Source organism: Trichosurus vulpecula, chromosome 6, assembly GCF_011100635.1.
Source record: "Trichosurus vulpecula isolate mTriVul1 chromosome 6, mTriVul1.pri, whole genome shotgun sequence".
NCBI classification, from domain to species: domain Eukaryota; kingdom Metazoa; phylum Chordata; class Mammalia; order Diprotodontia; family Phalangeridae; genus Trichosurus; species Trichosurus vulpecula.
The window spans coordinates 246,505,036-246,649,214 of NC_050578.1; the positions used below are offsets into that span (position 1 = coordinate 246,505,036).

The 144,179-nt window shown below is 41.3% G+C and overlaps 1 protein-coding gene across 1 annotated transcript; it reads left to right on the forward strand.

Moving 5' to 3' along the window:
* The first annotated feature begins 22,965 nt into the window (after positions 1 to 22,965).
* CD44 (CD44 molecule (Indian blood group)) lies at positions 22,966 to 111,496 on the forward strand. Its single transcript, XM_036763737.1, has 19 exons — positions 22,966 to 23,191; positions 58,641 to 58,806; positions 64,336 to 64,469; positions 68,988 to 69,059; positions 70,327 to 70,557; positions 76,286 to 76,366; positions 80,054 to 80,176; positions 81,586 to 81,696; positions 82,543 to 82,668; positions 84,854 to 84,970; positions 87,611 to 87,730; positions 88,782 to 88,961; positions 91,551 to 91,637; positions 94,987 to 95,079; positions 96,507 to 96,695; positions 99,413 to 99,460; positions 103,205 to 103,285; positions 105,806 to 105,884; positions 109,822 to 111,496. Exons 1-19 carry the CDS (start codon positions 23,125 to 23,127, stop codon positions 110,033 to 110,035), a joined length of 2,319 nt encoding a protein of 772 aa, XP_036619632.1. The 5' UTR covers positions 22,966 to 23,124; the 3' UTR covers positions 110,036 to 111,496.
* Positions 111,497 to 144,179: the final 32,683 nt, after the last annotated feature.

Sequence of the window (144,179 nt, forward strand, 5' to 3'; positions counted from 1 at the left end):
CCTAGTTTTCAGCTCTGAGTCACCCCCACCATCCTTGCATTCTGCATACCTTGTAAGGAGTAGGTCCTTGATAAATTATTGTTGAGGTTCGTGTGTTCATGGGGCACCAAGGGAGGGAAACTCCTGCAGAAAAGCAGAGCAGTATATTTTGAACCTTTGTGAAGGAAGTGAGATGCCAACCTGAGGAGGACATTGAAGGGGAGAAGCCCAAATCTTGTAGTATCCCATGGGTAGGGAAGGGAGTTTCTCCAATGGTTAACAATGAAAAGGCAAAATTAATATGTATGACCTGGAAAGGTTAGTCTTCTGGCCATTCACACATTCTGGGTCTGGGTCTTTGGGTAGCCTTGTGTTCTAGCAGTGACTCTGGCCTGGAAAGCAGAGTGGCAAATGTGTCTGTCACCTCCCCCTCTCATGCCAACGGAACCCCTCCCTCACTTCTAACAGTGTCATCTAGTCCCATGGCAGTGTGGAGACCCAGGAGCTCAGCTCCCATCCCCACAATGGATGAGCTCCATTTGAATATCTATCTTCCTGAATAAAGAGGGAAGAGCTATGGAGTGGTGTATGGAGTTTCTTTAAATGCTGCCCACACACATACACATATAATTGTTTCTGTTCAGTCGTTTCAATCATGTTTGACTTCATGACCCCATCTAGGGTTTTCTTGGCAAAGATACTGGAGTGGTTTACCATTTCCTTCTCCAGCTCATTTTACGGATGAAGAAACTGTGGAAAACAGGATTAAGTGACTTGCCCAGGGTCATATAGCTAGTAAGTGTCTGAGGCCAGATTTGAACTTAGGTGTTCCTAACTCTAGGCCATGTGCTCTATCTACTACACCACCAAGCTGTCCTTACTTACATAATACAAAAATAATTAATTGCCCCTTTTTAAAACTATCACTCTCACTTTCTTATGACTCTTCCTTCCAATAGAATTCCCCCTGTAGCAATAAAATTGGGTGAAAAGAAAACAAGCCAACCCATTAGCAACAAGTGCAAAATGCAAGGCTCATTCTGTACCTATGGTCCACCACCTATCTGCCTAGAATGTGCAGTGATTCTCAGAGCTGGTCCTTTGATTTTTTCGCAGGCCCTGCTAGGTGGGCCCAGCTGGAACACTTTTTTTTCTTTCTATGTTTGAGCCATTGAAGTTCTGGTCTGTCTGAAGTGTCACAGGAAAAATGAAAAAAAGAAAACCCAGCTCCAGAGAACACCTCTAGCTCCTTGGGGGCTGAGGGAAATTAGGGGGTGGGGAGAGAGAAAGGGGATAACCCAGCTTCAAAGGCAGTTAAGAGGCACATACAGAAAGAAACCCAAAGTGTGGGGAGGAACAAGTATACTAATGAATCATGTAGGGGAGAAAGAACTCAGAAATGCAGGATCTCAGATTTGGAAGGGACCTCAGAGGCATCTAGTCATAGAATCGACCAGTCTGAGGACCAAGTTTGAACAACAAGTTATTCCATAACAGAGGTGTCAAACACACACCCCATGGGTATCCACAACACTTTCAGGTTCAGCCTGAACCAGATTAAAAGATAATTGGGAAATATTTAACAAAACAAAAATAACTGTAAAATATAGATAATGTTAATATGTGCTTTTCTACATCAATATGTGTCCCATATAACGACACAAGGGTCCTTATATGTTTGTATTTCAGTTTGACACCATTATTCAAAAACACACTGGAAAAGTGGTCAACGAGCTTTTGCTTGCAGACCTCCATTAAAGGGAAAGCCTTTCCATCCTCTGGCAGCCAATTCTGGTTTTTGGGCAGCTTGAATGACTAGCTACACTGAGTTATCCTCCTCCTGCAAATGTCATCTGTTGCTCCCAATTCTATCCTCTCATACCTAGAGAATAAGGCTAACCTCACTTCCACATGATGGCCCTTCAAATAATTGAGGACAGTAATCCTGTTCCAAGTCAGTGTTCCCTTCACCTGGCTGAGCATTCCTAGTTCCTTTAACTAGTCCTCATATGGTATCAGTTCCAGGATCGTCACTAACTTGGTGACCCTCCTCTGGATCCTCTCCAGTTTGGCAATGTCTTTCTGAAAACATGGCACCCCTAAGCCAACCCAACACTCCAGGGCAAAATCCAGCAGAATGATCTTACTGATACTGGACAGTATGTCTTTCAATGCAGATTAAGATTGCATGAGCTTTTTCTGGCATCTATCACATTGTGGCTTTATACTGAAATTGTAGCTCACTAAACCCCACCAGATCTTCTTCAGATGAACTACTTTCTAGATATACTTTCCCTATCTTATACTTGTGGGTCTGACTTTTTCTGAAACACACTCTCCTCATCTTCCCTCTTCAGGAAGTCCAGAGTTCAAATCCAGCCTCAGCTATGTGACCCTAGTCAAGTCATTTCACTCTGCCTCTTTTTCCTCATCTGTAAAATGGGCTAGAGAAGGACATGGCAAACCACTCCAGTATCTCTGCCCAGAAAACCCCACAACAATTTTTATGATTACCTCTGGAGGTACCCCATTCCAGTTGGTGACGGATAACTCTAATAACTAGGACGTTTTTCCTTTTGTGGAACCTAAATGCATCTTTTTCACAAAGTCCACCATTGCTTCCAGTTCTGCTCCCTCGAGCTATGAAGAAGAAAAGGACCAATAGCGACATGATAACTATCTTCAAGTATTGGAAAATATTTAATATGGCAGCCCTTCAATAACTTGAAGATTCATGTCCTTGTTTTCTTTTCCTCCTCCCCACCACCAAGTTCACCCTTCCTCTGGTTAAACATCTGTTCATTAACCAGTCCTTACATGGCATCCTCCCTGTCCCTCTGTCATTCTGATGACTCTTCTTTGGAAAGTTTCCACTTGGACAATGACCTAGAAAAAGATTTTTTTTCTTTTTTTAAAATTTTTAAATTTTTATTTTTTCTTTTTCTTTTTAGTTTGCAACACTCGGTTCTACATAATTTTGAGTTCCAGATTTTCTTCCCTGCCTCCCCTCTCCCTCCCCAAGATGGCATGGAATCCCATATAACTTCCACGTATAACTTCACATTGAATTAATTTACACACTAGTCAAGTTGTGGAGAAGAACCATGACCAATGGAATGAATCATGAAAAAGAAGAAACAGAACAAAAAAAAACACAACCCAAAAACAAATACAAAAGAGAGAAAGAATAAAAAACGGGGGGGGGGGGGAGAAAAAGGCAAGCATGAAGTGTGCCTCGATCTGCATTCATACTTCATAGTTCTTTCTCTGGATGTAGATAGCATTCTCCATCATGAGTCCTTTAGAACTGTCTCTGCACATTGTGTTGCTGAGAAGACCAAAGTCTGTCAGGGTTAGTCCCCACAGAATCCATATATCTGTGGTTGTGTATAGTGTTCTCCTGGCTCTGCTCCGCTCACTCAGCATTATGTCGTGTAGGTTTTTCCAGGTTGTTATGAAGTCCGTATCATCCCCATTTCTTATAGCACAATAGTATTCCATTACCTTCATATACTACAGCTTGCTCAGCCATTCCCCAATTGATGGGCATCCCCTCGATTTCCAATTCTTAGCTACCACAAAAAGAGCTGCTATAAATATTTTTGTACATATGGGTCCTTTTCCCACTTATGTGATCTCTTTGGGATACAACCCTAGAAGTGGTATTGCTGGGTCAAAGGGTATGAACATTTTTATAGCCCTTTGGGCATAGTTCCAAATTGCTCTCCAAATTGGCTGGATCAGTTCACAACTCCACCAGCGATGTAACAATGTTCCAATTTTCCCACATCCTCTCCAGAATTTATCATTTTCCTGTTTTGTTGTTTTAGCCAATCTGACAGGAGAGAGTTGTTTTAATTTGCATTTCTCTAATCAGTAGTGATTTCAAGCATTTTTTCATATGCCTATATATATCTTTAATTTCTTCCTCTGAAAACTGTCTGTTCATATCCTTTGACCATTTCTCAATTGGGGAATGACTTGTATTCCTATATATTTGGTTCGGTACCCTGTATATTTTGGAAATGAGGCCTTTATCAGTGACATTAGTTGTAAAGATTTTCTCCCAATTTTCTGCCTCCCTCCTAACCTTTGTTGCATTGGCTTTTTTGTACAAAAACATTTCAATTTAACATAATCAAAATTATCCATTTTGCATTTTGTAATGCTCTCTATCTCTTGTTGGGTCATGAATTCTTTTCTTTTCCATAAATCTGATAGGTAAACTATTCATTGCTCCCCCAAATTGCTTATAGTTTCAGCCTTTATTCCTAAATCATGAACCCATTTTGGCTTTATTTTGGTATATGGTGTAAGATATTGGTCTATGCCCAGTTTCTGCCCTACCATTTTCCAATTTTCCCAGCAGTTTTTGTGAAAGAGTGAATGCTTAGCCCAGAAGCTGGCCTCTTAGGGTTTATTGAAGAGTAGATTGCTATAGTTGTTGACTTCTCTATCTTATATTCCTATCCTATTCCACTGATCCACACCCCAGTTTCTTAGCCAGTACCAGGTAGTTTTGATGACTGCTGCTCTATGGTACAGTTTAATATCTGGTATGGCTAGGCCACCTTCTCTAACATTTCTTTTCATTAATACCCTAGATATTCTATACCTCTTGTTCTTCCAGATGAATTTTGTTATTATTTTATCCAGCTCTGTAAAATAATTTTTTGGTGGTTCAATTGGTATGGCACTGAATAGATAGATTAATTTAGGTAAAATAGTCATTTTTATTATATTAGCTCAGCCTAACCATGAGCAACTGATATTATTCCATTTATTTAGATCTGACTTTATTTGCGTGGAAAGTGTTTCATAATTATGTTCATAAAGGCCCTGGGTTTGTCTTGGCAGGTAAATTCCCAAATATTTTATAGTGTCTACAGTAACTTTGAATGGAATTTCTCTTTCTATCTCTTTCTGTTGGGCTTTGTTAGTAATGTATAGGAATGCTGAGGATTTATGTGGGTTTGTTTTATAGTAATTTCCACTTGGACAATGACCTAGAAAAAGGTTTTAAGACTGATTGGTGAGGAGAGAAGAAAAATGTAAACAGATTAAAGGAAGAGAGAAAAATTGGGTTGCATCCCAGTATTTGAAGGGCCACTGTTACCTTGAAGAAGGATCAACCTAAGTCAACTTGTCCTGAGAAACTAAATATGAAAATATTTCTTCTAAAAATGATTTTATTGATATCTTTTGGTTTTGTACCATCCCCATTTGCCACTATATGTGTCCTTCTTCCCCCTTCCACATAGACATCCTTTAAAATAAAGAATAAAAAAGAGGAAAACCCCAATAGTTAGTAAAATGTCCGGCATCAATATGCAATGTTCCCTGCCTATAATCCCTCACCTCTGCAAAGAAGGGGAAGAAGATCTTTTCATATCAAAATGATTTCCCTTGAAAGAGGAAGAGGAAATAGAGGACAAAAGAGTATGGATGACAAAGAGACAAAAAGATGGAAAGTCAGAAAGATGAAATGATTCCAGACGCATTTCATTTCTCCCCTTCTGACAACTACAACGTCAATAATTAATAATAGATGACGTTTGCAAGGCCCCTTTAAGGCTTATAAAGCACTTTATATCCATTACTTCATTTGAGCCTCACAAAATCCCTGAAAGGTAAATGCTACAGGTTTTATCGTCTCCATTTTACTGAGGAGGAAAACACAGCTTAGAGAAGATAAGGGACTTGCCCGGGGTCACAGAGCAAGGAAGTATCGGAGGCAGGGAGTAAATCCCACATTACTCCTAATTCTACTATGCCATTTTTTTTCCTGCATGTGTGTGAGCCATCCATTGATTCAAATTTATTCAGTAACAGTAATTTATTCAGTTCAGTCATTTTCCAGTTGTGTCCAAATCTCCATGTCCCCATTTGGGGTTTTCTTGGCAAAGATACAGGAGTGGTTTGCCATTTCCATCTCTAGCTCATTTTAGAGATGAGGAGATGGAGATAAACATGGTTAAGCGACTTAACCAGGGTCACAGAGATAATAAGTATCTGAGGCTGGATTTGAACTCATGAAGATGAGTCTCCCTGACTCCCAGTCTGAGGCTCTATCCACTGTGCCACCTAGCTGTCCCTAAGTGGCTACTAAGTGCCAGATGTTCTCAAACATAAGAGGGAGCAAACCAACAGACCGACCAATAAACCCTGGTGAAGCTGGGAAGGAAAGTTGAGTAGGAGATGAAGACATTTCTATTTCATTACTGTATTTTCAAATCCTTTCCTGAATTCACTAGAACTTCTCTTTTTTTCAGTTTTGTTCTTCCTGAAAGGGAAAGCACTACCTGTCCACTCTGAGCCACTGTAGAAGTCATTTGGAAACATGCAACTTTTGGCTCCAGTTTCTAAGCCATTCTTTTCCCCTATATTTTCCCCTCGGAGTTCCCTAATAGTCAATGATTCATACTCTTCGCTCCTCCAAATCCCCCATCAAAGCCTGCTCTCAGGAAATGGTCAGATAGACTCATTCTCACTAAAATATAAATGGCTGATATGCCCTAATGTCATCCCTCCTAGGCTTATTTGGTTAGTGGAAAGTGCTTGACTTGGAGTCAGAGGATGTAATTTAACCTCTATGGGATTCAAACTACTTCATTTGTAAAATTAACAAATTGGTCTAGATCATGGATTCTTAAACTTTTGGTGTCATGGACTGCTTTGAGAGCCTGGTAAAGCCTATGCTTTTAAATGCCTGAAATAAAATCCATGAGATTACCAAGAAAATGATTATATTGAAATAAAGTTGCCATTCTACACCATCCCCATCCAAGTTTACAGATTCCAGTTTAAGGAACTCAAATCCTTCTCAGACCAAAGTCCCATGATGCTATTTTCATTTTGTTAAGAGACATAGGAATGAGATTCTGAACAGTGAACATTTCTCCATCTACCACTCTGAGAGGCAAGAATATCTGGGGGATCTTCTCTTTCCTGACATCCCACTCTACAGGTGACCTGGGCTCTTACCTCCAGAGAACCTTAGACCTCCCTGAACAACTTCCTAGAATGTTAATCTACTGACCATTTTCATGTTGTGGGTTTGCACACAAACTACTGGGATTTGGCTGAAATTTAAGGGAAGGCAGTGTAAGACTTGTCCTTATCAGACCCTTTTCCAATCAGACCCAGGGTTGGGAAGATGGGGAGTCTTTTTTGTGCCTTGTTACAGGTCATGGGTACATATTGGGTATGTCTTAGAGCACAGGTGTCAAAGATACTACCTATCCTACAACACACCTGAGTGCAGCCTGAAGCAGATAAAGTGTAATTGGGAAATACTTAACAAAATGAACAAAAATACAATAAAATATAGATAATGTTAATATGTGGCTCTCTAAGTCAATATGCAGCCTGTAGGGATGCTTATGTATAGCTCAGTGACCCCCATTTCTATTTGAGTCTGGTTTAGAACATCATAGTGTTGCAGATGTCTTGCAGAGACAGAAGTGATAGATTAAAGCTACTAAGCGGGTGCTTCTTTGAGTTTGTATAAGAATGCACTGATGCCTCTTTTTGTGGTGGCAAGAACTGGAAATCGAAGGGATGCCCATCAGTTGGGGAATGGCTGAACAAGTTGTAGTTTATGAATATAATGGAATACTATTGTGCTGTAAGAAATGATGAGCAGGCAGATTTCAGAAAAACCAGAAAAGACTTATATGAACTGATACTGAGTGAAGTGAGCAGAACCAGGAGAACATTGTACACAGCAACAGCAACATTGTGTGATGACCAACTTTGACAGACTTAGCTCTTCCCAGCAATGTGAGAATCTAATACAACTCCAAAAGACTCATGATGGAAAATGCTATCTGCATCCAGAAACTATGTATTCTGAATGCAGATCGAAGTGTACTATTTGCTCTCTCTTGTTTTTTGTTTCTTCTTTCTTCTCTCATTGGTTCTAATTCTTCTTTACAACATGATCAATGTGAAAATATGTTTAATATGAATGTATATATAAAGTCTATATCAGATTGCACACCATTTTGGGGTGGAGAGGAAAGGAGGAAAGGGGAGAAAATTTGGAACTCAAAATCTTATGGAAGCGAATATTGAAAATTAAAAACAAATAAATATATATATATATTTAAAAAGGAATGCAGTGATGCACTCAATTTTGCCTCTATGGCCTAACCAAAGCATTAACCACAAACCTACTTAGTTGAGGAAGGCAGGAAATCCAGGAGATACACCCATATTCTCCCTGGACAGCTCCCTTTTTAGCACCAAGCACATCATAGAATCATTGTTCCAGAGCTGGGATCTGTTCCAACTTCATCATTTAAGAGATAAGAAAACTGAAGTCTTAAGAAGCTGAATGACTACCCCTCAGTGACACAATTGGCTCTTGCGAGCTGGTCAGAGCTGGCTCCAGCACACCTTTGCTTAAGGTTCTTTGTCACTTTCTCTTGAGATCATAAGGATGCCAGTTGATGGTATGGACTGTCCATCAATTATCCCTCATACTTAGCACCATGCCTAGCATATTAGCTGCTTAATTAATGTTTACTTATTGATTGATTCTTGTCTGTCTCATTAAATATCCCTTTGTAAAAGCAAATTGATATTATTTGTTTATTGATAACGTGGAGGAGATAGCAACTGGTTAGCTGATACAGGGAATGTGGTAATTTGCAGTGATTATTGATATTATGGTGTTAATTATTGGTGATCATATTGGGGAAATGTGATATGGGGAATACAATGAATGGAGCTCAGAAATTCAATTACATAAAACATTTATTAATGTTCTCTATGTTCTAGGCACTGTGTTAAACTCTTGAAGTACCAATATATACAAAAAGAAAGATAATTCCTGTCCTCAAGGAGCTTATATTCTAATGTAAAATGAAAGGGAGCTAGAAAACAGGGGGAGGGATCTATTTGTAAAAGGAGCAAAATGTAGTAGAAGTAGTGCGAGGGCTCAAGATCTGAGTCGGGCTAGAAATGAGTATGTGTAGTGTGGGTACTTCTTGATAAGAGGTTCTTGGGGGGAAGAGAACTCACCAATCAGGGGAGGAAGCAGCAGGAGTGTAGGCATTGCTAGCGTGAGGGGGCAAGGTGGAAACTCAGTCCAGGGAGTGGGGAGTTAAGCCCTATTAGGAGCTGACTCAGAGCCAATAGCTTTAGAAAGATGCTCTTAACTCCACAGGAGTACCCCTGGAATCTGAGGAAAGATATAGCCAAGCTCTAGGGATTTGATCTGCCAGCATGATGGGGGTGAGAGAGTAAGCTCCCCTTTTAGGCAGGTTACACATACAACAACACTGAGAATATTGGTGTTCAAAAGATGGGACTTTTTTCTGGGAGAAGTTCAGAGTCATTAGATGAAATAAGGATAGAGACTGGACAAGTGATTTCATTGGTACTGGAAACTTCCAGTGAAGAAATTCCTTTGCCTATACAGCTCTGCCCCTTCCCTGAAATTAGGAATCTTAGGGAGCTGCCTAGAACACTGAGAGATAAGTAACCTGCCTCCCATCACACAGCTAGTAAGTGTTAAAAGTAGAACTTGAACCCATTCCTTTTGGGCTTCAAGACCCTCTCTCTGTGCAGTATTCCACTCTGTATCTCTTAAATAAAATTACCTAAATAAAATTTTTAAAAAAAGACTGAATGGTATGCCTCACATGGTCAGAAGACCCCTTTAGATCCAGAAGAAATTTTAGGGTCCACATAGTCCAGCCCTCTTCCACCTCACCCCCATTTTACTGATGAGGAGCTGAAAGTCCAAGAGAGGCAAGGTCATACATAGTGTGAATACCTCAGGCAGGATTTGAATGCGGGTCTTCCTGACTCCAAGTCCAATATTCGACTACTCCATGTCTCAGTCTTAGGAGTGTCATCAATTTAATATCCTGTATTGGTTAGCCATTGGTCTACATGACCTCTATTGTCCTTTCCTATTCTATGCCAGGATGGGAGGCACCATGGACCTACTTCCCTTAGTTGACACAAAAGTGGTCATGGGGAACATACCAGATTACCATTTGATGATGGAGCTGATGAGGACCTGATGACAGCAGGTTGAGTTCAGAGCTAAGCTTCCTGAAGGATGAAGGCATGGGGGCAGGGAGAGCTGCTGGGGGAGGGGGAGGCACCCAGACTTATGTCAGCAGCAGCAGCTTAGCCCAGAAAAACTCAGCTATTGATGATGCTTGCTAGAAATTCTCTAAGAACTTGGGCATTGCATAAAGTTGTAATCTCAGCAATCCCAGCGTCGAGGAGATGTGATCAGAGGAACCATGTTCTCATTGCAACTCTTTTCCAGTGAACTTTCAGGCAGCCTTGGCAAGTTAGGCAATTTTCATCTGATAATTACTGCTTTTCATCACTAGCCTAAGTGAGTTTTTAATGGCATCACATTCTTCTCTGGCAAAGACGGTGGTTAGCATTAGTATGTGCTAATATTTCAAATGTAATGGTCATTCATTGAACAAATATTTAAGTTCCCCCTACGGACAGAGCACTGTGCTAGATACTGAAGCAAATATGACAAAACTGAGTTTACAATTCCTTCTGTAATTTATTTATTCAATCAACAATCATTTATTAATTGCAGGGTGTGCTGAGAAACATTTATCAACCAGTTCTGGGGAGGTAGGGAGGGGACAGGAAATATATGCACAACACACTTCTAAATTTATTTGACATTATCGACATTTTTTTTAAGTCTAGACAATCCACAAAATGATAAATCAAGCCCTGACCTGTAGTGTTTGCCGATTTCTAAGGGTTAAATTATCTCACTGGAAATTTAACACTCAAATCTCAGGGCAGGGATGAGCAGGCTCCAGGACACTGTGGGATGACCTACTATGTGCTGGACACTGCTAGACCTTGAAGATAACAAATGCAAAGAAATGAAGTTCTCATTATCTAGACCTCCCTATTCCCTGAGACACAACAATATTGAAATCGGGCTGATTAACAACCTCAATGGCCTCCAAGTGCTCAAGTGAAAGGAAGAGACAATAGATGTAGCAAACTTCATCGTGGTCTCATTTTAAGAAATTGCCACAACCACCTTCAGCAGCTACCACCCTCGTCAATCAGCAGCTATCAACATCAAGGCAAGACCCTCCACTAGCAAAAAGATTATGACTCACTGAAGGCTCAGATGATGGCTAAGCGCATTTTTTTTTTAGCAAAAAAGTATTTTTAATTAAGGTACATACACACATTGGGTTTTTCTCAGTCATAATTCCATTGCACATTTAGTTATATAGTATAAATATAACTTTTATATGCTCTGGGAAACCAAAAAAATCATATGACTCACTAATGTGATATTCACTTTATTTCGGTGGTCTGGAACTAAACCCACAATATATCTGAGGTATGCCTGTATGGTATACCATTTCCCATCTTTCTCCAGGATGTCCCCATGCCTGAAGAGGCTTCCCTTCCTACCTTAACCTACTGGAATCCCCAGCTCCTTTTAAAAGCTTGTCTAGGGGCCATCACCTACATGGGCTCTGTCTCAATCTATCTGGCCCCACTTAATATCTACCTTAATTAAGGCAATTAATTAATTAATATCTTCTTAATTTCCCACCCCCCCCCCACTCCACCTCCATGGTACTTTGTAATTATTTTGTACATCCCTTGCATTTAACTACCTGTGTACACATTAAATCTCCCTAGCAGACATGTTCCTGGAAGGCAGGAACAATTTTGGCTTGGTCTTTGTGTGGTCAGTGTTTAGCACAGGCTCAGACACATTTTAAGCCTCAAGAAATGCTCAGCTGTTTGCTATTCTTCCTGACCTAGCAGTTTTCTATTTAGAAGGGCACAGAATTAATTGATATGAAGGGTCTCATGGGAATGACCCCTAAGACAAGCCAAGTGGGTGAGGTCAGCCCTAGCTCAAAAGTCCAGAGGTGCTCTGAGCTCCCTGAGAGTACGAAAACTATAGCAGGCTCAAAATCAAACTCAGACTCTTTCTCTCACCTGCCCTGACACTGATTTTGCTTGCTGATTGGTGGATTCTATACCCATAGTCCCTCACCTCTGTAAAGAAAAGAAAAAGTTGTATTTTCTTAACTCTATTCCCTAGCTTAGTTTGATCATAATTACACCGGGTTGTTTTGCCTTGGGCAAAATGGACTGTAGCCATCTGCCCCCTTGGTGACTGGTAGATGCTTCATTGTGGACAGGTGTTTTGGTACATGTTTCTTGCCTCTGGACCTGCTCAGACTCTCCTGTGGAATGACCACCTCTACTACTTAGTATAGACTTACCCTTGACCTTAGTCCCTTTCCTGAGATAAAATATAGGTTTCCTGAGGGCCAGGATTTTCCTTTTGCATACTTAGCACATAGCCAGTGTCTGAAAGTAATCGATGCTTGTTACCTGATTGATTGAGCCCTGAATGGGCCAGGTATCAGCTTCCTTACCTTGTTACCAGCAAGCTTCAGTGTCTGATCCTCCCTCAGCTCAACTCAGCCCTGGGCAGTTTATCCTGGCCCTAAGGACCACGCCCTGAGAGACCAAAGCCGGTACAATGAAAGATTTCTAGCTGCGCCACACCTCTGGTCCCATCCCTGCACCTTAGAGATTATTTTCTTTTTTAATTAATGTCTATTATTTGTACATGCATTCACTTCCCAATATATCCCTTCCCCAACTTCCCCACCCATTGGGCCACACTCTAAAATAACAATTTTAAAAGGAGAGGGGGTGAAAGAAAACAAAATACTGACCCTGGCATTCTGTGGCATCACCCAGCACAATGCAGGGCACATAGGGGGTACTTGATAATTACTCATTGATTGGTTGATTCCATACCCATAGTCCTCCAGCTCTGGAATGAAGAGGGAGTTGCATTTTCTCAACTCTCCTCCCTGACCAGGTTTGATCATCATAATTACACTGGGTTCAGTTTTGGCTTTTTGTTCTTTATTTACTTTGTTGTGGTCATTGGGTTGATTTTTTTCCCTTGGTTTCTGTTTACTTGAAGAAGAAATTGTTATTATAGACACTGCCTGAAAAGAGTGCTTTTCATTCATTCATTAACTTTTTATCAGATATCTATTGTTCAATTATTCTCCTGGAATTCTCTTTTGGACTATATAGTTGCTTCAGTTTTCCATTGCTAGAGAAAACCAGGCCATTTTCTTATTCTGAAATGCTGCAAATTCAAAGTCAATGGGGTCCAAACGGCCTCAGGTTAGATCCCAGGAAAGGAAGATGTCCCTGGGATTTTTCAGAGGGAAAGGGAGAGGAACAGATAGAATTTCAGTTTTTCCTGGGTCACTCAATGTCCCAGGACAAGGATCTGACCCAATATTTATGATTTCTAGAATACTGTAAATTTCCACAGGACTTTTGAGTTATTTCCCAAAATACCTCTATGATGTCAGTAAGATCCCACATCAACAGTCTAAGAAGGCACAGGAGCATCGGGTGGGTAGTCAGACAATTTGAATCCAACTCTCAGCTCTAAGTGTTTTCTGCATGACCCTCGGCAAGTCAATTTCCCTCTAGGGGCTTCAGTTTCCACATCAATAAAAAGAGGCACAGGAGAAGCTATCAGGTGCCTTCCAGCTCCAAGGCCTAGGACCATTTTGTTGCTTGGAAAATCACAGCCTAAAGGTCAAGTGACTTGTTCAAAGTGGCTCAGCAAGTTGCAGGCTTGTATAGCCTGACTTCCCAGACTGTGGCCAGTGCGGGTTACTGCTCCGGCCACACAGGCTGGCAGAGGCTTCAAAGGCAAACCTTCAATGCTCTGTCCAGCAATTCAGGTGAACTTGGCAAACCTTGATTAATAGCCTACTATGTGCCAGATACTATGACAGACACTGGGGGATGTAGAGAAAAAAAAAAAAGTATTCCTGACCCTAAAGCAACTCACCTTCTGTGAGGGGAGAATGCAGCATGCACCCATACAAAGTCAAAACAAAAGAGATTCGAAAGTCCACAGAGTCATTTTCGAGCAGGAGTAGTCAGGTTGCAGATCAAGAAAAGCCTGATCCTTTGGGATGGGAGCTGTATTCTTAAGAAGTGGAAATGAGGAGGTTATAGTCCCAGGCAAATGCCTGGAGGGAGGAAATAAAATGTTGTGAATGGTAAACAGTATAGTTTGGACTGGGATAGATCAAACTAGAGGTTCTTTGGAAGGCCCTTTTTCTTTCAAATATCCAGCGATTCCCTGTTTCCTGAGCAAGCTTCCATCACATCCAAAGAGCTGGGTAATATTTGGAGAGAATGAGGGAAGGACTGTGGCTTGCTGGATGAAATCTGTGATAGTATAATGGGAGGACTGATCTGGTGGGCGTGGTGGGGAAAAGGAGTGTTTTTCACCTTCTGAATCAGGTGGGAGGAGCTGAACTCTTAGACTGAAGTTGTAATTCAGCCTGATGGCTCTGTGGACAGAACGCTGGACCTGGGGTCAGGAAGACTTGAGTTGAAATCCAGCCTCAGATACTTATTAGCTATGTGACCCTGGGCAAGGCAATTTCTTCCTTTGACTCAGTTTCTTCCTTTGTTAAGTAAGAGTGATAATGGTAGCGCCTCCCTCCTTTGGGCTGATCAAATGGGATCACTCATTTGTGAAATGTTTTGTAAGACTCACAATAGTAGAGAGGCAGCATGGTATGGTTGGTAGAGAGCGAGTCTCTGAGGGAGGAAGACCTGGGTTCGGGTCCTGACAACTCAATGACTCTGAGCAAGTCACTTACTCTCTGTATAGTTCTGTGTAAAACTTAAAGCACTGTATAGATTCTGCATGCGGTTTTTGTTGTTATATGCACCCCCAACCCTGACCAGATTGTAGCATCATACATCTTAGGAAATAGTCTTTGAGAGTTGTTCTGGCTAACATCCATCCCTCCATGAGCCCCCACTAGTGGTAAGCGTTAACTGTCTGATGTTTAAATAATAGAATCATAGCTCTACCAACCAACTAATCAAGAGATATTTATTAAATACTTACTAGGTGCTAGACAATGTTCTAGGTGCTGGGAATACAAGGACAAAAACAAAACAATTCCTGCTCACAATGTCCTTACATTCTAATGGGGAACACAACAAGTACATATAAAAATGTGGATAGTACAAATGTAGAGTGAATACCTACAAATATTAACAAAGTAGTTAAGGTAATTTGGAAGGGAGGGGGCTAGTAATTGGGAAGATCAGAAGCACCTTCATGCATAAGATGGTGCTTGTGGTACATCTTAAAGGAAGAGAAGGAGCCCATGAGGTGGAGGTAAGGACTGACTATCTATCTATCTTTCTATGTCTGTCTATCTATCTATCTATCTATCTATCTATCTATCTATCTATCTATCTATCTATCTATCTATCTATTTATCTGCCTGTATAGCTATCTAATCTATCTACTCATCTATCTATCTATCTGTCTATCAATCTATATCTATCCATCATATCTGTCATCTATCAATCTATATCTATCCATCACCTCTCTCTCTCTCTCTCTCTCTCTCTCTCTCTACTGTAAATATAAAGAGAAAAATGCAAAACAAATCCAGGGTAGTGAAACTTGGCAGGCACGATCAATCAGAGGATCAAGAAAAGCCTCCTGCAGGAGGTGATACTGGAACTGAGTCTTGGGGGAAGTGAGGGAAGCAAAGAGATGAGAAGGAAGAGGACATGCATTCTATGCTCAAGGGCCAGCCAGGAGACTGAGAGAGGAGTGGAGACAAGGCTGGCCCGGCTGGATCATAGAGCCCCAAAAGGGGACAACAAGGTTATGGAGAGGTCTCATCAATCTTTCATTTCATGAGAATTGAAAGACTGGGTGGAAGCTTGGCTAGAGTGAACCCTCACTAAGACAGTGTTTATGGAATGTCCTTCTAGCAATCAATTAACAAGGATTTATGGATGACATTCCAGGCTAGCTAGATGGATGGGTGGCTGGAAGGTAGAGGGAGGGCACTCAGAACAAATCCACATGAAATGTGCATTATTTAGGCAAAACTATGCTAGAAACCCCACCCTAGGTCTGGGAACTTGATGCTTCTGGTCAGTCTGCTGATAACTACCTCTGGTAAATGATCTGGGACTTTGCCATTTACTCCGGGGCTTTCATAATTTTCTAAACATTTTTGATCTCTGAACCCCAAGTCTGCTTGATTCTGCTTCTAATGCTTACTACCTGTGTGATCATAACCATGACTGTGATTTAACCTGTCTGGGACTCAGTATCCTCATCTCATCCAAGGCGGCTGGGTGACAGAGTGGACAGAGCGCTGGACCTGGAGCCAGGGAGACCCAAGTTCAAATCCAGCCTCAGACTCTGTGTGACTCTGGGCAAGGCACTTTGCCTCTGTTAGCCTCAGTTTCCTCATCTGTAAAATGGGGGTCATAATAACACCTGCCTCACAAGGTTGTTGTGAGGATCAATGAGATAATATTTGTCAAGTTCTTAGCACAGAGCCTGGAACATTGTCGGTGCTAATTGAATATTTGTTTCTTTCCTTCCTCCTTCCTTCCTTCCTTCCTTCCTTCCTTCCTTCCTTCCTTCCTTCCTCCCTTCCTCCCTTCCTTACTTCCTCCATTCCTTCCTTACTTTTTCCCTTCCTTCCTTCCTTCCTTCCTTCCCCCCTCCCTCCCTCCATCCTTCTCTTCCTTCCTTCCTCCCTTCCTTCCTCCCTCCCTTCCTTCCTTCCTTCCTTCCTTCCTTCCTTCCTTCCTTCCCGCCTCCCTCCCTCCTTCCCTCCCTCTCTTCCTTCCTTCCTTCCTTCCCGCCTCCCTCCCTCCATCCTTCTCTTCCTTCCTTCCTTCCTTCCTTCCTTCCTTCCTTCCTTCCTTCCTCCCTCCCTCCCTCCATCCTTCCTTCCTTCCTTCCTTCCTTCCTCCCTCCCTCTCTTCCTTCCTTCCTTCCTTCCTTCCTTCCCCCCTCCCTCCCTCCATCCCTTCCTTCCTTCCTTCCCCCCTCCCTCCCTCCATCCTTCTCTTCCTTCCTTCCTTCCTTCCTTCCTTCCTTCCTTCCTTCCTTCCTCTGTACAATAAGCACTATGAGTCTTTGATCCTGTGATCTTACAAGTCCATGCCTCCCTGTGTTCAGAGATTTGCCGCCACCCAACCATCCAGCCAACTATGACCTTTTCCCTTTCCTCTGCTGCTACTCCAATAATTGGATGCCTGATTTCCTTAGGAGAACACAGGATTAGAGTGGTAAGAGGCCTTAGAGATCACCAGTCCAATCTCCTTACTTTAAATAAAAGGAAGCGGATGCTCAGAGACGTTAAGTGATTCAACCACTGTCCCGTAGAATCAGAATCTGAACCCACTTCTCCTGTTGCCGTATCTAGTGGCTTTGTCCCTAACCTATACTTCCTGTCCCTTCTCCTCCTGGACACCACATCCTCTAAATTGCAATTGTGCCTCTCCCGGTAGAAGATACTTTACAAACTCTGTCCTAATGCACCAGAAGGTGTCTAGAAGTGTACCTCAAAGGAATGTGGCTGGTTGTTCTGAGCAGTGTGATACTTAGCTCTTCTATCTAGCTACAGTGTGTAGGATCATAGATTTACCAAAGCAAGGGAACCTCCAGACTAAACCCAATCCTTTGATTTTACAGAGGAAGAAACTGGGGCAAACAGGGTTAAGTGACTTGCCCAGGGTCACACAGCTGGTAAATGTCTGAGGCCAGATTGGAACTCAGGAAGATGAGTCATCCTGACTCCAGGCCTGGTACTCTAATGACTGCACCACCTAGTTGCCCCTGGGGAATGAGTGGGAGTCAGGGAAGTGCCTCTTCAGCAAAGCAGGCTCCCTTGGGTAGTCATCCTTTGGCGACAAGGCCTTGTTGGCCAAGCTTATTCCTCACAAGCCCTATGCTTCACAGGATCCTAGGTCTAGAACACAGATTTAGGCCTTTAGAGGCCATTGACTCCAACTCCGTCGTTCTGCAGATGAGGAAACTGAGGCAGAGTGGTGTTTCATTACTCACCCAGACACAGCTAAGTAAGTATCTGAAGCAGAATTTGAACTCAGATCTTCCTGACTCCAACTCCAGGACTCTACAGACTGTGCCACCTTGCAGCCTCTGCGGAATGGCATGAGGTTTCTTTCTTCCCACAGCATTAAATCATTTAGGCTTGTCACTGAGGGATATAGTTCTTTCCAATTATTTTGAATTAACTCAGTTTGACCTACATTCTCTCCAGAACTGACCTTCAATAATTCCCCAGCTAGTCAATATTTGTGGCCAAATGGTGGAATTTAGTCAAATTTATGTATTATTTTGACTCAGTAAGAATCCCTTTTGTGGTTTGTTTTACTTATCTGATATTCTTTGTGATAAAGGAATAAGGGAGGATTCTTTTTTAAAAAGTACCAAATATATATGTATAGTGTATGAATATGTATCTGTATATTAATATGTATGAGCATATATACATATACAAATATGTATTTATATATAAATATATGTGTTTGCTCACAAAATGTAGGACATTAAGTAGTTCTTCCTGAGAATATTCACTACTATTCACCCTGCATATTTATATAATGCATATAGATGTGTGTATCTATACACAGATATGTATGAGTGCACACAGATATGTGCACACATGTATATAAACATGTTTTATCCACTCATATGTTTATATATGTATGTGTGTATATCTGTCTATCCATCCATCTATCCATCCATCCACCCATCAATCCATCCATCCATCCATCCATCCATCCATCCATCCATCCATCCACCCATCCATCCATCCATCCATCCATCCATCCATCCATCCATCCACCCATCCATCCATCCATCCATCCATCCATCCATCCATCCACCCATCTATCTACCTATCTACCTACCTACCTATCTATCTATCTCCCATCTTGTTAATTATCCCTTGGTTGCAGGCATAGCTAAGCAGCAAGATGCCACCTGACTCACACTACCACTAGAAGAATTCCATTCAATATGAACCCACATTAGACCATAGATTTTGAGCCAGAAAGGGCCTTAGAAATCATCTGGTCCAATCCTCTCTAGAACAGAGAAGTGAGCTTCTTTTCCTGAGTCCACAGAGCTAGCAAAGGGGCAAAAATTGTCATTTGACCCCAAGTCTTCTGACTCTCAAACCCAAGGCTTTTTCAATGATAACACATTTCCTCTCTTTCCTATGAACCTCCCCAACATGATAATGGATTAGATTATGACTAATTATCTCATTAATTTGTGATTTGTCTGGAAGATTTGCTCCCCAAAGAGTATGCTCTTAGTGATCCTTCCTGAGAATGCTTATGTTGTTGACTCCAAATGCCTGAATTTTACAGTGTGGTGCCTAAATGGGTGAGTTGAGCTAAGTGACTCTCATCTGCTCATTGTATGAGGGGCCTCCTCGATCTGGTTTGACAGCAAAGTGAGAAAGAGGAGTGCATACAGATTGCCCCATTTAATTAGTTTGTGGCTATGTACTTATCAACCTTGACTCCCACAATTTAGCACAGAGCTGTGAATAGCAATTTTGGTGCCCAAGAAAAATTCAGTTAGGGGTCAGGTGTGTGGGGAGATCCAGAGTGGAATGTGTCATGATGGGGAAATGAGCCTCTTGTTGGGCTAAGAATCTGTCCCCAGGGCCTGGCCAGTGGTCTTCAAATCTCCAACACCTTGAAGGAGGTACGGGGGAGGGGAGAAGTACAGGGGATGTAGTTGGAGTGGAGGGAAGACAGGACCATCAACATTACAGGATCATAAACCAAGGGGAGATTTCATAGGTCCTCTAGTCCAACCCTCTTATTTAACAGATGAGGAAACAGATGAGGTTAAGACTCAAGGTCATACAAGTGATAAGCACAACAGATGACAGGATCACCAATTTAGAGATGGAGGGAACCTTAGAGGGGACCTTAGGAGGGGGCGTGGAATCCAACTCCTTCCTTTTGCAATTGAGGAAATAAACTGAGTCTTGTTCAGGTCAAGTGTTTGAGGCAGGATTTGAACCCAGGCCTTCTGGATGCCAAGTGCATTGCTCTATCTATTACCCCACATCTATTACACCACATAGCTCCAGCTTCAGGGCTCTTTCCCTCGCACACCTCTGTCTGCTTAGAGAAGGGGGTGCCGGAGTCAACCTAGAGAGTCAAGGCAGCTGCATGGTGAGGGGTCACTATGATGGAGAACCCCTTTGGTCTCCTCATCCCAACCCCTCAGATGCCATACCCAGGGAGCAAAACTCTGGTGGACCTATTTTCATTACTGCTCATCCCCAGGTCTTGAGGCTGCTTACTCTCCAGCTCCTGCTTTGATCTCTCTATGTGACTTATTTATAGCCAAGAAAAAGGTCACTCACTACTGAATGTTTCCCCCTTAGAGAATAAAATTAGGCAAGATCAAGTCTTTCCATGTGAACAGCATCCTAGGAGTATTGCAGGACTCCTGAGCCAGGTCGTCCAAATTAACTGTTGCTAACACGAGTCTAAATGCAACAGGTAAAATACTACCCTGGGTAGCTAGGTGGCACCATAGTGCATAGGGGGCACTCTAAGAAGACCTGAGTTCAAATCAGACCTCAGACACTTACTAGGTGTGTGACCCCAGGCAAGTCAGTTCACCCTGTCTGCCTCAGTTTCCTCATTTCTAAAATGAGCTGGGGAAGGAAATGGCAAACCACTCTAATATCTTTGCCAAGAAAATCACAAATGGGGTCAGTAAGAATCTGATACAACTGAAAAACAAAAATGTACTACCCTCCACTCCAAAATTCTCCCAGAATGAGTATGGAGTCCACGATTTGATTTCTGTACATTTTAAAGCAAGTTCCTCTGAACACACCCTTGGCTGTTATTGACAATGGAGGAATTAATCAGATAGTTGTTTCAGTATGATACAGGACTTTTACTGACCTAGATCTCATCCATCCATCCATCCATTCATTCATTCCATTTATTAATTACCTACCATCTGCAGGGTACTGGACAAGGTGTCAGGGGGTGGGAGGAGATGGGAGAAATAAACAAAGATTCTTAATCCATAATCCCTGCCCTAATAGAGCTTATAGTCCAGTCAAGAGATATAGTGCATATGCAAATGACCATAACAAAATAATACAGTTCAATACTGGGAGAAACTTTTTTTGGGGGGGGGGTGGAGATAGGGGATTTATGGTCTGATGACCTTGTTTCAGTTGCCAAGTCCAACAATTAGAAGCTGTGTGACTTTGAGACTCCATAATCTGGAGCCATCTTCCCTTTCCTGAATTCATGTAGACTATATTCCAAGTAGATAAATCACCTCAACTTTCTGGGTCTCAGTTTCCTTATTTGTAAAATGAGGGGGATGTTCACCTAGAAGACCTCTATGGCGCATTTTAGTCTATGATCCCATGATTCCTATACATGTGTGTGCCAAGTGAGGTCTAATAAAGAAATGGAGAAGAATCAAGGAAGGCTTCATAGATGAAGTGGCATTCAAGGTGGGCTTTAAAAGACGAGCAGGATTGTTTGAAATTCTAATTCATAAATAATGTTTTAACTTTTCACGCCATGACCAAGGATCCATATATATGAATAAGAACAATAGAAAGCTTTGTAATTTGCCCTAAGTCACAAGAGGGAGTAAAAGTCAGGATTCAAACACAGGTCTTCTGACTCCAAATGCAGCATTCTTTTTACCAGACGATACTAGCCTTTCTCATAGCACACTTTTGTTCTTATCCCAAGGAGAATCAGCTAAGAAAAGTGGATGACCTGGTACAAATCCATTCATTCCTCCAATGGGGAAAACCACTCTGCAAATATGAAGGATAGTATGGTGTGCTATAGTCCCTCATTCCAGATAGAAAGTATCTGGGGAGGAGGTAGAATGTAAGTTTCTTGAGATCAGAGGCTTCTTTCCATTTTGGCTTTGTATTCCCAATATCTAACAGCGCCTTGCACACAGTAAATGCTTAATAAGTGCTCATGGAATGGGAGTGAATTGAATTGAGCTGCTGTTTATCCGTACTGGAAAACTGTTCATCATCTTAATCCGATGCTGGAAATACAATATGGCCACTTATCCCAAGTCGGCATCGTGGTCAGTCATCACTGCTCCAGGTGGCCATGATCACGGGGGGGGGGGGGGGGGGGGGAAGGGGCAAAGGACTACAAGGGTCGTGCGGATGCCATTATTCTTTCCTATTTGGGGAGGGCTGTGAGGGAATGGGTACAAGACCTTTCTGTTGCCTGGAGCGGGGCTTTTCCATTTGGGGGAAATGAATGGAATTGTAACTTCCACCTGCAACTGGGCACCTGGACTCTGGACCTTGAAAGCAGAATGGTACTTCATGAATAGATGCTGAATTGGGAGTCAGAGGATCTGCATTGGAAGCCTTGAGCAAGTCACTCAACCTCCCTAGATCTCAGTTTCCTCATATGTAAAATGGGGTGATTTGGCTAGCTGTCCTGTGAGGTCTTTTCCAGTTCTAGATTTACTATTCTCAATTATGTAAACACCTCTGGACCTCAGTTTCCTCGTCTGTAAAATGGGGGGATTTGACTAGCTGTCCTCTGAGGTATTTTTTAGTTCTAAATCTATTATTCCACATCATATAAATACCACTGGACCTCAGTTTCATCACCTATACAATGAGGGGGTTGAAATAGATGACTTCCTAGGATACTCAGAAAGAACCTTTGGGAATGAAGGCTGCATTGCTAAAATGGCTTTAAAGAGGGGGGAGCAATTTCTGCTACTCGGTTATTTCTAGGTCTTCATTCAGTCCTAATATAACTGTCTAACAGCCTTGGGAGAAAGGATTGATAAGAAAGCCAGACCACCCTCCCAGCCAAGTGCATTGACGGGAACCCTGCCATCTGCTCTTTGCCATCCATAGTCCTGATTTACAATCTCATTATACTTTAAAGCAAGCAAGCAAGCAAACACAAACCAGGAGCCAAACAAAAGAGTGCTGGTGCCTCCTTAAAGCGTCCCCCTGGCAGGCTGCTTGCTTAATCATACAACTACCCTTCAGCTATCCACATGGGTGTGCCCTCACTCTCATGTCCCTCCTTCATCAAAACTGCAAGCAAACTTCCGAGACTCTCTCACTCCTGGACCGACTCATCAGACTCGGACGTGTTCTTTGGTGCCTTTGTCTTAGCAGCTCCGACTGGGGAAACTCTGAGTTTGTTTACAGAGAAAGAGAGAGAACCCCAGGGCAGACAATGGACAACTCTTGGAGTCGTACAATTTGGGGATTATTCTTGGTGCAGCTGAGCCTGGCCCAGATCGGTGAGTGGATTATGAATGAAAGAAAATTTTAGGGTATTTGTTCAGTGTGGACGGACTGTGCCTGGGGGAACAGGGACTGCTGAGCTGTGCCTGCTGCTAGCTTTGGGAGGCAGAGGATCTCCTCCTCAGATGCTGGCTTCTCCCACCCTACCTTGCTGCCTTCCACCCCGTCCTCACCTCTACCCATCACCCAGCTGCCTACCCCAAAATGTCTTTGCCTAAAGTTTGGTCCTTTGTTAGTAACTTGTGGGAATGGAGACGTCAGATGGAAGTTTTCTATGTTTGCCTCCTCTGAATGAGTGAATACAAGGCACTGAGAGAGGAAAAAAAAGTTGAGAGTTTTAGCTCCGTTGTTTCAAATTTCCTGGTGGAAAGAATGTTTCTCTCTCTCCCTCTCCCTCTCTCTCTCTCTCTCTCTCTCTCTCTCTCTCTCTCTCTCTCTCTCTCTCTCTCTCTCTCCCTCTCTCTCTCTCCCTCTCTCTCTTTCTCCTTCCTTCTCTTTCTTCTTTTTAAAGTTTGCCTTCAAGGCTCTGGGAAACAAGAGATTGGTCCCAAAGCCTGGGCATCACCTCATCCCCTGTACACTCAGACCACATGGTGTAGGAACTGACTAACTGTCCTTGTGGAATCCCCTAGTCTGCTTAGAGTTGAGTAAGAAGCCCATTGCTGGGGCTGGGCAGGGCTGGGCAGGGCTAGGCAGGGCTGGGCTGCAGTAGCAGGCTCAGATATGCCCAGGGCAGAAGAAGCTCCAAGTAGATTTCAGAGAGCTCAGTTGAAGACTTTCCCTGCCTGCTCAACACCCCACGGATTTTACCTGCCACTGAATTATTAAAGGATTTTTTTCTTCTACCACCTTTCAATTGTTCTCTAACTAGATCATAGCTTTCAGATTGGGAGGGTGTTGTGGAACCATTCAGGGGAATATTGGCCCATAGAATTAGAGCGAGAAGAATTCCCGGAGCCCTCAGTCCCCTCATTTTACAGAAGTGGAAACCTCTATTTAGAGCTGGAAGGAAACTCAAAGATAGTGGAGCTCACTCCTCTCATTATGAAAGCCACCCCTCTTGTTATATAGAAGTGAGGCTCAGAGAGTTAAGTGACTTGAACCCTGTCTTCTGAGTTCCCTCCTGTGGCACCCCCCCCCCATACACCGACCAAAGCACACATAGAACACATTTTCCACTACCTCTTTAATGGAGAATGAGTTTCGTTTGCACACACTGTATAGAATGTGGGCACCTCAAGGGCCTTCCATACAGTAGGTGCTTAATAAATGCTTATTGCATTAGCTAGGGTTGGGGCTAACTAGGAAGCTGAGGGTATTGGGGAGGGATGTGAAAGCACGGACTAAGTAGGCTGCAGTAAATAATTTCTTCCAGCAACCCAAGTCCCTGGGGGACCTGAAATCTGCTCCTCCCCACTCCCCCTTCCCCCACCTCCCCCAGCTGTCTACAAGTCCTATCTCTTAGAAGCTCCGTGGTAGCTTCAGACTAGTGAGCGTTTGCGGGAAACTGGAAACAGCCCGGCTGCCTCTTCCCGAGCTCCCCAGGAATAGAAATGGCCTGGGGGAGGGGATGGGAGCAGAGAATCAATGCGCGGCTCCAGCCTGACAGCGCTCACTGACTCAGACCTGGGGCCCTCTAACTTTCCTGCCGGGAGGGCTCTGGATGGCCCATCTACGGCGCAGTGAGGAGTGGAGAACAAGCCTGGTGCCTCCTTGGCCCGACGAGGGGCACGCCTTTGGGTCAGGCATGGCAGTGGGCTGGGGTAGCCCTGTCTTCGGTCTCGAGGAAGGGCTGGGAGCTTGGTAGGGATGGGAGGTGGGGTTCTTCCCCGGGGCGGGTTTTCTTTGTCTCTTCTGGCCTCGGTAGATAATTACAGAGCCCGTTGGCTTATCGCTAGCTAAATTAATTTCCCCTTTCAAGAAGTGCCAACGGTGTCATTAAACATAACCTAGCTGAGGATTCAGTTCAAGGAGTATTTATTAAGCACCTCGCCGGCTCTGGGCTGCGCTGTGGGGCCCGAGAAAGAGCTACAACAGCTGGCATTGTAAACCGTTCTGCTCCCAGCAACCTTGGGAGGCAGGTAGCCAGGCACTGGATAAGGAGTCAGGAAAAACTTGAGTTCAAATGTTGCCTCCTACCCGGACTAGATGTGTGACCCCTGGCAAATCACTTAACCTCTTTGTGCCGCCAATGAATGAACAGAAGGGGTTGGACTTGGGGACCTTTAAGGTGTTTTCTAACTCTAAATCTTTGATTCTCATTTCACGGGATGAGAAAGCCAAATTGGTTAAGCATCTAGGTATGCCCAAGGCCACAAAGAGAGTAAGCAACAGATCGGGGACATCTCAAACTAGATCTAGCAGTCTTTCTCTTGTGTTACAAAGTTAAAAAAGAAAAAAAATCTGCTTTGGGGGAACTTATTATCGAATTGGGGAGACAAAATCTGTACCCACTGGAGGCAGTGTGGCCTTGTGATTGGAGATATGCCTTTGGTAGGGAAGATCAGATCCCACTGGTTTTGTGACATTGGGCAAGTCAACATCCATGAGCCTCAATTTCCTCTAAAAATGAGGAAGCTGGTCCAGATGATCTCTAAAATCCATTCCAGCTCTAACTCCTGTGGTCTATGACCCACTTAGAGGTTAAATTAAGACATTAGGTAACCAAGCAGTGGACTATGTGTTGGAGACAAAAGTCCTAGAAATTCAGTGGCTGAAGAGATTGGTGTGAGCTGGGGCAATCAGGGAAAGCTTGATGGAAGAGGTGGCCCTTGATTTGCACTCTGGAGAGCTGATGAGCTCTGGGGAAGGTAGAGAAGGAGAATAGCTCAATCCATTAGCAATCGTTTACAGAGCACCAACTACCCACTGGGCACTGTACTAAAGACACAAAGACAAATACAAAAGTCCCGTCCCTCAAGGGAAGGGAGGAAATGACACATCCATATGTTTAAGTTAATGAAAAATCGACACTCTATACAAGTGGTCTGCACCATTTTCTGGTGGATATTCATGTGACACAAAAGGAAAATGTTCATGGTAGAGAAAGCCCTCGAGCTGAACTTTGAAGACAGTTGAATCAGGGATGAGGAGAGTGTGCATTTCAAGGATGGTGGACAGCCTGGTCAAAGGCATGGACGTGCAGGTGTAGACACAGCCAGTGTGGCTGGCCTGAAGAGTGTGTGAAGAGGAGTATCTTGAAGATCAGAGAGTGATCCCTTATTTACTTACTTGTATCTTAGGAAGGTGAACATATTGAATTTCCCAACTGGCTCTAGGGGAGTTATTTAATAACGTTGCACAGTATTAAACTGCAGCTTAAAGCATCTTGACTCCAGTTGCCTTTATCATAAACCCAGGGATACTTATTAAGTACCCAAGATTTGTTAAGCCTGGGCAGTAAAGCTAAAAATGTCTAGTAACTTGCCTGGAGGCTTGCCTCTTCTCATATGAGGCTCTCCTTTCCTTTTTTACAGTTCATTTTGGGTGGGGTGATTCACATGATGAAATCAGTAGCTGCTTTGGTCCCAGCTGTCCTGACTTTCATGCGCTTCTATTTGGAAGGGAACTGGAGGCTTGAGAGGAGAGATTGAGGAAAGGAGCAGACCCCAGGAAGGAAATAAAGGCAGGGGAGAAGAGTGGATGGGAAGAACGTGCTGGGGAAAAAGAGAATTCCCCTTCCCTATCTTTTAAGGAAGGGAACTTGGGAGTACTTGGAAAGGGATGGCAGTTGGGGAAAAAACTGAGAAATAAGGAGGAAGACTGTGGACCAGAGGGGAAGAGCTGAGTAACCTAAATATGGGAGATGGTTTAAGGAGAGAGAAAAAGGAACTGGAAGAAGCAGGTGGAACTAGAATTGGGCAGGGCATCTACTTTGAGGCTGGTGTTTTAGGTTTGCTTCTGAGGAAATGCTACCTTGGATAGTGTTCAGAGTATGAAGATCTGATACTTTCTGGGATCCTCTCAAAGCCCCAGAGTGTCTATGGATTCTGTTGTTGCAATTCTCTTAGGTGTCTGGTGCAAAGGGTTTTGGGTAATGATGTTTTCCCACGTGATTAAATTGAGGAAGAAAGGTCATTGGGTGGTAGTGGTACTTCATTCACTCCTTTTTTCATCAATTCTATTCATTCAATATTTATTTAGCCATAATTGTATACAAGGTATTATGGGAGGGGCTGTTTGAGGTAGGCAACTTTTAAATAAGACTCAAGAGGGGAACTTGCTGAGAAATTATTTCTCCTTTCAGTTGTGAAATCAATCCAATCTCACAAGTACTTATGAAGTACCTACTATGTGCAAGGTGCTAGAGCCAGAGATGCTTAGTTTTGGGCTGGATTTGTCATTTCATTAGTGTGGGGAAGCTACCCTCACTTTGCAATTATCCCAGTCTTAGAGAGATGCCTGGGGACATTAAGGGGTGAAGCCATATGCTCTTGATTACATAGCTATGTCTGAGGTGGGGTTTCATCCCAGGCTTTCCTGACACCCGGGCTGCCCTTCTGGTCACTGCTAGGCTGATGCTTGGATATTAAGGCAAAAAAGAAAAACATTCCTCTATAGGCACTGGACCTATGATTATTTTGTATAGCGAAATCTAAGAGGAAGAACCCCTGTCTACCAATTTAGGTCGGCAACTTGTTTTTGAGTTAATGTCTTAGCCAAGGTCATATAGCCATTAGGTTTCAGAGAACAGACTTGACCTCAGGTCTTCCTGACTTCAAACCCTCCTTTCTCGCCATGATGCCCTACTGTCTCTGTATACAGCCCAGGAGAATGACTAATTTTCTATTGGATTAGCCCTAAGGAGGCTGGGTACCTGGAAATAGGCTGGAGGGAAATCAGCATTGCTGGGTTCCATCTTTGCCTGTCTGAGGAGCTGGGTTTCGATTTGCCGAGATGCCAACAGAATGAATACAACCACTTATGAAAGTCCAGCTGCCCGCCTAGACATCTTGCCTCTCCTTATAGGGGACAAATGAAAAAGCTGATGAGAGGCAGCTGGGCTCTGGGCCATGGAAAGCTGAGACTTCTCTCGGAGTTCTCTGAGACCGACCAGAGGATTGTTTTGGATGGTTCTGCCATGGAAAATCAGTCAGGTCACATGTTTGGGGAAGGAGTGAGTTGTAAACATTAAGCATTCACCAGCTCACCCTGTGGCCCTAACCAGGGTAATCCATAAATCCCTTCTCTCTAATCTCTCGAGGAACCAGGGTGGCCTAACTGAGGTAGGAAGTTTGCTTCATGAATGTCAGGGGTTCCACTGGAATTCCCGATTCAGCCCTTCTTTCTGGCATATACTCATGCCTCAGTTTCTGTCAGCTGTGACAGGGGAGGTAGATTTATGTGACATTGACCCACATTAGTATCCCCTCCCCACCTCCCCAGTCCTCTAGAAGAACAACTTTATTTTTTGGGAAGCTGATAGGAGGTGGTGTTTCTTTCACCCCAAAAGGATGTTCTAGGCAACTGACCCACTACTATTCCTGATATGGTGAGCTCCAGTGTGAGCTTGGCCCCCATTCATTTCTCCCCTCCCCCTCAGTGATCATACATCCAGTCTGCCTGACACTTGTAGTCTGTGTGTGTGGAGGGTGGAGGGTTGAGGAGGGGAGCAGCAAGATCAGCCACAGCTGGATTCCTTGGTTTCTCTTCCTCTTCCTCCTCCTCCCCTTAACCCTCTTCAGAGCCCTGGAAGGAGAACAGGGCTTGTGAAAGAAAGAGTAGAATCAGGAGCAGATGGTGCCAGGCAATGAGTTATTTTTAGAGGGAATATCTTCTGTGTCAGAGAAGTTCTGGGACTTTGATAGGGATGTCCATGACTCAGTTTCCTTTTGTGCCCCAGCCTGAATGAAAGGAGAGGAAGGAGTGGGGGAGAGAGAGTGTAAATGAATGAATGAACAAATAAATAAATGAATGATTGAATGTTAGATTAATCATAGGTGTGCTCAGAAGGTTACTCATCAGGCCCAGGGCTTGAGTCCTGGAAAAGCTTCATGGAAAACTTTATAGCTCTGGGAGCAGGTTTTAGCAAGCCCTCCCACCCTGACCAAAGTTCTCTAACTTTCATGGGTCATTGACATTTAGGAGGGGTCCTAGTCCAACCCCCTCATTGTACAGATGGAGAAGGAAGCTGACTTGTTCAAGCTCACCTGGCCCATTAAGGGTGGAGCCGGGACTCAGGCCTTTGATGGAGATGGGTGAGTCCCATGCATAGTGTGAGTGTTGTTCTGAGCCAGAAAGACACTAGAATTCCCTGGTAGTTCTCCCCCCACTCCAGGGTCATAGATGTAGGACTAGAAGGGACCTAGGAGGATATCAGGTCCAGCCCCCTCACCTTATATGGGGGAAACTGAAGTCAAGTGACTTGCCCAAAGTCATGCAGCTAGCAAGGGTCTGATGCAGGATTAGCACCCAGGGCTATCCTGACTCTAAGCTCAGTGGCTCCATACTGGCTCTCTTCAAACCTCAAGGACAGAGATGTATGAGGACCCAGTCCAGCATTTCATACTGGGCCCATCTATGAGGAAGGGGTGGGGCAGGGAGGCGCATCCACATGGTCAGGCTATAAAGAAAAAAGAGGCTGTTTGGTGTAGTGGAGAGAGCCGGACTTTGACCCAAGAAGACCTGGGTTCAAAAGATCTCAGATCCAGAGGCTGGCTTGCCCAGCCCGTTCATTTTTCAGTTGGGGAAATTGAAGCTATGGAAAACAAAGGGATGTGCCCAAATTCACTGAAGATAGCACACATCAGAGGTACTGAATTCAAACCCAGGACTTCTGACTCCACCTCTCCCCCCAGTTTCATGTTTCTTCATCATTTGGGATCTGACCACACAGCTCATTCTCACTTGTCTTATAATTATCTGTGTGTGTGTGTGTGTGTGTGTGTGAGAGAGAGAGAGAGAGAGAGAGAGAGACACAGAGAGAGAGAGAGAGAGATGAGATAGAGAGACAGACAGAGAGACAGAGAGAGAGACAGAGACAGAGGGACAGAGACAGAGAGAGACACAGAGAGAGGAGGGAGAGCGAGAAACAGAGACAGAGAGACAGAGAGAGATGGAGGGGGAGAGAGACAGACAGACAGACAGACAGAGACAGAGAGAGAGACACAGAGAAAGAGATCTCCACTAGACACCTGTGTGATGCTGTGCAAATGACTAAAATCACTCTCAGCCATAGTTTCCTCATCTTCTTTGCCAGACAGGTGGAGCACTGGGCCCTGGGGTCAGGGTAATCTGAGTTCAAATCCAACCTCAGCCACATAGCTGTCTGACCCGGGGCAAGTCACTTCACCTCTTTTTGCCTTCATTTCTCCACCTGCAAAATGGAGAGAACAAAAGTACCCAGGGTTGTTGTGAAGATCAGATGAGATAATATTTGCAAAGCACATAGCACAGTGCCTGGCATACAGTAGGAGCTTAATAAATGCTTATTTACACACCCCCTTCTAAAATAGAGACAAAAAAAGTGTCTATGTCACAGGGCTAGTTAGGAGGAGTGGTTAAGATAGCACGGGTAAGGTATTTTGTGAAACATATATATAAATTAGAGCCACTATTGGGGGTGGGGGGCATTAGGTGGTACCGTGAATAGAGTGCTGAGCCTGGAATAAGGAAGACTCATCTTCCTGCAAATCTGGCCTCAGACACTTACTAGCTGTGTGACCCTGGGCAAGTCACTTGACCCTGTTTGCCTCAGTTTCCTCATCTGTAAAATGAGCTAGAGAAGGAAATGGCAAACCACCCCAGTATCTCTGCCAAGAAAACCCCACAAAGGGGTCACCCCTGAAAGTCATTGAACAACAACTTGACTTCATGGGCCTTTGCCACTGCAATTCATATTTCTCTGTTCTAAGGCACACTTGCCCAGTTCCAAATTGTCCCATGATCGGACCCCATTTCTCTTGTGGGGTGGGTGGAGGAAGGGCTTCTCTCCTCATTAGCAGCACGGAAAGGAGGATCGCTAGCAGGTGGGAAGGATGGGCCATGGGAAGCTCGTTTCCCTGAGGTTTCAGGCTCATTGGTGTCTGGCTGGGCCTCTCCCTTCCAAGACAAAAATCTACCAGACTTGTGGGCAGCTGGGCTCCTTACAGATGCATCTTCTGCAGTGTTTCCGGATGAATCTCAGAGAGGGTGGGGAGAGACTGAGTCATTTAAGGAAGTGATTTGCAAACCAGAAGCTTGCAGAGACCTTCTAGATTTTCGGGTTTGTCCCAGATGTGCTTCTGAGAAGCTCATTATAGAATCACAGATTTGGGGCTAGAAGGGCCCTTGGAGGCCATGGAGTGTAACCCCTTCATTTCACAGACGAGGAAATTGAGACCTAGAGAAGACTTACCAGCTAGTAACCGAGCTGGGAAGCAAACCTGGTCCTTTCCAAATCAAGGTCTCTTTCCAATTTGTTTTTGGAAAGTAAAGCTGATTGCAAGACTTTCCAGGTGAAGGAAATAATTTGTTACCTTTCAATGGAATCATTACACTTATTTAATATTACTTTGTGGAAAGAGGTATGTTTCACTGGGATGTAGGGGCATTGTCCCCCTTTTCCCATCCTTTCTTTGTGTTGCCTTTGCTTGGAGATCTTAATGTGGTATTCCCTAGAAATAAAACTAGTATCTTTCTCTTTGTCTGATTGGGGTTTTTTCTCTCTATTGTTATGATCCATCAATGAGAATATAGGACTTTTTGTTTATCCATAAATGGAGGTGTGTCTTCTTTTTATGTTGTGTGGCTAGAGAATGGAATTATAGAATGAGGGGAAGGAAAAACATGTAATTGGAGTTTCCTCCCATGAATAGTTTGGGCAGCTTATTCATTCCAAGCTAGCAATGGAAAGGAGTTGGTTCTTTGCTGTGTGGGTTTGTGGGGTGGGGAAAGAACAACCTTTGTGCTTTTTGTCTATAATTTCATCACTGGGGACCTGGGTGCGAGGCAGAAGTCCCTGCTACACTTAAGCACAAAATCAGCCCTTAATATATGGTCTTGGATTGATTGATAGGTTGATCTAGAACCAGAAGGAACTCTCTCATTTTATAGATAAGGAAACTAGTGCCTACATAGGTTAAATGACTTAGCCAAGGTCATATAGTTAGCAGAGCTGGGATTTGGACTTGGGTCCTTTGGAAGCAGCATGGCAGAGTACAAAGAACTGGTTTCAGGCCTCTAGATCCTAATCCCCTGTCTGATGCTTGTGTGACCTTGGGCCAAGAAGTCACTCTTCCTCCAAAAGCCTCCCTTTCCTCACCTGTAAAATGGATCGGTCTACTTAGCCTCCAAGGCTTCTTTTAGCTGTAAGTCTGTTATTCTCTGGCTCCAAATTCAGTAGTGGTAATAATATAATTACCACTGCAACACTCTTTTCTCATTGGTAGTATTCACCTTCTGGGTCAAGGGTGGAGGGCAGCTTCTCTGTTTTCCCACTTGGTCAACATCAAAAGGAATCCTTACCTTAAAGCTTCTCTAAGAATACCTTCAGGACCTGGGACACCCTCCTTGCTGAGATCGACGGGTGAGGGAAGGAAAGCTTGGAGACTTACAGACTCTTGGAATGAGGTGCCCCTACAAGAAATCTGGTGGGAGAAAAACTTTCTTGTCACCTGAGAGGCAGTACAGTATAATGGTTAGAGTATTGGACCCAGAGTCAGAAAGACCCAGGTTCAAATTGCTGTGTGGCCCTGGGAAAATCTCTTAACCTCTCTGGGCTTTAGTCTACTAACTTGTACATTGAGAGGGGTTGGCCTTGATGACCTCTAAGGTCATCCTAGATATTTGGGAGTGGATGTGGGAATCAGGCTCACTTAGGTGCGTCAAATATCCACTCATCTATCATTATTCCAAAGAATGCCTTGGGAGGTAGCAGATACCTCCTCAGCAATCTGTGTGGTTTCCTTAATTCATTAGAATGCAAGGTCCCTGAGGGAAAGAACAATTTCTTTTTTGTCTTCCTATTCCCAGGCTTAGTGCTGTGTCTGGCACGTGGTAATTTTGGTTGGCATGTAGTAAGCCCATGCTTGTTTGATTAATTAATTCTGCTGAACCCCATTCTAATCCATGATTAAGAAAATTCAGATGTCGTGGGATCCATTCATGTGCTCTGACCAATAATTTAAAAAAGAAAAAAAAAGTCTAAGAGATGGTTTTAATTCAAGCCTCTATTGTCCCTATTCTCCTTAAAATTGATGAGTGTATCCAACCCCTACATAGAGCTCTAATCTGAGGAATGAAATGGGTCTAAACACCACAGTGAAGGTTATCTGAGCTAAGGTTTGTCCCTTGCCCCCTGGTACTACAACCACATCTGATGGGCATCCTGGACCATGGTCACCACCAAGAGGAATTCAGAGATGGTTCAGGGAGTCCACACAGGCACTGGTGAGATTCAGGGAGTCATGTCATTGGAGGGGCAGGAAATCAGAAGATTACAGAAGTAACCATTCTGGAGACCAGCTAGCCCTGGGGTGTTGTCTCTGGTAGTTATCCCAAGGGACAATTTGGGGGTTATCCCTGTCATATTCGATGATGTCAATCCCAGAGATTCTGAATGCCCCCGAAACATTCCCTAGCCAACCTTTGGGGATCTACTTTTCATTAATTTATTCAAATGCTTCTTGAAACTTTTGGTGTTTACAACCAACTCTTGGAGTCTAGAATCCCATTGACTATGCCCTTGTGAAAGGTAGGACTTGGAATCACATGATCAAAGATTTAGTGCCAGAAGGGACCACATACTTCAAACTCCTCATTTTAATGATGAGGAAACTTGAATGTCTCTGAAACGGTCTCTTTGAAACTTCGACGGGAGCCTCCCAGTGGTCATCATTTGGGTACTTGCCCAATCTCTTCTGTAAATTTCCTGACCTTCCTCTTTTTGAGAGAAGCGCATGTCTTGTGGAATTTCTGTAGCCACCACAGCACCTTAGCACAATGCCTGGCCCCTAGGTTTTACTTACTTGCTATTTACATTAATGAATTTGCTAAATACATGTTTGAGGCAGCTCAGTAATGCTGTGGATAGAGCACTGTGTGGAGTCGGGAAGAATTGAGTTCAAACCTAGCCTCAGATACGGATGGATGATCCTGGGCAAGTCTCTCAAACTCGATTTGCCTCACTTTCTTAATGGGGATAATACTGACACCTTCCTCCCAGGGATGCTATGAGGATATAATGAGATAATAATTGTCAAGTGCCTGGCGCATAGTAGGCAATATATAAATGTTAGCTATCATTATTATTGCTAAATGAATGAATGAATGCTATTATTTTGAATAAGATTCAGCTGCGGGCTGGATGGTACTACAATGGGATCAGTTTGGAACTTTTTGAATGGCTGGACCCAAAGAATAGTTATGAATGATTTAGTGCTAACTTGAAAAGAGGTCTTTCATGGAATGCCTCAGGGATCTGAGGTAGATCCTATGCTGTTTGATGTTTTTATCAAAGACATGGGTATAGGCATGAGATGGCAGATGAGGGGGTGACCACATGTATTGGATAACTGAGTCAGGACCAAAAAAAAGATTTTGATAGGCCAAGACATGGTGCTGGATCCAATAAAATGAACTCCAGTAAGGATGACTGTAGAGTATTATGCCTGGGTTTAAAAAAATCAAGTTATCACTGAGAGGGGTCTGACTCTAAAGCATCTCATTGGAAAGAGATATGCGTGTGTTTCAGGGGACTGAAAATCGGTAAAGTGCTAGAGTAACCAAAAAGCTAATGTGGACTTGGTCTCCACTGACAGTGGACAGATAGCTTCAGGAATCAGGTGATATTCCTGTTGTCATCTGCCCTGGTGGGAGCGCACATGGGGTCCTGTGCTCATTTCTGGGCACCCCATTTTCACAAGGTCTTTGTCTGAAGATTTGGAATGTGTCTTTGGGAGGACAATTAGGAGAGTGAGAGGCCTCAGATTCTTGCCATGTGACCATCTGGTGAAGGTACATGGGCCATTTAGCCTAGAGAAGAGGAGATTTAGGCAGTGAAGGGGCTTTCTTAAAGTACATGATGGAATGTCTCAGGGATTAGACCCATTCTAAGGACAAGACTAGGAGCAGTAGATATGAAAGGACCATCAGGATGGATGGTGGATGTAGGGAAGATGAAAAATGCCAATAGGCATGTTTAATAAGAAAATGCTTCCTAACCATCATTGCCCTCCAAAAATGAAATGGGATCCTTGGGAGGTAGTGAACCTCCACCTGGAGGCCTTGCTTTAATGGCTGGATGACCACTTAACTGGTAGGTTATATGTGACATATTCAATAAATTCCAATAGAACCCTATTGTCTCAAGGATCAAATATAAAATCCTCTGTTTGACATTCAAAACCTTTCGTAACCTGACCCCTTCCTATACTATGCTACTGGTACTTCATTTAAGGCTACCCAGAGCAGCATTAATATAATGACATGAGGGCTTGGATCCTAAGCCCTCTTTCTTTCGATCTGACCAAGCGTTTCAAGTTTTTTTGGAGGAGGCCGAATCAGCGAGATTGTGAGCATGCTGCTAAAGAAGCCTCAGGAAACAAGAAGGTCTCTAACAGCTTCTCCAGGGTGAAATCTTGAGTAGTCTAGGGCTTGGCTCTACTGAGCATGGTGACTCAGATTCTAGTCCAGTCTTTCTAGGTGGTGGGTGAAAAGCTTTATCATTCTAGACATCTGCTTTGTCAGACTTATCAAACCTCAGGAAACATATAACAGGGGCAGGAGAAAACCCAAAGGAAGCCAACTTCAAGGGGATGGAGATACTACCATAAGAAGACAAATTGAACATATTAAGAGTCTTTGGTCTGAAAACAAAAAGACAGAAAGAGATAAAAATCACAGAAAATGTGGCTAGGATGAAAACGGATGTGATCACCAAATCCCAGAATTCTATTTCATTCATTCATTCACGTTAAATAACAGACCTCAGAGGCAAGTGAGTCCAACTCCTAGCTAAACATCAAGTCAAGTCAACAAGCATTTATTAAGCACCTTATAGTTGCCAGGTACTTTACTAAGCTCTAGAGATACAAAGAGAAGCGAAAACAGTCCCCGTTCTCCAGAAGCCCACATTCTAGCGAAGGAGAAAGTATGCAAGCTACGTACAAACAAGATATATGCAGGATAAATTGTGGAAGAATGAGAAGAACTATTCAAAAATTAAGAGGGCTTCCTTGGGACATAGGGGGCAGATGCTCACATTAAGGAGGATTTGGAAAGGCTTTGAGCAGAAGGTGAGATTTTAGCTGGGAATTGAAGGAAACCAGGAAAGCCAGGAGGTGAAGAGGAGGAAGAAGAGAATTCCAGATTCGAGGGCTTTGCAAGCCAGTGAAAATAACCTCTTTATGCCTTAATTTCCTCTTTTGTAAAATGAGAGAGGTTAGCTTCAAAGGCCTTTAGGGTCCTTTCCAGCTCTTAGTCTGGGATCTTTTGAAAGAGCAAGGAAGCTGGGACTGGTTGTTTGGGTTAGGAGTCTGTCAGGCTTTGGGAATGGCTCCCAGATTTGAGCTGGGATTCCCCTCCATAATCCTAAAGTAGCTCCTGTTTCCCTTCCTTCAGCTTCTAACCAGTCAGTCAACGATCATTTTAAAGTGCTTACTATGTACCAGGCACTGAGTAGATACAGGAAGGAAAAAAGTAGATTTCCAATCCTAAAGACAAGGGTCAGAAAGATTTAGGATGTGAAGCAGAAAAAAACGAGATCCTCTGTCCCTTTTCTGACCTCTTTCTAAGCACCCACCCAAAGTCCTTAGCTGGAATACAGTCCATCCTGGGTGTGCCTGTTTCATGCCCTTCAGGGATCTGCTGACGGGAGGTTCAAATGGGTCACCTCATGAGCTCAGTTCGTGTTTCCGGTTCAATGCCCTCAGCTCCTGCCGAAGGAAACCAGGGGTCACACCCAAGTACCACCAGCTGTTCACTCTGGGCCATCTTGGAGGGCTGTGTGGCTCGGGAGAAGGGGGAACCTCCTCTGTTTCTGAATCACTGGGTAGCCTAATAGCGACATGAACATGGATTCGGAATCAGAGGATGTGGTTTGGAGCTCGTGATACCAGTAGAGGCCCTTGGAGAGGTTCCATTTTACTGGCACAAGGAGGGAACAACGCAAGTACAGATTAGAAAATACTAAATTCATGGGAAGTAAATGCACAGGAAGTTGGGAAGCTCTAACAATGTGGGAAATCAGGAGGGCTTCATGTAGGAGGTAGCATTTGAATTGGACCTTGAATGGAGCTAGGAATTCCAAGAGATAGAAGTAAGGAGAGACATGATCCCAAGCAGGAGAGATAGTCACCTGTGCAAAGGCCAGAAGGGGATAGATTGCAGAATCAGGGAACATCAAAGTTGGCCAGTTTTGGCTGGAATAAGGGCTTATGATGGGAAATAAGTCTGGGAATATAGAATAGGGACAGAGTGTGAAGAGCTTGAATGTCAAACAAATGAGTTTCCACTTTCTCCTAGAGGTAGTAATGAGCCCCTGAGGCTTCTAAAGAAGGGGCCTGTTTAATTTGCCTAAATTAAAAGCATTTGGCCATACTTGTGTCTTAGGAACTATCTCTGGGCCTCAGTCAATAAGATAAGAGGGCACAACCAGATGACCTCCAAGGTCCTGTCTGGATCTAAATCTATGTACTCATCTCCACTATGTGTTAGCTGATCTTACAATCTTTATTTACTTATGGAACGTTCTTTAAACTTAAGTATATGAACTTAGATATATGACTTAACTTCTCTGGCCTCAGTTTGTCCATCTGTAAATTGAGGTGGTTAGACTCAATGATTCCTAAAATCCCTTCCAGTTCTATTAATCTAAACTCGGTTTCCTCATCTGTAAATTGAGAAGGTTCAACTATGTTAGCTTAGGGTCTCTGAAATCCCTCGTATCATGTACATACTTAGTTATTCACATCTGGACTCCTTCATTAGAATGTAAGCTCCTTGAGGGCAAGGATGACTTTGACCTTTCTTTATATCCTGAGCACTGTGAGCAGTACCTGGCTGTAATAATTTAATTTAACAAGTGCTTAATAATTGCTTGTTGATTGACATATTGGGCATGTCATTGCTTCAGTGTCCCTCTCAACTCTCCAAGAAAGGTTCCTATGAAGGCTGATGATTCTTCTAATGTGAAAACCTGGAGAAAATTATTGTGGGACATGCTAATAAATGCAAAGCTAGGATGAGAACCAAGATGTCAGTCCTGGGTCTAATCAAAAGGTGTTTGATTCTCCTTGTCCTTATCATTTCTCCCCAACTGTAAACTACAGAAAAATGAAATGAGGGAAAAGAACATTGGCTTTGGAATTCGAATCTTGACTCTGATACTTTCACTACTTTTGTGTCCATGGGTAAACCACCTCACCTTCCTGGGACTCAGTTTCCTCTTCTGTAATCTAACCTCTCTTCCATCTCCGAATCCTTGTGTTTTACTTATGGAGGGGGTGAGGTGGGGGTTGATATGAGCATAATTAGCTAATGTCAGTGTTGGCTTTGAAGATGAAAGGGGTGTAAACATGTTAATTAGGACTCTTATCTGGACCTGCAAACTCCTGTTCTCAGTTGCCACAGAGGTCCCCTTTTGGCCTCCTAAGGTTGTACAGAGATTTCAGGTCATGAATTAGTCCTAACTGGGCAGTATTGGCATGGAATAGGTTCTGGATTCTAAACTATGAGTTGGTGTTAAGCAGCCCATGGATGGAGTGCTAGGCCTGAAGTCAGGAAGGCTCATCTTCCTGAATTCAAATCTGGCCTCAGACACTTGTTAGCTGTGACCCTGTGAAAGTCATTGACCCTGTTTGCCTCAGTTTCCTCATCTGTAAAATGAGCTGGAGAAGGAAATGGCAAACCACTCCAGGATCTTTGCCAAGAAAACACCAAATGGAGTCGTGGAAAATTGGACACGCCTGAAACGACCAAACACCAACAACAAATCAACTCACAAGTTCCATGCAACTGGTCTCTAAGAACCATGTCAAGGCATTAGCAGATAAGGCAAAAGAAAGGAAGGGGTGTGAATGAAATGCACCCCCCCCCCCAGACTCCTGGGATAGTCTTAGGAGAAGAGAGGCAAGTCAAAACACACTAGTTGTAATCCTAGCTCAGACTCTGGTCACTATATATCTCAGGATTCACCATCCTCTTGTTAGAAATATTGATATAATAATTCCTGTTTTCTCGGGCACGTGGCTGTCAGTGCTTATGGGACCCTAGTAGGAAGCTAGTTGGTGGAGTGGAGAGAATGCTGGACCTGGAGTCTGGAAGACCTGAGTTATTGAGTCCCATCTCAAATGCTAGCTGTGAGACCCTAGGCAAATTACTTGATTTCGTCATTTGTAAAATTGTAAAATTTTCCTTATTTGTAAAATTTGTAAAATTGAGAAAAGAATATCACCAGTATCCCTGAGTTGTTGTGAGAAACACATGAGATAATATATATACAAAACTCTTTACAGACTTTAAAGTGCTACATGTTGGCTATTATTAGTATTAATAATAATAGCGGTAATAATTTCAGGACCCTAGCAATGTCTCCTAACTAGACAATAAGTTCCTTGAGGATATGGACTATTTCTTATATCTCCCCTGGATTCCAGCCCAGTAAGTTCTTAGAAGATGCTAGTTGTGTGGCACTGATTGGTCCCTATGTCTTTTTCCCTAATAAGGCTTTTACCAGGACCAATGAGCTAATGGGTGTGAAATATATAAGTGTTGTATGATGAGGGTGATAATGAGAATGATGATGATGATAATGCCTTCCACTCCTCTAGGTCTTTCCCATACATTACTTCAGTTGACCCTCACAATAACTCTGTGGGGCAGAAAGGACAGCTATTATTATCTCCAAATTTATGGTGAGAAAACTCTCTTTGGGGGGAGTTATCAGCTTACTCATGATCTCAGAGCTAGTTAAGTGTCAGAGCAAGGACTAGAATCCAAGGGTTGTTTTTGTTTTGATTTTTGCTTCTCAGCCCATAGAACAGGTTGGTGTGATGGGAAAGGGTACAAGGATGCCACAAAGCGGTATTCTCAGTAGTGGCAGCCCTCACCTATCGGATTTCCTCATGCTATCGGATTGTCTCTGAATCAGTGGAATGATATTCTTTGAGGCGTGTATACACACCGATTCTCATAATACCCCTTTGGAGTATATATATGCTGATTCTGATAATACTCCTTTCCTCCCTTCTGCATGTGGGTGGAGGCTCAGAGGATCACAGATCTAGTGCTGGAAACAACCTCGAAAGTCATCTAGTTCACCCCTCTCATTTATAGATGAGCAAATTGAAGGAGGTTGAGTGATTTACCCAAGGTCACACAGCCAGTAAGTGTCAGATGTGGGATTTGAACTCAGGTCTTCTAACTGCAAAACCATTGTTCCATGTACTGAGAAGCCTCAGCATTTAGATTCCAAAAGGTCCTGACATCGTAGGCCAGGAATTCTTAACCTGGGGCTGTGAACTTGTTTTTAAAAATATTTTGTTAACCATATTTCAATAGGATTGGTTTTCTTTGTAATCCTGTGTATTTTATTTTATGCTTTATTTACTTATATATTTAAGTATCATTATTCCAAGAAAGGGTCCATGAGCTCCACCAGATTGCCAGAGGGACCCATGACATAAAAAATTAAGGACCCCTGTGATCTAGGCAATCCCAGGAGACCAGCCCAAGGGGAACAATACAATTAACTGGAATAGTAAGGGAGAACTGGAAAGCTTCTCTGGAGGGCTTTATAAAAGATAACTTTTGTATGTATTTGAGATCGCTTAAGAATACTCCTACCTAAAGTGAGTAATAACCACTTATTTACATACCACTTTATTAAATGCTCCTTCTTCACACTCACCATGTACTCTGGGGGAATGGGCCAATAGAGCTTCCCCAATCTTGGATGGTCTATGATTCGGTGTCGAATTTGGAGAGAGTCAGGCTCTATGCTCAAAAAACCCAGATGGAAACCAGGGTGGGGCAATTGTGACTTTGTCACAGAGTATTCAAAGTTAGAGGACAATGCCAATCAGTGGACACTGTGCAAGACACTGGGAGAATACGAATGGAAAACAAGACAGTCCCTGCCCTGATGAAGCTTATGTTCTACAGATTTAGATTCCATGCAGTTTAAAATAGATTTGTTTTTCTCTTCGTCATTTGTCCTCCATCTTTCTCCTGTCTGTTGTGATGATCTAAGAAATGGTGTCTTCCTGTTTCCTTTAAGAGGGCAACCCAAGAAGTTACATGCTTTGTTAGCTAGAGCACTCCCTTTCCGAGCCGGGCCTGAAAAGTTAAGAGACCTGTTCATCACTGAGGGAGCAGGAGGGGACTTGGTCATGCTTGGGAAGGCTTCTGGAGAGGATGTTTTCAGTTGCACTAACTTTCATTCTGGCCATCATCCCTTTGCTCCCTGTTGGCAGGCAGCAAGGATACCCTTCCAAGTCGATCCCTCCCCTGGGCATGTCAAGGGCAGTCCTCTCTTTTTTTTTTAATAAGCACCACCAGACAGTCACCAATCTTTGTCACCCAGAGAATAGGAAAGGGCCCCCCCCCTCCCTCCCTCTCTCTCTCTCTCTGTTTTCTCTTTGTTTTCTCTTTCCTTATGGAGTATTGACTTGGCCAGTGAAAATCAATAGCCAGTTCTGTAGCTGGCAGACATCTTCTCTTTTAAGAAAACAAAAAGCTTTGGAGAATATAGCTCCCTGCTTTTTTTTTTCATCAGGCATTCTTGGACTATCTGGAGCTACTGAGTTCGTGGTTGTCTCAGAGGCAAGGAATTAGAAATGTGGGGTTGAGTTTCCAGAGACCAGATTTTTCCATCCACTTCTAATGGGATTCTCTTAGGGTCTGAGAGCAGGGGTGCATAAGTAGGAGTGAGAGGTGCTGGAGGGGGAAGGCGATGGAGGTTTCTCTTATCTGTTGCAGCTCAAGCTCAGGCTGCCTTGGAAGGAGGGTCCAGACAGATCAAGCCCTGAAAGCTTTCTCCTGGATCTTCACTCCCAGTTGCTCCCTTCTCCTCCCATCAGTCACTCTGAATGTGTTGTCAGACCATAGATTTAGAGCCCAATGGGTTCTTACTATATACTGTCTTGTATTATGGCCCCCTAAATGGATCACAATTCATAGGGCCATAGTGAAAAGGGTAGAAGGAGATTCCCTCATTTGAAAGATAAGGAAACTGAAGCCCAGAGAAGTGACATCTCCTCATAGGATCCTAGAAGTAAGGAAACTGAGACCCAGAACCCAATTGACTTGCCTGGAGTCCAACGGGCGACAGAGTCAGAATTTGAACCCGGTCCTCTGACTACCCTTCCAACAAACTTTCCTCTTTGATTCTGCTGTACAGTGAAACTGCCGGCTGATGCACACTGGAGATCTTCATTCTATTTCTGGGCCAAGCCTCAGCCAATGAGATCACATTAAATTGAGGAAAGGTTGAAGAATGAGGACGTGGGGAGGGGGAAGGGAAAGTTGGCGGGTGAGAGTTGTGACATCCTCACATGTTTATCCGAGCAACGGTTGCCAAGCGTTACAAGCAGCTCGTGGATGTATCATGAGCCACATTTTTTATAAACGACAGCAGCTGGTAGAAGGAAAAAGGAGGGAAAATGCCCTCGAGGTTCTGTCCTTACTTGTTCAGTTACGGTAACCCAGCTCTGCTGCGAGTCTGGGCAAATGTGCTCCTTCCTGCCTACGGCTCCCTCTCAGGGCGAGGGAGATGATGGTGCCTGTGACTCAGGGTGGCCATGGAGTCAGAGCTCTTGGCATGGAAGGGACCTCAGGGGCCATCTAGTCCGGGTCCTGCATTTTACAGATGAGGAAACTGAGGCCTGGGGGTTTGAGTAATTGGCTCAAGGTCACATGGCTAGGAAATCCAAGGCAGTGCAGTGGAAAGTAGGCTGGATTGGGAGTCTGGGTTTGATTCCAGTCCTGCCCCTTGGGCAAACCCCTTACCTTCTCCAGGCCTCAGTTTCCACATCTGTAAATTCAAGGGTTGGACTGGGGGAGTCTCTGAGGTCCCTTGTGTCTCTAGGTCAGTGATCCTATGATCTGTAAGCCTCCTTATGTTTTACAGAAGAAAAGTGAGGCTCAAAACCCAACTCTGCCAGTCACTACTTGGGTGACCATGGGCAAGTGGCTTCACCATTCTGGGGCTTTCAGGTGGTCATGCCCTGTGTTAGTGCTGGAAGTCAGGTCAGCTCTCTCAAGGGAAGGCCCAGGATGCCACTTTTCCTCCTCTTGCAAAGTGCCTTGAGGGACAGGAAGGCTTCCTTGGGGATCATGGGGCACGTTCCCCCAAAGGGGACCTGATAAAATTGGGGATTGTACTGTAGGCCTCACAAGCTGCTCCCCTGTCTCTGTGGGGACACTCCCAGGTTTCTGGAGGGATTTCAGCAGCTCCAACTACCTCCCTTCCTGGGTAGGGCTTGGAGCGCAGCTCTATGAGCACAGCTGAAGTTCCTGAGCCCAAGAGTGAACTCCTACCCCCACCCCCTAATTAGCAAATTCCTTTCATAGCAAGACCCTTTTATAGCTTCTTAATAACTCAAATGTCCATTCTGTGGTAAGACATTTTTAGTTCCTCGGTGTGGTCCTTGCCTTACTGAGTCCTCATGATGGAAGGTCATAGCTCTGATGTATGAAATCAATGGGCGTTTTGTAAGTATTTACACTGTATTCTATCCCAGGCCAGTGTTTAACTGTATAAGTGGGCTAAAGTGAGGACTTTGGGTGCAATGTAGGATTGACAAAGGGCTTTTCACTGAGGGTCTGAGTGAACCCTGGCCAGTTGTCCAGAGTGATATGTCCACTGGGAAAAGGGAAGACAAGGGAAAGGATCCTAGGAAGACTCATAGATGGATGCTGGAAGGGATCTCAGAGGCCATCTAGTCCAACCCCTCATTTTTACAGACTGGGAAACTAGCCCAGAGTGTTATAGTCAAAAAAGTAATTTCCATATAACAAAAGGTTCAATTTATAAAAAAAACCATAATGGGAATCCACCGCCCTGTTGTGGCAGAGGCAACAGCATTGAATCCGGAGTCCCCAGACCTGACTGGGTCTGAGTTCTAGCTTGGCTATTTACAATCCTTTTGACTTTAAACAGATCATTCCTCTTGATCTCAGTTTTCACATCTGTAAAATGAGGGAGGTGTCCTCTCATCCCCAGAACTGGAAGACCTCCAGATCTCGGGTCTCCTCTCTTGACACTGTTCTTGGGTTCCCCTCTTAAGGGTGGGGTAGAACACTTGCCATGTTTTGGGGCTTATCTTCAGGGTTTCTCATGAAGGAAATGTTCAGAGTGCCTGTATCTGCCTTGCATGGGGCCCTCTGGGGAGATCATTGTCTGTTATCCAGGCTCTCAGTCCCCATTTAGAGAAGAGTCCATCTGGTACCGCTCAGCAGCTCTTCAAAGGGGAATTGTCTCATCAGCAAAGAATGGCCCAGTTGGCCCTGCCAATGCAAAAACTCATTGCAGGGAGCACCGACATTGTTTATAGTAACTTAGTAAGACCCTCTCCAAGTCCATCTTAACTGTGATTCTCTTCATGGAAAATGGTCCCTGCTGCACTCTCCCCACTGCCCAGGCTCTAGAGAGGATATTTGATTCCTGTTTGCTGGAATGCACGTTTTCTGGTGTAATCGGATCACAGAATGCTCCCACTTCTCCCGCCCTTTTGCTGGGCTTTTCATTTCCCCTTCATGGCCCTGTCTGCTCCTATCTGATGAATGAAGCATGTTACTATCACAAGCCGTGATACGGAAATGGAATCATCCAAAAGCACAGGAGGGAGAGACTTATCTGGGCTTGTCTAGTTGGATGATAACTTAGAAGGAGTGGGGAGGACAGAGGAGAGAAAGAGAGAGGTGGGGAAGGGAGGGAGAGAGGACAGAGGAGAGAAAGAGAGAGGTGGGGAAAGGAGGGAGAGAGGACAGAGGAGAGAAAGAGAGAGGTGGGGAAGGGAGGGAGAGAGAGAGAAAGGGAATAAGGGAGAGAGAGAAGGAGGAAGAGAGGGAGACAGGGAGAGAGAGACACACACAGAGAAAGACAGAGAGAGACAGAGAGACAAGCAAGAGACAGAGAGAGAGACACAGAGAGAGAGAGAGAGAGAGAGAGAGAGAGAGAGAGAGAGAAGGAAAGGGTAGAGAGGATAGGAGAGGGAGAGAGGGAGAGCTGCCAAACCAGAATATTAGGACTAGGGTGGGGGAGCCCAGTGGACATTACCTCTTCATTGGAGAGATAAGATCAGAGCATTGGGGTTTAACAAATGCTAGTTCACTGACATGGAGGCTCAGAGCAGTAAAATAACTTACCCAAGACCACACAGCTGGTTAGTGACCTCCACGTCTCCTCATGTCTCTATCATTCTGCCTCCTCAAAAGCACCCACTTGGGAGAGATTCTTCAATGTTTTCAATGAACAAATATTTACTGACTACCCTCTAGAGCAGGACTGGTCTTTTAGCACAGTGCCTGGCATACAGCAGTAAAGGACTGACTGTAGTCAGTCAATAAACATGCATTGAGTGCCTACTGTATGCCAGGCACTTAATGCATGTTTATTGATTGACTACAGTCAGTCCTTTACTACTGTAAAGTTCTGGGTCCATGTTGGATGTTTTGTCCTGATGCAGCCCATTCCCCTTTGGGATTAAGGTGGGAATTTTGCCTGACATCAAACCTAAATCTTCTTCCTTGTAACTTACCTTTGCTTCCAGTTCTGCCCACTCTTCCACATAAGAACTCTCCAAAACACAAAAGACAGCTTCCTATGCTCCCCCACCCTTGAGTTTTTTCTTTTCCAATTTAATTATTCCAAGTTTTTTCAGTTGATCCTCCTCGTATGCCAGGAACTCAAGGACCTTCACCCTCCTGCCTGCCCTCCTCATGCTCCTGGTTTGCCTGTGCCCTCCCTAAAGTGTGGTGCCCAGAACTCCCCCCAGACTGCCCGATATGATCTGCCCTGGGCTGGGCACAGCAGGCCTGGTGCTGAAGGCTGCATCTCTTTTTTCTTTTGGAGAAGGGAATGCAGGGCAATTGGGGCTAAGTGACTTGCCCAAGGTCACACAGCTAGTAAATGTGTCAAGTATCTGAGGTTGGACTTGAACTCAAGTCCTCCTGACTCCAGGGCCGGTGCTCTACTCACTGAACCACCTAGCTGCTCCTGAAGGCTGCATCTCTTACTGCAAGCCAGATCACCTTAGCTTTCCTGGCCCGTGTATCACAGTACTGGCTCACATTGGACTTGCAAGTCCAATGAGCCTGCCAGAGCTGCTTCAAATGAACTGCCATTTCCCCCATCTTGTCCCTGTGTTCTAGTGGATCCAGCACTGGACTGTGGGTCAGAACACTTACTAGCTGAACCAGTTTTCTTTTTCATTTCTTTGATTCTCAATCTTCTCATCTATACAATGGACATTATGGCCTCTAAGGTCCCCCTCAGTTGTTTCCTTTAGGGAGGAGTAAACTAAGCTATAAATGCACTTGAAATAATGTATTCTGTGCCAGGTGATGTTGAAAGCCCTTCCATATTTTCTTATGCTCCAAGCTAACCATTCTGAATACTGTTGTAATTTTTTTAACATTATGAGTTGTTTGGCTTCTAGAGCAAAGGGAATTCATGTTGCTTCCCAAAAAAATGTTTGTGGGCATTGCCTGTCCTCACCATGAACTCACTGGTAGCCTGTTATCACTTCAATGGAAGAACCTCAGTTTCTTACCAAGCTTAAAGAATGTCTGAGAATGAAATAACTTGGTTACCCATTACTAGAGGTATTCAATCCATGGCTGAGAACTTTATAGAGGAGATTCATACTTGGACAAGATGACTTCTCAGATCTATTCCAACTCTTGGGGTCTTTGGTTCTGTGGTTTCCAGTTTGGAAAACACTGATTGTGACTTTCATAGAACAAGTGTTCCTGGTCCCAGGTCATTTGCATTTCCATGGTCCATACAATTCATACCTATCATACTTCTATGACTAGGACCAGATCCAAGGGACACAAATCAATCTTTTTTTTTTTTGGATGCACAGAAAGATGAAGTTTTGTTCCAACCTGGTCAAGAAAGCCCAACATCCCTTGGCCAGGTTTTTGACCCTACCATAACACCCACCATGAATAGGAAGCAAAGAGGGAGAGGACTTGATAGACAGAAGGTGATTTGAGTTGGCCTCTTGCTCTGGGACTGCTACAGTTTTTTAAATGGTAGGAAGTACAGGATTCAAAGGAATTCCTGGTTGCTTTCAGCTGACCTGTGGCAAGTGTCTTTGCAAATGGCAGCAGTGAACCAGACATGAGGGCCTTGAGTAGCCATGGATTTCCATTCACTTTGAAGAACTTTTCTTGAAAGGCAAATACAATAGTATTTCTTCAACAATGTACAGTGGGGTCATTTGAGAGCTGCTCTCCTGGCCTTTAGACTCCTTGAATGAATGGGCTTTCCTTAGAAGCAGGAAGTTCCATCTGGGCAGTCCCAGCTGAACATGAAATGGAAAAAAAAAAGACTTTTGCACGAGCCCTGGAACTTGAGCCGGATGGAAACTCATCAAAAATGCATTCCCCTTGGGCTGGCATTTGAGGCATGCATTTACTACTTTGGACGAGCTATCATGGAAGGAAGAGATGTGAACTACAAGCCTGTTGTTAACTCTGTGATCACTGAATTTAGGTGGATCCCCCAAAATCTGCTGCTGGGGATTAAAACAAGGGCAGTCCAGCCATCCCCCTTTTCCTGGGTGGTGCTCCCAATCCTCCTCAAATCCTGACCCTGCTGCTTACTACCTGGGTGACCTTCTGTGAGTCACTTACCACCATCACATGGTTAAATGAAGAGGTCTGGCTGGGCTTATGGTCCTTTCTCATTCTGAATCTATGATCTTTTGGTTCTAGCATGCCCCAGAGCCAGGGCCTGACCCTGACTGTAAGCCTCATATTCTTTCTACTGTTATACGGAGTTTATGGCCTTAGGGATTTAGGATAACTGTGTTTCCCCTAATAGAGGGATGAACATCTCTCCCCAAATAAGAGCAACACTAGGTTCTAAGGGATAATTCAGTTGCTGACTTACAAGGCTTTAGGTAAGTAGCAGCTTTCCTTGGTCATGGTTTGTCTATCTATGAAAAGGGGATTATTGTATAATAATTATTGCATGTAAACTGAGGGTTAATATTCATCTCTTAGGGCTGCTAGGTGGTACGATGGATAGAGCCTAGAGTCAGGAGGATCTGAGTTCAAATTCACCCTCAGATACGTATTAGCTGTGTGACCCTGGGCAAGTCACTTCACCCTGTTTGACTCAGTTTCCTCACCTGTAAAATGAGCTGGAGAAGGAAATGATGAACCACTCCGGTATCTCTGCCAAGAAAACCCAAAATGGGGTCACGAAGAGTCAGACACAACTGAAAAACATCTCAACAACAACAGCAAAGTACAGCTCTTCTATGGGGTGATTTAGGAGATTATCTATATGCAGAATTTAAATTGGTGTGGGCCTTAAGTTACTAATATGATCAAGAATTGAAAAGTTCAACAACTGGGCAAATGCTTATAAAGTACCTACTATGTGTAAGGCATTGTGTTAGATACTGGGGACACAATGATTATGATTAATAACAATAATATTGACAACCAGCATTTCTATAGATCTTCATAGAGCTTATCTGTACTTAAATGTTTTCTTGTGGTATCCCCCCTTAGACTGTGAGGTCAGGGACCCCCTTGTACCTTTCTTTGTACCTCCATCTCTTAGAGCACTGTGTGCCACATAGTAAGTGCTTAATGAAAGTTTATTGACTATTATTGCCTGAGGCCCAAAGTAGGAAAGTGACCTCACTAAATTTACTTTGGGGAATAGATCTGAACTTGAACCCAGATCCTCTGACCACAGACTATGCTCTTTCTATTGTATCAAGGCTTAAGTGACTTATCCATGTCCACACAGCTGGTATGTGTCAAGGCAAGACTTGAATCCAGGCCTTCCTGCCCCCAAGGCTGCTGGTGCTATCCTTATATCATATATCTTTAGAATAAGTTAAAAAATTTTAGAAAAGGATTTAAAACCCTCTGTTTCCTCCATAATGTTTCCCTGAAACAGAAGCTAACTCATGGCCAGGTACAGAGGGAGAGGGTGCAGTTGTGAAATGAAATCCTTAATTAATTAGGAGACACAGCTCTGACTGATAACATAGAAAAGTGCTAGATGAAAAGCTTCTTCCTTCGTGCCAACAAGTGCTCAGCCAGGGCCTCTGAAATGAATTTTTTTGGGTCAAGTTGCCACATCCGGGGTTCATGATCATCAATCTGCTACACTAGGGAGAACCCCCCAGGAAAGACTTGAGAGAGGAAGTTGTCATGTGCTTCCTGATCTCCATGGTGACAAACAACCCTATACACTGTGGTTTTCCCCCAACTGCCTTCCTTGGGGGCCTTGCTGTCCAAAGGGCTTTTGGCTTCAAAGAATCCTTCAAAAGTGAGACAATCCTTCCCTATGCCTCAGGCTGGCTGCCACTCTGGTCAGGGCCCCTCCATAGACTTCGACATGCTGGCGGGGAGGGAGAGAAGGTGGGAACAAAGCTGGTGGTCATAGGGGGAGGGCTTCCAGAGGGCACAGAGACACTGTCCATCCATCCGGTCAGTCTGACCCCAGGTTCATGGACCTTTAGGTCTGGAGACAACAGTGATTCACATTACTTGGATAATGCAAATGTAACCCAAATGGAAATGCTTATTTTGGTCTATAAATTTAAAAAAAGAGGAAAAAAAAAGAGATTCAGTATTTCTAATCTGCTTGTCTAATTGATTGAAGTACAGCAGCCAGGAAGACCAGACTTGCCATGAAATTGGTGATGGTTTCTTTCTGGTTATCTGAAGAGATAACAGCTCTAAAGGACTCTAAAAGAGCAGCGGGGGGGGGGGGGGTAGGGGTAGATTCCAGGAGATAGAGACTCTGTGTACAGTTACATTTCATCTACCATACTTATTCAATCTTCATCTTCCTTTTGGGCACTATTGTATAGATAGAGTGAGTCATACAAGGCTCATGGGATGCACTAGGAATGCCAGTGGGCAATCCAGCCCTGGCTTGTGATTTCTCTGCCCTGGCTCAAAAATGATTGCCAGGTAATGAATTCTTTCATACTGGCCAGTTGTATGGTATTCCTTCCAGGGAATGGGTAGCAGGGTGACAACTCTGAACCCTGGTGGCCTCCCGGATTGATGGGACAGCGACTAGACCGGCATGACAGGGGACACAGCAGATAGACACTTTTGAGTGAAAATTTTTATGATTCGGAGACATTCTCAGAATCAAAGAGTTAGAACTGGAAGGACCTTGGAAGCCATACAGCCCAAAATCCCTAATTTAAATTTAGGAAAATTAGGCACATGGGATTGAGTGAATTGGCCAGGGCATCAGGGCTCAGGTTGTAACCCAAGGGATTAAAACCCTGCTTCTGTCATTTAAATGCGGGGGTTGGTTGGGCACAAAACCCTCTTACATTTCTTCCAATTCTAAATTTACCATCCTATATATTATTTTAAGGGCAGCTGGGTGGTAAAGTGGTTAGAGAGCCAGGTCTGGAGTTAGGAAGATTCATCTTGCTGAGTTCAAATACAGCCTCAAACACTTGCTGGCTGTATGAGCCTGGGCAAGTCACTTAACCTCAGTTTGCCTCAGTTTCCTCATCCATAAAATAAGCTGGAGAAGGAAATGACAAATTGCTCGAGTATCTTTGCCAAGGAAATCCCAAGTGGGGTCACCCAGACTCAGACACAACTGAACAAGTGATACTTTACAACTTTAAAGTCAAAACAAGGGAGCCATTATACTCAAACAAAACAAAATTCCAATCTTGATCTTCTGGACAGTAAACAAGCATTCACCAAAGCAAAGTCTTAAGAGGAAGAGACAGAGAAAATTATGCATATTGGTCTATATTGGAAAAAGCATTTAATGCAGAGTGAGGAAGACCAAAGTTTAAATCCTTCCTCTGAAACTCGCTATCTGTGTGACATTGGCAAAATGACTTTATTTCTGGGATCTTTTCCTCATTCTTCACCCTGAATCCAATGTTCTTGTTACTGTGCATTAGCCAAGAAAGGAATCCCTTCTTCTATGGATCATAGGCCAAGGATTTAGGCTTTTTTGAAAAAAAAAATAAACAACTCAACCTAACATAAAGGATGAGCAAAATGTAGTGGATATTGCCTTAGATTTGGAAAATCCAAGATTTGGGACATGTTGTTCCTCCCAGGAGAATGTAAACTCCCTGAGGGCAGGGACTCTTGTTTTTCTCACTATCTTCTCAGTGTCTATTAGCCTAGTGCTTAGCACATAGCAGGAACTAAAATAAATGCTTGTTCCATGCAAAAATGGGCCTTAGCTCTCTGCCTGTGGCAGTACATCACCTTGGGTACTATGTCTCATTTTTCTGGACCAATCTGTTTCCTCTTTGGAAAATTAAGGCTGAACAAGATTATCTCTCATGTTCCTTCCAATTCTAAATTTTTATGAAGAAGTTTCTTTGGTTGACTTTGTTTTTCAGTGATTAATTCTATTCTCCCAAGTCTCCTGGTTTCTCCAACTTATTTTTGGTATAATAACCAATGAAGCTGGGTTTTTATGTTATATACTCTTTAGTTCAGGATATGAGCTCAGCAAATTTCATTCAAGTTGGCCAACAAGTATTTCTTGAGCACTTTCTAAATATATGCCAAGAACTGTGCTAAGTGCTGTGGATGTAGAAAAAGGTAGTAGAATTCAGATTTTTTTAAATGACAAATATTATAGAAGTGAATATAGACAATTTGGAGATCTTTCTCTCTCACCGTCCAGCTCACCCTCCAATTCCCTTCTATAGTTATTGCCATGAGATCTGAATCCAAGTAAGTTAGTAATCACAGCCGGGGTCTGGGGCAATCAAACCCAGTGTCCCCCATGTAGATGAGGCACGGTTGTTCACTCCCCTCCCCTCTAAACCTTGAGATGTTTGGTAAATGTTAACTGTTGTGGCTATTATTGAATAATCCTCTCAAAAGACCTTTAGCTTCGGACCTCCCAAATATTCCAGGCTCTTTTATTGTTTAGAAATGGGAGTTATGATCTTTCAAAGAATGTGCTGGATGTGTTTTTCCTTTTTCTGGAAGGAGCCCTGATAATTGTGTTGAAAAAAAGAGGCAGTAGTAAAGTAGGAATGATTTTTAAAATGATTTTAAAAAAGAAAAAAAATAAATTATTTAAAAAAAAAACTGAGTGATCTTTTTCGAGGAGACCAGGTCATCAAAGGATTGTGATATGCCTTCTGTCCAGAGAACAACATCCAGGATCATAGAACTCTTAATGGTTCAAAGGGACCCTCAAGCCCAACCTCCAACCCCCTTCTAGCTGTATTGCTACCACTGTGACCTTAATCAAGTCACGATATTTCTATTTCTCAGTTTTCTCTTTTGTTAAATGAGGATAATAATATATCAGAAATGTTGCAGGGTGGAGGTTGGTGGGGAAAGGTCTTACTCCTTATTATCTACAAGAACCAAAGGACAAAGGTCATGAAAGACAAGGGAAATCCCTTTCCTCTCCAAATTGTCTCCTCATCCTGGCTCCTCCCCGACTTACCTTATAGATGTATTTTTATTTGTTTGTTTTTGGATTGAATTCGAGATTTCACTGATACAGGGAATTCCCAGTGATGAAATGCCTCCTAGCAAAGATCTCTTATCCCACCCCTGCAGATTGTCACTTGTTCCTGAAGTTAGGGTCTTAGTGAGTCACCTGGGGGCATTAAGAGGTTCAGTGTCCCACAGCCTCCGAGGCTAGGGGCTGTCTATGTACTATGCTATGCTGTCTCTCACATATGTGTTGTAGATAATTTATTTGGAGTGCCATAAATGTTATGAAACGCTTTACCAATAGAAGACATTCTTATCACAACCTATTTTTTTTCACGTATTGAGGCAATATTCTGTCATAGATGGAATTTTGGGCTTAGAGTCAAGAAAGACTAGGGTTAGAATGCTGCCTTTGACACTTATTAGCTATTGACCTTGCGCAAGTCACTTAAATTGTGTATTCCTGGAAACTCCCTAGTATTCCTCTAATAAAGCAGAGATTAGTTATTTGTGTGTGGTGGGAGTTTTCTTCCCTGATGAAATCACAGATCCTCCTCATACACTTCTGTATAAAAATAGTTAAAATCATGTACCCATTTTGACATTATTTTGCTATATGCTGTGAGATGTTGATCTATACCTAGTTTCTGCCATACTGTTTTCTGGTTTACCCACCAGTTTTTGTCAAATAATGAGTTTTTGTTTCCAAAACTTGGATCTTTGGATTTATCATATATGAGATTACTACGGTCATTTACTACTGTGACTTGTGTGTCTAATCTAATTCCACTGATGTGCCATTATATTTCTTAGCCAGTACCAGATTGTTTCGATAATTACAGCTTTATAATACAGTTTGAGATCTGGTACAGCTAGACCACCATCCTTCACATTTCTTTTCATTGATTTCCTTCATCTTTTGTTCTTCCAAATGAATTTTGTTATGATTTTTTCTAGCTCTTTAAAATGACTTTTTGATAGTCTGATTGGGGCGGCACTGAATAAATAAATTAAGTTAGGTAAAATTGTCATTTTCATTATGTTGTCTCAGCCTACCCATGAGCAATTAATATTTTTCCAATTTTTTTTAGATCTGACCTTATTCTTGTGAAGTGTTTTATAGTTGTGTTTATATCATGTGAGCCCAACTACATTAAACAGAAAATAGATTCCCCAAATGGCAATGGGTTACCTAGGGGTTAATAGGCTCCCTCTGATTGAATTCATCAAGCCAAGGCTGGATATTCACCTGTCAAGTAAGTTATAGGGGGGATTCTCATTCAGGTACAGCATAGAGAGCTCAGTACGCAGACCCCTGAGGTCCTTTTCAGTTGAAATTCTAAAACTCTGTGGCTACTAGTTCCACCCGTCAACTTCCCCTTGGCATACATTCAGCATGTACAACAAACTGTGTTTCAGCAAATATTCCTTGCTGAATGTTGGGGAGCATGTTATGTCATGCAAGCTGGAATGTCTCCAATTGCTGAGCTAGGATTCCAAGGCTAACCTTTCTGTAAGCCTAGAGGTCAGGGCAAGTGATAAGAAACTTGGAGAGAAAAGAACTTCATGGACCCCCAAGCTTATTCTCACGTCATTCTTAATGCTACAGGAATTGGTTCCTTTCTTTTTCCAGCCTGTAACTAGCTTCCTTCCTAAGCTACAGGAAACAGTATGGACAAAGTCACAGAGGTGGGAAAGTACAGGGTATGTACAAACAAAGAAAGGCAAGTAGTCCAGTTTGGTTTGAGCTAAGAATACATGGAAAAGAGTACCTTGGGAAGGTAGGATGGTTCAAATTGGGTGGAACCTTGAATGCCAGGAGGGGAAGCTTGACATTTACTCTGAAGACAGAGAAAGAAGTCAGTCATCAGAGAGCTTTGAGCAGAGGAGGGACTCCGTCAGATCTGATCTCTAGATTTCAAAAGGATTTCTCAAGTGTACATTTCCATCAGATCCTTTTGTCTTATACAGTGTTTACCTCATTAAGAGAATGCACTAAAAAGCAAAAAAACATTCCGAGACCAAAGTTCTCATTAAAACAGTAGGATACTGTCCAGATATAATCAGAGAAGATGAAAGATTATAAATTGGTTTATTTTTCTTGAATCTGCATTTCGGGTTCCTCATCCTGACTTCAGAATGAAGACTGTCATCCTTATTTGCTTTTATCAGACAGTGCTGACAAGTGGTTGGGGCCCACAGTCATAATCTGTGGTAATGAGGATTATCTCGGTGTATTTAGTGATTTCGGTAAATGCCATCCTCACTCTTCAGGCACTCAGAAAGGTGAATAAATAAGTGGATTTTTTAAAAAAGCATTTATTAATCATTTGCTATGTGAAAAGCACTATGCTAGTCACTGGTGATACAAATAGAAAAGTAAGGTGACATCTGTTCTCAAGGGGCTTACATTCTAATGAGGGAGATAATTTAGAATAATAATGCATTTATGCAGCATTTTGAGGTTTGCAAAGTGCTTTCTAAATAGCATCTCATTTGGCCTTCAGAACCACCCTGGAGGGTAGGTGGTATTATTACCCCCATTTTACAGATGGGGAAACTGAGGCAGACAGACATCAAAAGACTTGATCAGGGTCACCCACATAGCTAAGTGTCTGAGATCAGATTTGAACTCATCTTTCTGAATCTAGGTCTGTTTTTGTTGTAAATAGATGGAAAGGCTCTCTAGTTCTGAGGGTACAAAGGCAAAGCAGATGAGAACACATCTTCTTTAATATCATTTCAGGTGATAATCCTATTTCTGTTTCTTAATATTGTCAGTTGGTAGGGAGGAAGATCAGGTCTTGATTCCTGGATGTGGTTCTGAATGATCTGGTGAGGAGGCTTTATAGCCCTGGGAAAAATCTGGGGGTGGGCCTTAGGGGCAGCCAGAAACCTGGGAATTATAATTTTCTCATTCCTTTCCTCCTGATCCTAGTGTCTTACCTCCGTATACCTTCCCTCTGAAAAGCAGGAAAGGCATTGAGGCAGCCAGGCGTGGTCTTCCAGATCAAGTACTGATCTAGACTGGCTCGGAACACAGACATAGTATCAGAACCAGAAGGGGTAATCAGACAGAACATACAATGTTAGAGCTGGAGGTGACCATAGAACATAAAAGTGTCATTAGAAGGAAGCTTGGAACATGGTTCTTAGAATATCAGACCTGGAAGGGACCTTCAAACATAGATCACAGAATGGTAGAGTTAGAAGGAAATCTAGAACCCAGGCCACTGTGCTGTGTGTTGAGGAACACTCTTTTGGGTGTGTATTTAAGTTAAAAATGAAAAAAAATAATTTTTAAAAAGGAACATGGAGTTTCAGAACTGGAAGAGACTTTTGGGAGGCCAAATATTTATTTTACAGATGAGGAAACTGAGTCCTAGAGAAGGTAAATGCCATCCCCAGTCTTACCCAGTTAGTGAGTGGGGGAGAATTTTAATCTCAGTTTGGAGTAGGGCTGGCAGATAATGGGCAGAAGAGCTCCATACATTTGTTCAAAGAAAGTGAAAATCTATGTTTCTTAGCCCCAGTGAGGAGCGGCTCATCACTGTGGGTGTTTGATGATTCCCATGCTTAATTTAAATCACTTTACCCTTCTCTGTCTAAGGTTACTCATCTGTAAATTGGGGATAATATGCCACCTGAGGAATAATGAGGTTATTTAATAATTAAGGTTCTTGAAGTCTTCAGAGATTGCGATACAAGATCAAATATAACAGTATAATTTTCTGCTGCTCATTGAGACTACAGATTAATTTCTGCAAAACTCGTAAGAGGCTTTGTGTGCATTTCCGCATCATATGCTAATTAAAGAATTCTTTATCTTGTAAGATGGCAGCTAGGCTTCATTTAGTCTTTTGGTCAGCTATCACATGGGCCATTTGGGCATAGGAGCAGATTGCTCATCCTAGAAATGCTAAAATCAGGGCTGATGCTTTCTATTTTCTGGTACAGTTATCCCTTCCACTTCTTCATGATGTGGAAAATCTGCATAAAATTTTTTGACTCTTCATTTGTACCAGAGAAGAAGTCTGTTTTTTTTCTTTTATGGGGTATCGATATTATACAACATTATACTTTATATACAGTATTATATTTTATGCATTTCTGAGTTTCTAAAATTTTTCTTCAGCATCTGCTGGCCTTTACATGTTGTCTGTGGCTTCTGCAAAACTCCCCCCAAATTCCCATTTAATTTCTTATGCTGAACTGTGATACAGTGAAGCTGCAATGGGGAAAATCATCATGTGGAAGGGATAAGTGTACTTGACAGTTGACCATACATAGGTTCTCATTTGGGTCGCCCAACAACCCTGTGAGACAAGTAGGGCAGGTCCTAGTTCATTTCACAGATGAAGGTGAGGCTCCAAAGGCTTGAGTGACTTGTCAAGATCTCACATTTGGAGTCAGAGCCAGGACTGAAGAATCAAAGAAATATGAAGCTGGAAAGGACCAGAGTGGCCATCCATTTCAATCCATTCTACATCATGCTTAACAAAGAAGCACCCTTTCTTCCTCCTCTTCCTCCCTCCTTCCCTTCCTGTTTCCCTTTCTTTACTATATCTTCCTTTCCTTTTCCTCCTTTCTTTGCTCTCTTCTTTCTTTTCTTCCTTTCTCCCCATTCTCCTTACCGCCCCCCCCTCTCCCTCCAGAGGCAGCCCTTCCCACTTTTATGTAGAAAGTTCTTCCTTGGGTTCAGTATAAATTTATCTCTTTGCCCTATTGCTCCCCAGGTCTGGGGCCAAGCAGAACGAGTCTAATATGTTTTCTATATGACGTATATTCAAACACATGAAGACAGCTGTCATGCCCCACCCTACTCAAGTCTCTTCTCCAGCCTGAAAAATCTGTTCTTTCAATAGGTCCTCTGAGGGCTTAATTTTGAGAACTTTTACCATCAAAGTCAAACGAAGGTCTTCTGAAGGCCAGCCTGGGGCTCCTTCTACTCCATACAACAGCCAGGTGTCGGGGATCACTCATTCAGAGGGTTGAAGAATGAAAAGTCTTTTGCCTTAGCTTCTCCCAGAATCAAACTCCATGTGATTCTGTAATGGAAAAAGAACTCAGCCAAGAATGTTCGAGCCATGGTTGAGCCCCAGCATTGCTGTGGGACACTTGGCAAAGTATTGCACCTTGCCTAGAGAAGATCTTTGTCTTCTCATCTTTGAAATGGGGATGATAACATTGGCTATTCCTCAGACCTGACACTCCATCTCTTGCTGTTTGCTTGGTCCTATGTAGTTAAAATACTACCACCCCAGCCCATGCGCCTACCTCACCTCTACTTCTTGGGATCCCTTGTTTCTTTCAAAACTCAGGTCAAGCTTTTACATGAAACCTTTCCTGACCCCTCCCAGCTGCTCCCTCTCAAAATAGCCTCTCATTCATTTTGTATAGATTCTGCATAAACTTCTATGTGTGCTTTATTTCCATCATTAGAATGCAAGCTTCTGTTTCACTTTCGTCTTTGTGCAGTGCCTGGCAAATAGTAGGCACTTATTAAGTCTGTGCTAATTATTAAAGGGTTTTATAAATTTTCAAGCACTGTAGAAACATGTTACATTTCTATATAAATTATGAAATTCTATATAAATTGTTATAATTCAGTAATGTGATGTTATATAAATTATATCTCATACCAATGATATATAATACATTACACCAATAACATTACATTAATATACAATTATAATGATTATATTATGTTAATTATGTCATATGTTCTATTATAAATTATGTGAATTATGATTTTAAGAGTAAGTTAATTCTAACGGCCTGAGATTCTGTGGAATCTTTAAGTCCTTTGAGTGGTACTAACCAATAAACTGACTTTTTTTTTTCCTTTTCCCTTTCAACCAACAGAACTGAATATTACCTGCAGATATGCAGGAGTTTATCACGTTGAGAAGAATGGCCGATACAGTATTTCTCGAACTGAGGCTGCTGATCTTTGTAAGGCTTTTAACAGCACCCTCCCTACCCTGGCGCAGATGCAACAAGCACTGGACATCGGGTTCGAGACTTGCAGGTAATCATCATCATCATCATCCTATATTATTATACCCGTTTTATAGATCAGAAAACTGAGCCCCAGAGAACAAGATTGGTTGTCTTACCCGGTATTGCGTACGGCTAGTCAATCATGGAATCAGGACTTTTGCCCAGTTCTTCTGACTTTCAGGGCCCCTTCCACTGCACAGGGGGCAGGTTCCCTGAGGGAAAAGGGGATTAGTCATCAGAGGCTGGGCTGTGCCTGGGGAGTGGGGGGGGCGGGTTGGGAGGGTCAGAACGACAGCTGGATGGGCAGTCTCTTGAAGACTCTGATCCACCTATTAATTTGTCAAAGTAAGTTTGAAACTAGTATGACAACTGGAATTTAGTTGGCTTAGTTTCTGTGAATTACAGACAGGGGAGCCCCGATGAGGTCACCCAGGTCATCTGCTTGTTCCATGCTGAAATGTCTCCCCAGCTATCTCCTGATAGAATCGTCTGAGCCCCAACAGAAGAAATAAAGAGTGATGGAGATCAGTATGCAGTTCATACGCTAGGACTCGACCTTTGTCAGGAAATTTTTTTCCCTTCTTTTGTCATTATTTTTTTCTTTCTTATTCTTCCTTTTTTCTTTCATGTATTTTTTTTGTCGTTCTTTAGAAGTGTGCTTTAATTAACATCTAGAACTTCCAGCTAGGCGGCACAGTGGGTAGAGTGCTGAGCTTAGAGTCAGGAAGACTCATCTTTTTGAGTTTAAATCTGACCTAAGACACTGTCTATGTGGCCCTGGGCAAGTCACTTAACCCTATTTGCCTCAGTTCCTCAACTGTAAAATGAGCTGGAGAAGGAAAGTGCAAACCACTCCAGTATCTCTGCCAAGAAAACCCCAAATGGGGTCACAGAGAGTCAGACACAACTGAAGACTGAACAGCAACAAGAACTTCCAGAGTGGAAATTCCTTCTATTGATTCTGGTGGGCAAATCTTCTCCAACTTAAGTTTAGGTAATTGTCCGGAGCAACGAGTGGTTAAGGATTTGCTGATCATACAGCTGGTATGTGTCAGAGAAGGAAACTGACCCCAGCTTTTCCTGACTCTAAAGCTGGATCTCTATACACTGTGTCTAGCTGCCTCTTTCTCATTTTAATCTATTCTCTGTTGCACTTATGAAATGGGCCTCTTTGCTGGTCTCCACTCATAACGTGTCATCTCTTGCGTCCTTATCTTTGCCGTCACTGTTGCTCCCTGTCACTGGAATGATCACCTCACTTTTGCCTCAGTTTCCCTGGGTTTGTTCAAACCATACCGAGCCCAGGTATCACATCCTACATGAAATCTTTCCTGTTCCCCCTAGGATCCTGAAATGACATTGTCTTTGCCTTGTTTGTACTTTGAATGTACTTACCTGTTTGCATGTTTTATCTCTCCCCATACCCAACTTCCTCTTTGACAGAAGTGCTTGACAAATACTAAGCATTTAATAAATGTTTATTGAATTATACTGCTCCCTCCCTCTCTTCCTTCCTTCCTTCTTTTCTTTCTTCCTTTCTTCCTTCCTCCTTTCCTTTCTTCTTTCCTTCCCTCTCTCTCCCTCCTTTCTTCTTTCCTTCCTTCCTTCTTTCCTTACATCCTTCCTTCCTTCCCTTGCTTTCTTTCTTCCCTTCTTATTTCATTTGCTCCAATCTGAGAAGGAAAAACAAAACATCTTTTACAAGGTGTTTTCCAAGATACTAAAAAACAAAACTCTTCTTAGACATTAAAAAGCAAACAAAAAACTCCTTTTCAAAGTACTCCCTCTTTCACTGTCTCCTCCCATACACCTTCTTCCCCACCCCCCACCTATCTTATGGTGCTTTGCGTCAATAAAACAGCCTCATCTGTGTCTCTGTTTGGTCCTATGGACAGCAGTGCCTGTTAGCAGTTAGGGATCGAGCTGACCACAAATGGAAAGTTCTTCATTTTCACTTGAGGGTTTCTATGTAATCTCCTCATCGCCTGTTCTGCAGCTTCCGGCGTTGGCCCACAGCTTCCCCTTCTTCACACACACACACACACACACACACACACACAAACACACGCTCTCTCTGTCTCTCTGTCTCTCTCTTTCTGTCTCTGTCTGTCTCTGTCTCTCTGCTCTCTCTGTCTCTGTCTCTCTCTCTCTCTCTGTGTCTGTGTGTCTCTCTCTCTCCCTCTCCCTCTCTCCAGAGATCACTATGGAAACCTCATAAAGTCTCCGTGACAGGCGCCTCCAACACTTGGTTACCAGGTGGTCAGTCAGGAAACTTGATTAGAGTCTGAGCTCTTAGTTACCTACCTGAGTCACTTTCCCTTTCTGAGACTCATTTTCTCTCTGGTAAGAGGATGAGGTTGGATTAGACATCCTCAAATTTAGAGTCAGAGGACCTGGATTGGAATTCTGCCTCAGCCACTTACTACCCAGAGGACACTGTAAATTGAGAGGACTGGGCTTTAAACTGACTTCTAAACAATGATAATTTCATCTCGATCTAAGACACTGAGCCCTCACCTACAGAATGGACTCTGGTTGCTTTCTGGTGGGAAGGATGAGCAATTCACAAAATCTTCACAGGGGAATCTTATGGGCTTTCAACAGGGCCACCAGTAAGTGCTAGAAATCATGGCTGTTGGGCTTTTGTGCGCTGTTGACACAAGTCCACAAGGAAGTTCTGAACTGAAATAACAGTGGGAATAGTAAAAAGATACAGCATTTCCCAGGAAAAGTAAAATGCTCATTGACTTAGGTGGGGCAGAAAAAGAGCAAAGATTCTGACGTCGGAAGACCTGGGCTCAGAATCCAACTGGGCCATTTAGTGTCTGTGTGACCTCGGGCACATCTTTTGGGGCCTCAGTTTCCTGATCTGTAAAATGGGGGTTGGCCTAGATGATCCTAGATCTGTGATCTTTCCTTCTTACAATAACACCATGAAGTAAATAAGGCAAATTTATTGTCTTATTATCATTATTATCATTTCCATTTGCATGAGACTAAGATGCATTAAGAGACTGACCAAAGTTGGGATTCAGACCCAGGCCCTCTGATTCCCAGTGCAGTGAGGCAAGGGAAATTTGGGGTTCATACAAAGCAAGATAGCCCCTAAGGAGCATCCCATTGTTCATCTCACCCACAATCGAGAGTCTGAGTTACAAAATCTATTTCCCTAGTTTCTGAATCAGATAGCAGCCACAGGACAGATGCCAGAGATAGACCTGGATTCGCAACCTTCTCTTGCCTGCCCCTCCCTGATAAATAGCAATTTTCAAGAATATAGAACTTATTACCACTTAATGCTCCCCACCCCACCAAGCTGAGGAGACTTCAGGAAAACCAGTTGGTCCATTCAAATGAGGAATTAGTCATAGGCTCTCTAGTTGCAACAGACTTTTAATTAGTGCTGTGTGCTAAGAAACTTGAAAACCTGTGTAAATGCCAGTAGGTTTTGGGGGAGGGGGGGTACAGTACCTGAGGCAGTTTGGCTTTTTGGCATGAAGTTGCTGAAATATGAGAGACATGATTTTAGCCAGGGTTGCATTTTAGAAATACTGCTGAATATGAAACCTTTTTTTCTTTCCCTAGCTCAATTCAACTCAATTGGATTCAGTCAACAACCATTTATCAAATACTTACTATATGTGCTAGGAAAAGCAATAATAACAAAAGACCTACCCTCAAGAAGCTTCCATTCTAATTCACTCCAGAGCAATAAATGTCTATTTATCAATCTCTTTTATGTACAAGAGGCAGTGTGTCCTCTGAACAGAGGTGGGAAAACCTGATTTCAAGTCATGTCTCTATCAAAGAGTGAGCATATGACCTTGGGTAACTCACTTGATGCCTCAGGAGACTCTCTAAGACTAGGGGTGGAGAACCTGTTCTAAGACTATCCATTAAGGAATAATTTATTATTTGTATTGTGTTTATTTTGTGTGTGTAGTGACTTCTCACATAGAATGTAAGCTCCTTGAAGGCAGAGATAGGTTCATATTTGTTTTCTCTGTATCTCCCAGTGCCTAGGCTGCACCTGGTACCTAGAAGGTGCTTAACAAATGCTTGTTAATTAATTGACTGAAGTAGCTTCTTTACAGGAAGTCTCCTCTACCTTTGAAGTCACAGGTACTGACTCTTTACCCCTCTCTCTTCCTCCGCCCCACAAAGTGGAAGGCATTGTACTAAGTGAGGGAGACAGAAAGACAACAAGCAAACTGTCAGCTCTCAAAGAAGTTCCGTTAGACTAAGGCAGCATTTCCCTATTATCAGACCACATCTCATTTGTTGTTTTGTGGTCATCAAGTCTTAGGCCAGAGAGCTGGAATCGGCCTTAGAGGCCATCTAGTTCAACTGTCTCACTTTACAGATGAGGAAGCTGAATCCCAGAGAAGACAAATGACTTGTCTGTTATCAACACAGATAATGGCAGATGCAGGATTAAGCCCAGATGTGTTTCTGATTCAGTTTCCACTCCCCTTCCCTTACTAACGTTGAACACATTCAGCTTAGAAATAGAACTAAAAGATACTCCCCACCCTTTCCACTTTCCCTGTCATATATGTTCTCTTGGGAGGCATTGAAAAAAATTGGGTTTTTTCTTCCCTTCCCCCTTGTCTTTTTCTTTTCTCCCTTCTCTCTTCCTTTCTCCCTTTTCTTTTCCCTTCCCTTCCTTTTTTTAAAAGTAGTCAGTTAGTAAAAAATATTTATTAAGTGCCACAATGTGTCATACACTGTGCCAAGCACTAGGAATACAAAAAAGAAGCAGCCCCTGCCCACAAGAAGCTTACATTCTATTGGGTTTGGAGTACAGAGCATCCTCTTCTTGTCTCAGAAAATGTAGTTCCTTCTCATTTCTATGACTGTTTATTTTTATTTAACTAGTACTCATTTTTCAATAGATCTATGACCTCATTAAACTCAGTTTAAATTCTTAAATTAAATCCTTAATAAAAGAATTTATTCTGTGAAGTTTGGATTCAGTCAAGGGCTAAACTTGAGGACCACATGTGACCTCAAGGCTGCAGGTTCCATACCCTTGGTAGGCATTTCCTTTAACAGGGCACATTACAATTAATTTGTGCTTGCCTATCCTATGTGACTCTGGTCCATGTCCTTCCACAAATTTGCCATCAGGTTTCCACCTATTGGGCTAGGAGCTTTCCTTATATCCTCTCAACATTGCATAAATATCAGTGGGGTGCATGATCTATCCTCTGGTTATCCCTTCCGTCCGCATGATTGGTCTATCATTTTTTTAGTCATATATTTACTTGATTAACTCCTTCAATCTATTCTCCCATGTAATTTCTTATTTCGAATGTGTTGTAACATGCTTGAAACCCTCTGAAGTGCTGTAGGGCTAATTTAAATGAAGAAATATTGAATAAGTAAAGAATTAGGTCTAGCAAAAATTATTTAGAATATTCAAACCGTTGGGTTGGGAGAGGTACAAAGAAAAATTCAAAATGGTCCCAGACTTTACGTAACCTATGATCTTGAGTTATCCCATGACTCATCATGATAGTCCTTAGCAGGTCGATAACCTCCTCTTCTTCTACAGGTATGGTTTCATAGATGGACATGTTGTAATTCCACGAAAGACGCCCAGATTTCTCTGTGCAGCAAATAACACTGGGGTATATATCCTTCCCTCAAATATGTCGCAATATGACACCTATTGCTTCAATGCCTCAGGTGGGTTGGCATTTATTTCCATTGTATTGTTTGTCATTTGAATGAAATAAATTGATACCATACCTTAGAGAAGCCTTGCCTTGGTGCAAAGTAGGAATGAAGGAAGCACCTGATAATGGGTAAGAGGTGAGAGGTCTAGCCAAATCATTAATTGAATTAGAGTGGTATAAGCAGTTAGTCATCAAGAAACTACCATATACATGGCACTGTATGGAGCATATGGTAGTTGTACAAAATTCAATAATTTAATTCAGCAAACCTTTATTAAGCACCTGCTGTGTACTAGGGTGCTGGGGATATGACAAAAAATGAAAAGCCCTCTAGGAGCTTACATTCTATGGGGAGGCTTCAATATGTAGAGATAAGTATATGTAAAATATAATATGATATATAGCAGGTTACATATCACATTATATTTTATAATACATTACATTGCACATATTGTATACATTTCTTATTTATATAATATATATAACATTTATGTAATATTTATTATATATCATAACATATTACATGTAATGCTTATATATTATATAACATAATATAGTTTATATATTATATGAAAAAATATATTATCTTAATATTTGTTATATGTTATATAATATATATTTAACTAGGATGCTAGTACTCTTTGTACACATATAAATGTATAAATTGTAATGTATATGACGCACATATTATATATGTGGTATGTTTTATGTGTATATATATACATACATATTTCAAAAAAGAGTGAGCACAGATACTGGGGGAAGGTTGGGTAGATGAGCAGATGAGGAAAGGGGTTGGTAAGTGTTATCAGTGCTGTACTTTGAAGTAAGGTAGGGGTTTACTTTTTAGGTGGCTGGTTTGGTGAGGTAGAGGTGGGGAGAGAGAGAGAGAGAGAGAGAGAGAGAGAGAGAGAGAGAGAGAGAGAGAGAGGGAGGGGAGGGAGAGAAAGAGAGAGAGAGGGAGAGAGAGAGAGGGAGAGTGAAGGGGGAGGGAGGGAGGGAGGGAGAGAGAGACAGGGAGAGAGAGAGAGAGATTGAGAGAGAGAGAGAGATTGAGAAAGAGAGAGAGAGAGAGATTGAGAGAGAGAGAGAGAGAGAGAGAGAGAGAGAGAGAGAGAGGGAGAGAGAGAGCTCTCAATCTTTACTGTCTGCTTTCTCAAGGTCTCTGTGAAGGGTCACTGAATGAAGCAACAGACTCCCTTTGCCCTAATTCTCTCCAGTCCAGCAATGCTTGTTAAGTAGAAAGAAAGCCTGGCTAATGAGGTTCCATTATTGGAGAAGAGAGGGCAAACCTAATTGAATGTCTTTTGGGGTTATCATCCTCCCTGGCATGCACATTGCCTTGGACCTGAGGAATGCTGAAAACACATCAAACATTCTTTAGAATAGAAATTGCAGCACCAAGTACGAGTCTCTCAGTTTTGGGAAATGGTCTTCCCTTGGTTTTAATGTTCTTGATGTTATATCAAGATTTAATCAGCCCTGAAGGAAATTGAGGGTAGCTCCCAGCCCAAGTCTGAACTGAGCTGAATCGAGTTGGGGCTTAGAGGCAATGGGCATGGGGGCTGCTTTTGCCAAGCCCCACTAGTGAACGAGAAGGCAAGTTGAAAAGCTAAATTTATGACATGGTCAGATCCAGGGTCCTGGTTCGAAGGTATCATTGGTCAGACCTAATACAGCATTTATATTGTACTTCTATCAAATACTTACTGAGCAGAGAAGGAAATGTGTACGTATTAGAGTGAATGGGTGTCAGAGGCTGGATGTGAGCCTGAATGTTCTCTGCAGAAGCCCCCTAGTATTGCACTAGCCTACTTTGGCAGGAAAGGCAAGGAGGGGAACTAGCATTTATAAAGCACCTACTATGCACCTGGTGTTGTGTACCTTACAAATATCATCTCATTTAATCCTTACAACAAACCTATGAAGCAGGTGCTGTTAATGTCCTTATTTTAAAGTTGAAGAAACTAAGGCAAACAGAGGTTAAATGACTTAAGGTCACACAGCTAGTATGTGTCTAAGGCTAGATTTGAACTCAGTTCTTCCTGACTGCAGGTCCAATGCTCTATCCATGACATTATTGAGCTTCCTAGATGAGAGTCTCATCTGGTTCTAAATCTATGGTCCTATGATTTTGACTTTGTTATTCTCCAATTTAAATATTTTTTATAGCAGTGGATGAGATATGAGTATGTTTTTGGGTGGTGGGGCTGGACCTGTAATTGCATAGCATCATTTTTGTTGTTGTTCAGTCATTTTAGTCATGTCTGACCCTTTGTGATTCCATATGGGGCTTTCTTGACAAAGATATTGGAGTGTTTTGCCATTTCCTTCTCCAGCTCATTTTACAGATAAGGAAACTGAGGCAAGGAGGATGAAGTGACTTGCCCAGGGTACACAGCTACAAGTGTCCGAGGCCAGATTTGAACTCAGGAAGATGAGTGTTCCTGACTCTAGGACCAGCACTCCAGTGTGCCACCTAATTGCCCTCATAGGATCATAGGATCACAGATTAAAAGCTGGAAGGTATCTCAGAGGCTTACAGGGAGCTCCCAAGGAAAAAGTTCTCTGCTGCAATATAGAGGATCAGCTGTTCTGCAATTTACAGTCTCAGAGACGTTGTGACCTTCCTCACAGATAGGATACATGCGTAGGATTGTTGGGTTTTTGGTTTGTTTTTAGCTAAATGATAACTTTTATGTTAGATGAAAGGCCTCTCCTCTTAAGAAATCCTTGTATTTGCTAAAGTAATAACCGCCCATTTCTCTTCTCCAAGTGGACAAAAACCAAATCTATGAAAGTCCTCTTACATGGTTAATAATAATAGCTTCCATTACAGATAGCACTTTCAGGTTTACAAGCTATTTTCCCAATGGCAGCTCTAAAGAAGAGACCAAATGGAATTCTCCCCATCTTAAAGATGTGAAAATTCTTTCTCTTAATAATTTCTTTTGTATGAAGTTCTAGACTGTAGCCTTTCCTTTGAGCTGATGCAATTCAATAAATCATACAATCAGCAAGCATTTATTAATTGCCTTCTATGTGCCAGGCAGTAAGGATGCAATGACAAAAATGAAGATATCTGATTTCAAGTATCTTAAATTCTAGAGAGTCTTGTAAAACATAGAGAATAGGTTATTGAATATGTATATTTATAAATAAAAATCATTTATTAAGTGATTGCTATGTGCAAAACACTGTTAGGTGCTGGGGATACAAAGACAAAAATTATTCAGTCCCTGCCCTTCCAGAACTATGTATAAAACAAATACCATATAATTTTTTGAAGAGAAGGTGTAAGGATGTCAATTAATTAGTTCACTAACAAATGTTTCTTTATTAAGTGCCTACTATATGCTAAGGACTGTGGTAAGGTCTGGGGATAGAAAGGCAAAATTGAAACAATCCCTGCCCTCGAGGAGCTTACATTCCAATAGCTGTCATGGCAAACAAATTAAGTAGAAGATTAGTCATCTCATGCCTTCCCTGAAAATGTGAAGGAAAACTCCAGAAGACCAGGGGGAAAGAGAAGTGAGCTTTAAAATGTTAGTCTTTACAACTATGATACTGAAGATTAATGATTAAGAACACTACTTATCTCCTGATGGAGAAATGATGGACTCAGTGAGATCTGGGGGGATATTTTTGGACATGGACTATGTGGATATTTTTTTTTGCTTGACTCTTTTAATTGTTAGAAGGATTCAGAAGTATAGAAAAATAGGAAAGCTTTGAAAGTGACCTAGTGAATATGAGCTCTTGTCAAGCCTTTAGATGGTCATTGAGAATCCTGAGCTAATCTGATATTCTTGTTCTTCAGTATTCTTGGATCTTCCCAATTTAGTTGAGGAAAGAAATATGATACCGTGGAAACTGACTTGGCATCTCTGACTCTATTTGAATTGCCACTTCAGTTTCAATTCAACCTATAAATCATGCTTATTTCATCATATTTCTATCCCCGTGAAAGGATTTAGTCAAAATATTCTGTCTCATAAGATGTTTGATGCTGTGCCCATGTGCTTGTGGTGTGGTGTGTTTTTCTGTGAGCACTCCAGAGGTAGAGTCCTGGGAAATGGGTGGTGACAATGGACTTCACAATCTATGGTGGAAGGACAGCACCAGGCAACTTCCTCTCTTGGGAAGTTTCCAGAGAAGGTTTCCCTGACAGGGTTGGATCCCACCTAGTTCTGTTCTTTACTACCTATGTGACCTTGAGAAAGTCTCTTCCCCTCTCTTAACCTCACTTTCTTTTTCTTTACCTGTATAATGGGGTTGGTTAACTAGAGAAATTCTAAGATCTCTTCCATTTCTAAGATCCTAGTTCAGTTGGAGGGGGAAGGTTAGGTGGGTTGGAAAGGCCATGTTGGAATGGTGTTGGGAAGGGAAGGGAGATCATGAAATTATAATTAAAAAAAAAGAGTAAGGCATGGTGAAAACATTGTCTTAGTTAATTTTTTTTAAATGGGCCTAGCTCTTGACTCATTTCAATGAAATTGACCATTTGGATCGTTATCTTTCCTCACAGCCCCTCTGGACAAAGAAGACTGCTCAAGTGTCACAGACATACCAAGTATATTTGAAGGACAAATCACCATAGGTACCTTTCCCTGCTAACTTTTATTTTATATTCTTATCACAAGGATTGGAGTGGGGTGGGGAGTGGGAATCAAAAGCGCTGCTTGTTTTCAGTACTGTGTCAACATAACAGGGCCGGTTCACAGGCAATGGTCCACTGTGCTCACGCTATATTTTTCTTTGTCTCTCTACACAGACATTGTACTGACCTGATTTGTCTTAATTGGGGAAAGATTCTACTAGAATCCCTACCAGGACTTTGGGTGGGAGTTGGGGGGAACCCATTCTGGTATTTCATCTCTGGAACTTGAACCCAGGTCTTCCCGATTCTGAGGTTGGCTCTCTCTAAGCAATTATTTCAAGTTACTGTGTATGTGTATATGTGTAACATATGGATAGATACAGACATGTGTATGTATATAGATATATATGTATGTGTGCACATTCATGTGCATACACATATACATTTGCATAGTGCATGTATGTCCGTAAATCAATATGCATACATGTATGACCAATAGACATGTATAGATACACCAATAAATACATATTCTTATATATGCTAATGTACACATGTGTGTATATACAGATCACATGCAATGTAATGTATATTACATATACACATACATATATTAATAATTAAAAATAATAAACAGTAATAAATATATACATGTATATATTTATATACACGTTTGTGTACATGGGTCTTATTTATTTATTTATTTATTTAATATTTAATAATATTTACAATATTTAATAATAAAACAGGAGGGAATAGTGTCCACTTCTGCTTCTGATAGTTACTAGTAGCGTGAACAAATAACATTAACATGTGTGTATCTAAGGTAACTCCACAGGATGTTTTTATTACATCAAGGATGGATTGCAGTTCCTTTTGCTGGAGGGAATTTGTAAATAGGGATTTCTCTACTCTGAGAAAATCACAGACATGTAGATAGATGTTCAGGTATATATATATATATATATATATATATATATATATATATATATATATATATATATATATATATACACTTATGGTTACATAAATAATACGTGCATATGTATGTATGTATACACAAAAACTACAAAATTACACCAGCATCTTTGGGGTCTAAACAGTTGCTTTTAGTACATTTAGGTATGATTCCTAGTCATATAGTGAATGTAGCCCCTCTGCCAGTGACTGTATTTGATGAGAATGCATTTACTACTTAAAACTTTTCCCCAAGCTTGGGTAATCATAGAGTTGAATCTGAAGCCCTGATGGTACTTTTCCTTTCCTTCAGGCATTGTAAACCCTGATGGAACCCGCTATACGAAGAAAGGAGAATATCGGACCAATCCTGAAGATATCAACCCCAGCTTCAGTCCAGATGATGATGGGAGCAGTGGATCTGCAGGAGAGAGGAGCACCATGGGTGGTTCCACCATCATTCAGACAACATATGATGATGTAACCCCTACTTCCTTCAAAGTCCCTAGCATTGATGACCATGAAGACTTTCCTTCAGTCACCAGTAAGGAGAGCACATTTCCATTTTCTCTAGTCAGAAAAGTCCCAAGCTTATGAGTTTCTGGGTAGTTCTTCCAATCCCTCTCGAACCAGAGAACATCATTAGGAGACATAAAGCATCTCTGTTATAAATATTCTTCCTCACTCTCTACCTCCTCCTGCCAAGATAGAGCCCAGATATACACCCAAGGTTTTGGAATTTGGGTTTGTAAATGGGAAATACAACATGTGGATCAAAAAAGGAAATAGGGTAGACCTCATATACACAATTACACATGAACAGATGTTCATAGTTGTTCCCCACTTTCTTCCCCTTACTTACTTCCTTCTTACTAATGACCAGAATAATATATCACAGAATCTCACAGTTGGAAGAGACATCAGAGATCATTTACATGTTGTATTTACCTACTAGAATGCAAGTGCCTTGAAGGCATCTTATAATTGGTGCCAGAACAGACCCAACACATAGCCGATTATCAACATGGAGTTGATAATTAATACATGTAGGTTGTGTTGTATTAAACTGGATGTAGTCCAAACTAGGTAAACAAGAATGTCCTTTATAACATCCCTGGAAAGTGGTCATCCAACTTCTAGTAGAAGACCTCCCATGAGGGAGGACCTTCTTTCCTTTGGGAAGGCAAGGATTAGAATGGAAGAAAGCAGTCCCTTCACCCAGTCTTGGCTCATGGCTTCCTCTTCTTCATCCCTGGCTATTTTTCCTATGGTCTGATGGGAAGAACTACAATAGGAGTTGTCTCCTTGGTGCTTCACATAATTACTAATGACTGTCTCTGAGGAAATAATTGAGAGTATGGGTAACAAATGGCATAGGTGCTATTGGGCAGAATGATTTTCACAGGACAGAGGGAGGCAGAGAGGATGCCCATTCCCAGGCCACGAAGGAGAGTTGTTAGGAGTTCTGTTCTCTTGACGCTCTCAAGCATTCTAAAATGGGTAAAAGAAACATCATCATGATGATGAGGAAGAGGAGGAGGAGAAAGAGGAGGAGGATGATAACTAAAATTTATATGGTGATTCAAGGTTTGCAAAGCACTTTACAAATACTCTTCGATTTTATTCTCACAACAACCTGGGAAATAGTTGCTATTAAATTTATTATCTATTATTAAGTGAAAGAATACCAATTAAGAAGGTGGCTAAGTTTTAAGGATGTTGGCTGTCCTGCCTCTCCCTGTTTTCCTGAATGCAGAAGGGGCAGTCAGAATGGGGAAGGTTGTTGAAATTGCGACATGCAAGAACAGACTGAAGGAACTAGAGAGATTTCATATGAAGAAGACTTAGGAGAGACATGATAGCTGTCTTTAAGTATCTGAGGGGTTGTCTGGTGGAAAAGGGATTAAGTTTGTCTGCTTGGCCACAGAGAGCAGAAAAAGGAGCAATGTCGGGAAGTTGGAAAGAGGCAGATTTATACTCCAAATCAAGGAGAACTTGCTAAGCATTAGAACTGTCCCAAAATGGGATGGCCTCAGAGCCAATATTCACCAGAGGTCTTAAAGTAGAGACCAGATGACCACTTATCAGAGGCACTATAGAAGGGATTCGTGTTCAGGTAGAAGTTGGCTCATCTGACCTCAGAACTTGCTCACTTTAAAGTCTCAGATTTTATGATTTGATGAGAGGTAAGATAATCCAAGGTGTCCCTTATGTTCACCAGCACACTACTTAAGGACATTTAAGTGGCCCATAGTGTATTGAGGTCCAAAATACTGGAAAATTCAGGGATAGCTGAATTTTCTGATGATAATCATTTTCTTTAGAAAGAGCCTGCTCCAGCAACACTTTAGTTAACTTGAGTGTTAATAACAAATAAGCTCTCCGGGAGGGAGATGACACCTTAAAACAAAATAGTCTGCTGGTTGTTTTTGCCTGAATGGAGCAGGATGGTTCCGATTGCTTATATTATTCTCTAGCACTGAAAGGGAGAAGATAAGTGGATGCCATCTTGGGGTTTTGTCTCTTGATGCTTTGGGTTGGTTGGGGCATGTTTATTCCTTTCTTTTTTCTTCTTTCCTTCTCCTCATTCAGTTATTTGAAAATCATGATTGCTGATTGGTTGAGATATTTTCTTAACAAGAAAATATTTGATCTTAAGAGTATCTTTCTTTGGTTGTAGTGGGGTTTTTCCTCTTTACTCACACAATTCTTTCATGAATGATAGTAATAGGTGGAGTTTGAGAGCTTCGGGATCTTTGGGCCAAGTTCTCCAAAGAGGATGGTAGAGACTTAATGGCGTATACATTCTTGTGGCAGGGGCCTTTTCTGCTCTCTTTGACTCTAACAAATCAGACAGTAGCAATAGCACTGTCTTTTCATTCATACTCATTTTATGAATGGCTTTTGGGGGTTAAGATCTGGTTCTGTCCAGACTCAGGATGTGCGCTACTCTTCCCTTGAGAGAAATTTCCCATTAATGCATCCTACTGCTGGTGGCCAAGATGTTCTAACTCTTCCATGTTTCCCAGTATGGTTTAGTCTTCTTTAAAATTCACATCTCTTCAGTTCCTTTCCAAACAATGGTGAATCTATTAAGAGTTTTACTGCTAACAAAAGAAAAATAGCAAACCAGGCTCTCTAGTGGGCAGCGTACAACTTCCAGGGCTCTCAATTTCTTAACCCATTTGGAGATCTCAAATCATTAAGATCAAAGGATTTAGAGACGGAAATGGACATTAATGATCATTTAAGTTTACAGATGAGGAAACCAAGGTATAGAGAGAAGGATGTGACTTGTCTAAATCCACACGGATCATGAGTAGCAAATCAATCAATCCACGAGTGTTTATTTCAGTGACACTGTGCTAGGTACTGAGATACAAAGACAAAAAAGAAACCAAAGTCCCTGCTTTTGTGTTGTAAACTTTAGTATCAATACCAGGATTAGAACCCAGGTCCTCTGAATTCAAATCCCCTATGGATTTGAATTCTTCACTTTTACTTTGCCAGCTACTTTCTTTGCTCAGCACTATCAAAATGAGACAATAAGTGACCTCAGTCTCAAACACACAGAGCTAGATTACTGTAAATGTGTTCCCCTAACGTACGACAATCCTGGTAAAATATTTACTGTGGGGATTAAGCCAAAATAAAGGCAAAACTAATAACACATGCCTAATGGTAAACATTAGGTCTATAGTTTAGCAAAGGAGAGGCAGCAGAATTTATTACCCAACCCCATCCACGTAGGGATGACTCGGCTTCCCAACTCGGGAAAAGTAGAAGAGCAAAGGGATGAAGGCTGCTTAGAAACAGATGAAAGTCACAAAAATGAAACATCATAAAGCGTATCTTTAAAACTTCCCAAACATGGGTCATCTTTGGGCAGGATTCCTTGATCTTCCTGTAAACAGGCCAGCTGAATGATTTCTCAGTAGCTGAAGATAAGAGAGGTGAATTACTCGGATGGAGAGGAACCCAGGAGTGACTGTCATTGAAATGAATTGGGAAGCAGTAGCTCTGGGTTCAAATCTCTGTCCTGCCTCTTATAATCTGTGTCCTTTGGCCAAGTCATTTCATTTTTGGATTTTAGTTTCCTCAGCTGTAATATTAATGGGTTGGACTATACGAACTCCAAGATCCCTTTAACTCTGACACTAAACTTTGTATAGGATTCAGCAGTGTAACTTAAGAGAGACTCCTTCATACTCAGAAGAGGTCTGAAGTCAGGCAGTTTGTCAATAAAGTTATTAAATGACTACTATGTGCCTGGTATTGTGCCAAGATCTGGGGATGCAGAGAAGGCCATAAGGCAGACCCTGCCTTTGAGGAGCTCACAAACTAATGGGATAAAACATGTAAATAGCTGTCTGCAAGCTAGCATATACAGGATAAACTGGAGATAATTAACAGAGGAAAGCCACTAGAATTCAGATGGAGATGAGAAGAAAGCCAATAAAGATGTGTTCACTAGCTCTAGTAAAAACTAAATCCTACTTTTTGTACCAGTGTAGAGATTGTCCCAGTATTTAAGGCTTGCAGAACAATTTCTCTTAAAGCTTGGACAAAAGGAGCACAGGACAGGTGGCTAGGTAGTGCAGTAGTTAGAGCACCAGACTTGAAGTCAGGAAGATCTGAGTTCAAATCTGATCTCAGGCACTTACTATATGACCCTGGATAAGTTGCAGTATTGCTATCTGCCTCAGTTTCCTCATCTGTAATAATTGTATCTCCCAGGGATGTTGTGAAGGTAAAATAAGAAAATGTATGTAAAATATTTTGCCAATTTGAAAGTGCTATAAAAATGCTAGTTATCATTGTCACTATTATAGTCTATGGTTTACAAAACATTTTTCCTTTCTTGTTGCATTTGACCCTCACAACAAACCTGTAAGATAAGCAGGGCAGGTATGATTGTCCATATTTACACGGAGGAAGAAACTGAGGTTCAGAGTTGTAAGGTGACTTGCTGAAAACTGAACTGTTCCCAAATGCCAGAATCCAGGTCATCTGATTCCAAATCCAGGGCCATTTCTACCACACCCTGGCTGCCTCCTCTAACTTGCTTTTGTTCTGTGGTCTTCTTTTGGTTTATTTCTGATATGCTTTTGGACGAGGGCTATGGTGACTTGGCAGTGGATAACAGCGGCAATATGTGATGGATTTGGGAGATGCTAGATTGTTTCAACAGCAGCATCCTGAAGGGTGTCATACACATTCTACTTTTTCTTGGCTATCATGTTTGTGCCATGGCATGAATGAACTTGGCAAGTGGAGTTTTTCCTGTCTAAATGTTGATCCTTTTTTGGTGGCGGTATTATTTCTGATGTCTTCCCTTTGCCTGACCTGGGCTTCTGTCGCTATAATTCCTCCAGCTCCCCATTACACCTCCTTCCCAGTTGAATTCAATGGCAAACTGGAAATGTCCAAACTCTTTTCTAGCTTGAACACAGATTTCTGTGATTTCAGTAACTACATTCACAATCCTGAAAGGCCACACCATTGCTTGTGAAGGGAACATTTTGTCTATGCTTCATTCCAAGCATACTTGTTAGTGAAAAATGCTCGAGCCACATTTAGAAGGTGAAGAAAGTGATGCATGGATCACTGAAGAAGGCTTTCCATGAATTTGATAATCACTTTTAATAGGATGTATATCCCACTAAAACACAATGATAAATATGAGACTGATAAGTGTGAATGAGCACTAAACAATTTAAAGGATACCCTAGCTTCAACCTACATCAGAGCCACTAAGGATACTACTCACATGGGGCATAAAATGCTATCATGGATCAAGTACGGAGTGGAAAAGGAAAGATGTAGATTTGTACCTAAGAATTACCTTAGAGAAAAACAAATTCTAGTGGCCTAAGTCAATGTTGAAGTTAGTGAATCATGGCTGAATTGCTACATGCCACCACTTCATCTACATAGCACTAAATAAAGGAGCCAAGAAAGCCCGGTTTTGCTGTAGATTATTGCTTGATCCTGTGCTGGATTCTTTGTAAGGGGATGTTAACTTATGTTGATCAATCTCTACTCTAAGATGTTCATTTGGGAGGGAAATGACATCTGATTACCGTCAATGAAGAGCTAGGCTTTCTGCCCAGGGTTCTTCTATGCTCTGCTTTCCCCAATCTCCGTAATGATAGAGAAGTAGATTTTTTATAGAGAATGAATATTATGTAGAGAAAGAACTCTTCCTCCCTGGTTTGCAGACCATAGTAAATAACTTTTCTGTAATTTATTTACCACCCTTGTGCACTCAGAGACTCATCCCACTGCTGAAACATCACCTCAGCCACAAAATAATGCAATGTTGTCATGGTTTGCTGGTTCACCACTTCAGAGTGAGTATCTTACAACAGTCAAGCCAGGTAACAAGTCATGTGTGATTTTATCAGTTGTTCTTATGGAAAGTTGGTCACATGAAAGAATATAGATACCTGTTGTCTATGCCTAAGCTTCCAATTAATGGTTCTTTAACTTTCCTGGTAGGAAAAGGACCTGGTCCCTTTCTCATATGGCAACCTTCAATTCTTACTAATGGAGATGATTATAAGTTCACTTAGAGTCTTTTTTTTTCTTTTCCCTTAAGGTAGTGGCCCCTTTATAATGGGAAGGAGGCCATTTTATTCAGAAGTTTATGGCCACAAGGTTTCTTTGGAATACAAGATGTTATATCTGATTACATCCAGAAGATGTAATTCTGAAACATTTTTTATTTGTTTTCTCCCAAGCAAGTTAGATTCATGAAAAAGGTAGTTCTACATCATAAAACTGGTAGAGTATGGCCTGTTCTCCTACAAGTTTATAAGCAATTTCATCCTGAAGTATAGTGACTTAATTTATTAAACCACCTTTATATCTGTACAAAAACCCCTACTATTTAGAAAACACGTAGAGCAGAAGTTTGGGGGTCTTTCTTTCAAAGGGCACATAGAATGTGGCAAAATGAGGGAATAAGAATAACTTAGTTTAGTCGATTTCATCAAAGGAAGTATCATTTGTCAGAGTGTATTATTAGCAGACGGGTAGCAAGAGAAGGATGGATGTGGTGTAAAAAACATGATGCATGAAAAAGTTTATAAATATTGTCTTTATAGGGCAAAACGTGCCCTGAAAACTTGCTCTTTGGCTTACTCCTTCATGGGCCTTTCTAGGGTTTCTTTGGTAATTGAAATGAAGAATCTAAATAATCATCCTTTGGGATTTTAAGGATTTTATGACTGTTTTAGTTTTTCTGTTGGGTTTTGGTCTTTTTCTGTCTTCTGATTGTCTGGTTTTTTGGGGTCAACAGGCTCTCAAAATGGTTTCAAAGAAAGATAGCTTCAGTATACCCTTTAACTAATGAAGAAGGATACTTCCTTCTGCTCTTGTCAATGAACTAATCATGTCATTGATCTTTGCTTCGCATTCTTTCTTGGTGTTATCCTCCTTGAAATAAGAATTCTAATGACTCACCATATAATCATGGTGCTTACTTAAAATGAGAATTTTAACTCTGTCAGGATGTTTTTTTCCAGCATCTTCTTTTTCTACCCCTCTTTGTCTACCTGAAATTCTCTGTCTGGGTTATCTGGCTGCAAATGTTAGCTACATCTTGATATCTATAACCATGCTATTGGATATTAGTAGATGACATTGGATGGTTTTAAATCCAGTGATGGTCAAGCAAAATAACATATGGGTTTCTGGGCTTTCCTTTCTTTTCTCTACCATCTATAAAAAGTATAAATAATCATCATGAATTATTAAAAGAAGAAAAGTCTGAACACAAAAAGCTGTTCTCTGGGAGGTAACAAGTAGTGCTTTCACCATTGATTCAACCGTCCCTATAACAGCTTTGACCAGCCCTAGTGGTACAATCCACAAGACCACAGCAATGAAACAAGAAGATTCTGACTGGTTTTCACAGTGGTTCTGGCCTTCAGAACGTGAGAGGCAGCACACAACCACAAGGACAGATGGTAATGGGCTCAGAATGTCTCTCTTCATATACTTTCTTCCAAGTCTTCATTGGTTCTCCTTGGTTTTGGGTGATATTGGCAAAGGCTCTTTTCCTTTTGGGTCTCAAGAGGCTCTAAAAGGCTGGAGAAAAGATCACTGAATCACTGATGGGGAGTAGGAGAGCAGGAGGTGTCCTGAGGAGGGTTTTATAACGTTACTAAGCAGAGTTAGGTTCTGTCTTCTATGTTCTAAAGAATTAATGTAGTATGAAAAGAGACCCTAACAGAAGGTAGTTGTACAGACTGATAAAAGAGAAATCTTTCTTGATAATAGATGTGATTTTTAAAATTGTCTTTGCTTTTATGAGGCATCCTTTATAACACTATGAGATATTAGACTAAAAGACTGTTCATATTTCCTTTAAGACATCATAGTTTTAGGAAATTGTGGGATCCTTAATCCCCAAGCAATCTGTTACAAACTTGACAAAAAAGGAATTGAAACATTCTATTTCAACCAATGGATAATAAATATAATTATCTTCACAATGAGCATTTACTTGAGCCTCCATTTGTATGGACAGGCTGACGGGATCAAAGCTGCATATGCAAAGTTGCTTTCATATTGCATGATGACTTTTTAATAGTAGAAGAATCTCACAAGGTGTCGTGTTAGGTATTACATGATGTTTCTTCCCTGTATCCAGAGAAAGTTATCTATCAGTCACAGAACTAAAATGTGCTACTAAAAACCTAAAATGTATACGTTTGGAACAATAATTCTTGAAATTTTCCCCAATTTCATTGAAAAGATTCTTGTTTGGGTCTAAAAATATTTCTTGCTCTGACTTTTGGGTAGCCAGTATTTGCAAGTGAATCATAAGAGGAAATGATAATATGAAGTTCAAAAATGAATGGAAAAAACCCACCCAGATATATACCTGTGTATTCAAAGCAAAAAACAACTTGCAGCCCACTGTTCAACATGTAGAGACCTCATTCCTAGTGAAGGGGATTATTCCAAAGGACATATGGAGGTCATTTGGAAGATTGAGTCTTTTCTTTCTATGAGTTTCTATCCAAGAGCAATAAGGAAGAAATTGTATCTTCCCCTCAACCCCCAATGGATTAGAACCACCACTGATAGCAGATACTGAATGGTAGAACCTAAATAAGCCTCTGTCACACTAAGAACGTGAAATACATATTTTCTTATTCCATTCCAAGTTCTGGATAAGTTTTTTGATTTTGTGGATCTCCATGGGACTTACCCTAATCAAAGTGGAACACACTTATTTCATGTAGGAATATATATTGTGAATGCACATATACATATATTTGTGTATCTGTCTATAACCAAATCTATATAGCTATGGCTACATATCTATATATGTCTCTATATTTATGTCCATGACTACATCTATCTATCTATCTATCCATCTATCTATCTAATCTGTCCATCCCTTTCTGAAATGAGCATGCCCCACCTGATTAGGACAAGTCCAATGTTGTTGACCAATTAATTGCCTGTGTCTTTGAATCCCTTTGCCGGATGACTATCCAAATGAGCATTTGTAAGAAGAGGAAGAGTTTGCAGCATTACCAGTTATTTTGTGTCCCATAAAGAGATGTAGGCTCATGATACTCCATGAATTGACTATTATGTGTTCAGAGTCATAGCTTTTCTGAAGTTGACTTGGAAAATCGATAGGCACACATGAAGCTCTTCTATTAATTTCTCAATGCATTGCCATGCACGGGCTTTGTTTACTCTAAGAAGTACAGAATCTATTCTAATATACTAGTTTTAACTGATATCTTCTTTCTTGACTTCTTTGGAATATTTGTAGTCTGACATTTTTTTCATTTTTCTTTCTTGTTAGTCTCCAGAATGCTATGCTTAGTAACAAAGTTGTTTAAATTCATTTAGTCTAGAATTTGGGAATCTTGGGTCATGCGTCCGGACCTACTGCTTTCTTCTTGAGATATCAGGCAATTGATTAACTCACCTGTGCTTGACTTCCCTCTTCTGTCAAATGGGGTTGCCTAGGTTTTTGCTCAGTCAATAACAACAAGTCATCACAACAGGTATGGACTCAACTGCCACCTCAGCAGACCTGGAACCAAATGAGGAAAGTGAAGAAGAAAGAGAAAAATCTCCCAGTTATTCTGGATCAGGCATTGATGATGATGAAGATTTTATCAGTACCAGTAAGAATAATAATCAATTACAGTAGAATCATTTTGTGGCAATAAAACTAGAGGCACCCAATGGGGCCAGGCCTTGGGAAAGATTGAATATGATCCAAGACTGTAGTTTTGCAACACAATCCTTCTTATAAGTTGGTGAATCTATAGAGCAAGAATTAACATCATTTTGACAACAACTAAAATTTATTTTTTTTAAAGGGAAAAAAGGATCCTCCTTTAAAAAGCTTCCAGGCTTCACAATTTTAAGGAATTGGTTTGTGATTAGTGATTGCCTCTACAATACTATAGTAAACTTTCCTTAATTCTCCTTAATCTTGGTTCTTATGTCAAAAGCTTGATAAGAATCCCGCCCCCCCCCCACCGGCCCCCTAACACTCTTTGATATCCTTGGGAGTAAAAAGAATTAGTTCTTACAAATGTGGTTTATAATCTTCAAAGAATCTTTTTTTAGGTTAATTGATAATGGTTAAAAGTTCCAAAGTTTTCTTAACATGTAAAATGGAGATGATAACATTTTCTATTTGTTGGAGGGATTTATTGGGTTAAAAAAAACTGCTAAAAAGGATTGTGAAGCATTTGTGGGTCATCCTCTCCCAAATGCACTGATATTGGTCATACTCGATGTTCCCTCACATATATTTTATATCTCAATGCTAATGTTTTTGGGGGACACGTTATTGTGTTTGGTAGATGCCTAACTGTGTGGTGAGCTGGTGTGGTGGTGGTTTTCTCATAGACCTTTTCTATTGGCTCTTTCCATTGGCTCTGTTGGCTTGACCTTGGTGTGTTTTGTATAGTCAGAAGATTGTGGGTGTTAGGAAAACAAAAAATAATTTGGACCTATTAATTATATAGACTTTAGAGACAGAGCTTCTTTCATATCATTATCAGTGGGAAAGATCTTACTTCTGGTGTTTCTTGCCAGCACTGTTGTTGATTCATTCAAATGATCATTTCAAGTGCCCATTGTAACTTCCTGTCATAGCTGGTACAGATATCTGAGCACAGAAATTGGGATATCCGTCACTGCTCTAGATTCCTGATCCTTTTGGTTATGGCATTTTGTGGTTCACTCCAGGCTGCATGGATTAAAAAGGCCTTGGCTTCACTTGGTCAGCCTTGGTGAAGGGCTGATATTTCTCACGTTGTACTTGCTGCTGCTGCTTTGGTCAGAGTACTGGGGATGCTTTTCCATGAAGATCTCATGTCCTGAAGACCCATGCTTCTGAACCAAACCCAAGGTCCTCTCTGCTTTGCTTCCTTCTCTCCTTCAACTCCAACCAGATGTATATGTTTATACATCTTTTGGCTTACCATGTGTAGAAAATAAAGAGAAAGATTAATTCAAGTCTGTTGGGGAGGCTTGGCAAGTAGCTTTTTCATAATTTCTTCAACCGTCATTGTGACAGCTTCAGCTTCAACACGTGCTACAAGTCAAGAAACGATCCAAGGCTGGCAACACTGGGCACATGGTCACCCAAATCCTGAAGAACAACCTCAAACAACAGCAAAAGTGACTGGTAATGGTTTATACATATTTAATTAAATGTCCTTTACTCAGAGATGCTAATGCATTCAGAGCCCTGAAGGAGAGAATAGGAAGTTGGGATAATATTTAGTCAAATGGCCTGAGTGAATTTCACAACTCTGAAACAATCAAAGAGATATTTTAGTAGTCATAAAATATATTATCCTCAAATTTAATGGGCTTTTCCAGTAAAAATAACTGAGTCAGAGTGGCTTACTCTGTAGTCCTTTAACAATAAGGGTTATGTTTGCATATCTCCATTAATGTTTTCTTCCAACATTTCATTGTGGGCATGGACGTGACCTTGAATTCTGAAAACCTGTGCCAATGGAGGGAAAGATTTAGCAGGGTCAACCAAGCTGAAAATGCTTTGACTGTGGGCCTGACAATGAATGGCCCTCTCTGAGGACCAGCTTAGCCAAGGTAGGAGAAGTTTATCACTAGTTTGGCCTCAAGGTGATGATTTTTTTTAACTTAGCAACTAACAAACACGCTCTATTAAGACACAGAGGAAGTGTGATATGTACAAGCAGAAGGAATATGTGGGGGGGGCATATTGATGAATCATGGATCCCTGAATACTGAAGTATATTTGCCTAATAGGTAGTTAGTGCACTATTTGAGGCACCATTTCCCCTGTGACATATTGGCAGTAGTTACTGGAAACTCATTTGAGATAAATCCATTTGGGATAAATTTACTTCCTCCTGAAAGAAGAAACTCCAAAATGTCTTCCTTAAGAGAATAATTATAATGGGTGAACAGGGTACAGTCTATCCCAAGAAAATGATGTCAAGCATTTGGCCAACCAAGAGTGTATTTATAATCATCATCACAGCTATGGTGGACATGAACAGAAGTGATGATAGGGCTCATGGTGAAAATTCAACCCAAGAATCACAGCCTCCTCTTATCATTGGTCGGAACCATGAAGGTTATGATGGACATCACTCTTCAAGTACAAGTAAGGAGGCTAACTTTCAACACTTTTGATTTAAAGATGAACTAGTAGAAAGATCACCAATCAACATAACTGGGCGTGTAATAGAAGGACATTTTGGGGGAGAAGTCCACCAAATAATTTCCTTCCATACACTAATTTAGACTGGGAATGCTACTGACTAAGGAGTTTATTGTTAGAATTTTTAAAGTGTCATCTTGTTGGGTTGCATAAATGTCCAAAATGTCCAGGATGGTGGTCTAGATGTGTTTTTGTGTTTAAAATTTCTCCTGTAAATTTTTAATGGAATTCTTGTCTTTAAGGTCTTTATTAGTCTTGGGCAAGTGACACTGATATTATATCTTTGGAAAGAAAGCTGGATGAATATCTCTTTCTTTTGCTATCTTCATTTCCAACAAAGGCTTTTGTTTGTCTCCATTTTTTCTTTCCTTCTTTCCATTGTGGATCTCATTGTATGAAAGATGAATAGAAAAGCCTCTTCTCTATCCTTTGGTGCAGTAGATGGTTGTCTTGTTTTTGTTCCACTGCTTTATTCTTTCTCATAACATTTGTGAACCCCAAAAGTGATCTGCTGTTGCCTCTTTGGCTCAAACACCTTGGGCATCTTTCCTTAAAAACTCATATCCTGACTTCTGGAATGCATGATTGGATAAAATGTTTTTTTACATGTTTCTGAAGTACTAGGTTTTTAGAAAAAAAAATATTTTCTTCATTTCATCCTCCATTTCCCCCATCTATATGCCATGCTTAGTGTAGATGACTGGCCCATATGAAGTAAAAACAAAACCACCACCTCCCCATAAAATAGAAGATATGCCTCTGTTGTTGATGAGGGCATAACATAATAGTATTCTTGTAGTTGATTTAGCCATCACTCTAGCAGCTTCAGACATCCTTAGTGGTACAATGCAAGAAACAACTACCCTAAAGCAAGCACAGTCTAGCCATATGTCTCCTGAGAGAAATCCTCAGTAACCAAAAGAAGGAGGTCATGCAACAACTGAGACACCGGGTCATGTTCATTTATTTTGTATTAATGAACATCCTCAGCTTGCTGATGTCATACTCATTCTCTAGGGAGATTCAACCCATCTATTGAGATGCTCTGAGTAGGGGGAACAGAGAGAACATTAAGACTAAGTCCTGTGCCATTTCCCCTTTGAGCAAGTCTTAAAAATCATGGGAAAATGTAAATATTAGAAGGCAAAAATGTGAGGTGAAAATTGATACCAAAAAGGGGGAGATAATTGGGTTTCCATCCAAGCAAATGCCACACCTTCTGCAATTATTGTCGTGGCAGATTTGGTTAAAGATGTGGAAATGGTATATGTAAGTTGGAGTCAACCTGGAAATTACCCCTCTTCCACATCATTATTGATAAGGATAGCAATGATTACTGCAGAAGTTACCTGGAAACTGCTATTAAGCAATATGAATTATTGTGATTTTGATAGTAATATTGGGGTAGCTTGAGCCTCATCAAATGAGCATGTCAAAGTCAAAAGAGAATTGTACCTACTGTGTATGCCACATAGAGCATTTTATGGAACAAACAGCGTGTCAGATTAGGTTATGAGAAGTCATACAATGTTGTGATAAGAGGACTAGATTATCAGGTTAGGAGCAAAGGAGGCCAGGGTTCTCTCCCTGGTCTGCCACTAACTTGCTGTCTGACTTCAAACAATTCATTTACATTTTCTGAGTCTTTGTTTTCTTTTTCTCTTCTTTTTTTTTGAAAATGACAAGGTTGGACTAGATAATTTCTAAGACCCTTTTCAACTCCCCCAATCTCTACCACTGATTTTCTTTGGGTCACTGATGTTTCTTCTGGATGCTCACAATTACAGAGATGTGGACACAAAAATGGCTTCTTCCCTTTATAATTTCTCTCTTCATATGACTGGTACATTTACTGTTGCTTCCATTTCTTTGGTCAAAATGCCTAAAAAGTCTTTTTTAGAAAAATCTCAAATTTCAAATATAAATGAAATAAAATTTGGAGGGTGCTAAAATGAGAGGTTCGGTCATTAATCTTGGGGAACTAGAAAATGCTTGAGATCTTTTCTTTGCTCCCTCTCTAGCATCTGTCTTTGGTACAACTCTGGTGGCACAAAGAAGAGTACCTTCATGATATATGATGGGGGACTATCTAATGCTTTCTCTGTTGATACAACCATCATTCTCACAGCCTTGGACATACCTAGCAGTACGACCCAAGAAACAACAATCCATCAACAAGGAGGGGGATGGTTTTGGTGGCATCCTCAGCCAACAAAACATGCTGAGAAGACAGCAGAGACAACGGGTAATGGGATTATGGATACTTTACGAAGTCATCTTGATTAAAAACTTCCCTTATTGATTGTCCTTCATTTGGGGCTATCTCCAGTCATTATCTATATCTTGTCACTGAACCCAGATGGCTCCAGAGGAGAAAATGAGGCTAGTGACTTTGCACAGCACTTTCTCACTTAAATCCAACTTACTTTGAAGTCATGGCATTGCCTTCCTGATGTCATGGTCATCTTTGAGGGTGAAGGGCAAACAAGAACCCTTATTGATAATGCATTAAGGACACTGATCAAAGGCCAGTCTCTAAGGAGGTGCCACAAGACATCAGGATTACACTATGTGAATGATGGCAGTGTACAGGCTAAAGCCTCAAACAATTGTCATTTGTGAATAACAGTAAGACTCATAGCAAGAGCCCCTTGAGTTTCATTAAAATATGACATAGTATAGTGATTAGAGGATCAACCCTTTGGAGTCAAATATTGCTAATGTCATATACTAGCTGCGTGACCATAGGCAGGCAATTCACTTAACCTTTCTACGCCCTGGGAAAAGCTCTAAAAATGCCAAAGAGTTGCTGATCTATGTCAATGAGAGAAGTTTCCACACAAGCATTTCTCCATATTAAAAAAAATACCGGTGTGCTTCTCCCTCTTAAGTGAAAGAAAGAAAAAAGGGGAGAGGAGAGAGGAGGAAGGAAGAGAGAGTTAGAGGGGTAGAGAGAGAAAGAGGGGGTATTTTTGCATCAAACATATTCTGAGTATCAGAGAACTGATTACCAAGTGGGCTGGATCACTTCAGTGAGAGGTAATACTTTAGATTAGATACTAAGTTCATTAGTTCTGAACTCTTAAGAGTTTATTGATTGATTGATTTTGGGGGAGAGAGAGAGAAAGAGAGAGAGAGAGAGACAGAGAGACAGAGAGAGAGACAGAGACACAGAGACAGAGACAGAGAGGAGAGACACAAAGGAGACACACACACACACACACACACACACACACACACACACATATATATACATATATATATATATATATATACATATATATATATACAGAGAGAGACAAACAGACAGACACAGACAGAGAAAGGGGGAAGGAGAGAGAAATAGAGGGAAGGAGAGAGAAGTAGATTGAGAGAAAAAGAAGGAGGAAGAGAGGGAAGGAAGGAAAAGAAAGACTAAGAGAGAAAGAAAATTAAAATTTCAGCACAAAGTCAGTATGGTAGTGTTTATTAAAAAAACAGACTCAGTAGTCCTAGTCTCAACTCACTTTAACTCCCTAATCCTCAGCTTTCCTTTCTGAAAAGGGAGAATAGATTGGATGCTTTCTAAGATGCCTTCCATCTCTAGCATTCTATGATTCCAATATTATTTTTGTTTGTCAATATGCTGGGGGCAGGGCAGTGTAGGTAACCCAAGGGCAGTGTTCTGTGAGACTCTATTGCACTCTCATTCTGAATTTGAGACTTGAGGGAATTTATGAAAGGGGATTGTGTTTCAAACTTTCACCATGTTTGATGACTCTATATGCTTCTATGAAGGCTATGGAGACATATGAGGATTAGTTAAGGGTACTATGTGTAAAGAAATAAGAGTCTGAAGTTTAGGACAGATACCTTTCCTTAGAAACACTGGCTTCCTTAATGCCTTTTGGTCCTTTGGTCATGTCCATTGTTAACTTCTTGACTTCATCTTGAAGTTTGGATATCTCTCTTGGGTGGAGGTAATACCCTTTCTATCTTTTTGGACTATGGTTAGTGGGAGTAAGCTCTCCTCGTCGTTATCATGGTGGCTTCTTTAATTTTGCTTAGCCTTCTTTCTACGTAAAAGAAAAATGATAATGTTTCCTAACATGTGAAGAATTTAGGAATTCTTCATTTGCTTCAGTGACATTGCAGTCTTCCTGTTTGTATGGTTTACAATATGAATTCTTGCGCAAAGAGCTTTTTCTTTCCTTCACCTGCAGTTTGCCTTCTGAGTAGTTTTCAATAACTTTCTAACCTCTGTTTTCCTTGGCTCCTAATGGATTGGGGAAATGCATGATAGATTGGATTTTACAAACACAAAATGGACATCTTTCTTGCTCAGATGTCTCTTCTGCCATCAATCTGAATGTCAGAAGCAATGACTTTTAACAGGTGTTCTTTAGACTTCAAAGATGACCAGCCATTCGTTCATGCTCATAGCATCAAGAAGCTTTCCAAACCTTTGCCCACTCCCTTCTCTGAGACACAGAACAAGATTCACTTCATGATGATGGTGTGACATCTGAGAATACAAATGTGTTCCCTAGGCTCTCCCTTTAGGATATTGGAGCGATATGGCATGGGAAAATACTCATTTTTTGACCCGCTATAGTGTCTACACTTTACTCTAATTGTTGGACTGCAGTGCAAATGATTCATATGCTGATGATGAAGAAAATGAGCATGAATGAACAAAAGCTCCCCCAATGACATCTGGCATCAAACAGAATTCAAGTTCTCTCTTGATTTTCATCTCTCCCTTCTTTACTACCATCTATACCAAGTATAGATGATACTATTATGCAGCATAAGGAAAATTCTAAGAATATGATGCTTGGCTCATTGCCAGCTGCTAACTTTTTTTTAACTATTGGTTTAATAACATCATTATTAACATCTGCAGCCCAGGACACATATTCCACGCAGGAAATAACAACCCAGAGGCAAGATGATTCCTGGATAGGCTACCTCGATCCAATTTCCCATCCAATGGAACACCACACTCCAACAGGAAGGAACATGGGTAATGACTCCCAAGCATTTTTTTTGGTACCATACTCAAAGGCACCATTTGGTGTCCACTACTTTTACTTGTGTATGGGGGGTCCTTAGTTATTGTTTCTTTTATTATTTTTTAAATGTCAATTGCCTTTATTAAGTTGGCAAGATTGCTTTCAAATACTAGTTTTAGCATTGGTGGAGGGGAGCCATGATCTGAGGGATTGGAAAAGAGTCATCTTTTGGGGAGGAAAAAAAAGGAGGAATTAGTGCTAACATGACTGGATTTTTTCATCAGGAATTAGAGGGAAAACTCCACAATTTGTTTTTATTTGTGGGTCCTAGGCACAGATAATTAAATGGAGGCACTTCCTATTGCAGGGTCAAACACATGCACACACAAACACACACACACACACACACACACATAAAGACAAGGAAATGAGAAATGCGCCTTGGTAAAGTCCACTAAAAGATCAGATTTTAATTAGTAATCATTAAGAGCTTAGAAAGGACTTTCTCATCTTGGTAATCATAACTTGGGATTTTTGAGGCTAGGACTAGTACCTAAAATGTGCGTGGGGCAAGAGGTACAAAGAGAGGAAACCCAGTCCTGGAACGGGGACCAGAGACCCTGAGTACCAGCTGGAGGAGAACTCATGGGGACAGAGGAGTGGCTCAGTTTGACCTCTGGTAGCTTACCATTTAACGAATTATTATTGTAAGTAATTGCTAAGTTTTCTCATTCTACACTGCTGAAGGACTGTAAACACTCCTATTGCGGTCTGAAGTCAGCACCGTGTGGCAAAGCTCCGGTTCCCTCACCCTTGTTATTGCTTTGCCTCTTATTCTTAGCAAGGGAATTATGGTGACATTTCAGAAGGCTAAAAGCCCTTATTTAGGCACCTTATGCAGAATATGGCTCTAGTTTCCTGCAATACATTTCCATCTTGCATCTCACAGACAACACAAATGCAAGATACAAGAACAGACTTGTTTTTCTTTATAAGAACCTAAGATAATGATGACACTCTTGCCTATTTTTGTAATCATAATTAATTCTCACCTCATGACAGATGGAAAACATACAGAAGCATCTACCCATGATCCAATGGGAGGTGGTACCTCTTTTTTCTCAAACTTTAATGAGGAACCATCCCCCATTTCACCTTCTACTCCCATGAGTACTGTGACTTCCGGAATTACTGAAGTGATCTTTCAAGATTTTGATTCCGGAAATGAAAAATTCCAAACAGGTAATTAGGCCATGACCAACAATATGGGAATGGAAATTGTCAATTTTCAGCAAGCATGTTACAAATTGACAAGAGCTTTGTATCCCAATACTAGAAGGAAATCAGTATTTGTGAAAGCATTTATCATATGTATGTATGTATGTATGTATGTATGTAGTTGGAATGCACTCTAAGATAAGATGTGTACTAGTGCTGAGTAATGGTGGGTTCTAAATCTTTTCTATCCTCAAGCTTTTAATTGAACCCCAACTTCCACGCAGATGACAATTTCCACTTCATTGAGAAGATCGAAGTTACCTAGTAGGGACTCCCCCAACTATTCTTCATTTCTCAACACTTCTTGGTATCACCACTCACTCTTTCTGCCTGTCTTCAGAAGAAATTTATACTCTATTCTAAGACTAGTCTCTACACCTATATTTTCTATCCCTCCCACCTTCTTCTGGATCTTCTTGCCACAAATCACCTTTATTCCATGAATCTTCAGTCATACTCTTTCCACTAGCTCCTTCCTTTTCCTACTGATATGTTCAGGTCTCTCCAATCCTAAGAAAAATGCCTTTCCTTGACTCCATCTCTCTCCTCCCTTCCCTGCCCGATTTCTCTATAAATATGTCAACAATTGGGTTTTAGAGTCAGGAAGACCCAAGTTCCTCAGACACTAGATGTGTGACCTTCGGCAAGTCACTTAACCTCTGTCTGCCTCAGTTTCAGCTAAATAGGGATAATAATAATAACACCTACCTCCAAGGGTTGTTGTGAGGATAAAATGAAAGAATATTTATAAAGTATTTTGAAAAACCTTAAAATGCCAGATACTGTTATTACCATAAATAATAACAACAATATTAAAGTGAGGCATACATGCACTCTGCAAAAATAGAAACTCTCTTCTTTTAGCTATTAAGTAATTTCACATTTGGTCTTCTTAATCCTTGTATATCCTAATATAGCTAGCAAATGTAAACCAGAGGTTTACTGTCTGTTTTGCTGTCTCTACCTTCCAGATACTAGTGACATTGGGGAAATTAGATTTGAGATGATGAAATCTGGGCTCACATCCCAACTCTGATGCTTACAAGCTATATGAACTTGTGCAAGGCACTGTACCTCTCTTGGCCTCAGTTTCCTCATCTGTAAAATCAGGGGTTATGTTAGAAGATTCCTTAAGATCCTTTTCAGTTTTACAGTTGTGATCCTCCAATTGACTGTCTTTTGTAAGAGGAATAGAGAGTTGCCCAATGGATATGCTGAACATCTACTTAGTTCTCGAAGTGTGGCAGAAAGAACATTGGATGAGAAAACTTGGGTTTGAATTTCAAATCTGTTACTTACTACCTGTGAGATTTAAGCAAGTGATTTTTTTCCCTCTATTTTTTTTTATTTGTAAAATGCAGGGGTTAGATGAAATGACCTCTAAAGTTCCTTACTGTTCTAAACCTTCCAATAGTAAGGCTTCTTTTTAGACTGCAGTCTCTGATAAAACTTGTCTGGAGAAACTTACCTTTCTAGGCAAGCTTCCTTCTGGGACTTTAGGCTTCCCTTTGGTAGGACATTCTTTCTTGATTTTGGGTTATCAAGCTAGGGTTAATTGAACTCTTGCTTGGAGCCACATTTATGGGCTATGAGGGAGATCTTGAGTTTTTCCTTCAAGTCTTATGTGAATGATTTTAATGCAGAAGCTTGTAAGCAGTCTCCATGATCATATTTAGATCAATCTGGAAATGACTAACTTCTAAATTCAGAAGGTGATAACTTTATAACTAAGCTGAGGTGGGAGACAAAGAATCTCAGAGTTAGCCAGGCCTCAGAGACCAAGGAGGCCAAATGAACCCAGGCGATCTGGTTCAAGTACTTAACTTTTCTGACCTTCGGTTTCTTCATCTGTAAAAAGAGAGGGTAGGACCATATGACCTCTGAGGCCCCTTTGAACTCTAAAATGATCATCCAATGATTCTTATCGTCTCTAATATCCCTGACAAATGATTCTCTAGCCTTCACTGGAAGGCTTTTGTCTGAAAATTCTCACTTGTATCAACCTGAAATCCATCTTCCTATCACTTCTACACCCCTGTCCTATTTCTGTCTTTTCTGGTAAGCAGATCTGATCCATCTTCCACGGGATAGCTTTTCAAATTATTGAAGACATTTATCATGCCCTCCACTCTAGCTCTTCTACTTCAGGTTAACTATCTGCAGTTTCTTAAAACGACCTTCATTCAGCCAGCATTGATGTTGATAGGATTTGGGTACCGACCTTGCTTCCTTCAAGATTTATTCTATGCTTTCCATATGAAATATATTGTGTTGTACTCTTAGTCACTGTTGGATTTTGTAACAGGCTTTTGGTGTTTTTGAAGTCTTGGTGAACCTCATTCCCCTGGGGCGCCTACGATAATTTACAAGGTTCTATTTCTTTCATAAGCTGTGGGATGCCTTTTATGCCCATGTTTAGAACAGTCAGAAAAAGCTGTATAAAGGGATCTATCAATATATGTATGTAGAAAGACAAAAATAGGTCTGAGGCACAAAAGATTTGGAAATAAATGTTCAGGAAACAGATCGTTAATGCTTAATTAACCCCTCCAGATACAGCACCTCACCACTCAACTGCAGATCCAAACGAAGGGTGGATAGAAGACAAAGGTACCACAGATTATCCTCCAATGGCCACTGGTAAGGATAACAGCTTCCAGTCTCTTTTCTGCCCCAGCAGTCAGTCTTCCTGCTTTAGCTCTTGTTCAGGTTTCGCTTGGTGTTGGATCATGGTGGAGGAGCAATCTGGCAACCTTACTTCTGGGAGAGTATTCAGTTTTGCATGTTGTTGACCTGAATTTGGTGGATGCCTCAGCTGTCTACTTTGCTTTTGCTTGATTAGGTATAGTCCCCTGATCGTTTTTCTGTCATAGTCTGTACGCTCTAGAATCAATGATTTTGTGTGAATAATTTGGGAATATACCAATGCACGCCTTAATTCTCTAAGGGCTGTCTTCTCCATGAAGAAACTGGATTCAAGTACGAAAATGGTTTTCAAGTATTTTCATCTGATTACTCCCATTTTCTTTGGGGTCCAGACCTGTGATTTCATCTGTGTTGAGAACTCTTGGTGTGGCTTCCAGCAATGTATATTGGCATCTCAGGGTTTCAGAGAGTTGCCTGGGGCATACTGAAACATAAAGTGACCTGCCTACACATCTAGTGCTTTCTGAGGAGGACCTGACCTTGGGTCTTTCTGACTCAAAGGCCAGTCTGTATGCAGGAATTCATAATACCTCTCATTCATCTTTATGTACTAGACATAATTCTTCCAAAAAAAGAAGGAAGGAAGGAAGGAAGAAAGAAAGAAAGAAAGAAAGAAAGAAAGAAAGAAAGAAAGAAAGAAAGAAAGAAAGGGAAAGAAAGGAAGAAAGAAAGAAAGAAAGAAAGAAAGAAAGAAAGAAAGAAAGAAAGAAAGAAAGAAAGAAAGAAATTCCTTACTATGGAGAAGAGGCAGGTATTGGTCCTTTTTTTTTTTTTTGAGGAGGAAGCAGGGACTTTTAAACCAGAAGAAGGTGGTAGACAATCATGGAGGGGGGATTGTAGAAATCAACCGTTTTCGAGGGAGGAAGATCACCAAGTGTTATTACTTGGTGACTAAAAGTCGAGGTCATAGAAACAAAGTCCGAGGAAAGTAGATCACCCAACATTATCTAACATCAAACATCTGTGCAGAGCCAAACTTGTCTCATTGGCACTTTGTAGTTGCAGACTCAGTCCAAGAGCCCCACCCAAACCCATTCAGAATTTACTGACAGAACAAGGAAAGAAATTCATTCAATTCAATAAACATTTATTGAGAAATCCAATCCAAAAAACACTTGTTAAATGCCTACTGTGTGCCAAGGAGTCGATAAGGCAAACAAACCTTTTGTAAATACTTACTTTATATTAAGCACTATGATAAATTCTGAGAATACAAAGAAAAGCAAAAAACATTCCCCTTCCCCTCAACAAACACATTCAACTAGGGGAAACAAGTATGAAAATAAGTAAGTATATACAAGATGTATACAGAGTAGATGGGAGGCAATCCTCCAAAGTACTGGTAACTGGGGGGACTGGGAAAGTTCTCACGCAAAAGGTGGGATTTAAATTGAGTCTGCAAGAAACCTTGGAAGCCAGGCACCATGCTAAATACGGGGAATAAAAGGGCAAAGGAAAAACCTTCCCTTCCCTTCCTTCCTTAAGAAGCTTAAATTCTACATTTTCTCAAATAAGTCTACAGATGATTATTTGAGGAAAGAATGTGCACTAACCTGGGGGGGGGGGGACGACGAGGAGAGGCTTACTCTTTAAAAAAGTGATGCACAAACTGATTTTTGAATGATTCCAAATACCTTGAGCAGAAAGTGCATTCTAGGCATGGTGAATAGTCTATGGAAAGACACAGGAGCCTGGAAATGTAATGCCAGCTTTGGGAAATAGCAGTCAGCTAAATTCTCTGGAACACAGGATGGGTGAAAGGGAGTGATGTTTAATAAATGAGGAAACACTCCCTGCCCCAAGGAACTTACATTCTATTTGAATCCAAAGCTAGTTTGTAGTGTAGAGCCATTTGTGTGAAATGTCTTTCCATTAATCCCCTGTCCTAATGCAACTAAAAAAGGGGTCATATCTTGTGAGTGACCTCCTTCATTTTGGGTTTCATTTCAAGAACTTTTTCAGGTTTCTAAGATCATCCCCTTAGATGAGAGAAAATTAAGACCAAAGCCACTTTTCCTATTTGCATACTTGGCATTAACTTTTTGGTTAGGCCATGTGTACCTCTTCTGACTAGAAATTTAGAGTAAATTTCAATAGAATGCAAGTTTCTTAAGGGCAGGGACTTTTTCTTTTTTATCTTTGTATCTTCAGCCCCTTGAACAGTGTCTGGCATATAGTAGGAAGAGAGGAGAGGGAGAAGAGAAAAGGAGAGGAAAGGGACAGGAGGGGGAAAGGAAAGGGAGAGGGGAAGAAAGGGGAGGAGGAGAGGAGAGGGGAGGAATGTTAATGAACTTTCCAAGTTTTGTCTGACTCGTGGTTCAGGATAATGATGATGATATAATAATGATAATAATAATAACTGGCATTTATATAGCATTTCGAGATTTCAAAAGCTTTCCAAATATTTCTTTCTAACAAGCTGGGAGGTAGGAGCTATTGTTATACATATATTGTAGATGAGGAAACTGAGGCACATAGATGTTACATAACTGGTATACACACAGCTAGCAAGGACCAGCACCTTTCACAGAAAAGCACAAAGAAAATGGTCTCAGACTCTCAAAGCTATTTCAGATAGAGTCTGTGATCCTAACCTGAAGTGGATATACACAGATAAGGGTCTTGTCTTTGACTGTGTGAATGGTCTTTCCATGTAAGCCCAGAGAGTCCACATCCAGGGATAAAATTTGAAACATAAGAAGAGAGTCAACTGGCAACTGCTTAATGGAATGGGGCTGGTGGTGGTGGAGGGAGGTGCCTGAACCACGTGTTTCTGTGAATTAAATTCACCTGAAGTTCCCATAAGCTGGTTATTCTTGCTGGTCCTCTTCCTGTGTTGTGGTTATTTGGCATCTAAGACTGCTATGGGAGTTTGCGTCCGTTGCAGTAACGCTTCCTGAATAGCAGCAAGCCATTCTTGACTGTTGGCAGTAATTGTGTTTCACAATACCATGGGTTCCTTTCCTGTTTTCCTTGGTGGTTGGTTTTCCTATGTGTTTTCTGTGATCAGGGCCAGTGCTGATTCAGGGCAGATGATATGGGTTGGGGGCACAGCTCACTTTAAAATTTTTCAGGGTTGAATTAAGAGGTCACCTTGGTGGGGAAACAAGAGGTCTAATGCATACTTTCATCAACCAGTGGAGGAGAATCCTTTGTACCAAGTCTCCCCCACCTTCTTTTCTTACTCATCTCTAGTACATCTGTAGCTGGACTTCCCTCTAGCTTGAAAGAGAAGAATTGTACCAAAGTTGACAATTGACTCTGGATTCATCCCTTATCCTAGCAGAACAGAATCAACCTCAGAGCACCTCCAGACCGAGTACAGGTTTGGAAGACAGCCACGAGCATCCCACAGTTCCTTCTCCAACGTCTCTCAGTAAGGATGACAACTTCTAATGGTTTCACTCAGTAAATTCATTACACTGGCTTTAGCTATTGATCAATAGAAAGCATGAGTAGTATTTGTGGTGGAGTAGCCAGTATAATCAACTGGCTCCCTTATTGCTATGGGAGCTGGAGGTCTCTAGTGATGGGGATGCTTCTGGTGATGGTTCTCTGCCTTTCCTGCTTATTGCCTTCTTGATAAAATATTTCTCTTAAATACAAGAGTTGATCCCCCTCCTGAAACTCTCACGTCAATGATTAATTTTTGCCATAGTAGATTAATTATTCTTCTTTCAGAATGATGGTAAAGTCAATTATATTATTTTTCTGCCTCTTAAATGAATCACCTCTTTCTAGTTCCCAACATGACCTGTATTCCAGCTGTGCCATCATGGGTCATAAGTCTAAGGTGACAGTAGCCTGTGACTCAAAAATAATGCCTTCATGATAAAGGGTAGAACAATTAGACCAACAAACTGGATTCTGACAGTTCTCCATGTTTGTGTCCAGGGGCAGAAATGCATTCAACACCTGGTTGCTTTCTTGATACCATGCTATGTCCACTCTTAAGTTAGAGGCAGTGTGGGATAGAGATTATAGTGCTGGGCATGGAACCAGGAAGACCTGATTTTAAGTCACTTCTGGCTGTGATAACCTGGGCAATTATTTAGCCTCTAGGCAACTCCTTAGGACTCTTTTACTTAGCTCAAAATGGGATATGATTTGCTTTGGTGGAGAAAAATTCCATAAAGGGAGTTTCCCATCTTGATGAAATCAGAGATTCTTCATGGATTCTCCCTCAGCTTCATTGAAAAGATTTGTTGTTCAGTTGTGTCTGACTCTTCATGACCTTATTTGGTGTCTTTTTTGGCAAAGATACTGGAATGGTTTGCCATTTCCTTCTCCAGCTCACTTTACAGGTGAGGAAACTGAGGCAAAGTTAAGTGACTGCTCAAGGTCACTTAAATGTCTGAGGCCAGATTTGAACTCAGGAAGATGAGCCTTCCTGATTCCAAGCCCAGTGCTCTATTTGCCTAACTGCCCCTCATTAAAAGAATACTGAAGTAGAAATCAGTTGTGAACTAGGTAATGATAGGTGTAGTGCTTTATCTGGTTCATGGGTCAAAACTCCAGCAAATTAGATGATTTTTGAACAACACAGGCAAGAGGATGCAGCTAATTCTCCTCCTGGCCCTGATAAACTGATGACAATCCTATGTTTGTGCTCACCTTAATCCCATCTACTTGGCACTGGCCAAGATGCTAGTTAGAAAATACTGACCCTGGAAGGTCACTTGCTCTCTTGCCCTTTGCTCCCCTGTCAGTGACTTAAAAAAGTTTGATACCAGAACTCAAGAATTCTATGCATGGGGTAGTGGTCTTACAGATGTTGGGGTTACAATTGATTCCACCTTGCAGCAGATGGAGACGATGTAAACCTTCCTGAAGACTCAACCACTCCTGTCGAAGATTCCTTTGTTGATTTCGCAGGCACAAATGAGAACACAGTCCACTCCTCAGTGACCCCCAAGACTACTGGGTTGCCAGGAGTTACTAAACCTACTGTTTTGGGAGGTTTTATTCCTGATAATGCACGGGTCCCTTCAGGTAATTAGGTTGTTTATTATCCAATTTGTTTTTCCTTTAGCAGTTCTCTTAACCTTTTCTGTGTCATGGACTCTTATAGGAGACTGATCAAGCCTATGGATTCCTTCTCAGAATAATGTTTTAAAATGAATAAAACACATGATTACAAAGGAAACCAATTATATTGAAACAGTTTTATATATATATATATATATATATATATATATATATATATATATATATATATATATATATATATGTATATTTCTTTACATATCTTTAAAGATATATATATATATATATACATGTATACGTATATGTGTGTATCTATATATCTGTATCTATACATAGTTCATGCTCTCAAGGTTAAGGGCTGTGCTCTAAGGATCCTGCTTAAAGTGGCTGGGAAAGATGTTCTGTCTCTTTAGACCATGATTAAACTTTGTGTGATCAGAGAAAGGCTTTGTATACCTTCTATTATCTTAGATTTGAACTGAGGCATTTCAAATCTTTACTTTTGCTCCTAATTAGAGGTGCCACTATTGAGTATCTTAACTTCTTTCAAGTCTCAATTTCCTCTTCTATAAAAAGGGAATAATTCTCATGTTACTTACTTCACAGTGTGGTTTGTGAGTGGGGTTCTCTGGAAAGCTCTGTGGAAATGCATGATTAAGTTGATCACCAGTTAGTTCATCCACACAAGATCTTTCTTGATGTGGTGATAGCCATTTTGTTGTCTTTGTGTTGACCCTGTGATCCACATTCCCCACTCTCTTATGGTTCTTTCTGGCTTCACCCTGCATGCAACCATGGTTCTGTCTCCAAAGGGTCTTCCCTTTGTTTGGTTGTGGCAATTAGATCACTAGTATTCTTGGGTGGTGGACTAGTCAGTCAATTGCTTTTGGTGATGGTGGACCTCATGAGCATTTCTGAATATATTTCTCTATGTTGTGTCTTACTAATCAAGGGTTTTCATCTCAGTTGCCTTGATGGCAAAAAGGGGTGAAGAGACCAAGCAGAAAACCAGCTGTTTTTCAAGTCTTGTGCTATCTACTTCCTTTCCTGCCTTACTCTACACTTCTTACTGAGAGACTAACACTGAAGAAAAAGAGCATGAAAATGTGAAAGCAGATTTGGGAAATTAATATTAAAAACTGACCCAGCCCATTCTAATATTAGGTGAAATTCTCCTTCCCAAATCCTTTGATCACTCAACCATTGAAATATTCTATTCCCATCAGGTCAGGGACTGATTCACATTTGTCTTTCTATCCCTAGAACCTTGCACTTGGACTAAAACAGAGTGGGTGCTCAATACATGTTTATCTATCAACTGATTATTTAAGAGGCTTTACCTGTAGGACAAGATGAATTGTCAAAACAGTTCAGGATTCATATTTGGTTTCTTGCCTTGACACTGTTTGATATTCCTTCTGTTAAAAAAATTACTGTAACCTTTTGTAATGGTTATTATTTTTGGAAATTCACCTGGAGAAATGCTCTAAGAGCACATGGAATTAATTAACTGATTTTCTCTATAGTCAGGCATTGAGCTGCGTTTTTCTTATTGGGGATGTGGGGGTGTGGTCATTTGGCAATTTGTATCTTAGTTTGCATTTTCAAATGATAGTTTAAATAGTTACAAATGTACAACCAATACTGTGTGATTGTTACCAGATGGAATTCTTACTCATAAACTTGGTGTTCACATATTCCCAACCACAATTATTAAACAATGTATTCTGGAGTGGTATGAGGAGACTTTCCATAGTTCTGTATAGAAGAATTGTTAACAAAACCTTGAATTCTGGATCATGGATGGTGCTCAAAATCACTCTCACGAGAAAGCCACCTCTTTCCATAATTTGTTCTTCCATTCGCTATATAGGGTTTTTTTTGGAGGGGAAGAGGTAAGGAAGCTGTGATGTTAGTGGCCACGTTTCTGTGAATCTTAAGTTTCTAATAGATTTGACCAATGCTGTATGGATGTGAACAACTATAGTGATGGTGCCCTTTGTGACAATTTGACCCCAAGATACAATGGAAATTTTGTATTCTTCAGAAAGATAAAACCAATCTGTCAATCAGGTTTCTCTATTATATTATTAAAGTATTGATTCTGGAGGACTGATGGGAAAGACTAAATTTTGATCTTGATCTTTATGTTTCCTAATATAGTTCTCAAATAATTGTGATAGCAATAAATACCAAACTCCCTCACCTTCAACTCAGTTCACCAAATATTCATTAAACCTAGGCTTAAACTCTAGGCTTAGCTCTATGAATGCTCACCTTCCTGGATTTTCCCCTCCTTTTGATGAAAGAATGCTTGCTTTCCTAACTTCAAGATGGTCATGCTAGCAGACACTATTGGTTTTTCTAGTGACTTCTTTCCACGGTGATTTCCAATAGACACCAGGTCTTCCATTACCCCCATCTTCTCAAATTGAATCACATAGCTTTTGATAGGTTGGGGACAAAAGTGTTTGTCTTAGAGGTGGGAGGTGGCGATTGGGTTTCCATTAAGGATACTCTCCTCCTGATGTGTTGCCTGATTTTTCTAAATTTTGGTTTCATAAAACTTAAACCCACTCTACTGGTGGATTGGAAGATGAGGAATGAGTGACAGTGACCAACCATCTCCGGGTCCTCTTCTCTTTCCAATAAGTCTAGAAACCAAACAGGTTGGGGGTAGTTTAAGTACAAATGACTGAGTCATTATTAATTGATCTTGACAGATCATGACGACTCACATGCTGGTCAACCCCGTCGGCCTACCATTACAGGTGAGTACTGCTTCCATTATTTGTTAGCAACAGCAACAACAAATAGCAATAACTCCTATTTCTATAGGTACCCTAGAGCTTACTTACAAAGCATTATCCCAGGAGATAGTGGAAAAGCTGTTAACTGAAGTGGAAATGGAGCTGGGTTCAAGTTGTGATTTTGTTCCTTACTACTTGTGTGATAGAGTCAGAGGGTTAGGGTTAGGATTAGGGAAGACAATGACAAATATCCAGGCCTTGCTTTCCTCATCTGTAAAATTAGGCAGTTATACTAGATGACTTCTAATGTACCTCCCAGCTCCAAATCCATAAACCTATGAACTCAGTATCTCTTGGCATGTTTTTCTCAGAGTTGAATGAAGACAGTTATTGCTACTACAGCATTATCTCTCCTCCTAGAGATCGTATCTTCCAAATTTCAGAGTCAAGGGCCCCAGATTGGAAAACCTGCTTTCCCAGCTGGTCTCCCATAGCTTGACTTTGTTGGCCTCCTGGGTATGAAGCAACACCTGTTTTATCTCCTACCTTATCTCTGTTCTTGCCTCAAGTGAAAGTCAGGTGGGAGTCATTCTCTGTTCTAGTCTGTTCCTTTCTCTATGCAAGTACCCATTGTTCAGCTGCTATACTCTCTCTAGGTTGAATACACACCCAGAGATCTTTCCTTGCCAGGGGCAGTTGTTTTGAAAAACAAAATGGGGAGATTAGGTCTCATTAATTTCCTCCTCCTGTTTGAATATCAAAGGCTAACCTGAGTCAGAGAGACTCCAAGAAGAGCCAGTGGGTTTTCAAACATTTTAGGATGCTGGACAGGTGAAAACCTGCAAATGATATGGAAAGCTTCCTGGGTGGGAGTGAAAACAACTGGAGCTAGCTGACTTAGACTTGTAGATTGGGTAGAATCCTACCTAAGTCTAGAGCTGGAAGTGACTCAGGGCCCGTCTCAGGGACATAGGGCATAGAATAGTGTAGAGTCTATTTGAGGGCTCTGGACTCAGAGAAATCAGATGATCTGGATTCAGGTTCTGACCCTGACACGTAACCGCCTGTGTAACCTTCAGCAAAGTGCTTAAACCTTCAATGGGAAGGATTGGACCAGATGACCCCTGAAAATGCCCTTAGCTCCAAATCTAAGATATGAGGAACCGAGTGTGTTTCCTTGGTGTCTCATTAGAGGACTATTGAACCCTCTGTTGAGTTTTCCCAGGCTGTGAAATAGTTATCCATCTTTGGGGAAGGCATCTAAATTGAGTGCATCAAGGAGGCAGAAAATTAATGAAGCTTGAATTTGGGTCAGCTTCTTTGTGATATGTCTTAGAAGGTTTTCTCTATTTTACTGAGCGTCTTTTTTTTTCTTGAAAGAAAATAAGTTTTATTGATACCTTTTTTACTTCCAGCACAGTCTTCTTGCGATATATAACTTCTATCTAAAATCAAGCAAACCATTTTTTTAAATCCAGTGAACTCTTTCTTTCTTTCTCTTTTTTTTCTCTTTCTTTCTTTCTTTCTTTCTTTCTTTCTTTCTTTCTTTCTTTCTTTCTTTCTTTCTTCCTTCCTTCCTTCCTTCCTTCCTTCTTACTTTCTTTTCTCTAAAAAAAAGTTAAGCAAAACCATCCAACATAGTGACCACATCTGACAGTGCATGCAACGTTTTGCACCCATAGTCACCCATCTCTCAAATGAAACCAAAGTTTCTGCTAGCTGCTACAAACAGATTGGATGCTATTGGTGCCACAGCAAGTCAAAGCTGAAAAAGAATTCGAAATCTTTGTAACTCAGATCTCCTGTTTTGATCTGTGTCTTGTAGTAGCAAAGTTGTGGAATTTCAGAAATCAAGAAAAGGCTCAGTGGGTACTTATCTAATCTCTATTATATACCAAGCACTGTGCTAGAACGTAGAGATACAAAGACAAAGCAAAAACCATTAAGGGGGCTATGTTGTACGGGGTAAATGGGGGGGGAAATTCTTTATGTATGCCAATAAGTATAATTTTTTTTTTAATTGCTGAAGGAGAAAACAAAATAATTGTGTGGGGCACAGTGCCTGATGAATAGTAGGTGCTTAGTAAATGTTTGATTTATTTGATTGACTGACCAGGGAAGATTTCATAGAGGAGGTACTAACCTGAGCCTTGATGGAAGAAAGTGTAAAACCTAGGAGGAGATATATTCCAGGCAAGGGTTATGGTGGCCTTCATGAATCAATGGAAATGGGACAGATGGAGAGTTGAGGACAAGGAACAACTGGCCAATATTTTGGTGGCATTAGTTATTATCCTTCATACTTGAAGAGGACCAACATGACATCACTATTATTGAGCTATTTTGATATTTATTATATTTTTGGCTCAGTGTCTCTTCTAAAGAAGGGAAGGAGAAGGAAAGGAAACAAGCATTTATTAAGCACCTACTATATACCAGGCATCACACTAAACACTTAAAAGAAATCTCATTTGATCCTCGCAATAACCAGAGGAGGCAAATGCTCTAATTATCCTCATTCTACAGGTAAGGAAACTGAGGCAGACAAAATTAAATGACTTGCGTAGTTCTCACAGACAGTATCTGCATCTGGATTTGAACTCAGATCTTCTTGATTCCATACCCAGTGCTCTATACCCTGTGGCTCCCTCTAACTGCTTCCAAGCACCAAGGCACAGAATGGAAAAGTGTAATTTAGACTAGAATGGGAAAACATTTACTGTGTGCCAAGCACTATTCTAAGGACTAGGGACATTAACAGAAAATCCACACAGTGCCTGTTCTCAAGAAGCTCATGCTTAATTGGGGGAGACACCATGTAAAAGGGGGGCTTATGTTCATGTTCAATTCACTGCATTTGGATGGGCCAGGATGATACTTAGACAGGGATGATCCTGGGGAAGATGACAAGACCCGGAGGCTCTAGCTAGCAGGACAGTGGCATCATCTTCCATCAACATCATCGTGGCTAATATTTACATAATTCTTTAAAATCTGCAAAGCATTTCATATATTTACTCACTCTGTCTTCACCACTTCTCTGGGAGATAGGTGCTAATATTATCCTCATTTTGCAGAAAAGGAAATCGAGGCTGAAGGAGGCTAAGTTTCTTAGGCAGGACTTGAATTCATGTCTTTCTGACTCCAAGTCTAACACTCTATCCATTGGAAGTAGAAAGGATGAGCACCAAATTGGACTTTGAAGGACCAGAGTTAAAAAAAAAAAACAGTTCTGCCTCTTGTTTCGTTTAAGATCTTAGGCAAGTGAGTTACCTTAACTCTGGAGTCCTTGGTTTCCTCGTCTGTAAAATGAGTTAGTTAATGTAGCTGACCTCTAACGTCAGCTAGCTGACATTTTAGGGCTATACATTTGCTCATTGAATAGACTGAAATAGCGAGGTTGGAGTTGGGGTTGGAGTGGCTGGGGAAAGAACAGTAATTGGAGGAAGCACTGTGATCCCAGAGGATCCTAGATGCAAATGAGTGTTTTCATGTTTTGTTAGAAAGAGGGAATGCTATCTCAAAAAGCCCAGAGTTAGTCGAACTGAGAGGAAAGCTAAGAGTTATGCTTGAGGGGCTGGGGGTGAGAAATGCTGCCTCAGATGGTGTAGGACAAATCTATCAACATTTTTACTGTGATCTCTCTAAAACACTAAAAGTTTAGCTCTTTCCTGTATGGCTGGGGATGAGCTCATGGTGAAGGAAGTCTTGCCTGATGACTGCTCTTATGGGCACCAAGGTAAAATGCCTTATTTTCTTTTGTAGCATATCCAACGCCATTCCCTGATGGAAACCAAGGCCAATCTGAACAAAATCCCAACCTTAAAAGGAAGGCCAAAATTCCAGGTACGTTCCAATTAGAAAAGGGAAGATCATCTTATGGAGAGCCTCACAAAAACTCTCAGTCCTGATGAATCACAGAAGAAATGGTTGAAAAGGATTGTACAAGGCTGGTCACCAAGGTTTATTCTTATTGTCTTTCAAATCTGTGGGAGAGGGAAGCAAAGTAGATTGCATTATAGCTGGATCGCCCAATTCTTCCCCCTGAAGCTGTGGATAATGTAAGCCATGTGGTCTCCTGGGTACGAGGTAGGGAGGGATGAAAACGCTTCTTCCCTTCCCCATTGAGCCTAGATTGACTTTTGATCAGATTTAATCCCTGAAAGCCCCAGAAAATCATTTCAGTGCCATCATCACTGCAGCTGTGATTCTGGGTGTAAGCCAGCCAGCAAGAGACTGTAGGAGATACTGATGGGACCAGTTCTAGACTAATTTGCCCATGTCCTGAATTCCAACAAATGTATTTATTCTGGCAACATTACAGTAAGCTGGGTCCAGGTGCCCTGAAGGTTGGGGGAAGTTAAAAGATTGTTTTTGGAACCATTCAGAGAATGGGTTTTTCTTTATTTCTATCTATCATCCCAAGGTTTTCCTGTATTCAGAAAGAATAGATCTTTTTTGAGGGAAGACACATTTGCAGTGGTTAGCCATGTGGTTGTCAAGTTTTGAATATTGAATTAGAGGTGTTAGGGTGCTGTGCATAGAGGGCTGGCTGAGGACCTGGGCCCAAGCTCGGCTTCTGCCACACCCTAACTATGTAACCCTGTGGACAAATCACTTAACCTCTCAGAACCACAGGCTACTTTCTAAGACCTTAAGGAGCGGACAAATTCTTTGTCTGCATTGCCGGAGGAAGTTTCCATACTGGAACCTTCTTACAACAATAAAACGATAGGTTGGGAATTAATTGCAAAACTTTAATCTAGCCTGGGATCTAATTAGAGCTTTTATCATTAGGATTTAATTGAACTTAAGATTTTCCTTGAGTTGTAATTTGATTTATTTCAATTCATACTCACTGCAGGGGGTCACTATCACTATGTCTCCTTAGGACAAGGGGTCTTAAGGATTTTTTGTGTGACATAGACCCCTTTCGTAGTCAGGTAAAACCCACAGAGCTCTTCTCAGAATACTGATGTCTGTTTTTTTTTTCATTCACAATTGAGAGAAATACTAAATTTTAGTTAGAGGTTAATAAGTATTAAGATGTATTTTTTTTTCTTGTCTCCTTGAGTGGTGCCATGGACCTTGGGTTAAGAACCTTTGCTCTAGTAGGAAGGAACTAAGGAAGAAATTGAAACTCCTTCCAGTGGTCTGTTTGCCTAAATTCTGCCAGAAGCCAGAGCCCTTCAAGGGTTTGGAGATGGTAAACACATATGTTGCTTAAAGAAATAGTTTACCGTGACTTGGGTATTTGGTGAGTCACATACAAGCCTATGCTTGAGAAAGGGGGGAAAGGAAAAAGATTAATCCTACCCCTCCCTTTTTTCCAGTCTCCCTTACTGCCTCCCATAGGTCTCCTTGACCCCCTTCTCCTCTATCCCCTCCAAGACATATTTAAGGAAAAAAAATAAAAGCAGAAATCTTTCATAATTATTTTCACTCAGTTGGTATTGGGATTAAACTGAAGTGTTCTAATCTATCAATCAGTTAAAAAGCATTTATTAAGCACTGGCCATGCCATTCTGCTATCACTGGGAATATTAATCCAAATTATGAGACAGTCTCTACTCTCAAGCAGCTTACCTTCTAATGGGGAAAGAGCAACGACTTGAGATTTGGAGGATCTGGGTTCATATCCCAGCTCTGACACACATAGTATCTCTTTAATTAATAAGCATTGGGGCAGCTAGGTGGTGCAATGGATAGATCACCAACCCTGGAATCAGGATGGAGTTCAAATCCATCCTCAGATACTTACTAGCTGTGAGACCCTGGGAAAGTCACTTAACCCCAATTGCCTCAAAAAATTCACTTACTAAACATTTATTTCCTCTCTCCCCCTCCCCAACTTTCTCCTCTCCAATGGAAGAAATATGTGTAGGAAGGTGAAAAAAAGACTCCTCCATTAGCCATGTCCAAAAATATGTATCCCATTCTGTATATCTCATCTTGAGTCCATCTCCCCTCTGGAAGTCAATAACTTTGAGTGAGGCATTTCCTTTCATCTGTTAAATCAGAGAGTTGGAGTAAGTGACCTCCTAGGTTCCTTCCAGTTACAGATCTATGATCGATTCAGATCTATAAACCTATAAGACCTGGAAAAACTCCTGGCCAATGGAACAATTAAATGCATGCTCTGTCAGCTCAGTTTAATCCAGCAAACAAACCAAACCTTTGTATAGTTTGTCTTCAGATAAAAGAATGGATAGAAAGAGTTTCTTTGAAATACTAGGTCCCAACCCCCAGCATCATCCGCTGCTCTTAGCGCCTGTCCTGGACTAGAGGGTCTTGTTAAACTCAACATGGTGAGGTTCCTTTCATGCCCATCCTAACTCACATGTATGTTTTGGCTCATCTCACCAGAATGGCTGATTATCCTCTCTGCTCTCTTGGCGCTGGCTCTGATCTTGGCTGTCTGCATTGCTGTCAACAGTCGGAGAAGGTAAGACACTTGCTCGTTTTCTCTCTGTTTATGGAGGGGGGCGGGAATCATTCTATATCTATTATAGGCTGCTGCCTTTAAAGAAAGGAAGAATTCTGAACTCTCTATTTACTTGGTAGAAATTCTTAAGCGGTACTTAAGTGAGCAAGAGAGGTATTATTTCTAAATTAAATGACTTTTAATGTGGTTGGAATTATTGAAGTTAGAGAAAAGACAGAGCTTTTCTATGGTGTAAACTTTGAAATACTCACAGATTACTGAGCCTCTTTTCCTGGAGAATTTTGGAGAGAGAATAGACAAACATCTATAGAATTGTTTTCGGTGGCCAACATGGTCTGGGCTAGATGGTGTCCTCGTAGTAGTAGTTCTAGTAATAATACCAAAGCTAGCATCTACATATTGCTTTAAGATTTGCAGAGTATCTTACAAGTACTATCTCATTTTATTCTCATACCTAGGAGTTAGGTGCCATTATTATCTCTATTTTACATATGAGGAAACTGAGGCAGACTTGTCAGGATCACACAGCTAGCAACCATCTGGGGCTGCATTTCTGGTCTTCGTGACTCTGTGTCCATCGCTCTAATATGTATGTGATCTAGGGCAAGTCACTTTAACTTTTTTAACCCTCTCATCTGTCAAATGAAGAGATTAGACTAGATGAACCCTAAGCTGCCTTCAACCTCCAAATCCACGAACCTATGAAAGGAGCTACATCACTTATGTTTAGCCTTTAGAGCATGAAAGGGGAAAAAATAGCTAGGGAAGGGGGCAGAAAGAGTGCCAGACTTGAAATCAAGTGAGGCCTGGGTTCAAATCTCCATTCTAAACCTGCGTGACCCTGGAGAAGTCACAAGACTTCTCTGTAGCTCTCCTTATCTATAAAATCAGGATAAGATTGCTGTCAGTACTTACTTTGTGGGGGTTGTGGTGAGGGAATTACTTTGTAAACACTTTTAATTAGTTAATCACCTAATTAATAAATTAATTGCTTACTATTTTGAGACAGGTGGATCAGCGGGCTTCAATTCAAATCTGGCCTCAGACATTCACTAGCTGTGTGACCCCGGACAAGTCATTTAACTACTGTCTGCCTCTGTTTATTCACTAGCAAAATCGGGATCATAATAGCACCTACCTCTTAGGGTTGTTGTGAGGATCAAAGAAGAAAATATTTGTAAACCTTAAATCTCTGTATCAGTGCCGGCTGTTATTATTTGTCAGGCACTATGCAAGGTAATACAGTGACTAAAACAAATATGAGATAAGCCCTGTCCTCAATGAGCTTTAAGCAAAGCACAAACAAACAAAAAAACCCCAAAAACAAAACATCCACTCCATGAATAAATAAAGGGGGAGTGTTTTAACTGACAGTTTCTCTTAAAGAAGACCTTGCAAGAAGTCCCTGTCTTTTTTTTTTTTTTGCCTCAGATTACTTTTAAAAGATAACTATAGATTCCTCATGTTTGAACCTCAGACCACTGGCCAATTCTCAGGGTATGTGGTCTCCACTCCTGATCAGGTTTCAGTAATTCATTCCTGACTGGTGTTAGTACAGGAATGTCAGAGCTGAAGTGCTGAGTACATGGTTAAGTTCACCAGTGAAATCCATCCCAAGGGTTCATTAGAACAGCTGGAGTCTGCACATCATGCCTGGATAATGCAGGACCCAGCTTCTATTGTGTCTATTTAAAAAAAAAAAAAGACCACCCCTTTGTTTCTTTCCCTGTTCTCCGAATGAAGTCATTTGCCATGGTAACCGACAAACAGGGATAGGCTTGATACTGGGCAGCTTGCTGGGAATGGGGCCGCCTGGGTGCTGTGAATTACCACGTACTTGATAATTGAGAACAGATTTGCAATTGTAATTGCAATTGTAATTGTAATTGTAATTGTTAACAGAATAGGCTGGGTAAGTGACCATATATAGGTGCACATCTCCCTTCTAAAGTCACCAGCCCATTACCACTTTTTTAAAAAGGCTTGTCTCTGTCTCTCTGTCTGTCTCTGTCTCTCTGTTTCTCTCTCTTTGTCTCTCTGTGTCTCTCTCCCTCTCCTCTCTGTCTCTTTCTCTCCTCTCCTTCTCTCTCTCTCTCTCTCTCTCTCTCTCTCTCTCTCTCTCTCTCTCTCTCTCCCCCCCTCTCCTCTCCTCTCCCCTCCCCTCCTCCCCTCCCCTCCCCTCTCCTCTCCTCTCCTCTCCTCTCCTCTCCTCTCCTCTCCTTTCCTCTCCTCTCCTCTCCTCTCCTCTCCTCTCCTCTTCTCTCCTCTCCTCTCCTCTCCTCTTCTCTCCTCTCCTCTTTCTCCCTCCCCCTCCACAGACATACACTTGCTTTAGAAGAGATACAAGATCCATAAACTAGGTTTCACCTGGGAAGTCTGTGATGGAAGGGAAGCATCATATGAACACTCATCCAGAGACAAATTTCAGTCCATTGCTACTGGCTGAGGTCTTCATGTTCTGGTCAACACTCAAGAATGATTCACATTATGGTTCCCTGGTTGGGGATTCATTTTGAGCTTTAACGGAAGTCAGCATCATTCTCGTTGTATCTGAGATGAATTTCATAGGTTCTTGGTCCTAGAACTAGAAGAAATCTCAAGAGGTTAGCTAGTCTAAAGTCATCCACTACTAAAGTCATCCCTTATTTTATAGATCAGGAAACTCATTGCTCTTTCTATTGTACCAGTCGGTCAACAAACATGCATTAAGCTAAGTGCTGATGTTTCCTTACCCTCCTCTCTGATGCCCGGTAGAATATAGAACCCCATGATGACCAGATTCCTAGAAGCCAAAGGGACCTTAGTGGTCATCTAATACAGTTTCTTGTCTATAATGCAGGCATTGATTCCACTCAAAAACCATTTAGTAAGTGTAAGGCACCAAGCTAAGCTTTGGAGATCCAAGGACAAAAATAAAATAGTCCTTGCCCTCAAGGGGCTTACATTCCACTAGAAGGATATAATATACACTGATAAATATAATTGGAGAGATTCAGAGTCAGAGATGGGAAAGGCAGATATATAATGACATCTGCCTCAAATGCATGGGGCAATGTTATCCTTTTTCATGAGAAAGAGGAAGAATTGCACCATGGTAGTCAGGGAAGTGAGGAAATAAAATGTGCTATATAGGGGGATAAGGTTCAGGTCTTTCCTTTACACGGGGCGATTGTAAACATCACATGAAGTAACATGTGAAAGCACTTTGCAAGGGGAGCTGTGGCACAGTAGAGTACACACTCAGCTGAAAAGTCATAAGACCTAGGTTCAAATTCTGGCTCTGCCACTTACCACCAGAGGCAAGTCACTTGGCAAGACTTGCTTTCTGGACCTTAATTTCTAATCTGCAAAATGATGATGTCGGATTGTTGGATTGTCGTTCAGTCCTATTGGACTCTTACTGACCCCAATTGGGGTTTTCTTGGCAGAGATACTGGAGTGGTTTGCCATTTCCTTCTCCAGCTCTTTTTACAGATGAGGAAACTGAGGCAAACAAAGTGAAATGACTTGCCCAGGTTCACACAGCTAGTAAGTGTCTGAGGCTGAATTTGAACTCGGGAAGATGAGTCTTCTTGACTCCAGGTCTGGCGATCTGTGCACTGTGGTGCCACCTAGCTGCCCCTACCTCTTACATCCCTTCCAGTTCTTGATCTCTATGTTATCGAGGATGAGTGTATAGTCTGTATATAAAAATCTTCAATCTAGACTAACTAGTCAAAATGGAAATCTGACTGAGTGAAAACAGCTGCCACCTATGTTATTGACTATTATTTAAAAAATAATGCAGTTTTATCACTTTGATGCGCAAATAGTAACTCAGACTGGACTAGAAGTTGGGGGAATGGTTGAACAAGTGGCTCTCCTTCCTTGGCTGCCAGCCCAAATCCTTCTCTTCAGTCCCACTAACCTCCTTTTATGTTAATTTTCTCCTGACTAGATGTGGGCAGAAGAAGAAGCTGGTGATTAACAATGGTAATGGAGCAGTGGATGACAAGAAGACCCCTGGGCTGAATGGTGATGCCAGCAAGTCTCAGGAGATGGTGCATCTGGTGCTCAAAGAGCCATCTGATGGTCAAGTGGGACAAGATGACTACATGACCTCTGATGAAACCCGGAACCTGCAGAATGTCGACATGAAGATTGGAGTATAAGACCAGCCAGGCCTGCTTGTCAAATGAGAGTTGGGGAAATCACCATTATGTGGAACTGGGACTAACTCAGATGCAATGTGCTACTGATAGTCATGTTGGCTTTTTTTTTAATCAGATTTTTTTTCTTGTCCTTTGGGTTTTGTGTTGTCATTATTTTTTTTTTAAGTCAAGCCCAAGTTATCAAAATCAACATTGTTGGATATGAATTTGATAATACCAGTTCCTGCCTGGAGGGCTCCCACCAGCTGTGGTTTGTGATGGGTGGCTGCTAGCTTGAACAAAAATACATTTCATCTTCTCCTGTCCTTCTAGCCCTTTCCATCCCCTCCTACCTTCTCCAGTCTCACCCACTCCCATTCTACCTTCAGAATCTTTGAAAATAATAATTCCTATGTCTAAAGAAGGTTCAATGGCGAGGGGGATGAATGTTTAGAAGAAAACTTCAAAGCAAAACCAGGCAGAGTTTCATTAGGCAGGGATGGAAACACCTTCCCCAACATTCTAGTTGATTCAGGTTTTCAAGGATGTGCTGGTTACTCATCCACTAGAGACTTGACACTCTGGAAAGTTGCAAAGGCTCATGGGCCATGCCTGGAGGGTGAAGCTATTTATCTCTAGTAAACTATTTAACTCTGTTTTGACAAGCCCAGCCCTGGAGGTCCATTGATCAGGGTGCCATTGTCAGAGAAGAGAAAAGGTTTTAAAGGTCTGTATTTCTGTCACCAGAACCATGGATGCCACTCTCCTTCAGTAGCTAAGCTCTCCCTGTGGGTAGACCAGAAGGCCGCCCAAAGCCATTCCCTAGACTTTTTTCTTTTTTTTAGAAGTAGTACCCATAAGCTCAGACACACTCAAGACAAATCTCACAAGAGATCAAAGAAGATATCAGTATTGTCTCTCCAAGGTCTAAGAAGTCCCTCTCTCCTAGAACTGTAATTTTAAGAGCCTTGGTCCTCACTAGTGTTCTAATTCCCACCTGTTCTATTGCCCTGAAGGTAACTTTAAAATCACATTAAATATGTATGACATACCACTTGCTGAGGTGAGAGGCAGGGGTTTTCCAGTTCATCTGATGTTCTTTTGAACCCTGGCCCAGCTAGTGATGTCCATGAAAATCAACCCATGCCCCTTCACCCTCAGAACACAGTGGAGAAAGCAATGAAAGATGAAAAAGGAAAGAGGATGTAAATAGTCAATATCCAACTTAGAGATTGGAACGGGATTTTTTTATTGTTATTTTTTGCTTTTTGGGGGGTGGAGAAGGGGAAGGGCTTCTATGCAAGTGCTTTTTACCAGTGTATTTATTTTTATTTTAACAGGCTAGTGGAATCCATTTTGCCCAGGGCAGGTCATGGTTCTGGACAGAGCCAGAATGGACCTTGAAAGTTATCTTGAGGGGGCAGCTAGGTGGCGCAGGGAGTAGAGCACTGGCCCTGGAGGCAGGAGGACCTGAGTTCAAATGTGACCTCAGACACTTGACACACATACTAGCTGTGTGACCTTGGCCAAGTCACTTAACCCCAATTGCCCTGCTAAAAAACAAACAAACAAAAAAGTTATCTTGCCCAACCTTCCCCTGTCCTATTTTACAGATGAGAAGGAAAATGGGCTTGCTTAGGTCAGTTATCTAAGGGCTCCCTGAAAGAGGTAATAGACTTTTTCCCATTCTTGGTTCTGGGAAGACTCCAATTCCATGTATAGTACTCTCTTAGCTCCCTAAGTCAGTCATGGCTCCCTTCTCCTCTTCCATGGCACCCAGCAGCTGAACTAGTCTTTCAAAATTTCTCAAACCCACTTAAAATGAGTCAACGAATCCATAAAGTGGGTCTGTAAAAAAACAAATCTGCTTTCGGGGTCATGGTGCCAATAGGAGTCATGTGTCAGGGAAAAAATGGGTTCCTGTTCTACTCATAAGACATGCTTTTGAGACAAAGAAACTTTCAGCACAAATGTAATTTAGGGCCTTATTCCCAGAAAATTTCTACTCTAAATGAGTCTTATTTAGCAGATAAGTAAAGGATAAGATGGCCTTTTATCAGTTCTATACTAGTGCCTTGGGGCAACATTCGATCCTTTTTTTCCTTCTGTCTCCATCCTGGGCCTGTTCCACACCCAACTCTGAGGCTTTTTCTTTTAAGTTTCTAACCCATAAAACATCATCTCACAACAAGGATGTCCTTTATTTCTCTCCTGTGATCATCCCCAGAAGCAAAAGATGGGGATCTATGGATGCAAAGTTTAGAACTCCTGAGGTAGCCCTATTGCCTCATTTTATGGATGGGGCATGTAAATCCCCCAGGGTTTTTTGTGAGTTTTGTGTCTTCAGCTTCTATCACCCTTCCTGGCACACAGTAGGTACTTAATAAATGCTTGTTGAGTTGATATTTAGAGAGGGGATGTGATTTGGTCAAGGTCAATTGCAGTCTAGTAAGTACAAGAGCCAGGTTTCAAACATGGGCTCAAGTCCATTCCTTTTCCCACTATGCCATATACTGCTCTTGGACCATCAACAACCCAATTTCCCGATGCACATCCACCCACAAGATTTCTTATCTCCTTTAAAAAAAATCATGGCAGGACTACGATGAGGACTTTTGAAGCACTGATGATTTCATGCATATCTTGCCTCAAATTTACTGGACAACCTTAAATCACTTAACATGTCTTAGACTCTTGGCAGAATAGAGTTGCTAGCATTGAATTCCTCGCCAAGAAGCCTGAGACCTTAGGAAATTATCTATCCCACAATTGTCAATTTCCTCTTTCTTTTAAGGGCTGCCCTAAAATTTAGCATTATATAAAAAATTAAACAGAGTGAAAGATCACTTTAAATGTACACCTTGATATGTCTTAGCCTTGAAATAAAAAACATACCTCTCTGGTGGGGCTTCTCTCTTGCAGGAAACTGTATGGCACATAGTAGGTGCTTAATAAATTAATATTGGTTGACTAATTGGTAGAGAATTACTTTGCCAATACTTAGCTGATAGATTGATCAGGCCAACAGAGTAAGATGACTCCCAGTTTCTCTTGAGAAAATAATTCATATTTGACAAGCAATAATAAGGCCTGTTGGGCAGCTGGGTGGTGCAGTGAGCACAGGGCCTGGAGTCAAAAAGAACTGAACTCAAATCTGGCCTTAGATACTTACTGGCTGTGTGACCCTGGGCAAGTCACTTCACCCTGTTTGCCTCAGTTTCCTCATCTGTAAAATGAGCTGAAGAAAGAAATGGCAGACCACTCTAATATCTTTGCCAAGAAAACCCCATATGGGGTCATCAAGAGTCAGACATGACTGAAAAGCAACTAAACAACAAACAACAAAAATATGACCTGTTAAGCACCATGTTGTGGGTACTGTTTAGTGTGACAGATGTGTGATGTTTTCTAAAAAATGTATATTGTTCATTCATCTGTGCATGATAATTGGTTGCCCTCATTTTTTTACAGTATATCTATCTTTCCCCAGATATTTGTTTATTTATTGAGAAACTGCTTATAAAGAGAAAAAGCATGATCTGCATACTGCCCTCATGGAAAGAACTTAGTGAAAATATTAAATGGCTAATGGAATCCACAAGGAGAAAATTGTACTCTGGTCTCTAATTGAAGTGTGTGTCTTGGTGGGGGGAGCTTTTCCGACTGGTTGACAAAGCTGGTGGAGGAGAGAATAACATGGGGCTCATCTGTCTGGGAATATTGGAAGGACAGGCTCTAAAATTCTAAGATAAAAGATTCTTGATTTACAACAGGACTGAGATATCTGCCATGTTTGTGCCCTCAAAGGGGTTTGTGCTTATTAACCATACTGGGAACTGGGATTTCCAAAGAGATAGTGTTGAAGAGCATAGGGTATATTACTCAACCTAAATGACAGTCATTGGGAGGTCAAGTAATAACCTCTTGCCATTTTTGTCAGAGGTATGGTTTTGCCCAAATATATACTGTATGAATAAAAACATAATGAATAAGGAGCTCATGAGTGGGCATATATCTCTTATGGGTGTCAACCCATCTATGCCTTCTCATCTGGTATCCTTAGCGTCCATATTCTTCTAGGGACCCTACACAGAGGATATGTCCAGTATGCTGGGTACCCTTCTGTGGCTTTCTGTTACCCCCAAGAGATCATAGATTTCCAGGATTTTATAGTTTAAAGAGCTTTAAAGTCATCCAGTCCAGCTTGTAAACAAAAGGCTGTATCCAGCATATTCAGCCACTGCTTGAAGGGGTATCCACTACTTCCTGAAACAGCTCATTCCATTTTGGAAAGCTCTAATAGTTAAAAAAATCTGTCAATGATTCATACAAAAAGTTACTTATTTGGTGTGTGTGTGTGTGTGTGTGTGTGTGTGTGTGTGTGTGTGTGTGAGAGAGAGAGAGAGAGAGAGAGAGAGAGAGAGATACACATCCACCTGTTACTTCTGATTCTGTACTGAGGGAACAAGGGGAATGTCCTGACTTATTTATTTCTTTGTTTTATTTTTTTGCTTTGTATCAGAGCTGTGTAGGGAACTCCCAGTGAGGACACTCTCTATCCATATGGATTGACACCTGATTAGCAAATTATAGTTTCAGAAAGTTGCTATTCAAGTTCAGAAGATAATGAAATCCTAAATTTAGATCTGAAGAGGACCTCAGAAATCATTTTCTCCAAGACCCCCAATTTACACAAAAGGAAACAGAAACTAGGAGAGTTTAAATGGCTCATCCCATAGTTGCAGAAATAGGATGGAAAAACAAATCTAATGATTTTTCTACTGTGCATGCCTTTGTAATGCTGAGTCACTATTAGGCTTGTGTTTAGGAAGTGACTTTTTTTTCAATGGCCCAAGTTTGTAGTCATTTTCATCTTAGAAGTATGGTAAGAAATGGTTTGTGATGAAGCCCCCAATTAGAATGCAAAAATGCTCAAGTGATAAGCTAGAGTGGAATGGGGAGATTGAGATGCTAGGAAAGATCCTCTTTATATTTGGCTTCCAGAGCTGTCTCTCAACCTTGTTCCTTGAACAAAGGGATATCAGACAAGGTAAAGAAAGAGTCAACCACAGGTACTTATGAGAAATAAACTTAGATCTGACAAATACAATATTTGACAGCATAAAAGTATAATTGGAAATGGAATTAGGCAAAGGATGTGGTAAGGACCACCATTTCCTCATGACTGTTTTTTGGCTTAGTCTCCAGTTATTGAAGCAAGAGCCTGTGATTAAAAATAGTCACCAGCTTGTCCATTTAGTGGTCACCTCTTGTGGTTTCCTGTAGAGGTTTTATTTTGAAGTGGAAAACTATACCTGTTGCTGCCACTCATCAACAGGGTGGTGGTGTTGCTCTATGAGTGTGATGGGAAGGAGGGGGCTGCCACTTATTTTTCTCTCCTTCTTTCTTTCAAGAGAACCTCAAAATTCCCACTATACTGATAGCAACCCTGTTCTCCAGCCCTGACCTTGAATTGGCTTTCTCTTTCCCCAAGCTGGGAAGAAATACAGCTCCCAAGTTTGCTTCTGGTTATATCAACAATCCTTCTTTCACATGCTAGCCCTCCAAATACTCTAAGATCATATTTCATAAGTCTTTCCCTCACCAGATTAGGTATTCATTCTTCCTTTGACCAATCTTTGAATTGATATTTTATGCAAAATTAATATATTGGATAAGGATTGGACTGGAAGACGTCTCAGGTTTCCTCTGACTCTGAGATCCTACAGTTCTATAAACCATGTCCTTCGATAGTCAGAAAAGCAAGGAGTCAATTGACGGTTTTATCCAATTGACAAATGATACAAAGTAGAACAGAGTGGAAAAGAGAGAGTACTAATTTCTTTTTCAAATTAGGATGTTAACCTAGGATGGCATTGACTATTGCATAATATGAGCTTCTTCAATTAATGAATAAAAAAATAATTTATTAAGTGATTATAGCACAAGTGCTGGGAATACAAATAGAAAAGCAAGACAAGGAGCCAGGATGGTGGAGTGGGTGGAAGAAGTACAGTGAACTTCCCTCAACAAATCTCCAAACATTTACAAAATATATCACAAAGCTTGATTAGGGTGAAAATCCAAGGGAAAAAAGTAGCCCAGGTCAATAGAAAGAGGTGGACCTAGGGATCTATGGACACTGTGGGTGAGGTCTGGTTAGGAGCCCAATGCACAGAGAATTCCAACACCCAGGGACTGAAAGAGGACAGAGACAGAGTCCAAGAGCAAGAAGAGGTCCTGGACACATACTGGAGCACCCTGAGCTTGTGCAGCATGCTGGAACAGTTGCCAACTGGTAGCTTTGTTGCTCACTACCTGGTCCTGAGTCACACATCCTGGGCAGGCAGAGGAAGGAACCTGTACAAGGGGGTAGTGTTCCAGGCTAAGCAGTGGTGACTGACCCTAAGCTCTATTGTATACTGAACTTCTAGTCCACTTTGAAGCCTTCAGAAGAATAAGGCCATGAATTCCAGATGAAAAGGAAACCTACAGTATTGTCACTCTTAATCAATAGAGATTTCCAACTAGCTGAGTCTAGTAGCAGTTTACTGAAACTCCAAAGGAGGCAAACCACAGGCCCATAGCTCACACTCAAACCTAGGAATTTCTAGAGCCTCAGACCAGGGAGGGAAACCATCAGCCTTTTCCCTAGATCATTCCACTCAGAGAACATGGGAAGCTTTCAGATGTTATAGAGATCCTAGAATAACACAACACTCAATATTCCCAAGAAAGCAACAGCAGAACTAGCCCATACTTCTGCCCACCAGAATGACTGAGCTATGAACGAAGGCCAAAGTCAGAGAGAAGACTGGAAGAAGGAGGAAGCCAAAAAAAAAAAAAAGAATTCCACCATAAAAAAGCTATTATAGTGACAGGGATGCTCAAGACAATAACCCAGAAGGATAGAATTGCTCCAAACCATCTACAAGCAAAGCATCAAAGGAAAATATAGCTCAGGCACAAATTGAATTATAATTCCTGGAAGAGATAAGGTAAGAGGTTTTTTGTTGTTATTTGTTTTTAAGCATTCTAAATGGTTTTTTTTTTTATAAATGAAATGAAAGTGCTAGAGGAAAACATGGAAAAGAAGTGAGAGCTATGGAATAAAGGGATTTTTTTGGCCTTATCTTACTTTTTAATTTAGGATTTAATTTTATTTTCCCTGGTTACATGTAAAAACAATGTTTAACATCTGTTTTTAAAACTTTGAGTTCCAAATTCTCTCCCTTCCTTCCTCCCTCCCCTCCTCCACCCCATTGAGAAAGCAAGCGATTTGATATAGGTTATACATGTGTAGTCATGCAAAACATTTCCATAATAGTCATGTTGTGAAAGAAAACAGGTTAAAAAAACTCAAGGAAAACAAAGTAAGTAAAAGATACCATTAGTTCTTTCTCTGGGGATGGATAGCATTTTTCATCATAAGTCCTTCAGAATTGTCTTGGATCATTGTATTACTGAAAATAGCTAAGTCATTTACAGCTGTTCATCTTACAATATTGCTGTTACTTAGTATATAGTACACTTGGAATAAAGATTTTGAAAGGAAATTAACAGTTTGACACAAGCAACTAACTCCCTGAAAATACGAATGGACCAAATAGAAGCCAATGACTCCATGAGACAATGAGAAATATTGAAACAAAGTCAAGAGACTAAAATAAGAAGATTTAAGATAGGGTATAGCCCCCCAAAAAACTGACTTGGAAAACAGATCAAGGTGAGAAAATTCAAGAACTATTGTACTACCTAAAAATGACGCCAGATATTATATTTTAAGAAATCATAAAAGAAAAACTCACAGCTGTCTTAGAACAAGAGGGCAAAGTAAAATTGAAAAAAAACTCACCAGTTAATTCTGAAAGAAATCCTAAGGAAGAAAGGAAGGAAGGAAAGGAAAGGAAATGGAAAATCCTCCAAACCAGATCAATATGATGAATTCAATTATTAAGTCCCCCTGGGTCTCTGTATTTGAACGGATGAGGCCATGGAAAAGAACCTATGCTTTAGAAACCACTTAGCTTTTCAGAATGAGAAAGTAAAAAGAAAAAACAAAACAAAACAACAAGAAAAAACTACCACCACCAACTCTTAAGTGGAATTTCTTCTGGCCCTGAGCAATTCAATTGGGAACCAGAGATCAAGGGAAGAGAAAGTAAATAAGAAGTGGTTTGTCCCCATCAGAGATAGAAATTCCAGATATTGAGAGAAGCCAGAGCTTGTCTGGTTATGGGGACTTTAGGATCTCCGATGGAGACTTTTAAAATTTCTCTGTGTTTTTTTTTCAATGTCTGACCAAAAAAAAAAAAAAAAGAAACAATGCCTTCCAGCTCTTTCTTGCTCCCAGCTAGCCTAGCTTTAAATGGCCTCTGAGATGTCCTCCAGCTCTAAGATTCTCCTATGATTCTGTTGCCTTCATCACTGAGGTTCTTCATGAACAAGTAACCTTACCTAGGGATGACACAGTAAGAACTCTGAGGTCTCCAATAGGTAAGCACTTCATTGGATCTGTGATTGAATCAACTTGCTTATTTCCTCTCAGATTGCAACCCATTCCCTCTTGTCCATCCTGCACAACTCTTACCCCATCTTCCCATGTGTTTGCCACTGGAAGTCGTTGGACTCCAGCCACCCTCAAGTTCTCTTGGCATCCCGGAATACCAGGGGAGCCCTTTGCTCTCCATCAGTCACCACATGCCCTTCCCACATATCCTTCTTTTCTTCCTATCACATGCTTCCTTGATGACATATTTTCTTTTTCTTTTTTATGGCCCATATATTGTAATTAAATTTAAATTTATTTGTTCTCAAATTTATTTTAGTCTGAACTAAAATAATAAAAAAACATTTACATCTACATGATAGGACACACAGAGAGGATGGCATATGAACTGAGAATCTCAATTTCATACTATTTGCTTTTAAACATATTTAAAATAATAAAATATGATTATGAATTATGATAGGTGATAAAATAGATATGTGATAATGAAATATTAAAAAAGAACATATTTATAATCAATAAAATAAATTTATAATATATGTGCATAAATGTATACATAAACATAAATTAGACCCTTTATTTTCAGAAATGTCCTACTTATCTATGCCTCCTTCTCAATTTCTTTCTCTTCCTTTTTTTTAAAAAGGAATTTTTTAAAAAGTGCATTTTTTAAAAAGCTTCTCTCTTCTTTTTTTTTTTGCACCACTGTTGCTAACTCATCCTTTTCCCCAAAGTCCCTCCCTCAATCAAAAACCAAGAGAAAGAAAAAATAAACCTTTATAACAAATATGTAGAGTCAAACGAAAATCCATAAAAGGGCCACCTCTAAAAATGTGTATCTCTTTCTGAACTTTGAGTCTACCACTTCTCTGTCAGGAGGAGGGTAATCATCACAGGGTCCTCTGGAGACACGGCTGGTCATTATTTTGGTCAGAGCTTGTAAGTCTTTCAAAGTTATTTTTCTTTAAAATGTTGTCATCCTTGTATAACATGGCCCTGTAAGATTCACAGAGGGCATCAGCTTGCTCAGCTGATGCCACTTCCTCACATGAAAGTGTCTAGGGACCCTGCCTCTGGGATAATCATTATGGCACAGAATGGAATTTCCTTGGAAAGACTGGAGAATGAATAAACATTCTGTATCTCGTTCTAATCTGCTGGCCATGTGGTTAGGAGAACTTTTAAAATTTGATGCAAAGCTGGACCTGGGCGCTTCTTCACAAAACCTGAGTCAGCCTCTTTGGCCGTCTTCTTGATCTCTGGCGGTGTGACTCCTTTGCCCACAACACAGTGTCTGGTGAGACCATGCTATAAGAACATCCATGGAACCTTTTTTTCCCTTTGAAAGACCTTGGTTCCTGACCTCTGCAGTGGTACTTTTCTGTTTTAGATGAAGGATGTTAACCTAGAGATCAGGAGAAGGAGCCACAAAAATCTGGGAGTTAAGAAGCCAAGTTGGGTTTTGCAGCCAGGCCATCATGAATGCCCTGAGGAGCAAAGAGTGGCCTTTAGGAGAGGCCATCAGGACTTAGTCCAGAGAAGCTGAGTAGAAGATTTATCCAGTGATCGGGCCACAGCATCTGGACATGAATTCCAAGGGGTCAATATTATGTGGGAACTGTGCTAAGAGTGAGCTTGCTTTCCCTAGAGATTGAGATAATGAAGAGGAGACTATGTCCTTAAGGTATGGGGGGGAAATGTTTGTGCTGTATTCTTGAGGTACCTATTTCACCACATAACCATTGCACTCTGTTTTTTTTTCAGTCTAAAAATTGGTTTATAATTGGTTCATCGAGTTTTGTTCCTCATGCAGCTTAAAAAGTAAACGGAGCGGCGATGTATTCACTAGTGGCATATGGATATGCATGTATTTCTCACATATATTGAGCTGCAAGCCTAGAATTTGTAGCACACATGCATTGGCAGTATATTTCTGAAACCTGACTTGCATGGTTTGTTTAGAGGACTGCAGTACTGGTATTGTCACTCAACCCAATGAAGAGCTGTAGGTGCAAGGGGAACTGGCCGGCATGTGAAGCTGCCACGAGCAAGTCATATGATATGGTAAGACTTGCATCTTCCCGAATTAGCTAAATTGTACAGTTCATCTCCCAGTGATACAGATTAGTAGTAAATTATTTTAAGTAATGCTGGCACAATTTGTTTTTAAAAGCTTCACATAATGGTCACACTCCACTTTTTTTTGCAAAAAAAAGGCATAAAATCTTTGCCGATTATGTGGTGAAATACGGTAAATACACTTTATAAAAGCTAATTGATGTTATGTGGTTAAATGGAACTAGGGTTCAAGTCACTGGGTACTTGCCAAAGAGGGCAACGTAACTGGTGGGGGCTTAAGCTAAAGGCAGTAGAGATGTCCTAAATCCTACAAAGTACCCTGGATCCCTGAAGGCAGATGTGGCTGGCCTGGCTCTGTGAAAGCCAAATAGAACTTACTACACTGGTATAAATTGTTTCCCTGCTTCTCTCCACTTCACTTTGCATGTTTACAATACTTGGGATTGTCTAAAATCCTTTTCTTCATAATTTCTTTCAAAAATATTTCACTAAAGAAAATAGTTTGTTCAGGTGGAGCCTTGAATGCAGATCGGAGATACTTTTCCTCTACTTTTTTTTGTTTGGTGCTTTTTTTCACAGCATGACTTATATGGAAATGTGTTTTGCATGACTACACATGTATGACTTATGTCAAATTGCTTGCCCTCTCAATGGGGGGAAGAAAGAGAATTTGAAACTTAAAATTTGAAAAAAAAGAACGTTAAAATTTTTCTTTTACCTGTAATTGAGAAAAAGACAATATTAAATCAAAAAAGGAAAAAAAATCATTACAATCATATACCACAATTTTTTCATCTCTTCCTCATTTGATGGGCACCTCCATTGGATTTTAATTCTTTTCTGTCCTTTTTAGACCTTGAAGAGAGCTTAAGATCGTATTCCTTTGTATTTCACTACTTTGCAAAGTGTCTGGCACATAGTGAACTCTTAATACATGCTTTTTGATTGATTAACCTATTAAATCAACCCCCTGCTTTGACAGATGAGGACACGGAGAGCTTGAGAGGTGAAGTAATACCCATAAAGGCATAAACAGTTAGTGGAAGAGCCAAAATTAGAACCCAGTGATACTGACCTTTCTACAGCCAGTCTCCTTGAATTTAACCTGAAAGCTCTGTCAATATTTGTTTTGTGACTAGGGGCTGGTGCTTGCCCAGAGGATGACTCAGATCAGGAAGATGGTTTAAGAATCCCCAGCCTTTCATCAAGGAAATCAACCCTGAACCCTTTACATCAGAGATTTTTTCACCCTAGACCCAGAGTTCATGGCCCATAGAACACACCAACCTATAATAGGCTTGAATTTGGATGGCCTTGAATTGGGGGGCTTCTAGCAGCCCAAAGCAGGGGTAACCTCTCAGAGGCGCACCCCATGTCTCCAGTTAGAGCACCCAACCAGAGCTTAAGGGTGACTACAGTTCCTAGAAACCAATTTTCCCTAGGAGAAAGGAGGGAGGTGTACAAATTGTTTATCTCCTGTAACTTGCCAGGAAATGAGATAGTAAGACCAAACATATGAAAAACAGGAAGTCTTACAGCAACAGGGTGCATTTGTCACTGTGGTGTCCTGTCCATTTGTTCACTCCTTGGTATTATTTGGTCATATGTCTGGGTTTCCTACCCCTGTAACCCATAACCAAAGCCTCCTCACTATGACCTGTGTTGGCAACCACTTGACTTCTTGTTGGATAACACTTTTCCCAGAAATCTAATCAAAGCAGCCTCCTGCCTTCTATTTACCTTAGAACAGGGCACCATGACTAATTATCCCATGTAAACACTAGGCTCTTTTCCTCATGCTTGATTCTTCTGAATTGAAGCACTGCTGGGCAAGGTCTGAAAACTAGACTTCTTGATTTACAGAACCAAACAGGCAGGAGGCTTTGCTTGGGATTTTGATTGGCATGGCTGTGGTAATAATTTTGATACCACAAGGCTGATAAGGTGCATTCCTCACAATAACCCTGTGAAGTGGTTAGTGTATTGTCATCCCATTTCACAGATGAGAAAACAAAGATTGTTACAGTGGAAATCATGCTGGGTTTGGGGTTAGAGGACATGGGCTCCAATCTTCATTTTTCCACTTTCTACATGTATGATCTTGGGAAAGTCATATTGTTACCTCCTTAGGCTTTCTTTCCTCATCTGGAAAATTAGGTGGTTGGAGCAGAGTGCTAGAACCTACGGGGACTATCCATCAATTGGGGAATGGCTGAACAAACAAGATGCAATATTATCGTGAAGTAAAAAATCATGAAAAAATGACAGATTCAGAAAATCCTGGAGAGTAGAAACTGATGCAAAGTGAAATGATTAGAACATTTGGAGAACACTGGAGATCGATGTATAAAGAAACAAGACCAATGTATAAAGTAACAGGACAACTCTGAAAGCCACAGGAGCTCTGATTAAAGTGGTGACCATTTTTGTCTCCAAAGGACCTGTGATGAAGCATTTCACTCTCTGAGACTCCAAATAGGGAAAGAGACAAACATTTTTGGATGTGGCCACAGTAACGATTCATTTTTCTTGACTGCTTATTTTCCAATAGATCACAAGCTCCTTGAGGACAGGGTCTGTCTTTTGCTTCTTTCCATAGCCCCTCCACATAACGCAGTTCCTGGCACATAATAGGTACTTAATAAATTTTTATTGATTATTATAATATATAATTTTGATTTAATTGATGTATTATTAAATATTGATTGTTATAACACTCTTTTCTTTAAGTTTCTGATTGGGGATTGGGAGCTTAAAGTGGGGGGGGGGAACAACAGTGAAAACAATCTTTCAAAATTACACAGAACAGAACAGAAATAAATTGAGAAGGAAGTACCAACAAACAGGACAGTTTTGAAAGTGTGGAATTTATTATATACTTTTTTTTAAAAGGAAATAACATGAGATGAAGATTCATGGTTTCACAAGTCTTTTTTGTGTTCTACTGTGTGTATAGAAATGCTCTCTTTCATAATGTTTAAGTTCAGAATTTTTAAAAAATCAAATTTTTTTTTTGTTTTGGGGGGAGGCAGGGCAACTGGGGTGCCCAAGGTCACACAGCTAGTAAGTGTGTCAAGTGTCCGAGGCTGGATTTGAACTCAGGTCCTGCTGACTCCAGGGCCGGTGCTTTACTCACTGGGCCACCTAGCTGCCCCCTAAAAATCAAATTTTAATGATGGAACTGGAATAAATGGCTTTTAAGATCCTCATGTGTAAAAGGGCACTTTTATAGCACCTGTCTTATAGGTTGCTGTGGATGTCAAATCGGATAATCTATACAAAGAGCTTCATAATTGTCAGTTTTGTTGCTGTTGCTGCTGTTATTTCTGTGTACCCCGAGTTTTCTTTATTCTAGGCTCAATGCCTGCTGATCCTTCAGCACTATCCTTGAGCTCAGTTTCATTCACCAAGCTGCTAACTAGCATTTACAACACACCTATTATGTGCCAGGCAGTGTGCTAAGTGATGGGGATACAAAGAAAAGCAAAAACAAGCCTCTGCCCCTCGAACAGCATACAGCTTAATGAGGAGGCAGCATGCAAACAACTAGGTACAGACAAAATACATATGGGATAAATGGGAGGGGGTAATCTCAGAGGAAAGGCTCTACTATTGCCCTCTGGCCATTCTCTGGCTTAGAAATCTCTTTCTAAAACTTTTCATCCAATTATTTTCTCCCTCTCTTTATCTATTATCCCTTTCTTCTATCCCCATTCTCCATCTAACTTCTATTTTATGACTCAACCAGTAATTAATCTCTTTCCTCTCCCCTGGGCAAAGCCCCAGACACACCAGCTCCAGTTATGGTTCTTTTGGATAGTTTTAACAGTCATATGATTTTAACAGTCCTTCATAGAGTTTAGAGCTGGAAGGGACATTATGGACGATCTCATCCAACTCTGTCATTTTCCATGTAAGGTAATGTACTTCATGTAAGCCACATAGTAAGGAGTGGAGTGAGCCAGGGTTCAAACCCAGGTCCTCAGGATTGCAAATCCATAGCTTTTTCCACTATACTACATTGTCTCAAAACTTTGGAAAGGAAAAGTCATAAGCAGGCCACGTTTTAAACATCAATAAGTCAGGCTTAGGAATATTCAAAGAGATGGATTTATTTGCTAAAATAAATCCAATATTCCTCAAATGGGATAATGATGGTGGTGGTGATGATGATGATGGTAATGGTGATTATGGTAGTGGTAATGATGATGATGATGAGAATGATGGTGATAGTGATGGTGATGGTGGTGATGATGGCGATGGTGATGGTAATGGTGATGATGGTGGTGGTGATGATGATGATGAGAATGGTGGTGATGGTGATGATGATGGTGGTGGTGATGATGGTGATGATGAGAATGATGATGATAGTGATGGTGATGGTGGTGATGATGGCGATGGTGATGGTAATGGTGATGGTGGTGGTGGTGATGATGATGATGAGAATGGTGGTGATGATGATGATGATGGTGGTGGTGGTGATGATGGTGATAGTGATGGTGATGGTGGTGATGATGGCGATGGTGATGGTAATGGTGATGGTGGTGGTGGTAATGATGATGATGAGAATGGTGGTGATGGTGATGATGATGGTAATAATGATGGTGGTGATAGTAATAGCAATGGTGATAATGGTGGTGATGATCATGATGATGGTGATAGTGATAATGATAACACGAATTTTTGTAGCACTTTAAGGTTTGCAAAGCACTTAACAAATGTTATCGATCCAGGGCTGTAGGTGCTACTATTATTCCCCTTTTGCATGTACTAGGGGGCATAGTGGATAGAGCACCGGGCCTGGAGTCAAGAAGACCTGAGTTCAAATTCTGCCTCATATACTTAGCTCTGTGACCCTGGGCAAGTCACTTTACCTCTATTTGCCTTGCTTTCCTCAGCACCTACTTTTAATTAAGGATAATAATAATTATTTAACCAGGTTGTTGTGAGGATCAAAAGTAATGTTTGTGAACTGCCTAGCACAGTGCCTAGCACATAGTAGGTGCTATATAAATGTTAGTTTTAAAGGCACTTGCCCAGAGCCCCATAGCTCGGGAGTGGAAGATTGGTACGTTCACCATTTTCCATTTCTCTTTTTATGTCTTTATTAGAAAGAAAAGAACTGGTGACTGCAGTATCAGTGGGAAAGCAAATAAAATGGTGGGTCTCCTTTTGGTGTTTCTGGAAGGTCTCTTACTAGAAGCATTTGGATAATGATGAATTCTTTGTTCTTTTATTGTGGATTCCCAGAAGTCCATTCACCGCATCTAAATGTGTTAGAAAGCGATTTCCATTGAATGACTCTCCAAAATGTGCCATTCTGTGCTGTGGGAAGCTGCAAAATTGTCACTTTCTGCCATATTTTCAGTAGTTTTCATTATTCACAGATCTTTAATAATCGGTTTTGAACCTCTCCTTCTACTGCCTATGGCTGAAAGCATCTCAAGCCCAAACCTGTCATCTTCGCTTTATACTAGTACACACATAGTTTATTAAGCACTAGTTGAAATCTTGCCTCAGACACTTATGAGCTGTGTGATTCTGGGCAAATCACTTAACCCTATTTGCCTCAGTTCCTCATCCATAAAATTATCTGAAAAAGGAAATGGCAAACCATTCTAGTATCTTTGTCGAGAAAACCCCAACTTGGGTCACAAAGAGTTGGACACAATTGAAAAAATACCTGAACTGAGATACAAAGGAAGTCAAAAGATAGTCCTTGTCTTCAAGGAGCTCACAATCTAACAGAAGAGACAATAGCTGTAGCTGGTCCTTCGTTTTAAAAGAGGACCAACGACATCATGGGTTGATGTCTTCATTTGTGTGTGAATTGGATTTAAGTGAGGCAGAGTTGCACAAAGTCACCGGTCTCACACTCTCTTCCTGAGTCATCAAAGTTCAGGTGGCAGGACAAAGGTCAAGAAATTAGCAGTGGCTCTGGATACAGTGGATGATCTTGGTGTCTTTAATGTGTGACCAAGCTCTAAGCTCTCCGCAGCATCTGCACTAGTCACCTTCGTGGCTGTTGGAACAAATTGTTCTCAGTCATCCATTTCACCAGTGGAAGTCTTGAAATGATCGGAGTAGATGGGTTTGAGGCCTGCCTGTTACCCTCAACCTGGTTTAGCCAAGACGGTTTTGTTGGAGTGTGGCTGTTGCACACACCACAGCTTCTTGGAGCCACAGGTGAGATCTGGGTGAAAGGTGGATAGGCAGCCCTGAAAAAGGTTCAGCAAGCCCTCACACCAGAGGTGCTAGTCCCTTCTGAACACCTCATTTGATTCTCACAACAACCCTGGCAGATTGGTACTACCATTATTACCATTTTCAATAGAAAAAAACTGAGGCAAACAGAAGTTATGTGACCAAGGTCACATAACTAGGAAGCGTTTGAGACCAGATTTGAATTCCAGTCTCCTAACTCTTGGTCTAGCATGCTTTATCTACTGTGGTACCTTGATTCTTTCTTCCAGTGTTTTTGAGAGCCTTCTGGAGTTTTCTGAGGTGCCCCTGATTAGCAAAGAGTTTTCTTTTCTCCGGCTATTTGGAAGTCATTAGGGTCTTTGCCCAACGAGTTGTCACCAAAGCTGTATTTTCTTTTTAAATTGAGACCTTGGAGCAGATACACTATTTGGGCATTATAGACACCAAGAACTGGAGTGATGGAAGGACACAGCCCTTTCTTCCCTGAATACACACACACACACACACACACACACACACACACACACACACACACACTGTCCTCTTTCTGCCTCTCTCTGTTCATCTCTCTCTCTCTCTCTCTCTCTCTCTCTCTCTCTCTCTCTCTCTCTTGTGTCTCCTTTCTTTAGCTCTCTGTTTTTGTCTATTTCTCTTTCTGTCTGTCTCTTTCTTTTCTGTCTTTGACTCTCTGTTTTGGTCAGTCTCTCTGTCTATCTGTCTTCTCCCCTCTCCTTCTATACCTGCGAAGTGTCCTCAGATTTTCACTTCATTGCCCCCTCCCATCCCAAGCCAGTGGACATTAGTTACACATAAGTTTGAATCTCTCTCCTTTCCAGGTTTCTACCCGTTTCCCTTAGTGCTCCCTCCATGCATTGGTACTCACAATTTAAAAGTTAACGATAACCTTAATTGCACAGAGATTTCAAGATACAAAACATAAAACTTTCAAAGACTCGGAGTAGTTCTATCAGCCAGTAGGAGACAGCATGGCTGCTCTTTCTTCCCCAGGGTGGGTGGTGCTTGGTGCTTAGGTGTGGGACGTAAGAACTCCAGTCATCCAGTGACCACCTCAGTACCTCCAAATGCCTCCACCAGGTTCTATTTCTTATCCTCTCCTGACTGTGAGGCACAAATCTGGGGCTACTTGAACTCTCTCCGCACACTTGTATGGAACTTCAGCTGCAGCTTCTTGAGGTCAGACTTTCACCCTTGTACTCCCGGGGTCAAGTCTCTCCTTTTCTGGGAAACTCCACCACCTTCCCCAAACAGCCATGACCTGGAAGCAGCAGCAAGCTGTTTTGGCAAACAAAATGGGCTCTTAGCACTCAGTTCAACCAAGTGCCCTTGAAGAGTTTGACTTTTGTTTCCTTTGATTAATTCAGTGTATTTCATTTCATTTCTTACTAGGTTCTAAGCCCCAGGCCCAAACCCCTATTAAGTGCTAAACCTAAGTGGATGTGAATTGGAAACTAAGGTGGGGCCCCAGGTGGGGCCCAAACCTCTAATTACTAGGTGCTAAGCCTATGTGGGTGTGAAGCTCCCAGGGTCCTAAGGGGAGGTGCTAATTCAAGAGCCAATCATAGCAGCCTAAGTTCTGGTCATTCAGATGACATTTGATGATGTCTGAAACAGTGTAAGACAGAGCTATTTGCTCAGGGCTCTAACTCTTGGTAGCACATGTGGAGACTCTGGCCCGCTGTAGTTAAGAGCCCTCCAGCTTGACCGGATGTCCAGACTTGGTTTTCTTTGTAACTATGAATTGTAATTTGGTCTGTTTGTAATGTATCTTTGTATTTGTATTTGCTCTGAAGTTCAGGGTGCTGGCTTTTTGCCCTGAACTAAGTCTATACGTTGGACTGAAATAAGATTGTTAACCCCTTAATGTTGCTTTCCTTAGTAAAGCAGATCAAAAGAACCTGGGCTTTGGCAGCATTCTTGTTGTTGGGCTTCTGTTGGTTTTTCACTCCCACAGCAGCTGCTAGCCAGATTGTTGAAACATAAGCCAAAGCACCCATGCTTACCCATCGTCTGCTCCTAAACCCTCACTGGTCTCTGGAAAAGGGGATTCTAAGAGAATCATAAATGGAGGCCATTGAGTCCAACCCCTTCACTTTACAGATGAAGAAACTGAGGCTAAGGAATGATTTAGGATCATAGGCTCATAGGATCTTAGATTTAGACCTAGCAGGAAGGCACGTCAGAGACTATCAGTACAGGGCTGCCAAATGCAACTAGAAATAGGGACACCACCACAACATACATAAGGATCCTTGTTGACCACATATTGACTTAAAAAAACCTACATATTAACATTGTCTAGGTTCTATTGTATTTTTACTTATTTTGTTAAATATTTTCCAAAATAAAATATTTTGTTAAATAATTGAAAAATGTTTAAAATGTTAAATATTTTAATCTGGCTCAGATTGTACTAGGGAGTGTTTCTGGTTAGATAGTGGATTTGACAACCCCCTCATTTTACATATAGGGCCTGGAAAGGTACCCTGACTTGTCCAGGGTCACTCATGTAGTAAACAGCAAAGGTGAGATATATCCAAATATAAAAATTTTTAAATCATCACCATAGCTAACTAATTTTGCATGCTAGTTAAGGAACTAAAATTATTTCCTCCTACTCCAACTCCATCTTGATGCCACAGCTCACTTAGAAACTTGAGTACATTCTATATTTTTCTGCTCATCCTCAGCTTTCCTCACCCTAGTCAAGCGCTTCACCTGCCTCATTTGTATTAGAGCTCTGATACTCAGGCCTGGGAATCTTCAAGAGGTACCATGGCAAGTCCCTGAGTCATGGTAACCAAAGCTACCATTTGGCTTCAAGAAAGATACAGCCCATTGGAGGAATCAATTTATAAGGGCAGAAGGTCCCACTGAGGAAGAACAGAGACCCCATCCGACAGGAGAATGATGTATGGGTGTGGGGGGCGGAGAGGGGAGGAGAAAGACCTCCCTTGAGAGGGATGGATTAGGAAAGGCAGCTGATGAGGAGGGAAATTGCACCAAATAGTCAAGTGAATTCTATCAAGTCCAGGTGAACCGGGCCCATTTCGCAAAAGTCATCATTTTCAAAATATTTTGCCACTTGAATTTGTGATGCAGAGAGCGCAGAGCCCAAGAAGGGAAGAAAAAGGTATTTCCCCACTTCTGCATTTGAATTCCGCTCCAAACAACAAGTTTCTATGCAGGTTAACGCTCAGCCTGGCTTTGCCGATGACCAGGGGATGTCCAGATCAACCTGGCAACTCTCAGCAGAAAACCAAAATGAGTCAGATTGTCCCAGAATCAACTCTCTGGCAATGAGTTAGGAACCACTGAGAGCTGTGATAGCCTGGGGACCAATTTGGGAGAATTTGGCTGATGGGAATGGGATGAGTGTAGGATGGGAAGAATCCCAAGCCTGGGAGGCCTGAGATGTTGCTGTTGGTCTCAGCTCTGCCACTGGCTAAACTACAGCATTGTCTAGGCTAAACCACTTATCATTCCTGTGACTCAACTTCCTTACCTGTAAAATGAAGGGGATGGAAAGGACAGTCTGAAGAGCCTAACATCTTTTGGTCCATGATTCTATGACTTTATGATCTGAAGAAAACCTGAATCCATTAAGCTCTGAAATTCAAATGTTTCTTTCTTTTTTTTTGAGGGGGGGAAGGCAGGGCAATTGGGGTTAAGTGACTTGCCCAAGGTCATGCAGCTAGTAAGTGTATCCGAGGTCAAATTTGAACTCAGGTCCTCCTGACTCCAGGGCTGATGCTCTACTCACTGTGCCACTCAGCTGCCCCCAAATTCAAACTTTTCACCCCTCCTTTCTAGCTGAAATTAACTGCCAGCTTTCCTCAGTTCCATTCTTTCCTTTCCTGTCTCCATGAACACATTTCCCTCCATGCTTAGAACATATCCCACCCCCTCTATATCTTTGTTTATATCCTTCTTTCTCAGCTCAGGCATTGCCTCCCCCATGAAAACCTTTGTAGGGTTAAAGATTCAGAGCTATCAGGGACTTTATGAATCATTTAGCTCAACCCTCCTGTCCCATTGTACAGATGTGGAAACTGAGGCCCAGCAAGGTGCCATGATTTGCTAAAGGTGGTAAGTGACAGATCCAAGATTCAAACTCATGTTCTCAGATTCCAGGCTCAGTTTTTACTCTAGCATCTTTTTGCCTCCCTGAGATCTCTCCTATCCTGATCCCAGATGAAAATGGTCTCTTCCATTTCACATTTTCCTGGAACATTTAGCCTGGATATCTCCCTTACTGTTTGTCCTGTTCTGCCCCATATAGCACTTATTTGTGTGACTGACTTATCCCTTCTATGAGCTAGCTCCCTGTAGTCGAGGACCGTGGTATTTTCCATCCTCATCCCTCTCCCAGCCCCTAGCTCAGAGCCGGCCACATTCAAGGCCCTTCCTACTTTGCTGAATTGAAGTGAATTGAACTCTACGTCCCCCTCATCAAAGTCAGGAGGGAACTTCAAATGGGGAAACGAAACCAAGCCTGTGTGAAGAGACTTTTCCAAGTGAACTTTTAACTGGGATGAGGGCCCTCGAGACACTGCACAGCCCCTCCTTCACTTCAGAGACTGTTGTGCAAGCCTGGAAAATGTCTTGGCCTTGACAGACAGACCTGGGGGAATTCCAGGACAGCCAGCCGTGCAGAAAGGGAAGAGAAATGCATTCTAGAGGAGAGGAGGTGTGCGCCTGCCCTCCTAACTTCAGGTCTCCTCTCCCCCCTCCTTGGTTTTCTCAGACACCTTTCAAAGAACCAAAAGCAGATTGACTCCAGTGACAAATGGGAAAATTCTTGAGGTCTTGCTTAAACCACCTGACCTGAGATAAAGAAGGGGAGGTTGGTCAAACAGGGTTGATTCATCTAACTAAAGAAATCACTCTGGCTCTAAAACTAGTGAAAGTTGGAAGGCTGAGAACAGACACAGCCTACTCTGGCCTAGTCCGTTACTCTGAAGACCAATGTGGACTAGAAGTGAGAATTTCTGTTTTTGAATGGCAGTCCTCCTAATTTTAAGCATGATCTGGGGAAAACCACTTCCAAATTTCCCCATTTGATATGGGGGCAGTGCAGTGACCTGGAGAAACCTGGATTTGAGTCCTGGCTTTGTTTCTTGCCAATTATGAAACACCGGACAAGTTGCTTCACCTCTATGGATATCAGTGTTCATAGGATACATACATCCACATGTATGTGTGTGTGTGCATGCGTGTGTATATGTATGTGTATGTATATGTGTATATATATATATATATACATATATGTGTATATATATATATATCTCTGGAAGGGACCTTTGATGTCTTAAGTATGGCCCCCTTATTTTACAGTTGAGGAAAAAGGGTCCCATGAAATTAGGTGACTTGTCTAAGGTCATACAGGTAACAGGTATCAGACATGGAATTTAAACCTTGGGTCCTCTGACCCCAGAGCCAGTACTCTTTCTAATGTACCACACTGCCCCATCCTCCGAGCTCAGGGGGTTGGGCTATTTGATTCCTGAAAGCCCTTCCAGCTTTGATAGCTTACAATTCTGTGGAGATAACCTTATAGGAAAAGAGAATTCATTAACTTTGGTAGAGCTCTGAGAGGAAAAAGCACTAAATTACTAGGTTAAGAGCTCCTTGAGGTCAGGGAATACATCTTATCCAGGGGTGTAACTAGCCTCAGATCTGGGGAACATGTCACAAAATGCTTGTGGGACAAATGTTCTAAATGGCGCCTTTGATTCAGGAGGTGGGTCCCAAAACAGTACAAGCATGGTGGTGAGAGAGCTTCAGTGGATGGAGGGGCGACAAAGATGGGAAGGTTCTCCTCTGAGCTGCAAGCATTGGTAAGTAGAGGTGGAAGTGTAGAGCTTCCTAGCCTAACTAAACATTCTTGCTAACTTGCTAAGCTCAGTTGTTTTTTATACTTTTCAATTCAATTGATAAACATTTATTAAGCACCTACTGTATGCCAGACACTGTGCTAAGCACTGGGGATACAAAAAGAGGCAAAAGAACTGTCTCAAGGAGCTTACAATCTAATGGAGAAGGACAACATACAGACAAATATATACAAAGCAAGCTATTTACAGAATAAATGGGAAATAATTAACATAGGGAAGGCACCGGAATTAAGAGGAGTTGCAGAAGGCTTCTGTAGGAGATGGGATTTTAGTTAAGACTTAAGGGAAGTCAAGGAGGTCAGTAATTTAAGTGGGGGAGGGAGAGTGTTCCAGGCATGGGGGACAGTCAGAAAATGCCTGGTGCCTTGAATGTCTTATTTGTGGAACATTTAGGAGGCCAGTGTCACTAAATTGAAGAGGAAGTGTTGGGAAGTAAGTCTAAAAGACTGCAAGATCCTTCAGGGACGTCTAAATTTTGTCACCCAGAGCAAAGCCCCAGTTGCACTACCCTAGTTGCACGTCTAGATAGAGTGCTTTACAAACCTTAAAGGGCTTTATAAATGCTAGCTAGCTATGCCTCTAGTCTAGCTGCACCCCTCTCCATTAGACTGTAAGTTCCTTGAGTCAGTTGTTTTCGCCTCTTTTTGTATTACTATTACTAGACTATTACCGTTACTATTTTGGTATTTCCTGCCATTTCTAGCATGGGATTCTGCACAGTATATTTCATTGTGTCTATCACATTTTTGTTCTCATAAATTTCTGTGGCAGCAGCTCCTGTTGGCAAAGTCTTTCACCATTTCCCCTGGTCCAGTGGTCCAAACCAGATAAGAGGGCTCTATCAACTTGCTGGTTCCTGAATTGGGCAAGAGCTGATGCATAATTCCTGCCTTGGAGCTGCTCGTCAGTTCACCAGGTTGTGGTTCATTGACTTACAGAGACCTGCCTGGTTTCCTGTCTGTGTCTCTGTGCCCTGAAAGAGAGGTACCTAGAATATTTGGTGCGGCTGTGTCAGGCTCTGAATTTTTGAGAGTTGTTCTTTGTGGTTTATCTATCTTCTGGGGAAGGGTGGGGAGAAGGGCACCTCATTGGTCCTTGGAAATTATCTGGTTTCCTCTTGTGACTTCCCCTTTCAAATAGCCTATATCACAGCAGCCATCCTGCTGAAGTAGATAGTAAGGCCACAGACTGAGAGCTAGTAGGGACCTTAGCAATCATCTATTCCAACCTCTTGTTTATAAGTGAGGAAACTTTGAAGTCCAGTGAACCTCAGTGACCTCAAGTAACAAATGACACAGAGTTAGGAAGTGTTAGAGACATAATTGGAACCTGGGTCCTTTGGCTCCAAATCCAAGCTCTTTCCATTTACCAGACATCCACCCCATGGCAAGATCCCAACCTTATTTACTCAAAGGAGAGCAGGTGAGTGGGACACATTCACATGACCATCTTTAAATTGAGCAAATGAAGGTAGAGACCTCAGAGTTAAAACTTGAATTCCCCCAATAAAGGTGGTCTGGGTGGCTATAATGGTACATGTGAAAAGGCTCCGAGATCTGGAGTGAGAGTACCTGGGTTTTTATTTTGTATCTGATACTTCTTACCTGTGTGATCTTGGCAGGCGTGTGCTGGTAAATGTTTAACAGCTAGCTCTCCAAGGGGGAAAAAAGTATAGACGACACTCTTTTAAGTTTAATCTGCATGATTAATATTTTCCTTCACAACTTTCTTGAGTATGGACAATCGATAAAATAATAAATCAAGTGCTGATTTGTAGCAAAGATTTCCAACAGGTAAATACTGGCTATGAAAATTTAATAATCAGCTTATAGAGCTGGTTAATGCTGGCTCCAGCAAGCCCCTGAACTTTGGGCAAATCTCTTAGCTTCCCTAGGCTTTAGTTTCTTCATCTCTAACATAAGCAAGATCGACTAGGTAACCTCTAAACTTACAACCCTATCACCTTTCCCTTCTAGTTTGGCCCACTTCCTGTTAGAGGCTGATGATTGCACAAAACATAACACATTTATAGCTTAGCTTAACTGGAAGGGACTTAGGGGTCTTCTAATCCAAGACCCACAATTTTTATGAGGGAAATTGAGGTCCAGAGATATTCAATGACTTGCCCAGGTAACAAAGTCAGGGCTTTGGAGCTCAGGTCCTATGATCCCAAATCCAATCTCTTCCCAGGACACTATGGTTTCAAGGTGGCATTTCTCAGCGTGGAAGCATATTAAAAACCTCCTTTTTCAGTTCAGCTGAAAATATAAAGAAGTAAATATTTTTCCACTTTAATTTCTTTCCAGATTTGTTCTTGTTTCTTAGGCCTAACCCTTTTCTTTTAGGAAAGTGAACTTTTAAGTCGAGAGCAAAAGCTAAGGCCTAGGAAAATGGATTAAGGGTAGTAACCAAAGACGGCCAGAAATACCTCTGTCCTAGGTAATATCCATTCCCTTCCCTATCCTGTAGATATGAGAGTTATGATTCACTGTAAGGTTCCCCGCTTCAACTCAACCACTCATTATTTTTATAAATATGTTCCACAGTGACTTTTGAAGGATTTGGTCAAATTTAGTATACAGTAAAGGGTTTCAAATTACACCTCAAGTTTGATTTGTGATATTTGAAATTAAGAAGCAAAGTGGATGACAGAGCATTTCTAAATGAGCAAATAGTCTCATTTTTTTGAAGGATTTCAAGGAAATGTAATATGTGAAATAAAGACATATGATTGGACTAGTGGCAACAGACTTGCATATGGGGCTAATGTTAGCACATACTGGAAGGCAGGGCAACTGATAGGTGCCAAATCCTGAGAGGCAGCATAGAGTAAAGGAAAGAAAACCTAACTTGGGGTCTGGAAGACATTGGTTCAAACCTTGCCTCTGGTGTCTATGAGGTATGTGACTGGGGACAAATCATGAGCATAGCTTTACAGCTAAAAGATACCTTAGAGGCCAATCTCATTTTACAAATAAGGAAACAAGTAGGTAAAGTGACTTGTCCGGGGTCACACAAGTGTCTAAAGCAGGATCTGAACTCAAGTCTTCCTGACTCCAAGCCCAGTGCTCTGTCCATTGTGTCACTGGTCACAACTTCTATGGGCCTCACTTTTCTCATCTGTCAAATGAGAAAATAAATTACCTGTTGTTCCTATATCCCTGGATTGTGAGTTTTGCATGAGAAAATGTTGGTTTTTAAAGAGCTTTGGAAACCTTTAGAACCCTAGAAATGTCAGCTATCTATGGCACAGAAGCCTGTGGCAATAATCCAAAAGAAAACATCAATTTTCCATTCCAAAGCTACTTATAAGCAGCTTAAAGGTAAAGAGAGTCCAGGCTTCTGAACAGGTGTAAGACTTTCTCTTATATTGTAACTGCAGCTGAGTATTTTATGAGGGCAAGCAAGAGATTCTTTTTTGGGGGGGGCGAGCAAAACAGTGCAGCTCTAGGGAGTGTGTTTACCTGGGTGGCTTTCCCTCTGTGTCTATGTTTGTTTCCTGTATTTTGTGTGTCCCTGTATCTTGTCATCAGCCACTGGAAGCATTAATACCCTGGAGGACCGGGCAGTGGTGACTGATTCACGAAGCAACAACGTCTGTGCTCTTGACAATGCCCTCTGCACCATTCCCTATTCTCTATGAAGGGTCTGTTCCAGAAAACACAGGGAAATGGTGGAAGGAAAGCTCCACATTTAGAACTTGGGTTTCCACCCGTAGTGGAATGTCACTCTTACTCCAGAGCAGAAAAGGGGGATTTCCTACCTTGTGTGTGAGAGTGTGATGTGTATTAAGGATTCTGCTCTTGGGATACACCCAATGATCCCATAATGTTAGCGTGAAACAACCACTACATCAAGTCCCAGAGGCCTCAAGTGGAGAGTAAAATGCACACATGAAAACAATCACAAAATTAGGAATTCACATTTATTGATGAGATATACATAAAAGATACAACACTTAGTGAAATATTGGGTCTGCTGATTATTTCCAGTATACAAAGAATGTCCAGTTGTTTTATACAAGAAAAAGTTACAGAAGTCAGTCCACAGAGTAAGAAATCTTGGAAAACTAAGGGTGAAAATAGAAGACCTCAACTACCCAAAGATATCCTTAGTCAAGAAGGCATCCTTTACTATGATGCCTAGGAAACAGCCTCTGGGTTAGTTGAAGTTTTATTGTCTGCATTCATTTGTCTTTGAATACTAAGGACTAGCAAATCTGTACAGCACATCACTTCTGATTCTCAACAGGCATTTGGAATCTAAGGGGAAAATCAATCTTCTCTTATATTCTGCACGTATAAGAAATGTCCCTGGAGAAACCCACCTCACCACTGTTTTTTTTCTCCAGCAGTAAGCATTTACCACTTGGCTTTAGCAAGAATTGGAAAAAAGGACAGAAATGCTATGTATATAAGCAGATGTTTGGAAGTAAAACATCTGTCCCCATTATCCAACACGTGGCCTCCCTCCACCCCATTTCTAGGAGCCAAAGCTCAGTCATTTCAGGTGAATTTCATCTCTCACTGGGGAATCTCCTGAATTTCTCTTCATTGGAATGAAAATAGCATCCCTTATGTGGAACACTTAGTTCTGCATTTTCTCACTCTGAATGGGTATTCCAGATCCATTCTCATAGATACAGTGATTGCATATATCTCACAGTCTATTTTTCTGTGAACATAACCCATCTGTAAATATAATCTGAATCACTTATACAGCCAAACAAATACACCATTTTGGTCACACTCTCATCACATGTTTGGGTTTTGTGCATCATCTTATTTCCTCTCTCAATGACACGGTGCCATTTTGCGTTTGTATTTGTGCTTTTTTTGCTGCCTTCTTCAAAGATGGTTTGTGCAATGTATTCTCCCCAGAAGATTCAAGAGTGCAGCCTGGGGTACAAAGGGGAAGTAGGCAGATTTGTGCTTTTGGGAGGATTGCACTTTATGGAAGGTTTTGTCTCCATTCTGAGACGGCTTCTTTCCTACACTCAAAAACCAGATAACAAGCAGACATAGTTCTCTACTATGAGTCTCAGAGTTTCGTCCTTTACATGCTAAGCTGGGTTGGTGCTACAGCCACAGCTAGCAGAACAAGCAACATGATTCGTGTCCTCAAATAAACCACAGGAGGATAGACCCCAGTGTGTTGGGGGATAACAGAGACCCCAGGACACCAAGAGGGTTAGAGTGAGGAGCTAACCTGATATGCAGGGGAGCAGCAGAATGCGGGCTACATGGGAGCTTTCTAGTTTAACAAATTATTTTTGCTAATGAGTTCATCTGCTGTCAAAGGAGTGAAAATATTATTAAAATGAAAATATAGCCAATTTTCAAATTAAACATTTAAAATCACTGTTTCATATTCCAATGCCTGGAGACATGAGGCTGATTCTTCCACTATTTAAACTGGAGCTTCCTTTTAAGCTCATTTTCCCAAGGGTCCAATATGCCAAGGGAACAAGAATTGTAGATTGATATATGCATTTGTTCTATACCTGCATAAGTTGATCATCATGAAAGGTCCACGCTAATGCCCTCAGTGTGCTGGAGAAATATGGTGATGATTTTCACTAAGATGAAGGAAAAGTTCACATTTGCACATCGACATCCACCAGCACCGCAAAAAAACACACATGCAACTTTTGATCAGAGAGCAGCAATGTAAGGAGTTCCTATATACAAAGGAATTGACTGGGTACAGGATTGTGAACATTAACAGTACAAAGTCTCCATTGGCATGTTCTTTAATTACATCTCATTACCAAGTGGGAGAAAGGAAGGTGATATTTCTCTATTAGGTAAGAAAGGAGAAAAAGAGCCTCAAGCTATGGGTCAATATTTCTACTCCATTTCAATGCACAGATTCTCTTTCCCCTATCCCCAATTTAAATTAAATTAATTAAAATACAACTATACAACATTCCCCTGAAATCACACACATACCTACATAATGTTTATGCAAAGTACAAGGAGGCACTGTCCTTCATTCATGAACAAAGGGACAAGATGTGGGCACAGCTAAAAAAAAAATAAAAACCAACTAAACAAACAAACCAAAAAACACATCACCTGTTGCTATCAGAACTCAGAAAGCCAACCAACATGTCCTACACCAGAGGAGAGAACATTAGGTAGGTCTGCTGAGAAAGAGGAGAGTGAAAAATGTACATAGATCTCAATGGTCGCCCAGTAGGTGACCATTTTGCTCAGAGAAGCTCAGACTGAAAACATTGGACCTAGAACGAAAGTCAGAAACTGACTGTTTGGAACATCATCCCTACCTCCCCACCCCTCTTTTATTTCTGAGTAAGCCACTCTTAGTTTATTTGTAGGAGGAGAAAATATAATTATTTACATGGGCTCAGATTCTGTCCTGAGTTGCTTCTAAAGTATCCCAAAGGATCCCTACCTACCCTCCCATCCCCTCCAATGAGATAATGTTTCTTTACAGTTGTGCTCTATGAAAGCAAATGCTTATTCCCTGGTCAAATGTGCTTGGTTCACACCAATAATGGGAAGTAGAAATGATATTGATCAGCTTAGCACAAATGAATTACAAAACTCCTCCCTGATTCTATTCTGAATCTCTCATCCTTCATTTCCCTACATATGAAAATTCTCCCAAGCCAAGGGCTGCTGTTTGTTTTGATATTAAATAATTAAAAATGAAGGGATGAAGGGGTGAGAGAAAGGGGGAGCTCTGATACGGAACTCTTATTGCAACCAATCTCACTAATATGACTTTGGCCTTTGGGATTTTCAGCTGGAATCACAAGGGCAAGAGTAAGAACCAAAGGATCGGCACCACTCGTTAAAACTAGGTCAAATCCATTTAAAAGTTCACCTGCTATTGAACTGGTATTTTCTCACATACTACTGAAAGCAGCAGCATCTGCTGCTCATTGAGGAAGTACTTTGATCTAAAGTTCTCTCCCACCCCCCCCCCACCCCAACCCACTCCCTGCCCCGGGTGATTTTATGCTAAGAATGATTTGAATTACTGTAAAATGTCATAAGAAAATTGTGCTTTGTTTGTTAGATTCCTCTTTCTTCTATGGTCATATAGAAAATATCAGCATAAGAAAATATCTGTTTCTGTAAATTACAGATACTAAATAGTTTAACTGTCTATACTGTAATTCTTTGTGGTTTCTGGAAAACAGCTACAAACTCATAAAATCACTATTAAGAAGCTAAATTGACATTAAGCATATAACATCTGAAAAGCATAAATATACTCTATAAATAATGATGAATAGTAGGGTAGAAAGCAGAAGATGAAGAATATGTTAGCACAGGAAGCTGGATGAAACTGGAGGGTCCTAGGTTCACAGATTTAGAGGTAAAAGGGACTTTGGAGGTTGGCTAGTCTGACCCTCTCGTTTTATAGATGAGGAACTGGGGCTCAGAGGGATGAAAGTACCCAAGGTCATACAGTGCAAAACTTGAGATTGGGACCTCAGGCCTTCTGACTCCCAACCTTAAACTCTTCCCACTGAACAATGAAATCAGTGGATCTTAGGATCGCAATACTGATGAACATGGGCCAACTATTGCCCATAAGAACATACGTTCTTTATTGGAAAGTCAGCTTAGGATGGGCTGACAGCAAAGTCGAATTTTAAACACATGCTATAAATTGTCTCCCCCAGACTATAGAAAACAAATAGAAAAAGTATGATATAAAAATACTTGCAAAGGTAGAACTCCTCATATATACAAAGATCTAAACGTGTCTCTATTAGACAATGCACATCCTGTTCCATATTTTTGAGAGAAAACGGCATCGCCTTCCAATGAGGCTGGAGGTTGGGGAGTGTGTTAAAGTGATTTCAAAATAAACCTAGATTCTATTGTCAGATTTATAAGAAAAATAATATCTTTTTTGAATAATAGATATTCAAAGAGCAGTTTTTCTGGTTATAGACTTGAAGGAAAGGTCTCAGAGCTCAGGAATGAAGACAAAGGTAAGACTCCCAAAGGTAAGATGATTTTATGTCAATAGCTGGTATATTTGTTCCTTCTCTGACAAAGGCAAAGGGCATTTTTGAGGCCCATGGTCTTGTTGTGACATAAAAGAGCCAAAGTTCCCAGAGGACCTGGATCACGACTGCATCGTCACCATCTCCCATCAGGGAGATGAATTGTAGCAACAGTTGTTAGGTTCTGACATCCCTTTGGGGGAAGGAAGAAGCCCTTCCTGAATGTGTTAATGGAAGCTGGCCTTGGTGTGTGCTATGGTTAACCTGGCTTGCAGCTACCTGGCTGGATTCTCCTGAACCAGCAACATTCTTGGTGTTTTTTTTTCTTCTGGTAGCTGACTTTACCTCTAAAACAAAGTGGGAACCTGCCCAAGAAGATGGAGGATTTAAGAATAGGCAAACTGGATACTGGAGGAGGAAAAGATGGATATAAGAAAGAGGGACAAAAGAAGGGAAAGGGAGATATAGAAAAGACTGGTCAATACTTTTTTCAAAATAGTCTTTAGAGTAAATGTAGTATTGCCACTTTGGAGAAGATTCTTCTCATCTCGATGGGTTGAGAAATGCTTTTTATTATCTTCTTTTCAAGAAATTTAATTATATGTGAGTTTTAATGACTTCAACTGTAAGTTAAATCACGTACAAAATCTCTTAATGAAGAAAGCTCAGGGAAAAGAGAAAAGTGTTTTGTGTCTTGTATTTCCCCATGATATAATCTGTATCAGAATTGTACCTAGCATAGGGCGATGAGGACTTGGTGGCAGGGGTGAGAGTATGTTTCTTCTTCATAGTAATCCTCTGGGTTTCTATCTAGTATGATTACCCCCATACTCCCTCACCTGATCCCATCCTCATTCTCCTTTCTCTAATCCCACTTTTCCTCACTGCCATGCCAGTATGAGACTAGACCTCACTAAGGCAGACTAAATGAATCTCAGGGCTGAGCTTAGGGGTCCTCACAATGTGGGATCAACAGCAATCAAGGTACACCATCCTCCTCAACAGAGGGCATAGAGTCTCTGTATTTCCCCACCAATACAAACTGACTTTGCTCCACATGTTGGAATTGCTAGGTACTTCTCTGATTACAGAATGACCTAGTCATCTTAAAGAACCAGGGAGGCTTTTGGATTAATTTTAAAATATTTTACATTTCCTATATGCATCAGCGTTTTGATGAAGCCTGATGATGATTAAAACAAAGCGTCACATTGTAGATGCTTTGGAGGGCATAGGACCCCTTGTGACAAAGTCCTAGCTTCTTTCTCTATGCTAGGTTTTAAATCACCCATGTTCAAAGGCATTTACAAGTTAGAAAGAAATGCTACTTTGTGAAATAATCCCCAGATCTATTTCTATAGAGAAAAAAAAGGTTCAGTTATTTGGGACATTATAGTATATTCTAATATTATACTCTACGTATATTCTATGAAATGCCAATTTTTCTCAGTCTTTCTTTTCACGCTGATTCTCCATACGAAATAAGACAAAACAACAATACGAAGGTGTTAATTGGCTTAATCAGCTGCTCACTAGACACCTCCCTAGACGAAAGGGTAGAGCCCTGGGCTTCCAAGTACTGAGACCAACTTTTATATGTGTATATACATAGACTGGGATGTGTTTATCTATGAATCAGCAAAAACACTCAAAGGAGACACAGAGAGAGAGGGAGAGGTGCTCACAAACAACCCGCCTCGTTGTGTAAGCCTTGCTCACAGTTTCACAAGGGTTTTTAAGCCCTCTTGCAAAAGGCTGCTGAATTCCCAAACCGAATTGGCAATTATCGCTGTTGTGAGAAACTGGTTTGTTTGGGGCATTCAAAGGGGGTTGTGTTGCTACAACAGGAGTGATGTAAGAGCCCACAAGAGGCGGAAGATGCCTCCAAACCCCTTGCCTCAACAGTTGTACATTCTCTGAACTGTGATTGATAGGGTCAGATGTTTAGAGTAGGACGGTGTAGATGTCTAGACCAACTTCCCTTCTTGTACAGACAAGGAAGCTGAAATGCAGAGAAGTGAAATTACTTGCCCAGGATCACGCAGCTTGTAAATGTCAGGAGCACGATTTGAACCCAAGTCTTACTGACACCAAACTCTATCCTCTTTCTCCTATACCACATTGCCTTCTAGGAATGAAGGACTTTGGTGAAAGAATATATGAGTTTGTGTGCCCAAACCTAAGGCCATTGGATGACATTTTCCCTCCTAATCAAGCTATGAAATGCAAAATAAGTCAAACTTAAGAGTGTAGTAGAGATGGAAAGAGAGATGTATTGTTAGAGAGCCTTAATTTGAAACCTGGCTCTGCCACTTACTAAATATACGACCTTGTCAAAGTCACTCCCCCATCCCAACTGGAAAGTAATGGGATTGGATTCAGTGAATTCCAAGTTCCTTTCAATTTTAAATCCTCTGACTTCTAGGAAAGTATTTTTCTTAAATCTGTATGTTTTAGCACAAAGATGCTAAACTGGCGGCAAATGAATTTTTTAAAAGTATGTTGATCACCATTTTAATAGAGTTGGGTTTATCTGTAATCCAATGTATTTTCTGCATTTTAAAATGTTATTCTGAGAAAGGGTTCATAGGCACCACCAGTCACACACACACACACACACACACACACACACACACAGAGTTAAAAAAAAAGCACTGGTGTGAGAGGATATAGAGCCTTTCAGATATAAATTCTTCTATATTTAGTCACTTTGGGGGCCTTCTGACTTGAACTATTAGGAAAAGTATCTGTGACAGTGCGGTTTTTTAAGTAAGAAAAAAGGGATTGTTATGTTTAAATATTTGTGTTACTATATAAATAAAATGCTATCAAGTTTCTGCCTCGTGATATGTTTTTATGTCAACAGCTGAACTAGTTCAAATGGCCAGTGGCCAGATTATATCTCAAGAAACAATGCTGATCTATGTGAAACGGAAGCAGGATATTATGAAGTGGGGAAAAGGGGGTTTCAAGCAGAAGGTGACATTTCCAAAGGAAGCAAATGGGAAATGTAGGATTGTTTTAAAAGTTGATACAATATATAAAAAAAAAAAAACCAAGGATGAACTAGACTTGTGACTTCATCAATATAGAGTACTCTATGTTCGGGAAACTCCCTCCACCATTGCAGGTTGTCTTCCTCTCTGCTACTTATAGTCTTAAAGAGTCAACTAGGGCATAGAAAGGTTAAGTCACTTGGCCAAGGGTCATATAGCCAGTTGGACTTAAACCTAGGTCCCAGGGTCATCACTCACTATCCATTATGTCAGACTGCCTCTCAAATGAACACACACACACACACACACACACACACACACACACACTCCAAACCCGGTTTGTTGGTATTGCATATCCAAATATATCCATGTCTTATTCTTTTTTAGGGTTCTATAAGCTAGAGATTACAGAGATAATTAAATCAGTCTTCACTGAGTACCCTGCCTACATACCTTCCCTGGAATGCCCTTC

What these genes read in the sequence shown, in the direction of transcription:
- CD44 (XM_036763737.1), top strand. Translation starts at nt 23,125, where the DNA reads ATGGACAACTCTTGGAGTCGTACAATTTGGGGATTATTCTTGGTGCAG. An exon ending in TCCTTCTCCAACGTCTCTCA is followed by an intron (nt 95,080 to 96,506) that starts GTAAGGATGACA and finishes TCCACCTTGCAG; the next exon opens with CAGATGGAGACGATGTAAAC. An exon ending in CCGTCGGCCTACCATTACAG is followed by an intron (nt 99,461 to 103,204) that starts GTGAGTACTGCT and finishes TTTCTTTTGTAG; the next exon opens with CATATCCAACGCCATTCCCT.